We start from the raw sequence: 123798 nt of genomic DNA on the forward strand, positions 1-123798 counted from the left end.
TTTATCCACAAAATTACACTTGAAATTTAAATATAAGAAAATAATTGAAGATTGAAAAAAAAAATTAAAGAAAAAAAACAATTTTAAAATATCACAATTCCAGAAATAAAAAAATGGAATAAGTCCAAAAGATAAAAATATATCCAGAATATTATTTGAAAAATAAATTTTATATTCACAAAAATATTAAACATCAATAATACAAAAATGAAAATAGAAAAGACAGAAATTACTTACATTTGTAAATGATGCACTTCACAATTCACAAAAATGTTCAAAAGGATTTTGAATAATAAGTTACAACGTAAGTTTGAGCGCCGCGAAAATCTAAGATGGAATGGACTACAATGGATGAAAACGACGTTTATATAACAGATGCTCTTCTTCCTTCACCCAACTTTGTTCTCGGCCAATCGAAACAAGGGTTCGAAAGATTTAGCCAATCCCAACAAAGCGATCAGAACATGTTGGGAGGGGCATTTTTCATTCTTCTTAGTATTTTTGTGATGAAAGGTTCAAAATTCTGAGCACCAAGACCGTTTGTCCCAAAAATTAATAGAGAATATTAAAATTCTAGCTTTCAAAAATACAATTTTATAATATTCTACATTGAAAAAAAAACAGTGTATAATAATTTTATCATTCAATTAAATGTTTCGGAGTTTACGTTCATATCATATCATTTTATATCTTCAAATTTCAAGTTTTCAAGTCGATAATGGAAAAGAAGGATGAAAATTTATACAAATGAAGTAGCTGTCGATATGAAGATTGGGAAACTTAATTTTTCACACAAGTTAGCTTCCTATTTGATGGACTTTGGAAAATTTCTATTTCGCGAAAGGTATTTATGATTATTACATACATACTTTCTTCTGTTAACTTCACCAGAGAATATTAAAAATGAATAGATTCAGTGTTTTTTTAATGATATTAATTAGAAATAATTTACGTTTGAAAATTTTTTCCAAGTGGCTCAATTAATAAAATAGTCCAGAAAATGATTTTTTTTCAAATGATTATTAAAAATAAAGAATTTTAGTTTCGAAAAATTCAATTTTATAAAAAAACGATGTATAACAACTTTGAAAAATTTTTCCAAGTCGCTTATTTGATAAAATAGTCCAGAAAATGATTTTTTTTTCAAATGATTATTAAAATTATGGAATTTTAGTTTCGAAAAATTCAATTTTATAAAAATTTGTTTTAGAAAAAAACGATGTATAATAAATTTGAAAAATTTTTCCAAGTCGCTTATATGATAAAATAGTCCAGAAAATGATTTGTTTTTTTCTCAAATGATTATTAAAAATATGGGATTTTAGTTTCGAAAAATTCAATGTTATAAAAATTTGTTTTAGAAAAAAACGATGTATAATAACTTTGAAAAATTTTTCCAAGTCGTTTATATGATAAAATAGTCCAGCAAATGATTTTTTTTTCTCAAATGATTATTAAAAATATGGGATTTTACTTTCGAAAAATTCAATTTTATCAATTTCTGCATAAGAACAAAACAGTGTATAATAATTTTATCAATCAATTATCAAAGTAATCCACAGATCCGAATTTTACAACATTTTATATTTTTAAATTTCAGGTCCAGTTTAGGAAAGAAAGACGAAAATTTATAACAAATGAAATAGCTGTCGATATTAATATTGGAAAACTTGATTTTTCACACAAGTTTGCTTCCTATTTGATGGACTTTGGAAAATTTCCATTCCGTAAAAGGTATTTATCATTATTACATACATACTTTCTTCTATTAACTTGATCAAAGAATATTAAAAATAAACAGATTCAGTGTTTTTTTTTAAATGATTGATATATATTAGAAATAATTTACGTTTGAAAAAATTGTCCAAGTCAATTCTATAATAAAATAGTCCAGAAGATGTTTTTTTCTCAAATGATTATTGGTAAAATGGAATTTCAGTTTCGAAAAATTTAATTATGTAAAGTTCTGCATTAGAAAAAACGATATATGATGATTTTATTATTCAAATGTCTATAAGTAAGATTCGAAGTTTACCTTAGATAATTATTACATTTTATCTTTTCAAATTTCAAGTCGAAAATGGGTAGGAATGATGAAAATTTATAACAAATGAAGTAGCTATCGATATTCGATAAACTCTTGAGAAAATCTTTTATTTTGCAAAATATATTATTACACGTATACATTCAACTAACTTGAGCAGAAAACGTTCAAAATTAAAAAAGAAACAGTTTCAGTTTTCTTTTTTTAAGGGTTGATATAGATTAGAAACAATAAACGTTTGAATAAATTCTTCACAGTCGATTATAAAATAAAATGTCCAGAAAATATGTTTTTTTTCCGAATTATTATTAGAAAAATGTAATTTTCATTTCGAAAAATTCAATGTTATTAAGTTCTGTATAAGAACAAAATAGTGTATAATAATTTTATCATTCAATTATTATCAAAGTAATTCACATATTCCAAGTTTACAACATTTTATATTTCTAAATTTCAGGTCCAGTTTGGGAAAGAAAAACGAAAATTTATAACAAATGAAGTAGCCATCGATATGAAGATTGCAAAACGGAATTTTTTACACACGCATACAAGATACAATAATTATCACACACATACTTTCAATTTACTCAACTGAAAATACCAAACATAAAAAGACAAATTCATATGAATATTATTCTCCAGATATCTATAAATTTTTTCCATACGATTTTTTTGGTTGTAAAACTTTTCTATCAAATAAAGAACTCAAAAGTAACTTGATTTTCATATCTTTGTAAGCATCAGACAAAAATTTATCATTGCGTTATAACTTTACTATCATTAGAAAACGAAATCACCCAACCTAATTTAATGAATATAAAAATTTGTACTCACATATGGTCTTCCACGAAGTAGACTTTCCATATCCATTTTCCATATCCATTTCCATATACCAATTTCCATATTGTCCAACACTTTTAAAATCGATTCGCGGCACACCGATACCGAAAATTTCGAATCACTTTTCCATATCGCGGCGGTTGCCTGCCTCATTTATGATCAAATTCCAAAGACATACATCACACAATCATCCCCATAGCACAGACTTGTTAGTCCACTACGTTAGAGCAACCTCAAGCCTGTACTTGTCGTTTCTAGGGAACTAATTTTCCGAAAAAAATTAGCTTAACCCAACAGCCTCGTCCTCATAGTTGAAGAAAATCTCAACAGATTACTTAGAAAGTCATTTGAATGGAAATCACATCTACAAGTTAAACTTAATTAGTTATATAATCAAGAGTATTGAAAAAATCAACAAAAAGTTCGTTAATTAATTAGTTTAAGGAGATTTTCTAAAAACTACAAGTCCTTATTGTACCCGGGGATAACCATGCGATCACACTATATCACATATCACACAAAACATCAAAACAAGAAAGAATAAATTCAAAAATTTGGAAATATAACACATCAAAGAACTGCAAACTCCTCATTGTACCTAGATACCTATAAAAAAATAAATAATTCGTTTGGATGGATTTTTCATATATTGAGCCGCTCTCAATTTTTTTTCGAATCTTTTAACAAATTTATCGAAATTAATAACTTTCAAAATTCCTTAATTGTTATTTCAAACAATCATCTTCTTTACTCGTTTCCAAACGAGTGGACATTTAACTTTCAAATTTTAATTTATTCCATCAATTTTTACACAAAATTTCAACAGAATCTAATCAATTTTATCAAAGTTATTTGGATAATATTCTCAAAATAATCTCTGTATTTTAAATGGTTTCTAAAGACATTTTGGAAAAAAATGTATTGTATTATAATTTCTTGATATTTAATCTAAATTTTGATAAAATTTTTCGAATTAAGTCAAAAATAAAGTGGCTCTGTTTAATAATAGATAGGTAATTATGTAAACGAATTTGAAACGATATCTCCGTACGTAAACAATCAAAATGTTCTTGGAATCCTGTATGTCTCCTGTCTCCTGTATGTCTCATGTATGTAACCATCAACAAATTATCATGGAAATAATTTTCATAACACACCCAATAAATAACAAAAAAAAACATTTCATCTGAAATTAATCTTGAAACTGTTATAAAAATGTTATTTAGACGTGTATGACAAATTTTAGTATTTTCTTTACAATAGGAAAATTGTTTTACATTTAATTTGTAAAAAATTTATTACATAAAAAATTTAAATTTTTTTTCAGACAGGTTAAGTTTTGGAAAGAAACGTGACACAGAAAAACGATAATAGAAAATAGAATTTTACATCTATTTATATATTCCTGATGCAGCAGCATTTCCATTTTAGAAACACATATATTTGTAGTTTGAAATACATATTTGTTATAAAAATTGAAGAAATATGTTTTTTTGTTATTTATTCAACAATCACCTACCTTTTGGCATACCGCTTTATCGATTCGCACACTATATATTTTTCGTTTCGTTAACGGGTTAAAATTTTGCGTCGAATCGCGCACAAACACCTGAAAAAAAAAATAAATTCAAACCTTCCATTTTTTAAAATTGTTTGAAAAATAATTTGAACGTTAATACGAAATCAAATAATTATAATACATAGATATTATATGTTTTTTTTTCAAAATTTCCTTTAAGCAATTTATTTAATCTATTTCGATGGACATTACTTTTTGTCATTAAAGTTTTTGTTGTAATGTCTAGTTGAATTAAGTACAGAGCGTTCTTTTATTTACCGACGATTATCATATAAATTTACCCACACCACTCAAAAAACTAAAAAAAAACCTCATCCTCATTTTTTTAAAATTATGTTTCGCTTGTTCGAAATAATTTCAAATTATGGACCTCGAAGATATCTAATAAAAAATATTTTTGATACGTTTTAAAATGAACCCCTAATATTCAACTTTTTAGCAGCATTGGCACACCCTGTATATCAATATAATTCTATAACGGATACAAAGAGAAGTAGTCACTTAAAAAAAATGTTTTCTACTGAAATTATTACTGAAACGTAATGAAATACAACTTATCAATAAGAGGTGGCACTATTGGGTATTCGACCATCATCAACAGTTCGATGAGTGTGTTTTTCAATTTTTAGACTTTTCTATTTATATTTTCTTCATAATTAACTCATTAACTCAATAAAAAATATGTTTCTACACTTCGATACAACTTTAGTTTAAATGAAAAAATAAATTAGTGTGAAAATAGCGCACGCCATCTTCCTTTCAGTTTTGTAAATAGGTGACAAAAAGCCGAGAGCCGAGACATACGAAATAGTAGAAATTAATATAAAAATAAACTCAGTATGAGCTTCTCTGTAAAGATGGCGTTGCTAGTGCTAAAAATCTAAACCAAAAATTATTTCATTATTTCTTTAAACTTCTCATAATAGGTACCTAATTGGTTTGTGGTTATTAAATTAAGAAAATCCAAAATTTTGAAAAATAAACCGTCAAAACTTAAAGCTGTGGAAGCTGGAAAGCATACTTTGTATTCCAAAAGTATAATACGAATAACCTTCCTAGCCCTCAGATCTGGCATCTTTTGAATCTTATGAAATTATAATATAATTTCATTTATCATCGTGTAGTTTAAAATAAGTGAAAAATGCGTCCCGCTCTTGCTCGCTCGCCGAAAGGAAATTTCTGTGATAAATAAAACAAGAAAAATTTCAATAATTTCATTTATTTCATTATTTATTGACAAATCTCATAATAATTGGTTCTTGGTTAATGCAATAAGAAAATCCTGAATACAATATAAACATCATAAACATTAGAAAACTAATAAGCATTCTCAATATACACCTAATAAGTAACACAAATGAAATCAGTTCAATGAAAACTAAGAAACTAACTGAACTTCCATTTCCCAAAATTTAACTTTTGTCAAACTGTTGATGAGATGGGTATCTCAAATTTTTATATTGCCTTTATAATATAATTATAACAATTTAATTTGGTGGAGATTATAAATATTTAAATCCTTTCTTGGTATTCTATTGCAAATGAAATTTTGTTTTACTGTATTTTTCAAATGATAACGCTTTGCAGTAACATTGAAAATATGAAAGATACTGCAGAAAGTTCGTATGAATGTTTTACATAAAAGAATGTTGTTGCAATCCAAATAGAGTTATAGAATTAATTGATATTTAAAATTGTCCGAAAGAATCTTGAATATTTGAAATAATTTAACTTCGCTATAAAAATTTCTTATAGAATAACCATTGTTTTTCTGAACATATACCTATTGGCTGAAATTACTAATCAGTGAATAGGATTTCATATTATAATACATCTTGAGTGATTTTTTGAAAAAATTGAGAGTATGGAGCACGAAGAGTAATATTGGTGTTGCCGTATATACAGGATGATTAGCAATTATATTTCAAAACATAATAGTAAAAGAATGACAGTATAATGTTTATGCTGTGATTTGAAAATTTTTCGAAAATATCATATGGCCCTCGTTCATATCTTTTTCGCATCATTTTTCTTTCAAAAACTTACGAAAATATGGTAAAATTGATCGAAAGACATTTATTGGGTCGACACGTATATTGGAAACTATCGGTAACAATTTTCGGAAAATTCATAAACGAGAGTTTTCCGTGAAGCTCGTTTTAGTTGATTACCACTAAGATTACACCAAATTTGTTTTTCGCGCTACCCCGTATTTGAAACATCATAATGTGTTTCGGTTTTTATAAGTAAATGTACATTCAAATTATAAAGAAGAAAAATATATAATTTTACATTACGGCAACAATAAAAGTATAACAAAGCTGCGATCCCTCAAATAAGAAAAAGGAAGTCCATCATAAAATAATAAATTCTTTTAACTAATTACCGACATCGATAGAACAAACCTATTGGTATACTAAAAATAATTTTGGGTATTTTTGCAAACTCTGAAACGTGTATTTTTGAATATGAAATTTTGTAAAATAATAAACATGAAAGGATCAAAAAAGGTTCCATTGAACGTGATGTTCCTCTAAAATAAATAAATTTATATTTCGGCACCAATAAAAATATAATAAAGCTGCAATCCCTCAAAATAAGAAAAAGGAAGTCCATCATAAAATATTAAATTCTTTTAACTAAATACCGACATCGATAGAACGAACCTATACTATATACTAAAAATAATTTTGGGTATTTTTGCCAACTCTGAAATGTGTATTTTTGAAAAAAATGTACAAGACTTTTATTAAGGACTATTGAGAAATAGCATTACTTGATCGTAATAAGAATACTTTTATTATTGATTTATTGACAATTAATTTGATTTGACATGGATATTTTGGACAGCAGGTCATGTGTATAGGGTGAGTTACATGTTATAATTCAGTTGTTTCTAGTGCACAAAGTGTGCACAAATCCAGAGTTTATTCATAATACGGTGTATACCAAAATTAGTTGCACAAATGAAACATATGAATCACATTTTTGAATTTTACACGGAAACTAAAGTCAACTCTGAGAAAAGTTTCATTTACCATCAAATTTAAAAACAAAGAATTGAGAAATTTTTACCAATAGAACAAAAAAATCACGAGAGGACACAGTTAATTACAGAGTATCTTATATCATGGACAACGAGAGAAGAGTCCTTAATTGATTCACAAGAAAAATTGAAAGATGGGCTAAATACTTTGAAGGAATTTTGAATGGAACAGGAAGAACATTGTGGATCTCGTGAAGGAAACAACAATAAAGACATACCAGTGTGTGCAGTAGTACAGAAAAGAATAACATTCTATCAGAAAAATAGCTAAGAGGTGGTGGAATATGTCCAATATTAAAGAAGAAAGAAACGAGGTGTGATGAAACCAAATTTTCATTAATAGAAATATTCGAATAGTTGTTTAGCTGATATGCTCAACTCTTTGAATACAGAGTGTCCTTGTATGGACAATAATTAGAAGTTCAATGCTGCAGTATACAAGAATTTTTGTTACGAGATTACTTCTAGTACAAATAACATTCATTATTTTCAACCATTCTAAAGTTTTTCGTCTCCCTGTAAATCTAAATAACCTATATATTATTCTCTAATTTATTCTATATCGTATAACCAAGTTATCCTAGTTGTAAATAAGTCATATCTATCAATCGATACTCCCTGTATATCTATATTATCATTGTATGGAAAAAATCATTAATAAAACAATATAAAGCAAGATATTTCTTAAATAATATTTCAAACGACGTTTTAAATAATTAGTGATAATGAATACTTATATTATTAAATGGCTATATAAGGAAATGTTGCGAGCAGCAAAGAATAGTAATTTCTTTTTAAAACACTATGTATATACTTTTAATTTTCCTACGACATATCTTCGTTTTTGGAATTAGTAATTTCATGAGTGATTACAGGTACATGAAAATGTTTCGTGTAGAATTTAGAACAATGTTACTGACTAAAACAATTTCAAGTTTCAAAAGAATGGCTGCATATGAATCAGAACATTTTTGTTAACTTGGTATTATTTTTGATTGTTTATCGAATATACTGTGAATTGAAAATTTCCCATGGAGAGGGGGTGGTCGCCATCACCAAATTAGATAAACAATATCAGAAAATATTCTATTTAACGTTATGTTTCTCAGGAATATCAAAAATCAATTCGAAATGCAAAGTAAATAAGAAATTCTTCCAACAAAAACAAAGGCATCTAAGAAGGGGCTGCACGGTCAATTTTCGTTATCAGTTAGAAACCCTCAACATGTATAGTTATTTTGGTATTACCATCGATTATTCATCTAGAATTCAGTGATTTCAAAATTTCTCATAGTGTAGGTCCTTATCTCCAAGTTAAATAAACATCCTGAAAGGATTCGGTTGAACGTTATCTCATATATATAAAAAAAATTATTCGAAATATTAAGTGAACAAGAAATTCTTGGAACAAAGACAAAGGCATCTAAGAAGGGTCTGAACGGTCATTTTTCGTTATCGGTATTAAACCCTCGATATAATGTAAACAAACAATTATACAAACAGATAAAAAAGGTTCCTAAACTGCACCGCACGTGTTATTTTTCAAATATATTATACCTCTTGTAAATTCTCGATAACCAATGTAGAAAAATAAATGAAGGATACTTTCAACAACAAAAAAGGGTCTAATAATGGTTCATAAAAGATATCTAAAATAAACATACCAGACTCCATAGTAGTAAACCATTAAAAACATTGAATTCTAAACAATCTACCTACACCTTAAGAATTTCTTATAGAATAACCATTGTTTTTCTAAACATATGATGGCTAAAATTACTAATCAGTAAGAAAGAATTCATTCAGATTATAAAAATCCTTGAGTAAATTTTTGAAAAAATTGAGAAAATTTTCCAAAATGAGGTTTAATTTTACGATCTTTGAGTATAAATCTTGCTTGGATACTAATTATACAGAGCGTTCATTACTTTTCAATAATAATGTTTGAAGATGGTAAAATTATAAAAAAAATTAGTAATTTGACTTACTATGCAAATATTATTGAAGTTTATGATTTAGAGTTAGGAATTTAATTTGATTCGTAAAATCATTTGTACTCACATAACTTTGTCCACATAGGAATGCCCCCATATCCATTTTCCATTTCCATGATGTCCATCACTTAAAACCGATTCGCGACACACCGATAAATTACGAAACACTTTTCCATATCGCGGCGGTTGCCTGCCTCCTTTTTGATCATATTCCAAAGACATTCATCACACAATCATCTCATTAACCCAACAGATTTATTCTCAAAGATCAGGAAAATCTCAACAGATTACTTAGAAAGTCATTTGAAAGGAAATCACATTTTCTAGTTACTTAATTATTTAATTGTCATTTATATTGATCAGAAGGATCCATGTACTACTATTTCGAATCAAAGTGAATTTGAGGTGTATTGAAGCAATTCTATTATATGATTATCATCATAATTATTCATCATTTATTTACTGGACTTAAATATGTTACAGTAAACGCTGAAAAGAATTGATCAATCCAAAATAACAAAGTCAAGATTTTATTTGATCAGTATCATATAATGAGAAAAATTAGCTTTGGTCATAAATATTAACAATCTAAGGGAGTAACAATGTAAGGGAGTAGTCCAAATTTGCGACATATTCTGAGTAATCTGAGTAATAATTTAGAGAATAAAGTTGCTTTAAACACGAGTGAATTATGAATTTTATGCTCAAATGAAATATTTAAATTTAACTTCAAATTTCAAAAGATACCTAAAGATTTCGAAAACATTGTTTTGTAAGTATAATTGGATGTTTGTTAAAAACTTTCTGAATGTTAAAAAAGTTATTCAAAAATAAATTCAATCTATTTTTCTTCAATAATTAAAATCTCAACAAAATATTCCTAGAATTCCCAAAAACACAAAAACCAACAACATCTGATCAAAGGTCTGCTCACTCAATAAATAACAAAAAAAAAATCATTTCAATCAAAATTTCATGTAGTAATTCGGACCGAAAATTACAGAAAAATTTGAATAAAATGTTTTAATAACTGATTTTAGTATTTCCTTCATACGAGGTACATCCACAATGTAAGTTCCTTTTCTAACCTATATTTCGAATAGACCTCGCTCCTACCGACTTTCATCTCTTCTTAGACCTGAAATCTCTCGTTCAAAGTTGAAACAAGCCGGAAGAACATGGAGGAGGCATACAAAAACAAGTGTTTAAAAAATTTTCGAAACTACATAGAAAATAAGGTTAACAGCATGAAAAATATGTTTTTTAACCTGCACGTATGTTCTTTCATAACCAAATGAAACTTTCTTTGTGGATATACCTTGTATATCATATTGAAATTGTATTACATTCAATTTTTGGGAAAAATATCAATTTCTCGGCATAAATTTTAGAATGATGAATGAAGAAAAATTTATTCGATTTACAATATTGGAAAATTTCAACGTACGTTCAAATGAATTGAATTATCTAGCAGTACCAAGTAGAAACGTAAAATATGTATTTTGAAATATTTCTTATGAAAAATGGAAAATCATTTTTTTTGTTATTTATCCAACAATCACTTACTTTTTGGCAAACCGCATTATGGAACGTGCACTACATTTACCTTTCGTTTCGTTAACGGGTTAAAATTTCGCGTAGAATCGCGCACCAACACCTGAAACAAAAACATGAATTGTAATATTTTTTCTAAATACACTTGCAATTAAAAAAGTACAAAAAAATTATGCCAATAGATTGTGTCCCCTTTATTTATTCACGCCAAACAATTCAATTAAACACTATATTTATAAACAGATTGCCCCTCTGTATGTATAATAAATGAAAATTATGTAACAATATATTCAGGAAAAAACTTTTATTACTTCTTAAATCTGTCAGCCCCTAAAATTTTCCCCCTCGTAAATATCAAGTCCACAATTTTTAGATGGTACCCCGTATTATAAATTCAAAGTTATATTACCCAAGATGTTATAATTTATTCGACTTGAGTGAGTTAGTTATAAAGGAAAATTATATCAATAAAATCAAATTTTCAAAATCTCGAACTATACAGATTGTTGCAACCCATTTACAAACCAAAGATATTAAATTGATAGATGGGAGCCCTTTATAGTATACCGGATTGATCACATTTTTTGAAGAAATGATAAAAATTACGGTTTACAATAAATTTTAGCAATTTTCTTATAAATTTAAAGTATAGGGTATAGTAAAAAAATTTCCACGAAGATAAATTACAGTGTGATACATTCGAAAGGAGAAATAATATGAGAATTTCAATTTTGGGCTTACTTTGTATATAAAATAACAAATAATTACAATTTAATCGACTACGATGATATTGCATCTTATTAAGAAAGTCACTTAGGTAAATTCTTTTTCTTAACTTACAATAAGTTACAGATGGTTCTTTTATTTACCTATCTCTCATATAAATTTGTATACAACTCTCAAAGTATTCAAAAAAATTTTAATCTCATTTTCAAAAAATTATGTTTAAAGCGTTCAAGATAATTTCAAAACATGGACCTCAAATACAACTAATAAAACAATGTTTTTGATACGTATTAAAACGACCCCCTAATACTCAACTTTTTAACTAAATTGGCGCACCCTGTATATCAATATAATTTTATAGTGGAAACAAAGAGAACTAAACACTTAACAAACAATGTTTTCTAATGAAATTAATACTCAAAATTTATGGAGCCGAGCTATTCAATAAGAGATGTCACTATTGGGCATTCGACCATCAACCAATGTTCGAAGAGTATGGGATTCAATTTTTTAGAAGTTTCCATTTATATTTCCGTGATGGCGGACACATTATTCAATAAAAATATATTTTTTCACTCTGACACAACTTTGGTCTTAATAAAAAAATAAATTGGTGTGAAAATAACGGACGCCATCTTCCTTTCAGTTTTGTAAATAGGTGACAAAAAGTCAAGAGCTGAGACATACGAAATAGTAGAAACTAATATTGAAACGAGTTCAGTATGAGCTTCTGTACATAGATAGCGCTGCTAGTAATAAAAATCTAAACCAAATTCACGTTTTAGAGTTTTTGTAAATAAAATAAGTGACGCAATTTGCTAATTTGTGTCCCGAGTAAATACTATTGATTTCAAGATAAATTTGCCCCTTTCCATTTTGCAAATCCATTCGAGAGTATTCGTTACTCGGTTAAATAGTTACGTAGAAGGAAGTCACCACAGAAATTTCCATATCTCAATTTTTTGAACTTTTTTTTTATTTGAAGAACTTCAAATGCAAAATTTTTAAAAATAAACCGTCAAAAGTTAAGGGTATGAAAGCTGCAAAGCAAACTTTGGTATTCCAAAAGCATAATACGAATAACCGTCCTAGTCTTCAGATCTGGCATCTTTTGAATTTATAAAATAATTTCATTTATCATCCTACTGTTTAAATAAGTGAAAAATTCGTCCCACTCTTGCTCGCTCGCCGAAAGGAAATTTCCAAGAAAAATAAAACAAGAGAAATTTCAATAATCTCATTTATTTCCTAATTTCGTTCCCATTATTTTTTGACAATAAGTATAATATAAACATAAATTTGCCATGTATCAACTAACTTCTATGGATATATCACCCTAAAGTATAATAAAATAAAAAATACTTAGAATGCCGTTTTATTTGAAACAATTCTTAATCTTTTCTTTTCGAAACTATAGAAAGTTACTATTTTCCGGGTGCATAACTTTACGATTGCACGAAATTTCTCTGCCTACTGAAATTCGAAATAAAAAAAACTCAATTTAAGGTCTCAACATTGTAGTTGTGATATCTCCAAAAAAAAAAGGTGGAGTGGAGTCTTACTTTTACACAAACAATCATCTCCTATATATTATTATTATTAATATATGTAGATTAGAAGTACTTGAAACAATAAAATAAAACATTTTAGCAAAGCCTAGACACTTTAGCAATTTATACAAAACTGACTCACACTTTTCATGTCGAGTTGAAAATTTGAACAAATAGAACATTTCGTCTAAAAAAATCATCATATATTTGTTATGTTTAATTACTTTCGGAACATCCTATTTGCCAAATAAAAATATACAGTATTGTTTTGCGAAATTTGAGAAAATACCCTTTTGTACTAAACTGTTCATTTCCTTGGATTTTATATCTTAGTTTTTCCTACCGCCCAGTTTTCATTGTATTTTTCTAATGATACCGCTCTGCAGTAATACGGAAAATACAAAATAAGCAGCTACAGAAAGTTTATATGAAACTTTTACATATAGGAAATGTTGTTTCAATCCAAATAATTAAAGTGATATAATTAATTGGAAATTGAAATTGTCCAAGAAAAACTTGAATATTTGAAAACCCTATTGTAAAATAAGAAAACGCCAAGTATCACCAATCAATAGTCTAAAGTATCCTTAATCTCCCAAACAAAACAAATGTTCATTAAATTTATTGATAATCTAAGTATGAGTATCAAAAAATTTGAATTTTTTTATAGGACACTAGATAGGTACATATATACTTTAAATTTTTCTACGTCTTCGTTTTTCGAATTAGTAATATCATTAGTGATTACAGGTAGGTACAGGAAAATGTTTATTAAGTAAAGAAAGAACATAGAATTTATACAGTGTTAAATTTATTTCAAGATTCAAAATTTCTATTTCATTTTCTACGCAGTAATAAATAAAGCCTTTATCAAATGCTAAATTTTGGATACATTTAGAATACGAAAGGAAACATCTAGAAGAGGTATATCAGTTTGCTTAAATAAACAAAAAAGGGTGGTTGGTTTTCGAAGATAAAATTCTTGGAAGGATAAAGGAAGGGTCTGAGAAGGTTCAACAATTTATCAAAATATCAATCATAATTATTACATTTGGACCATAAAATAAACATAAAATTTTAAAAATAGAAAAACAATCCCTCGAAAGATATTGAAATATCAACCCTAAAGACTATCTTCTACCTACCTACGAATTATTGTACCCTGAGAAGCTCACACAAGAAATTAAATAATTGAAAAGTGAATATTGAAAGTTTTGACTGAACAGTTTTCAAAATGCAAATCAGTCACCTGAAAAACATTCTTGACAACTTCATTAGCCCAAATTTTTTTCTATTCGAAAAAAAAAATATTTGAAACATTCACTTGGAAAGTTTTCTATGAAACAGAAAACTCAATTATTAGTTTAGTAACAACCCTTTAGCTAATTATGTATTCAGTATCTATCAATCAAAAAAAAAATATGTGAAAAACGATTAGATTAAGTTTGTTTTATTAAAAGATCCCCAGTTTAATGCACTTGAAAATTCAAAGTTCCAAAAGAATGGCGGCATATTACCGATATATAGAAGAAAATAGTTTTCACTCCATAATCTGAGACCAAATGACAAGAAATATTTTAGGTAGTAAATTTAAAATCAAATGATTAAGACAAAAAATCACTCACAGTTCACAAATGAGGAATCACCATCTTGGTAGTTAAGAATTTTCCGTTTATCCATAATTTTCACAACACAATATTGCATTAAAACACGGAAAATTCTTTATCGGATTATTGTTAACACACACTTCCACGAACATCAAAGAAAAACAAATCATTTTTAATGTTTATTTTCAATCCGTCTCACGAAAATTTTAAAATAAAAACTATTTTCTATCGATATACTAAAAATTTCCAAAGTTTCCAATAAAAATTTTCAACATTAGTCACATCAAAAGATTTTTTTGTCGCTATTGAACAAATCCGGTATCTCAGTATTTTATTTATCTAATAATAACTATTTTGTACTACAATCGAAATAAGGTATTTTAATATTAATATCTATATATATTTTTATACGAAAAAAAAACATTACGGTTGAAAAGATTTGACGTGACCAATAATTGCGTCGATCTACAAAGATGGCCGACATGCTGTCTAGACAGACAAGGGTCAACGAACTATTTGATGCTATATTTTAGATTATCGTTTGTTTAATGTTTAATTAATGATTCAAACAATTTCAAATTATCTGAAGAATATGCTTAATTTTAATTACTTTGAAAATATTAATAAAATAATAATAAAACCTTAGCATTCCATAAAATGTAATACACTGAAATCGTTCATTTTCCTGGAAACTTTAATTGGACATATTTCGTTAATTTTTACATAAAGAGAATTATATCTTACCTATATCAATAAGAAAATAGTTTTCACTACACAATCAAAAACAAAATTACACGAAATTTTACGAATAGAAAATTTAGCATCAAATATGTCTGCCCGAATTTGTAATACTGTCAAAGTTTCATTATCTAAATAATTAAAGGCATTGTTTAAAGCTTGTGACTTCAACATTCACAGTGCGCAAGTCAAAAACAAGTCTAGACATTCACAAAGAATTCTAAAGGGGTCAATGAACTGAGAAGATGTAAAGTTTTGATTTATTAAATAATAAGTAATTAAATATTACATATTTTGTTGTATAATTTCCATATTGAAAATAGTGTTTTCAAAGAGCAATATAAATTTTTAATAATATTTCTAAGAAAGTTTTGAATAATTAGTGATAATAGATAATATAATACATTCAATAAAACATGGCATAGATTTAATTATTACAATTCACAATAACTTAATATTATTAAATGGCTATATAAGTAGAGGTTATGGGCAACAAATAATAGTAATTTCCTTTTGGGAATCTATATACTTTTAATGTTTTACGACATACCTTCGTTTTTCGAATTAGTACTTTCATTGGTGATTACAGGTACATGAAAATTTTTATATAAATTAAGGATCGTAGAATTTGAAACAATTTTATTTTTCTCATGAATATCAAAAATAAATTCGAAATGTGAAGTAAATAAGAAATTCTTCCAACAAAGATGAGGGCGTCTAAAAAGGGGCTGCACGGTCAATTTTCGTTATCGGTATTAAATCCTCAACATGTATAGATATTTTGGTATTACTATCTATTATTTATGTAGAATAATGCGATTTTAAAATTTCTCATAGTGAAGGGTGGTCCTTATCTCTCTAACAATTCTGTTGAATGTAATCTCATAAATATCAAAAAAAATATATTCGAAACAAACTATTCTTGGAACAAAGACAAAGGCATCCAAGAAGGGGCTGCACGATCATTTTTCGTTATCGGTATTAAACCCTCGATATAATGTAAACAAATTATTCTACAAACAGATAAAAAGGGTTCCTAAACTGCGCGGCACGTGTTGTTTTTCAAATATATTATACCTCTTGTAAATTCTCGATAACCAATGTAGAAAAATAAATGAAGGATACTTTCAACAACAAAAAAGGGTCTAATAATGGTTCATAAAAGATATCTAACATAAACATACCAGAATTAAAATATTTGGAACCCTGAAGTTTTTTTTGGTACAGTTTCTTCAAAAGTAATGTTTTGTAATTATCTAACTTGGTTGGCTTTTATATTCTTTTTCCAATTACTATCGATCTGCATTCGAAATTCTTTATATACTTGTTAGAATTTGCACTTTGGAGAATAAATATTGCGATGTTGATTAAATAACACTCAATTTTGTTGAAAATTCGTAAGAAAATTAAATTATTATTTTAGAATCAATCAATTTTTATACAAATATGAAGAAAAATGCTTTAGTTATTCGATTAATAAGAAGAGAAAAGAATTTTTTGTGAATAAAATGTGAAAAGCGATTCTTAACAAATGATGGGGTGATGACAAAAAAGTTTATTGAAGGAAGAGATAATTTTTAAAAGTAACTGTTTCATTGAAAAGTCATTGTTTTCTTCGTGTATTTATCTTACAGAATGATTTGAGATTATTTCCATATTGTTTTCTGTATATCAAAAGTGGTGTGTACAAATAATTGATTCCGCACTAATACAAAATGATGATGGTTATTAAAAAAATGATCTCTATTTCCTCCAAAATAAACACCCCCACTTTGTAACATAGCTGCAATAATATAATCAACGATTTTCTCTAAATTGGATTTGAATGGATGAAGAAGATGCTTTATTAAACCACTCAAAAGATCTCCAGTTTGTGAATCCTCGAAACTTGATTAATTATCATATTGTTTTTCCAAGTTTGTGTTTTCCAAGAAAACAATTATAAATTGAGAAGAATTTTTGAGACTCATATTATTTTGGAGAGACGGTAAAAATATCAGCATCAAAATTTGATAATCAATCCTGCTAAATATGATAGTGAACTATATTCTTTTGGCCAACTCTTCATAAATTGTAAAACGGTCCGAACCCATAATGTTTATTACTTTATTATCTGTACATTTTGAAAAGGTCTTATTGGAAAAATCCTTATCTTTACCTACCACGGCCATAAAAACGAAATTAAGCAATAAAGCATCTGGTTCACAGATGTGAGAATATTTTTTTCGAAACGGCGTAATGGACTATAATTATAGAAGCCTACGACATTTTTTACAAAGTATTAATATGAAATATAAACTAATTTATTTACAACTTTTAACAAAAATGAATTTTGATATTGCCATGTCTTGATACTTGGACAACTTGTTTTATAATTTTGAATATACTCAAAAGAAAAAGATATTTCGATTAAATATAGATGAAACCGAAATTCACCACTCTTTGAATACAGAGTGTTCTTGTATGAACAATAATTAGAAGTTAAATGCTGCAATATACAAGAATTTTTGTTTCGAGATTACTTCTAGTACAAATAACATTCATTATTTTCAACCATTCCAAAATTTCTCGTCACTCTGTAAATCTAAATAACCGACATATTTTCTAATTTATTCTAATCTCGTATAACCATGTTACACAAACCTTCTCTCTTTCTAAACTGTTACTCCATGTATAAATTATTATTATTATTATATGTAAAAAATCAATCAATAAAATCGTAGCTTTCGATAAAATGTAATTAACTGAATTCACACAAACTTTAGATGGATAATTCTTGTTGATTTTACATAGAGAGAATTAAATCTTACCTATATCAATAAGAAAATAGTTTTTACTTAACAATCTAAAATGAAATTACACGAAATTTGACGAATAGAAAATTTACATGTCTGCCCGAATTAGTAACAATGTCAAAATTTCATTATTTAAATAATTAAATGCATTGTTTAAAGTTATTGATGTCAACATTGGCAGTCAAAAAGAAGTCTAGACATTAACAAGAAATGACAAGAAATATTTTAGGTAGTAAATTTAAAATCAAATAAATAAGACAAAAAATCACTCACCAGTTCATAAATGAGGAAATCACCATCTTGGTAGTTAAGAATTTTCCGGGTATCCATGATTTTCACAACACAATATTGCATTAAAACACGGAAAATTCTTTATCGGATTATTGTTAACACGCGCGTCCACGAACATTAAAGAAAAACAAATCATTTTTAATGTTTATTTTCAATCCGTCTCACGAAAATTTTAAAATAAAAACTATTTTCTATCGATATACTAAAAATTTCCAAAGTTTCCAATAAAAATTTTCAACATTAGTCACATTTTTAGAACTAGAATTCGAAAGATTTTTTTGTCGTTATTGAACAGATCCGGTATCTCTGTATTTTATTTATCTAATAATAACTATTTTGTACTACAATCGAAATAAGGTATTTTAATATTAATATCTATATATATATATATATATTTTTATACGAAAAAAAAAACATTACAGTTGAAAAGATTTGACGTGAACAATAATTGAGTCGACCTACAAAGATGGCCGACATGCTGTCCAGACAGACAAGGATAAACGAACTTTTTGATGCTATATTTTTGATTATCGTTTGTTTAATGTTTATAAGTAAATTAATGATTCAAACAATTTCAAATTATCTGAAGAATATGCTTAATTTTAATTACTTTGAAAATATTAAAAAAATAATAATAAAACCTTAGCATTCCATAAAATGTAATATACTGAATTCGTTCATTTTCCTGGAAATTTTAATTGGACATATTTCGTTAATTTTTACATAAAGAGAATTATATCTTACCTATATCAATAAGAAAATAGTTTTCACTTCACAATCGAAAACAAAATTACACGAAATTTTACGAATAGAAAATTTAGCATCAAATATGTCTGCCCGAATTTGTAATACTGTCAAAGTTTCATTATCTAGATAATTAAATGCATTGTTTAAAGCTTGTGACTTCAACATTCACAGTGCGCAAGTCAAAAACAAGTCTAGACATTCACAAAGAATTCTAAAGGGGTCAATGAACTGAGAAGATGTAAAGTTTTGATTTATTAAATAATAAGTAATTAAATATTACATATTTTGTTATATAATTTCCATATTGAATAAAATAGTGTTTTCAAAGAGCAATATAAATTTTTAATAATATTTCTAAGAAAGTTTTGAATAATTAGTGATAATAGATAATATAATACATACAATAAAACATGGCATAGATTTATTACAATTCACAATAACTTTTTATTAAATGGCTATATAAGTAGAGGTTATGGGCAACAAATAATAGTAATTTCCTTTTGGGAATCTATATACTTTTAATGTTTTACGACATACCTTCGTTTTTCGAATTAGTACTTTCATTGGTGATTACAGGTACATGAAAATTTTTATATAAATTAAGGATCGTAGAATTTGAAACAATTTTATTTTTCTCATGAATATCAAAAATAAATTCGAAATGTAAAGTAAATAAGTAATTCTTCCAACAAAGATGAAGGCATCTAAAAATGGGCTGCACGGTCAATTTTCGTTATCGGTATTAAATCCTCAACATGTATAGATATTTTGGTATTACTATCTATTATTTATGTAGAATAATGCGATTTTAAAATTTCTCATAGTGTAGGGTGGTCCTTATCTCTCTAACAATTCTGTTGAATGTAATCTCATAAATATCAAAAAAAATATATTCGAAACAAACTATTCTTGGAACAAAGACATAGGCATCCAAGAAGGGGCTGCACGATCATTTTTCGTTATCGGTATTAAACCCTCGATATAATGTAAACAAACTATTCTACAAACAGATAAAAAAGATTCCAAAACCCAAGGATACTTTCAACAAAAAAAGGGTCTAATAATAGTCAATAACAGAATATAATATAAACGAAATATTTCTAAAATAAACACACCAGAATCCATTGTAAACCATTAAAAATATTGAATTATAAACACTCTACAAACACCATAAGAATTTCTTATAGAATAACCATTGTTTTTCTGAACATATGATGGCTAAAATTACTAATCAGTGAGAAGGAATTCATTCAGATTATAAAAATTGAGACCAATTGAGAAGACATTAAGGTAGAATTTTATTCTGAAATAAAGAGTATGTATCTATCTTTTGTTTTATAAGGTAATATTTAATTTCCAAATCAGATATATTATTTCAAATGCTATTTATCAATTAACAGATTCAACATAGGTAACTAATGGAAATTCATATTAAACTTTATTATTGATTGCTTTAATATTTTCTCATTAGTATTGACATTTTTTACCTTCATTTTATACAGATTTGTCAAACAAGAAGATGCTCAAAATGCGGTTCAACAAAATGGTAATGTTTTCAAAGAAAAGCTTTTGTGTGCTCGTTGGTGGGGATCTATCACAAAAAATGATGAGTGCAAGGCAATATTTGCTGGAAATTTGAATTTCTGTAAGTTTTATAAAAGTCATACATATTTTTGAATATTCATTAAGTATTAATTATATTTATTATTCCTTTGAGATCTAAGGAGCTGAAGAAGAGCAGTTATGGAAATTATTTGAACCTTGTGGTTTGATAGAATCAGCTCAATATTTTTTTTTATCTATGAGACGTATAACGGGTGGCGGATACGACAAGCGCTACAAAACACGTGCATCCTCTGTGCCATAATGTCCGAACAACACTTTCCTCACAGTACTCACTGTATAGCAGAGAGGTAAGTTTGTGTTGTATCGGGCAGATGGCGGTGGGTGAATCAAGAGGAGAAAATTGGGTTTTCACGAAAACCATTCCTCAAATTCGAAAACTACTGTGATTTTCGGAATCTCCATGGGACAATACATGATACCAAGTGACAAAATTATTCAGAACTAATACAAAATAAAGATAGTCATTAAGAAAATTGTCTTTTTTTTCACCAAGACAAACCTTTCCACTTTGAAGCAAAGCTGCAATATTTGGATTTGAATGAAAGAAGATGCTTTATTAAACGACTCAAAAGATCCCCAGTTTGTGAATTCTCGAAACTTATGAAACGTTCAATCCATGAACTTAAATGTAATTGAAAATGTTTCACGTTTCATACTTAGTAATTTTCATTACATGACTTAATTATCATATAGTTTAAACAAACAAATTATAAAACCATTGGAACCCATAATATTTATTAATTTATTATTGTGTTATTTGCACATGTTGAAAGGGTCTTATTCAAAAAATCAACATCTTTACCTACTACAGCCATAAAAACGAGAACAAGCAATAAAACATCTGGTCAACAGATATGAGAATATTTTTTCCAAACAGCTTATTAGACTGGAAGCCTACAAAGAAAAAAACTACAACAATTACCACTAACAACAACAAAAAATTGTTTTTGCCATTAAAGCAATAAATTGAAACACAAAATGATCGAATTTAATACGACTAAATAAGGAAAATTTAAAAAAAACTATTTATTTTCAAAAAATTTTATTCATTGCATATCAAAAAACATTAAAAATATGTCAATTAATAAAAAAATAAAACTATCTAAACAAAATTAAAATCGAAAACTACACAACCATATTAAAATTCTGCCTGCAGTATCACAATGTTATTATTTTGAAAAAAATAATTCCTTAACCAATGTTCTCTTTTTCGGACTTCTTCGGTTTTCCCTAAACATTAAAAATAACTAAATTTTAAAATATTGCACGAAATTAAAACATAAGTAAGGATAGTAAGGATAATTAAAATGGAAAATTTAAAAGGCTCAACATGAAAAAAGCCGAATATTTAATTTGCAAATTCGTATTTTTCACTTGAGCACCTGAAGCATTGGTTCTTATCATCCTACAATTCAGTCTGGATAGGTCTTCTTCATATTCTGTCGTATTTTCGTATATGAGACAAACATCATACTTTGTTGGGTGTGAAAAAAAAAAAGATTTTATGAGTTTAGAATAACTATAGCCTGTAGCTGATTCCTGCGAGATTTGACCCATCTGCTTTATTTTATACAATATCTGTGAAATTCGATGATAGATTTTCCACCATCAATTTTTTTCTATGTAATTCTTTGCAAATCGTCACAAAATAGCTATTTCCATGTCGAACGCAAATAGACGGGAAACAAATTTTTTACAAAATTAATTGAAAAGCTGAATTTTTTATTATGTAATATTTAATTAATACTCACCGACGAGTTGAGGGATTTTCTAATGGTGACTATTTTCTCAACTTTTGATTCTATTTTAGTATTGTTATCAACTAGTATTCCAGTCTTCGAATTATAATAAGGGGATTTTAATAAATTCTCTCTAACATTACGGAGTGACGACATCAATCTCGATTCTTTTCCAGCAGAATTACTACAATTTGAACGAATTTGAATGTTAGTAATCCCTTCGGTAACACTATTTCTTCTCATTATTTTACGTTGTTCTTGAACTCTTATTGGGGTGGGACTACTCCCAATTTTTTCTTTGCAACTCGAAGATGCACTGAAACTAATATATATAATTGAAATCATTTCTAGTCATATGGTGTTTTTTTATAATTGGGTATTCAAATTATAAATCGATTCAAATATACCAAAAAAAAAAATAACTGAAATTTAATAAAAATAGATTCGAACCAACAAAAGACATTCTCTACCTTGGTCTTCTCAGTTTTGAAGTTGTCGGAGTGCCATTTGAATCTCTACTTATTTTTTCTCTGTTACTTCTCTCAGTCAAAGAGTTTGATCTGGAATATATATATATATATATATATATATATATATATATATATATATATATATATATATATATATATAAGGATTAAAATTGTTTAGATTAATTATTACAAATATCAAGTTAATATGACAATAGAAAAACATACCTGTTTAGGAAGGATTTGTGTGAATTATATTTAGGGGAGCTATTGTTACTGATAGCACTTTGATTATCCAGGGTAGGTGTAGAAGCTGCTACTGGTTTTAATTTGGGTTCCTAATCAAAACAAGAAACGTTTTTACAATATCAAATCTCAACATATTATCAAGTCTTGATTTGTGCATATAATGTTTGAACACTTACATTTATAGGTGTACTAGTTTTTTTTGATTGGAGTTGCAGGGTTTTTTGTTCATTTCGTTCTGGTGTACAAGAACCTATAAATATAAAAAAACAATAGACCATTAAATATATGAGAAATATTAAGAATAAGTAATAAAAATACCTTTCTTCATCTCCTTGATTGGTATAACCGCTCTTAATGGTCCTTTTTTCACTCCCGCTCCTCCAAATTTAGATTTTATTTTAACTCCGATCGAAGATGATCCATTACTATCATTACTTTTAACAGAAGAATTGCTATTGTTTCGATTTTTGCTCGAATTAATATCTATCGATACATTTCTCATTTCTAGTTTTCCTGAATTTTTTTTCCTATTTTCTTCCGAATTACTAGACGATTTGAGCTTATGTAAGGAATCTAAATAAATAAAAATAATCAAAAATAACAAGATATAAAACTCTCAAAAGAAGACCACTATAAAGTCGAATAATGATGAAATATGATAAAGTTTCAGACTAATTCGAACATTGAATATTGTTCCTCTAATCTCCATATTAAAAATATACTTTAGAATAAAAAAATAACGAGCAAAATATAGATACTTTGATCAATAACATTAAGAAACAATTACTGTAAAATATAAATAAAAATATTTGGAAAAAAAATTAGGATTTCGCTGATTTGTGTTGAAACCACCACTTTCAACTCCACAGATCATAACATGAAAAATTTCAAATTCCCTCTCATACAAAAATTCCAAACCCCTCTATTGTGTTAGTATCTATAAATTACAATAATTATTTAGTCTAAATTGAATTGATACCTGAATTTTTTTTGTAGTTTGTTTCTACATTGGAATCTGGTTTATCAGATTCATTATGTAGTATTGATGAATGACCTGAATCTTCTAAAGCATCATATTTGCTTGTATGAGTATTATTAAGCATTTCAGCGAGATTATTTAATAATAATAGACCTTCAGATTTTTGTTTTTCACTTTTATGTGTAGTATTAAATATGTCCGAAAGATTCTGTAAAATAAATATATAATACAATCAAAGTTGTAATAAAATCTTGATAAAGAAAAATACTTTTAAAAGTAATTATAAAATAGAAAAAGATCAAAACTTCTTAGAAATATGGACAATTTTTACTCACTTACTTACCTGTAAAATGTCTTTGGCTTCTCGAGATTTACTTGAAGCGCTAGATGATTTAGAACTTGAACTCTTTCTATTAAATTCTCCATAAACAGGTACATTATTTGGTAACAATTTATCGACAGTTTTGAAAACTGATTCAGTAGTATTAACTGATTCCTTACTTTTTATACTTTCATCTAAATCATTAGGCCATTCCGGTTGTGGAGTTGAATCTAATGGACCATTTTCGAAACCTTAATACAAATAAAAGAAATATGTTTCTATAGAAAATATTATATTATATTTATACAATTACTTACAATCATTTAAAAAAGAACCGTCGGCGATTTTTTGTGCAATATAATTACCTTCAATGAATACAGAATCCAGCTGCAAAATAAACTGAATCAGTAGCAAATATTTGAATTATAATTTATGTAATATAAACAATATCATAAACTGATTCAACTCAACTCAAAGATCTAAGAATAACATCATAGAAGGTGTAATTAAAAATATAAAAATTAGTTATGGAAAAATCCAAGAATTACCCAACAACCCCTAACTTGAACCAATCAGCACATAGAATTTGCAATCAATTCGATATAAAACTTACAAACATATCATCTTTATTATCATCAAATTCTAGTTTCTCATGATGAATGTCCTGGCACAACATTTTATTACTTTTAGTTGGTTTTCCAGTGCTCCAAAAAAACTCTCCTGCTTCCATAAGGTTATTTGAAACTTGTTGAGGTTGTGAATATGCTCTGCTTCTAACCTCTAGGTCTTTGGTAGTCATAAAGTTTGCATTGTTAAAAATTGAATGACTATGTGAGACAACGCTATTTGTTTGATCACTTTTAGTTAGTGTAAATATTTTTGAAGGATACTCCAAACTAGTACTGTTGAATGATAAGCCAGAATTTTGAGATGTAGCAGATACAAGTTGTCGAGAAGGGCTAGAAATTAAAAAACCAGTATCTAATACTTTGGTTGAATTGTTAACACTTTCAACAAAAGACAACATAATATCTGGTACTTTTTCATCTTCATCTCCAAAATTAATATTCAAATTATTTATTTGTAAAATGCCCAATGACTCTCTACCAATATCAGAATCTTCTAGGTACAATATATTCTTACTCAAACTCAATTGTTCTTTGTCTGAGATATTAAAAAAATTAGACTCCTTTTCAAATTCTGGATGTAAAATTCCCAATGATTCCCTGCCATCTTGCAAAGGTGAATTGTTAGAAGGTAAAATTAAATTAGGTGACATGTCGGTAAATGCTGGAGATGTTACTAGACATTGGGGATTCAATTTACATGGCATCGCCGACTTAACTGGGCTTGAATTTTCCATTACTTATCTAAAAAAAAGTTTAGCATGGTAATTTTTCACTAAAAAAAATTAAAATACTTACAAGTATAAAATATATATATGTTAAAAACAGGTCTCATGCAAAAACGTTAATTTTTTTAGCATATAGATGGTTTATAATAATACTATTGAATTCATGAATATCAGAAAAATATTCTGTGACTAAAAATGTAACCGAATATTTAAATAAAAAACACAGTGCACGCGGTATCATAGAACGTTAAAGCGTTAGGTACGTTCGAAAGTGTGAGTCTAATATCTACTCCCAATTATGTGAAAATACTTATTAGTTGTTTGTCTAAATTCAGAATTTACAAAAATATGAAAACAAGTGGAATTAATTATATCTAACATATTAGTACACTAAAAATTGTCAAATTGAAATATAGAACCTTAAATGTGTTTTCGATATAGCTATTGAAATGGCCAACATATGTATATATGTTTGATTTGCATTTAAAGTAACAAATTTAAAATCAAAGATACAAAAAATCCAGACATAAAAAATACTTCATCCAATTTATACTTGTGTTTGCATTGTCAAAATGGAATGCTAATTATCTTTCAAGTTACTGCTTCGGTTTCTGGCGCATCAAGATGCCATTTAGATTGCAAGCAAAAAATCATTGACAGTTATGTGTTTTGTGTGTTTTTGGTATTATAACTAACTTTGCAAAATGATTAATAAAGAGTCCGGACTTATTATAGACAAAATATGTCGGTGTTGCATGTGTGAAAATGAAAACATGCTCAATATGTTTGAGCAAAAAAGTGAAGATGAAGCCGAAGACTCTACAACACTTCTATCGGATATGCTGGTGGCTTGTGCTTCTATTGAGGTAAGTTTATATACTTTGTTTTAATAAAAATATATTAAAATACGTTTTAAGGTTTCTTCTGGAGATGGTTTGCCAAATAAATTGTGTAAAGGATGCGAAGAAAAGTTAAAAAGTGCCTATGAATTCAGGAAGTTATGTCAAAAATCTGACTCCACTTTAAAGGATCTAACTCAGGATACAAAAAAAGGGATTCGACAAGAGGAAGATATAGTTGTTCAACCAGATTTACACGATGACGTTTTTGTCGAAGATGAAGATAACGTTCCACTTTTAGAAAGAGGTGTGAAAAGAAAACGGGGTAGGCCTAGAAAGAAAGATGTAGAAAATTTGACATGTCAGTTTTGTAATATAGTATTGCAGACCAAGAAAGGATTAAGGATACATCTTCGTTCGCACGCTGGTGAAAAGATACAACAATGTTTGTTTTGTGATGCTAAATACAGTAGAACTAATCACTTGCTTAGGCATATTAATACACATAATAAGCCTGGATTGATACATTCTTGTGAAAGTTGTGATAAAACTTTTGCCGAAGCAGCTGTGCTATATCATCATAGCAAAGAACATGAAGAAACAGAACACAGTTTAAGGGTAAAGGAAATTAAAATTGAAAAAGATATTAAAACTGAAGGACCAGAACTTTTTGATATCAATAAGGAAGATAAAAAATATGAAAATGAAATAGCAACTGAAAAAGACCAAGAAGTTACTCAATACAGTGATCAAGATGATAATTGTTTCAATGAATTCGTACCAAGTGATGGAGATGATAGTAAAGGTAGTGATGAAGATTTTACAATAGCTCTTGAAGAGAAAAAGACCAAAGGAAGGAAGAAGAAAAAAGTGAAAACAGAAGATACACAAGATGATAAAGACAAAGCTTTGTATGAATGTAAGGAATGTTCTAAAGTAATGACAACATATTTGGGACTCAAAATTCACATGAGGAAACATACCGGATCTGATTTGTCCACGTGTAATGTAAGTTTGAGATACATTTTCTTTTCCTTCATACAAACTCAAATTATAAGGTATAAATAAAAAATAAAAGAAACGTGTAATTATTTTATTGTGCTATAAATTACATAAACATTTATTGTTAATTAACTTGGTAAACTGTTTGCACATTCCTAGAAAACAAAAAAAAACTTCCAATTGAGTTTGCTATGCCACATTTGATTTATATACAAAGATGGCAGAAAATTTGTTAGAACACAAAACTTCCAAAAGATTGCCAATCATTGTTTTTCTACCAATTTTGAATACACAATTGAATTTGTAAAGATACATTTTTGAGAGGCCACTGTAGTCAATAATAAGAAAAGAATACTAATCATTAAATGTAAATAAATGAAATGCGAAGCCATGTTATGTACCTATATTTATTTTGTAGCTGTGCAACAAGTCATTCACTAAACACAGTCATCTTGTAAGGCATTTACACACTCATGGCATAGTTGATGAAGAGAATATGAAAACTCTCAAGAAATATACAGATTCAAAAGGGAAAAAGGTACATTTGCATCGCAATAATTGTTACTTTAGTACGAATTATAAGCTGAGTGGCCAATGAAGTTTAGTAGTCAGTCTCTTGAATTACACTATATTATTGCAATTTCTTTATCTGCTTGCATAATCACAAACGATATTTAGAAGATTATATTGATTAGTTGTTGAACAAGAGCCAATCTATAATATATAAAATATATATTTCCCTGATCATACCTATCATAATTAGCAAAGCTGTTGGGTGCAAAACAAAAACAAGAAAATAATATTATGTAATAACATTTCATTAAAAAAGGATGATTAGCAGAGAATTCTGGTTATACATATAAAGAAGTAATTATTCAAACTAAAATTGAATTGAAATTTAAATATGATTAGAAAGTCCCCTATATCATTTAAAAGTGTTTTGTTATTCCGGTAAAGATCAAACAATATTTTTCAAATATTGTAATATACGATGAAGTAAAAAATGCTTCTATTTATTATATTTAGATATGAAATTATATATTATTATTTATTATAACTATTCACTCATTATATGATTATTACAAATTATTTGTAATGAGAATTCAATGTATATATATATATATATATATATATATATATATATATATATATATATATATATATATATATATGCATTTCCTTATCGTAACTGTACATGTAATTGCTTGTTTTTTAATGTTTGTGATCTACTGGTTAATAGGGTGGCTTAACTATATATTAGAATTATAATGAACTGAAATTCGAACTATTCTGTCTTCAAGACTTTTCTGTTTTATTATTGGTTTTTAGATACAGCCATCAAAATCGAAATTGTTTACCTCTTTTGGATGTTATTTTTTGTTGTATAGTTCTCATTTGAATTCTGTTGTATCTGTCCTATCACAAATTTAATCCAAGTTAATAATCAAATTTTTTTTTGAATAATTTTTTAACTGTATGTATAATGGCTTTTATTAATATTACTATATATTGAATTGAAACTAGACCACAAGCAAATAAGATGTAAAAGGTAGCAAAAGTGATGAGAATATTGACAATCATGAGGCAATAATACATAAATTGCTGTTAATGCAAATAAGTTTAATTATAGATTATAGAAGGAAATAATGATTGAAGAAAAAATTCCGCATTAAATAGATTGTTTGTTTCAAAGTTTTTCTATCAAAAGATAATATAAACATTTTTTATGTTTATGTATAAAAATTTTGTAATTTAGATCATGGAATGTGACTATTGTGATCGAAAATTCAAATACAAGAAGAGTTTCTTACACCACATGCATCAGGAACATGGCATGGATGATTTTGACAGCGATTTTGATAAAGTAGATGGCGACAAATTGAAAAAAATAAAATCCGAATCGAAGGATGGTAAGGTCTATTTTATTTTCAATTGTACATTTACAAAAACTGTCTTTCAATAGGCCAAGAACACACCAACATGGGAGTTGGTTTGTCTCATGATGAACTTCAAATTAACAGCACAAAACAAGAAGATGACGATGGCGATGTTGGTATCCCTGATGCCGAAAATGTATTCGTGAAAAAAGCAAGAAGTAAAAATCAAGTTTGTCATGTATGTGGTGCATCATTTTCGAGAGCAAATCATCTTACAAGACACATGACTTTGCATCGAGCTGTTCTTATTCATCAGTGTGACAGGTATGAATAATTTTTATATCTAATCCACATAGTTACTTAATTAAATAATAGGTATATATATTTTTACTCAGTCATAAGATATTTATCTTATGATATTAAATGCTCGGAGACAAAATGTGTGTAATGATCAGCTAGTTAACTAATATTCTTTATACATTTATTGAAGTAGATTATAAATGTTGAAATGAAGTAATTACCTATTCTAATTGGTATAACTATATGGAAAATACGCCAATTACTCAGAATAATTTTTTTATACATATCACGTTGGTGTTTCTGTGGTTTAATATTATGTTTCATTATTCAGATGCGAAAAGGCATTTGCTACAGAAGAACATCTCAAAGTTCACGTTGAAGAGGAACATATCAACAAACCTTATGTTTGTACAGTTTGTAACAAACCGTTCAGCAGGGGCGAGCATTTAATAAGACATTTGAAAGTACATCAAAATTCTTCTGATAAAGATACTAATTTGAAGTGCTCAATATGTGAAACTACATTCACAAGGTAATTGTATTTTTATTATGACCTATTTTTTTATTCGTTACATTTTTAATTAAACTGGTTCTCTTTATTTACAATATAAATAGTGTTATATTCTATTAATAAGAATAACTGGAATGAGGAACTATAATTAGGTTTATAAAAGTACACAAACTAAGTTGGCAGAACACATTATGCTAAGTATATCTACAGAAATGGTGAGGAGGATAACACAATGGTTACCCAATATGAACAAAAGACATCCTAGAAATAATAAACTGGAAAGCAAAATGGAGAAACAGAAAAGAATAGAGAAAGCTGACAAATAAAGCCAGGACCAACAAAAAACTATAACTAAAAGAAAAACGGGATAATCCATCCCAATAGAGGAATTTTTGTAGGCGCACAAGAAATTGAACGGTATAATGATGAATAAGGAAAACCCCCACAAATTATATGAACACTATTTTTTTAACTCACATATGAAAAACAAAATAAATATTTTGTTGATGTTTATAGTTTATTTAATCACCAACTTATTTATTTAATTCAATTATAATTTTTGAAATTTTTAACATATTATGTATATAAAAATTTATTTTTAGATCGGATCATTTGGCAAGGCACACAAAGATTCATCTACTTCAAGATAAACGTCACGTTTGCGGCGAATGCGGCAAGGCTTTTAATCGTTTGGACAATCTAAAGACCCACCAAAGAATCCATACTGGCGAAAAGGATACTTCAAAGTTGCATTTGTGCATCTATTGTGGAAAGGAATTCAATAATTCCAGTAACATGGTAAGTGGTTGATATAAATTTCGATTTATGTTAACTACTTAACTGTGTTGCTCTTATTATTGTCTAACTTTAATTGATAAGAAGAATACAGGTTTCTATTTGTGAGGATTTGTTCAGTTTGGTAGCAATGTCATTGTCGGTCGATTATCAACTTATTTTATTCCGAATCCATCGTTTCAAATGTTCATTTTTCCAGTGTTTTTGGTTAAACACATTTAATATTGGCAATAGTGAAATGAAATGAATCACTGAAATTCCTAATTCATGAATTTCAAATCATTTGATGTTTTGGAATGATTTAAGACATGATGTAATTTCCCGTGTTAAAAATTATTTTCATTATAAAATATTTTTTTTTATTTTACCAACAGAATATCGAATCAAAATTTTGTTATTATCCATCTGTTATTTATCAATTGATATATTTTTTCGTTATTGCTTTCAAACGTGGACAAGTTCTGTTTATTCGTTGAAATTCAATGGCTCGAGTTTTATTTTCAGATTGTTCATATGCGGCGTCATACAGGTGAGAGGCCATACAAGTGCAGCGAATGCGGTAAAGGTTTTCCGAGATCGCACGATTTAAAATGCCACGAACGTACACATTCTGGAGAAAAACCCTACCTGTGTACTTTATGTGGTAAATCGTTTAATAAGAGTAATAAATTGGTGAGTTGTTTCTTCATATATTTTTTAGTAACCTGTTTGAATATTTACCGTTTGGCCTCGATGTTTATTGGAAAAAATAATTATCTTTGTTAAAGAAAATATTTATCAAATATTTTTATTTATTGTTTTAGTTGCGTCATAGTAGAGTTCATACAGGAGAACGTCCGTATGTATGTAATATTTGTAGTCGAGCATTTACTCAATCCAACGATTTAGCGTTACATATGCGCAGACACACCGGAGCCCGACCTTACGCTTGCGGTGTATGTCCGGCACGATTCATTCAATCGGGGCAATTAAAAACACACAGAAGAACCACCGGTCATTGGATGGACGTTCAGCCAGACCTGAAAGGAGGACATCGAGTCGAACCCGTTACTCCCGCTCATGAACCGATGCCTATAAGATTTAAAGTACATAGGTAAATTCGATAAAAGCACTTTTTCACCATTTTCCCTAAAAAACTAAAATCTCTTTCAGGACTATGAAGAAGGAACAAAATATTCTCGAACAAGCTGGCCTAATGACAACTCAGGCATCAACATCCGACGGCGTAACAATGAATAATCAAGTTCAATCGATACAAAGCGAACCACATAGAATTGTAATGGGTATTATGGGTAATTTGAAAATTCCCGGTCCAGATGCCACCATCCAACCTCTATTAATCGACGGCGCCAAGTTAGCAGAACTGCACAATGCAGGCTTAGTAAACTTACCATCTGTTATCCAAACAACGAACGGTGATGAAATCAAATTGAAATCGGAAGTAGCAAATTTTGGTATGCCACAAGAAATTGAAAAACGGGAAAGTAACACAAACAACTCGTATCAGGACGATGTAGTGATATATTCGAGCGTTGGACATACTTCGACTACTTACACAAGCAGTGAAAATTTCAATTTCCAAAACTTCCATTAAGTTTTATATGGAGTGTGTTTTATATTTGTGTTTAGTACAATTTTAGTTTTATAGTGATAGGAATTGGTCTATCGCCATATCATTTCTTCATGCAAGCATATTAGAAAATTTAGGCAAAAAAGTCTGTAGTAGTATGTTTACCACGTTTTTGTGTTGAAACAAAAACATTTGAAAACTTTTGAGGTGGTCAATTCAGTCGGGATATAGCTTTTGAATTCCTTTTCCCCTAACTTTTTTTTGTCAAAAAATTATCAAATTAAATAAAATGTACAATGTACTTATTTTACTTGGGGAGTAAAAATAGCAAAATTGAGAATCAGAAAAAATATTTCGAAATGGTCAAATTTTACTCAACAAGATAATATTAATCTACTAATAGAATCAATGCTATTTTTTATCCATGACATATAAATAATTGTACAATAATATTTTTATGTTTCTCATGTGTATACTTGGTAGAATGATTGTTATTATCTTCAAAGTAAGTGATACAACAAAATTTCATGTACTCTCTGGAAACAAATTAAGTTTTCTAAAAGTTAAATGATAAAATATACAATTTGTTTAGAGAAGATAATAATATCAATATAAAAAATGAAAAAAAAAACAGGTCAAAATACTTGAAAGCTGTTATTTATAAAACAAAATATGTTTGGTGAAAATTAAAAAAATGTCAAGTGTAGTACACAATTATATCTAGTTGGGTTTTTTGGAACCGTTGATAATATTCATACTGAACATACTATTTTTTCTACTACAAGTTATCGTCTTCAGAGACTCAGTTTATTTTCAGTCTCTGAAAACGATAACTTGGTTATCGAAACGCGTGTCTAACAGTGTAATCGTAAGTGTTGGAGCAGTGGTAATAAAAACAGATAATGAAAATTCATCTAACTTACGAAACGTTTTGAATGGGGTGTAAAGCACCAATACTCAATATTCCCCAGAGAATTGAAACTTCATCTTCTATTTTCGTATTTTACCAATACGAACGTTTTTAAATTATCATCTAATAATATTTGGAGATAATTAGTTATATTAACGTTAATATTTTCTGAATTTGATAATTTTTCGCCATGAAATTATTAACGCTAATAAAAGTATTAGGCAGATCTAGGTGAAGAACAAAAGAAAAAGATCTCAGGGGCAAAGGAATGTAAAGACGTTACACAAATCAGAAGCAACGTGGACATTCATTTCCACATAATTTAAAACGTAAAATGTAAAAATTATTAGATTTCAGTTTTTATATTTTCTAAAATATTTTTAATATATATATATATATATATATATATAAGAGGAACTTTTAACCTAACAAATGTAATTTTTTTTCTTTTTGTGAATTTGTTTTATTACCGATCTTCTAGTTTTAAAATGTATTTACTAAAGGACAAGTTGTACCGAACTCACATTTATTATAAAAAGATTGAAAAGCATGTTAAAATTTAAGCAGAAGTATTTACATTATTTCATGCTGCCATCAAAGTGAAAAGAGACCTATTTAATTCGACGTTTTCTGTAAATATATAGGGGTTTGTAGACTCTTGTAAGTCACTACTATGGGGTGTTTCTAAATTCTTTTTGTATTAACTTGATAGAAAAAAAGTGCTCGTAAGATCATACAAATTAGCGCCCTTCGAAATTAGTTACTAGTTGGTTAGTATTTCTAGTTATACATAGAATTTCCACGGTTCTTATAATTGTTTTTTAACCAACCTTGGAGACTGTTTTTGATTTTATATTTTGCTCTATTGTATCACGTAGACACAATAATTTTTAGTGGAGCTTCAAGTTTATGTATTATCAACACAATTTATACTCTTAATTCTGTTACCAAGTGTCGAGAACAGCTCGACATATTTCTAACAGATTAATTCCAGACAACTATCCTCAGTTATTGTAGCTACTTCCATTTTTAGTGTATAAATTATAAAATAAATTGAAAATTGTTATTTGCAAGTACAAATACTAGTGTCATATTTGGTACACCCCGTGAGTGTTTACAACTATTGTTTTTTTTTTTTAATTTAATTTATTATATTTAAAAAAAAATATTAAAGTCGAATCGGTAAAATAAGTTAGATATAAAATATTGTGCATATTGCACTAAATAATTAGTTTGCATAAACTATGGAATACTTTATATACTTATAAAAAAAATAATAGTATCTGTAAGTTGAGAGGAAAACGATTTACTTAATTGTAGGCTTTAGGTGAAATATTTCGAAATATATTTAGCGATTGCATATGTATATAGTTGTTTCTTTTTTCTTTTCTATGTATAAAAGACTTTGAAATAATAATAAACATTTCATTGTGTACATTATATTTTTAATAAAATTTGTTTCACTAAAGTAATATCATTTCTTTTTGAATCACGGGATAAAATACTGCTGAATAACTTGACGATGACAGAAAATTTTAATATTCCCTTTAAGTAATATGAAAATATTAAATCACTCATTTTAAACTATTTATTAACCTTATGTACAAAATTAATATAATTCTAATTCTGCATATGACTCATCGAAATCCATTCTTGCCTGTTAGTACCTTGAGCCGATCCGGGTCTTTCATTGCTGCTATTATTTATATTAGTAGTACCTTCATACTCATCTTTTGCCGAATTAGTTACATCTGATTGATAAACAATTGGAGTTGCCCTATCTAAGCCGATTTGTGTATATGTCAATTCTGAATTGACTACAGATACATATTCCGGGTTCTGGTAAGTAACATCGCCGTAATATCCCGGATATGAAAGGTTGGTGATGCTAGTTATAGGAGAGTGCTGGTATATCTGGTGACTAGGAGATTGATTGGGAGTTGTTGGACCTGGCACGTGATGTGATGGCGGTGGACTAGATGTTAACGACCAACAATTTACCGAGTTTGGAGTTTGCGTTTGTATTGTAGTCATGGTGGGCCAGCTGGTATATGTCGGACCGGTGGAATTGTATATTGTTTGTTGTTGGATGTGATCGGGTGGTGTATATACTACGAAAAAAAAAAAAAATGGAATAACTTTACCTATCACCGTCAAATATTAAAAAAGTAAACGTTAATTGAATCGAATTCCACCGATTGATTATCTATTGGAAGATTACTCATTAGATTGATTTCCGGAATTTTTGTTATAATTTATGTTTCGTGTTATTTGGATCTTACCATGTGATGGTGGTGAAACTGATGCTGATTTTTGTCTCTGAATAGTATAAGGCGCTGATTTTTGTCGTTTTAAAGTTGGACTTGATCTGAACTGACAAGGTGACATTTGAGTTCCGGAAGCGTATATTGGTTGGTGCGGTAGAAACCACGAACCGTCTACAAACATGCAGAATGAATATTTCAATTTAAAAAAATATGAAAAATTTGAAAAACTGTTAACAAAATCGATCGTTTAATGATTTTTAAAAGGTAAAATAAATCATTTCAGTATCGTAATATTTTTCCTACGACCACATACGAAAATAATAGATTGCACAATCATTTTTACCTAAGAAAGTAGCTTATTTCATACATGTACTAAAAAATAACATACGTGTATTGAAATGCTTCTTTTTCTTATTTTATATATGGTTTCGAACTATAGAGGGAATACGAGAATACAATATGAATCTGACTGGGTGCCGAAAGGCAAAAGGCCAAATTTAAGAAGACTGAACAAGTAGACAATATGACTTTTTGAGGTTATATATTAGTGTTTACATAAAAATTGAAAGTTTGTTTTGATTTGTGTTCAAATAGATACTAGTATCTGCAAGATAATATAAAATTAATTGTTATTAGTGTGATTTTTCAACTTTTCAGTGCGATATGGTTTAATCGACTTTTTTTAAATATTACACATACGCCAAACCGTCTTAAATCATTCAGAATCAAAAAAATAAATTTCTCCATTGCGAAAAAAAAAATGGTTGAAGTAATATTGTTACTTACACTGTGAATACTGGGTGGGCTGTTGTCCGTAATTATTTGAAAATTCCCTTTGACTATATAAATTGTCGGGCCTTTCCTTTGCGTCTAAAAACGCTTTAGCAAAAGGATTGTACTTTATCTTCAATGAAGTAACTTCTTCATTTTGATACGCAGTGACTGCAATGAATTGCGTTTCGGGAAAAGGAAACGTTATTACTCTTCTAGGTTCGGTTCCAACTCTAACCAGATGCACTCTCGGTTCGTATTTATGGAGAGAGTTAAGCATTATTTGACCGCTTCCGTTTGATTTGTTTGTGAGTTTTACCTACAAAATATATAAATATTTATTTAATTTTGAAACATACCAATTGGATTTTATTTTCTCGAGCATATTATCGAATGATCATTTTTCTTTTATGCGGTTATTATTTTGATCTTACTTTTGCGAACGAAATCGGTTCCTTCATCCAATGAGCTCCGAAATTAGGCGATTCAGGATGAATGTAAATAGGATTGGCGGGAGGTAATTCCGCTTTTCCGCCCGGCACCCATTCTCCATTTACATATTTCCATCTATGTGGATCAATTTGAACAAATTCCAATAGTACGGTATACATTGCTTTAGGATCCAAACCGCCCGATGTCACTTTAATAACGGGAAACATTCTCCTGTAACAAAATAAATCATACATGTATTTCCGATTTCCATCTAAAACTATTTTAATATCTATGGTTTTCCCTTGAATGTATATTTGTTTATTTCCATAATATTTCAATATTAAAAAAAAGTTGAACTTAAAATATTTGATTCGCTGTTTTGCGGTCTTTCTAAAAATATTCTTCATTTAGTATAGTTTACGCTGGACTATAAAAATTTCTTTGTTTGCGCAGGTCAAAAATATTTTACGTGATTATCAAGGTGACATTTGAAAGTATTTTTATTTTATATTTCAATTTTTGAACGCTAAATAAATATTTTTTCTCGATACCTATAAAGTTGATGTAACATTGCAAATATTGACAAAAATTTCCTTTAGTGAACGATCTGTATGTACAGACATTTATGGAACTGAAAACTAATGATAAAAATGAAGATTTTGTCATTACAAAATTCTGAACCTACGTTTTTCAATTTCATTTTCATAACAAATTAAATGAAGGAAAATAATTTTGCTAACCTCGGTGGCAACTGTTTGTTATTTAATTTTTATTAATCTGAAACTTGTGAATTAGTTATATCCACAAATAATCATTATTTATCTGCTAACTACGCTACGTGACACTTAAATGCTTCAAAATAATTGAATATTATAATCAAATGATGAGTTACAGAACTGCTAATTGTTAAAATTGTCTAGAGTACTACTACTACTATACCCAGTGTTTAATTTTTTTGTGTTAATTGAAAGACAGACAGCGTGTTTATATTGAGAGAAAAACCATCATTGGTGAATGTGTCGTAACAACCTCAAGAAATGCAATAAATGCTTTTAAATGCTCTTGATTTTAAGTATCTTCTGTTTTAAAATTAGATTGATCAAAAATTGACGTTCAGGTTTATGAAATAGATGAATCAGTTTTGTGGTCACCTAATTAATAATTCATTTTTCATTACTTTACAAAAAAGTTTAATACTCACCTAATAATTAAAAAGTTATAACTTTTGCAGTATTTTCTATCATTTTTTTTTTCATATAAAGAAACTACTTACATACCTTCCACTTTTAGTAACAATCATTTCATTTGTAAAACACTGAAATCGAACCCACAGATCTCTATCGTCCAATGTTACTGTTAAATCTTTCTCTGTGGGATCTCCTTTGTCTTTTCCTGAACTTATTTCTGACTCTACAGCTGAAAGGATGTGCTGTTGTGCCATTTGATCTGGAAACATAATATATTTAATAAATAAAAAGGAATGTTTATATTATATTTGAAAATTATTTTGAACCTAAATTTCTTACCGAGCAAAGAAAATTGAAAATTCATTAACCGAACTTAACTACATTCGTTCAGATTAAGAAAGTTGAATGTTTTAAGAGAAAAACCTCCAAAGATATCGTAGTCGATTTTCGTACGATTAGCATAAAGAGAAAACGTTGAAAAGAATATTAAAATTTGTATATGTTGAATCGGTTTACAATACGGTTCTGATATATTTATTTTTCTCTTCAATACGAGCAATAAAAACAATTACTCAATATAAATGCAATAAACAGTTAAGAGATACGAAAATTTTCACGATATTTGAAAACATACAACTTTGTAATTTTAGAGGTTTGTGTACGTGCTATCATCTATGTGAGAGTAGCAGAACCTAACCTAACCAAGTAATTTTGAAGCGACGAGTTGATGATGAACAGAGAAACGGCATTTTTAAAAACAATATTAACTAATTTATGAGAAAACTCGACGTCAAAACATATTTTGTTTCGTTCGTATAAAAAATTTTATTACTCAAATACATTTTTATTTTTATGTTTCTACGCCACTTAAAAAATAACGTTTATATATGTCAAATTGTTTTGATTTTTTCATTTAAATAAAAGTAACTTCTCTTGTTTTCAAGAATATTTTATTTTTATTGTTTTGATATCATAGCTTTTGGTTAATATCTCAATGTTGGTTGTAGATAATAAGATAAGAGAGTTACTATTCATCTCGTTTTTATGATAAGTAAGCTCGCTATTACATGGAACATTAAAAATAAACGATCGCCAAGAAAGGTCACCTCTTCGTTCGTTCGTGATATTTTAGAAAAAAAAAAATAAAAAAATAAATAACCAAATGCTGTTATTTTGTATTTTAATTAAGTAGTCGTGAAAGCTGTTTTCTACAAATATTAGCAACAAGTCTTGTGGTTATTTCATCTATGACTAATCAATTGTAATAGGTACACAAAATTAGTATTTAGACATCGTATATTTTAAGAAATTTTGTTTTAAATATATGTAACTAAAAGTGCGTCCAAACAAACCTAGCAAAACGTGTAGGGTTTGCCAATACGAGTCCCGTCCCGTGTCAGTTGGCCCAATTCAAAAAAATTACTAATTTCGGCTATTTTAAAAACCGGCAAATTGTTTTATAAACATTTTAGATACTTTTACAGGAGTTACAAGTCTCAACATATGTTATAATTACAAACCAAAAAAAAAAAAATGTAATCAGAAAAGCTTAAACAGCCGTAATTCTTTAAAGCATGGTGTTTATTAAATTCTGTCGCAGTATAATCGTCCCAAATTTCTCGTAGTCTTTCTTTCAATTCCATGACAGTTCTAGCTGGATTTGCACGCAACTCCTTTTTCATTTCATTGTGCCAAAGTGTTTGTATTGGTGATAAAACTGGACTGCTTGAAACCCACTCTAAAAGTGGAACCATTTTAAGTTCTTTTTTGACTTATGGCATGATGGTCCATCTTGCCGAAAAATAAAGGCTTTCCCAGTGGATAAACTTCTCTTGTTGGCAACAATGATTCTTCTAAAATATCCAGGTATTTTTCGGTATTGACAATTCCGTTTATGAAATGCAGTTTTCCCACTCCTCTCGCAGATATCGAGCCGCACACCATCACAGATGCCGCCGGAAATTTTACTTTCCGCTTCAAACAATCTGGATGAAAAGCTACTTCAAAACGAGACTCATCACTCCAATGTATACAAGCTCCAATGTTCAAAATTCCAATTTTTATGCTCTTTGGCCCATTTAAGTCAATTTTTCTTTTGGATTTTAAAATATAGTTTAAAAATTTCGAATTTTTCTAAGTGAATGAGAGTGGAATGGGACGGGGCTCGTAGTATATATAATTAACTATTCGTTGTTTGTAATATAATAATTAATTTCATCGATTAAGGCGTATGTATGCTTCAACTACTTCATTTAATGTTAAACCGGACACTCGGATTCATTTCTGTATAAAAATGAATTCAGCATTTAAGCAAAAACTACTATGATGACAACTTGACAATGGTAAACACAAATTATTTGATATTAAAATCAAACAAAACGATGTATAATTCTAGGGATATTCGTAAAATTTGGTTAAACATTGTTATTTATTCATTTATTTTAAAATATGCTTGTTTCAAAAGTTTGGCGTCTCTTTTTAAATGTATCCAATACGGTACCAGGTACGTGATTAATTGTATTTTATTCTTTAAATACATAGAAACTGTTTGATATCTATATCGGTTCGTAGTTACGTTTACAACAATCGGAAGAGTAAATATATCTTAGGAAAATTTTCATAGCGACAATAGTTTGTTGAAATGACTAATAAAATCAGCAATAGGTAACTGATATTACGAAAGGTACTAATTGATTTGAATTACTTCTCAAATTATATAAATGTTGAAATGAAATCATGAAATGAACTATTTTCTGAAAGTATTAAAAATGAAAATGCGCTTTATGTTTATTCGCCAACCAATTCATTAACCAATGTCCAGTGGACGCAATAACTTTTGTATTTTTCTTTTCTTACCGATATTAGCAATTCTCGCATTCGTTAAACATAATAAAACGAAATTTACAAATATATGAATCGGCGATAGATATCCTACAATAAATTTAAATATATAAAACCTGTGCTAGGACAATAAGGAAATGTAAGTTTTGAACGGTAAACAAAATTCTTGGTTTCTGAACATGATATCGAAAACCATTATGATGACAATTAGCATCGGATACTTATACAGCATTTTTTGTTGTATAAACTGATTTAATTTTTGAGTCGTTTGGGTATTACTTTCAACATTTAAATGTCGAGTAATTTTACTACACTTGCAAGGAATAAGTAGATTCACACATTAGGTTTTGTAAAGTGTCTGGGCGTAGAATTTAGACCGACGGTTGTGATTATCTGCGTTTAATTCTTGTACCAATCATATTTCATAAAAGATTCAATCTTTGAACCTTTAATATCCTTCAAACACTATACCAGAAGCCTTATCTACTTTTTTTTTTTTCGACGACTGTCATTGTCATCTCGACTGGTTCATTCTCGATCAATGGAGGTTCTGATCGTCGAATTTCTAGAAAACCCATTTTCATATAATTTTCATCAACTTTAAGAGATACCGATGACGAAGTTCTTTTACAAAACGTTCCGTTCGAACTAATTTCCAATTAGAATTTTTCAAGTGATTTATTGAAATTTAGGGTAGGTTATTTTTGTTAGTATACCCCGTATAACATAATGAAATAGAAGGAAATGTCTTCTTCTCAAGAATTTAAAAACCAAAAGATATTTGAAGGGATACAGAGCGATTTTCCGAATTATTATTATTTATTGGTTAATTGTATCATTATGAAGAAGCTTAATCGCCGAATCGTAAGCTTTATACTGGGCATTTTTTTAGACGAAATAAAATTCAACCACCACAAACGATTCTTGTAATTAATGAGTAACTACTAATTCGAAAAATATTTACCATTATTTATATTATACGAGTACCTGTATTGTGACTCCTTCCACATAAATACTCCAAGCAAATAATATTCACAACACTAATTTGTACAACTTTTCTCACAAATTCACTCAATAAGATTAAAAATGAAACAAATGAACTTGATAATTAATTTAGATTGTCAATCATATACCGTATGATTATTTGATAAACCAACAGCATAACACATTTTGTAAATTGAACATTTATTATTTATTATTTGTTATTGTTTCACACCAAACTGATAAGTACTTCTTATATGTTATGTTGAATCCTCGTATATTATCAAAGATTGACTAAAAAATCATCGTCCATACGGTACGCTAACAAAATGACCACTCCTACTTTGAATTACCGTTGAGACATTGGTCGGTGACGTTCAGGTAAAACCACAGGTGGTACCTGTTTGCGGAACGACCATTGACGGTATTCAATAATATCCATTTTCATAATGAACGATTGAGAAATTATTAAATGTTGTAACGCCAAGTATATTTGCCCAAATTTCGACCCGATTTTAACTTGTATCAAAAATATATTGATAGTTCATCGTAATTACAATCTCTCGTACTTTTTGTTAATTTCTTCGACAAAAAATTATTCAAGTAACACATATTACGATAATCTATAAATTGTTTAATCGATAAATTACGGTTATTCGTAATTTCATTCATCGATGCCTTATAAAACCCCAAAAAGTCTTTCGCATAATGAAGTTTGTATATTTTAAACAATTTTGATACAACCCTGCATAAGAGCGAAACTGATATAATGATGGTTTTGAGATAAATACAATCATTAGTATCAATAGAAAATATCTCTTAATTTTTGTAGATAGGCCGAAATCTTTATTTGAATATTTCCTACATTTTTTTTTATATTCCAATGAAATTCACAGGCAATTTATACCTGCAACTAACTATTCGACCATTTCCTGCACGAACCAAAAATTTTACAAGCCCGATATACCAATAAAACAATATTATTTTACCCTCCTCCTATCTTATGGTTGTTTTCGGCTTATCATTGCGTAATAAATTCAAAGGGTTTCCGTAGACCTCCCATCTAGATGTACCTTTGAAGTTTTGCCTACGAATTTATTGGGGGTGGATTTATGTGTTTGAAATGGTACTCGACAAATATGTATGTTTATTTTGGATATTCGCCGAAATCGGTCATTGTAATTTTAAGCATAAACATCGTACGGGGTAATATATTAAACAGGAAGAACTAAAAATAGACAATACTTTACTAGGTATCGAAAATAATCTACTAATGAATGACAATAAGGCCGGGAATAACTAGAAAAAAACGACGATTAGTACAAATTTAGAATAAATAAGAGAAGAGTAATACAGATTCAAATATCACTCAAGCAAATAAACAGATCAAAACGAGAAAAAATAATTGTGTAATATTCGCGACATTAAAATGTTTACTGTAACTTAAAATATTGCTCGAAATACATACATCGATAATTTTATTAAGATGTAAAATTAACAACGATTTAGACCGATCATGATTCAATTAACAGTAAGTTCTTATTCGATTTATTATTAGAAGGATTCCTAGTCATTTCTGGGTCCACTAAATTTCCAAGTAATGTGAAAAGTACACAACGACGTTGAAAAAATAGAGACAGAGTTGCATACCTAGCTAGACTACGTCGAAGTGTTAATTGAAAGAAACGACAAAATCTACGTAATAACCGTAACTACTGCTGCTTTGCCTCCTATTTTATGATGGAACACTAACATCTCTTGCTTGTTTTAGTTTTATTTGAAATAGCCATTCATTGTGCGGTTGGTCATCCACTAATGGCTACGTCGTCGAGAGAGAACAAACAATACTTTTCTTAATAATTTCAAAGCCGTTCATTTCCCAGTTGCGCGCTTTTACATACTTGAAAATTAAGTAGAATCGCAAACAATTCTTATATTGGAAACCAATTTTATCTAAATGTATTCACATATATAATATAAACATCCCACAAATATTATCGCATCGCTCATTATTTTTTATATATATTTTAAACGTGTCGTCTGTTTTTCGAATTTTATTATTATTTTATATCAGTTTAATCTACAGATGACAAAAAGTTTGATTTACCAAAACATAGAAACTATTATACAAAAAAAAAAAATGAACGGTGCTTAAACTAAAACCAGACTTGAATTGAATCGCAACATAATTTTACCAAATTTCACAAAATTCGTATTAAAGTTGTAAATTTACTTCGTGCCTAATTTTCAAAAGTGTAATCTGATTCCAATTATACTTTGAACTATTATTTTGAGAGTTATAAGCCAAGTGAGATACTAATCGAGTAAATAGACGAGTTTATACTACAATTATATATCATCTTAAAAAACGAATTTATTAGTAATTGATGTTACGTAATATAGTTCAAAACAAACCGTATGATTGCGTTATAAAATTCCAACATTAAAATATTTTTATTTCTTCAATTCTCTCATAAAATCATTCGGATCCCGCGCGAACAATTTTAATAGTAAAATTTGATCATCCGATGAAATAACTAAATAAAAAGCCGATGAATAAAAGGTGCCGCTTCTACTTATTATGACCACCAATAAAGGCATTAAAACGAAGTGCTTCTGATGTATACCTGGGCGCACATTTTACGATATATCTATAAAACCATGGGGCGATGGGTTCATTTTTTTCCTTAATTCTGCAATATCCATGAAAGTAAAATATGAACCACGCAATGTATTGAATTGAACATTTTATCATGTGATCGCTAGTAATGTGTTGCTACAACAGAAGAAGAAAATGTCATATTTAATGTCAATCACAAAAAAATCTGGGTAAATAATGTGTAACAATGTTTACTATAATCTACTAGTCTAAAGATGAAAAAAAAAATGGTAATGCTTTGATTATATTTGTTTATTTGAAAATAGAATACATTACAATAATTACAAATTTAATTAATTTATATTTTCATTATAAATATATTCCTTATTAAAACACCAAAAATTATTTTTCATAAGTGTGCGAACAACCCTACGAATAGATCACAATATAAAATTGGATCAAAATAAAAAAATTCTAATATTTTGACGTATCTTGCTGAAAAAATATTGCTTGCAAAAGATTGACACTATGGAAAATGGAAAATTTGCAAACTTAGAATCAAGTTCGAAAATTTCTGACAAAACTTTTCGATTTGTAATACTTATTTTTTTTGACACATCGATACATTTTAGAACAATAAATTTAGGTTCTAAATAAAAGTTGTATTTGGCACAACTTTCATGTTTAATGGTCCTGATAAACGAATTTATTTCGAACAAAAACGTCAAAAGTAACTATTACACGTGTGTTCCGTCTAAAGAATGAACTTTATTCAACTTTTCTCTATTAATTGCGTTTTCGATTTGTATTTTGGTCTCTCTTCTGGAAAGCGGCGATTTTAAAGAGAATTTTGACTCTCTTTTCGGTAAATGCTTGGGTGAATGAACGGGAACTATCGTTGTCGTTTTTACCTGAAAAGAAACAAATGTATATTACGCTTCTATTTATAGAAATAATTTCGAATGTAAAAATATCCCACCTTAATATTATCATTTATATTATCATCTATAACGTCTTCTCTTCTATCTGCCGATACACTTATCTGTCGTTCTAGTCGACTAGTTTTAGTAGAAGGTGAACAACTTTTAGATCTATTTACTATTGGTTCGGAAAGTAGCCTTGGCACCGATTTGAAAATTGGCCCTTCATGATTAGCTGCTGTAACTGGAGTATGAGGGGCGGACTGAGAAACCGCCATGCGATTTATTGTATTTGAAGTAAGGTCTCTTTCCATTGATTTCATCGATCTCATATTTTCCAGGTAGGCCCCTGATCCAGAAAACTGCCTCATATTAGGTTGGGATCTGAAATAAGAATATATATATATATATATATATATATATATATATATATATATATATATATATATCTTATTAAAAATATCTTCTATACTGCCTATAGAAAATTTCGAAATAAAAACGCGATTTTAGTTATATTATATTGGCTTACCTAGCATGCATATGTTTTTGATTGGCCCCTCTAGTGGTATTTCTTCGTACAGGATATCCACCCGATTTATGTGTTATTCTCATTGAACTGTAATTTATTATTTTTCTTTCCCCTTTTTGTTGAGTTCTTGCTCTACCTAGTACAGCACTTCCAGCTGTAAAAATCAAGAAATTGTCGAATTAACGGTCATTTTTACATCAATTGAATACATATGGCGAGTTAAAGTTTCTATTGAATTATTACTTTTTGAATTGTATTAAACTTTATAAAAAGAACTTCCTTCCTTCAAAATCTATGGTATTTTATCTAAAGGTTAGGTTATTTGAATTTAATAACGCACTTACGAGTATTTCCTGTATGTTTCTTTCTAGTTTGCGCCATAGCATACACAACTGCAGCTAAGCTACTATAGTGGCTAGGTTGTCTTTGGAATGTTGGTGGTTTGTTCAATTGTTTGCCAATTACAAAGTAGGTTTCCATAAGGCCTTTCCCTTTAACATCGATTATTCCACGTTTTTTCACTTCGTATCCTTTCGAACCTAAGATCTACCACAAAAGTAAAAAAAAAATGTCTCCATCCGATAATTCGAAATTATTAAATAGAATATACGATTTTACGAACCTGGGCGGTTTCTTTGGGTACTTGTATGGAACCGATTAAACCTGTCGAATCCATCCTTGAAGCAAGATTTACAGTATCACCCCAGATATCGAAAACAGGTTTTCTAGCTCCGATTACTCCACATACTAAAGGACCACAGCATATACCAACTCTTAAACCGAAGTTATTGAACGATTCTTTGTTGATTTCATCTAGTTTATGTCTCATTAAAATAGCGAAATCTACGAGGGAACACAGATGTTCAGGAACATTTGTATTTTTACAACACTGAAACGAAAATTTTCCAGCTTACTTTCTATTTTTGTTTTCAATGATCGAATGTGATGTATTGATATCTAGTTAGCCTAGACCGGTTCCATGCATAAACAAAATACCATAGCAACGAATAATAAATTATTAGAAGTGTAAGTGTAAAGTTTGACGTCAAAAAAGTAAACCAGAGTTACGCGATAAGTTAAAAGAAAAAATATGTCCACCGAAATTGTGAAAATATGCTTAATATCCTTGGTGATCAATGTCCTTCGTGAAAAATTGGACTGCAAGCTTCAAAAGAGGTAAATTTTCCATCGAAGATGAAGAGCGATCGAGAAGATCCGAAAATATCGATGCAGTTTGTGATATAATTTTATCAGATCGTCGAATTGAGTTAAAACGGATCTGATCTGAAGTACTGAATATTTCAAACGAACGCGTTCATCATACAGTTCATGTCAATTTGGATATGAGAATAATTGCTGCAAAATGGATCCCCAAATGTTTAAATGTTGACCAAAAGAGTGCAAGAAGCATCGCGTTCGATCTGTACTCGATTTGAAAACGCGGTAGACTTCTTTAACCAAATTGTTACTATGGATGAGACTTGGACACATTTCTACGATCCAGAAACAAAGCAACGATCGATGGAATGGCGACACTCTGGTTCTCCAAGACCTAAGAAGTTTCGTGTCGAAAAAGTTCTTGCTTTAGTTTTTTGGATAAGGGTAGAACAATAACTGGAGATTACTATTCGATATTACTGACCACTCTACGGGAAAAAATTAAAGAGAATAGACGCGGAAAGCTATCCAAATGTGTTTTGTTTTTGCAGGACAACGCCCCTGCACACAAATCTCATGCTGCCGTGCAAAAAATTCGTGATTTAGGGTTTCAATTACTAGAACACCCCCCTTATTCACCAGATTTGGTTCCGTCCGACTATCATCTCTTTCCTCAACCGAAAAAAAGTTTAAAAGGTCGTAAATATGTCTCCCAACGAGGAAGTTATAAAAGCTATGGAGGTCTGGTTCGCAGAGCAAGAAAAAACATTTTTTTTGAAAGATCTACAGACGTTGTAGGTTCGCTGTAATGAATGTATCCCATTAAAAGGAGAATATGTTGTGAGTAATAAAATATTTTGACATTGAAATTTTGTTTGGTTCTATAGTAGGCTAAGAATTTTTCGATATATCCTCGTACACCTCTAGTATAATTTGAAAAATGGAATTCGTTAATGCTTCGGTTAATCTGAAGTTTAAGTAGTTATGTGAATTATTGATAATTTTATCTTAAACTTACTTCTTGAGTTGGGTTCAAGCCCGAAGCTGCCATGTAAGTCGCCGTAGCACTAACCGTCTTTATTTTTTCAATTGCACAGAACCGTTGTTCGTCTAGAAGTTCGTCGAAATCAGCTAGAGCAATAAAAATAATTATTATCAGCAGTAAAATAAGTTAACAAACATAAGTTTTGGTCATTTTATTTGACCAAACGTGTAATAAAATGTTAACGGTTATTTTATATTATATACTAAACGTATTTCATTGAAGATTTAGAGACACATATTTATTGTAAGAACGTTTTGAATATATACATACTAAGAATTATAATGTCTTTGAAAAATTTTTCGGTGTACTATACTTAGGTATTGGTTAGTTATACAAGAAGAAAACCTACTCGTTGATATCAAAATATTTGTTCGCTCGAGCCCAATAATAGACCTATAACTCTACGTAAGGAGGCTACGCTAATTTATTTATTGTTATTTCAATTCATTAGGATGATTTGAGTATTTAAGTGCGAATTGAACTACTTTATAAATAGAGGAATCAAACTTAAATTATATCATTCACCTATTATTTCATTTAGCAGCCTTATACACTCTACTCCTTTGTTGATGTCTTCCGAATAAAAATCGGTAAAATTTGGAATTGTTCCAAAAAGAACTCCCACTTCTTCCCTGTATTGGGAGTATAATTCCTGTAAATTAAAAACATGGGATCACATTCTCATACTTATTTTGTATCAATATTTTGTGCCGTCTTTTTCTATCTAAAGTTTAGCGGATATTAACGGAACTCTTTAAACAAAAGTAATAAGTAAACGTTCACCTCACTATTTCTATCTGTCGAAAGAAAATGTAAGGCGACATGATCTGGAAGAATGTTCTTCAATAATTGTGCGTTGTTGTGTCTTGTTTCTTGCATATCGTTCAATTCATTTTCGGCTTGTTGTTTCCATAGAAAATCCAGCCTCGAAGTTACTTCAACCAATCTAGCATGATAAGCTACCATGAGAAAAAATACGATGAGGAGGATCATCATTTGAGCAGATAAAGGTATGTGAATGCTACAAATACAAATAAAATGTTAAAATTAGCGAATAACGATGGTAAATCAACTCGAGTCAATTGAATAAAAATAAGGCGAATATACTCACACTTGAAAATTGGAAAGTTCGTGAGTGTCCGTAAATAGACTAGATGGCATAAGAATTAAAGTAGAGTACACAACCAACATTAGTATCAACAATAATATTTTGATCAAATAATATAACTTTAGAGCTGTCGCCAGTGCTATTAAACATAATACCCATGTAAACACCACGTATTCGGGATGAAAACAGTGGGGATTGAATGTTAGATCTTCTGTAGCTATAATGGAAGAATATATGGTATGATTACCGTCAACATCGGAAGATTTATAATTGGCACTTAAATCTCTTTTCCTTCGAACTGAATCTATATTAGAATTCGTAAACATAATGTTGCCGACTTCTCGTTTCAAAGTTTTGAATAAGAACGAAGTCTTATTATTCACATTAGATTCGAATTCTTTTACGCAGGTATCGTTACATTTCGTTTTATCGATATTTAAAGTAAAATTATTATTGACGTTAGCTTGTACAAGAAAATTCACTACTATAGTTGGATTGTTTACGGAAAAGTTGTTACTTATAGTCCGTTTCAAAGAAAAACTCGAAAAATTCGAATTGGAATTGGTGTCGGTTTCGATGTTACCAAAATTGATTAGATTCAGAGAACTCGTCATGGCCATTAATATAATAACTCCGCAAATAAAAGCTGTTCTTCTTTTTCTTTTATGAACTAGTGTCGAAGAAATTGTTCTTAATGATTCGGGAAGCTGTTGAAATTCTTCTGCCATCACCAGGATTGACGTGGCTATCAAAATGAGTGTTGTTATCACGATGCTCACCACAACTACGTTAATCCTAGAATTAAAAAAGATTATTCGATAATTTTATCCCCCGATAACAATTTTATATATTTCTTAGACCTATTGATATATAAAAGGATATCTAGATTTTAGGTCTCTCTTATGTTTTAAAATTAGTTTTACTTTTATTATTAGAATTTACAAAATAGAGCTATAAATTTTACTCAAATTATTTAGGTCTTTTTCGTTCTTACGAATTTCATTTTATATTTAATTTTTCAAACAGAAGATACCTAGAATCAAGAACATTTAGTTGCATATATTTGTTTTTAAATCAGTGTCTATGATAACGGTGATAAACAACAATGATTTCCCCGAAGTTATCTCCGGCGCATACACCAAAAATGAGTGTATCTCGGTTGGCGCGTCCACCAAAATATTAGTCGGGGGAGTGGGGGGCTAGTTCTGTTGTCAAGCTGGAGGCAGAAATGTAGTAATAAAAATCTGAACCTTTAAAAATATCTGCGTTTGGATGCAGTAATGTTTATAACTGTTTCAGTTTCTTTGCTTGCAGGATTTGGCTGATCCGTAACATAAGATGGAGCAAAATCTGAATCTTTAAAAATATCTGCATTTGGAGGCTTTAAAACCATTCATAATATAAGAAGGATTCATCGCAAAGAATTCTTAACGATCCCAGGAATGTCGTATGTATATGGTGATCGTTTTCCCTGGGTTGTTATGCATTCACGCTGTCCACGTTCGGCTTAAGTAATTTTTGAATGGACCATAAACTCCGACATCCAATATGTGAACAGAGGGAGGGAAAAGATAGCATGATAACGCGTGACTTTCTTTTGCTTTTTTCACCACTGAGACGTTTACGTGTGAACGATGATTGTCGAGTAATTGTAGGACAGGTTGTTGCTCCGACGAATTGACAAACTTGATGAAATGATCCAGATATAAAATAAATTATTATCATAGAATTTATAAGTAGCAAGTTACAACTTGTCCCGTTAAAGTGTTGCAACATACCTCACAGCGAGGTACATTGAAATAACCACTCGTTAAAAGAAAGTCGCCTACTCGAAATCTACGATAATAAATTTTGTATAAACAAAAAAAAGTTCGTTACCCGGCTTAATTTGAGCGCCTGCACAAGGTTAGGTTGAAAATCGAACGAATGTTTCTTCTTCTTTTATTATTTAGGTAAAAAATGCTCGTTACTACTTGCCCCTGTTACAACTGACCCCCCGCTCCCCTACGATCTTACAAAGAACAAAATCCATTTGGGAAAAATGTTGCGTTAAAACAAAACTGTTTATAAACAAATAGCGATTTATAATTTTAATAAAATCAACTCACATATCAGTGGTAATCGCTTGACATATTACAATAAACAACCAAATGATGAAACAGCACATCATATTTGACTTGAACATATCTTCTCGTAGCTGACTGAACTAAAACATACGCGATTATTTAATTTGTTCGTATAAATCGAGTTACAATTTTTCGCGCGAATTTACCTGGTGTTCCATTTCTTTATCTATAAATCGTAACGTCCAGGTATTCACATTGGCACTCCTCATTCTTTTGTTGCTTTCGATTTCTATACTGTGGTCGATAATATCGTCTATTTGTTCAACGGCAGAAACAAAAGTCGAACCGCGTTTGTTATGTTTAGATTCGTTCGTTTCGAATTTTTGTTTGTAAGAAATAGTATCGAGCTCTTCCTCCATTTCGTTCGATATCGACCGATGCAACTAAAAGTGACAATAAGTTGTGACTGTGTACATTTAAAAAAAAAAAAAAAAAGACGATCTTACATTTTCAAAAGGTATTTCCGGTGTCCAATCTGTCGTATTTTCTTCTTCGGTGCCGCTGTGCTGTATGCCACTGTCACTTCTCTCACTAGGCGGCCGCAATGGTGAAGACACCGGCGTTGGAGGAGTCGTCGGTGAATTGTCGTTACTTTTAACTTCCTCTTCGGGCCATAATTTATTCGAAAAAATACTAGAAATATACAGAAATACGTTATGAAAATGGAGATGCGTTTTCCAATTTTTCAATATACCTAGGTCTCGATGCAAATCTTTTCCTCGATCTCATCGGTTCACACTGTTTGATCAAATATGTAGTTATGTTATGTTCCCTCAAATACGCGTCCCGTTCTTGACCGTTTCCCGGCTCAACTTCGTACGCCCCGCCGAGGCACTGATAAGTAGCCTCAGAAATGTGAACTTGTCTGCAAATGAAAACATTTCATCAAAACAATGAATATTTATGACCCGTTACAAGGCCCCGTAGTTAGTGAATATCGATTAATACGTGAATAATAACCGCAAAAATATCGAAAATGTTTGAATTGCAATTAACGACGTATATTCCTTTTTTTTTTTGTAGGGGTCTTCTAAATTTTAATATTTTCAATAGATTTTAAAAGTGTTATTACCCTGGTTTACCACCGGACTCCATATGATTTGCTAGTCGTACATCTGTCGACCAAATATCAAATTGCCATTTTCTGAGACCCAATACTCCGCAAAGTACGGAACCAGAATGAATACCAATCCGCATATCCAAATCTTCTACCTGTAAATAATCAATAGTTTCCTCAAATAGAAAATATTCTATTATTAATATATCTATAAATTCATTTTTTTTCTATCTCTAAATTTCTTGGGTTCGTAAGTTAATATAGTAATAATCAAACTTCGATGAAAAAATTATTAAAAACATAGTATTAGAATCAACGTATTTACCTCGAAATTTCAATATTGATCAAATTTGGCTGAGGTTTTGTATATCTTATCGTTTATCTTGTTTTACGTATATCATTTCTTTGATTAATAATTTTTGGTAGTACGTGTCTTGAGCTAAGATTTTTGTTTTTTTTTTAAATCAAATACATGACGTTTATTTTTTTTTTTTTCATGTTTATGTAGAGCAGTCGATGCATTTTTGGTGTATTTTTAACCATTTATTCTATTATATATCTATTCGGTAATCAAATTATACAAATTCTATTATGTGGTTACCAACAACTATCATCATACGGCAATTTCTTTATAGCGAGTTTGGTTTCTAGATAGAAAACGAAAGCGACTAATTAATTTAATTTTCGTCACGGCTCCGGTGGTACTCCGAATAACGCAACTGATAAAATTCAATCCGTATTTTTAATGAGATCTGAAAGTAACTACACCTCGTAGGTAAAACGTGTTAGTCGTCGTTTTAGTTTAAACAATTTGTCAACAGCACGATAATCAATGTAAGTAGGTTTTATCATTTTTATTGTGTTTTCGGTTTCAAGTTAATACAATATATAAACTCAAATTGGTTAACTTGAAAAAGATGTATTGTTTATTAATTTTATTTATTCCGTTCTTAATTATTTTCATTTTGTAAATATTGATTTTAATTGTTTGTACCGGGTGTCCAAATAAGAATGGCTCTCGGCCGTATCTCGGGAACCGTTTATAGTAAAGTTTCCCGGTGACAGCATAATAATTGGAACTATTATTAATAGAACGAGGAAAGACAATTTTGAGGAGTCAAAAAATGTTGAAATCCGTTCAGTCAAACCGGAGTAATTTATGTTAAAAGGAAAATACTTAAAATTTACACATTTCTTAAGATATCTCGTAATACGAAAAAGATATCGGCAAGCGGTTTTCGCTATTCTGTTGATAATTTGATCTACTTTTATATTCCTTAATTAAAACTGCATGTTTCCATTCAACATTTTTCAAGGATAGCTAGATTTAAAAAATAAATAAATAGCGCCCTCTAGCGTATACGTTACTTATTAGGTTGTTTCGAAATTATAACTCTTACATCGATAGATAGGAGCTCTCTTCAAAAAGACTAAGTTGGCATAGATAGGTTAAGTAGAACTGGACTTAGAGGCGTTTTTTCATAATAAAGTTCCCGCTTCCCCCCATCTCTTATTTGAAGAGATAAACTAAAACTTGTAAAATCAAATATACGCTGAATTTCTTAAGGAACACGATAATCATAGTTTAAATACATCTTAATTAGGCAAAATTTGTAAATTATTCATTTGATAATTTTCGGTATTTAATTACGCCCTCTGGCGGTGTACCCACAACTCTGTAAATAATTTCCAGATTTTTCTCGAGGTCACTTTCGTTATAAAGTTTTTTCCCCCGAAGCTGTACTATAAACGGTTCCCGAGATACGGCCGAGAGTCATTCTTATTGGGACACCCGGTACAATAAAGAAGAAGCTAAAAAGAAATGATCGATAATACCTTCGATATAGGCCTCAATCTTTTTACAAACTTTTCTTATATTATTTGTAATTGTAACTATAGCAAAAGTTGAAATATTTTTCAATTACAAACTATTTTCATTTAAGCGTATCTTATTTTCGATTTGTATGGACTAAAAGCAAGGTTATTATTAAGAAACAGTGAATCAGTCGTTCGGCGTCATGTTTTGAGATGCGCTATAAGCAACACTAGATTTACGAGTATTTGATGGGTGTGAACCTTCAACAGTTCCGACAAACACCTATATACGAATCAGTGCGAATCGTGTTTTTGTGTGAGTTAATATTTTGCTGAAATACAAAATAATATGAATTAACAATGACGCACTCGCTAGTTTTTATGACGTTCCAGTATGTTTGCGCATTTTTATATTTCAAATTAGTCGTAATCTAAACAATGAGAGTTTAATCTGTATTATATAACGTTGTCCTTGAACATTTACATCAATCATTAGTTGTACCTACTACGTTCAATGTTTTTCGATTCAAACCATTATTTAAAATCGTTTTTATATAGTTACATATTTATTTCAATTTATGGAATTAGTCGTTCCCTTTGTAATTCCTATCAAATTCAATCTTGTCGTTGGTTAATTAGATGGGTTTGTTTATAGTGTAGCATGCTCGGAATTTGATACATGGTACGACGCGTCCGTAACTCGGCATTGTGTTTTAAAATCTGGAAACAACTTGAAGGAATTTTTTTTAGATAGGAATTAATTCGAGCGATACCTGGTATTCTCTATTAAACGTAGATATTAGTACGTATTAGATAGTGCCCCTATATGTTCAAAAAAATAATATGGAATTGACGTCTTTGAGTTGTCAGAAAACAGCCGGCGTTTTATTTAAGTTTATTGCAGTTTTTCCACTGCAATGACTGACATAACCAATATTCTCAACTTATCAATTTTTTACAGATGCTGTTAAATTATAAATGAACTTTTTAAATACTATTAATAATAATTATTCAATTAATAACTATATCCTGTGAAATACTATTGTATAGTAACTTGGAAATTTCAATACAATAACTCTTTTGTAATATTTGTAAAAATTACGACCGGTAATTAATGCGATCTTCAATATTATATCTTCGGGGCTTTATTCTAAAACACAATATTTACTTAGTTTAGAAACTAAATATTAGTTCTTGATAACGTCCTTGATAACCTCTGTTCTATTTTGTATGAGGAGGAAGATAAGCCCCGTTATAGTTAATTCTGTATTATTCGACCATTTTTTAAGTTAAAATTGCTATTAAGTAAATTCGTAACATCTGTTAATGAAAGGTACGTTTTCGATTTTTAATTGTTCTAATAATTAATTTATCAATGTTCAAATGTTCAGTGTATTTAATTAGGCGTGTTAGTTTTATTAATATTGATTATTTACGATGTATGGAATTTACGATGATATAAAAGTAAAGTAAAAGCCTTGAAGATATATTATGGAAATTTAAAATGAATTCGAACGGTATTCGTCGTTGATCGTACAAATTATAGAAACTTAAATCTTTTAGTCCGAATAAGGTTAAATTTATCTATTTTGTAAACAGCTTGAGGCAAATAAATTAATAAACATTAAAATTGTTGTTGTCCATATATTATTAAATAAAATATTTTTCGTTATTATCTACATTCTGTGTAATTAACATTAGATAAATAATATTTCATGTACTATCAAAATCACATATTATTCCGAATAATTTCGTTCCCATATACCTAGCTAACCATTCGTTTTTTATAACCGACAATTTGAGACAATCCACTGTAAATTTCGTATTTATATTGGTGTGAATTGCTCGACCCATACCTTCGATAATTATCAAATCAACAGACTTCATTAATTCGCACAATTCGGCTGATAAAACTGATAAATCCAAACAAGGTCCTTTCTGGCCATTTTCTGCTGTTATCAATTTCCCGTTATCTAATCCACCTTTCAATATTTCACAATATTTCGCAGCTCGGTCGCAATAAATATTCAGTTCGCTATATGTAATATCGTTCAAAGTTGGATAAGTATTCGCCGCTAATATTACTTCGGTTCCTTGCGATAAAAGTTCTCTGACTAACGGAAGAATTCCAAGGATAAAATCAATACCGGAATTGTCTAAGAATATAACGCATTTTTCGTAACGTCTCGTTTCCAATCTGTTATAAAATTCGTCGAATTTATCTACAAACCACGGTCTCTTCTGTACGGTTGTTGCGGCTTCTTCAAATCCAAAATCGTGACGGTTTTCTAAAATATCTTTGACGGCTTTCGCGGCCCAATCAAAAAAATTACCTGCTAAAACTCCTCGTATTATATCTAACCATTTATCTTTTAAATCCGTTTTACTATCGAGGACATCGATTCTTGATTTGAATTTAGATAGGGCAATTGAATTTTCCATTTTTTTCTGACGTTCCCAAGGATCTTTGAATCTCCTTCTAATACAATCGTCGTTATAATTAAGTAGAGTTCTAATACTAAGCGGTTTCAGAAATTCAGAATCATCGGTTACTTTTTCTATGAGAGTGTGAAATTCCCGATAACATTCTTCAGCTTTCTCGGTTGCACTTGGATCATCTGGTTGTAAATCCTTAACTTTACCAACGAATTTCTTCGCCATTTGATCTAAGCAATCCAACCAATATTCTCTTGCTTCCGGATTATTTTCAAGATCCAAGCTATCGGGATTGTAGTTTTCGGGATATTTTAGAAGAGGACACTTCAATTTCTCGTTCAAATTCATCTTATTCATCATCACTCGCTGCAAAACTGTAACTACTAATTAGTTTTATCCGTTTATCGCTCATATCATAATTTGGCAAATATTTATTTAATTTTATCGTAAATCACTTATATGAGAGGAACAATGAATGAATAATTCTTTAGAAAATTAAATCAAATAATTTATATTTATCTATTTTGGATGTTACAAAGTAGACGAAGTTTTTTTTTTTTCTAATTCGTACATACCACTCCACAAAAATTATCGAGGCAATCACTTTTTTTTAATATTTTAAACGTGTTGCCAGTTTTTCGAAATTTATTATTATATTATATCAGTTTAATCTATAGAGGACAAAAAGTTTGATTTACCAAAACATAGAAACTATTATACAAAAAAAAAAATGAACGGTACTTAAACCAAAACCAGCCAACGAATTTCTAATAGCGTGTATTGCAGCCCCTCGGTCTAATTACAGCTTCCGTTCGTCTTGGAAGGCTTCTAAACAGGTTCTGGACGTATCCTTGCGGCATGTTTTCCCAGTTAAAGTTTAAAAGAACATTTCGAAGATCATCTAGCGTTCTTATCGGTGCCGGATGATGCCGAATTTGCCACCAAAGCTTTCAATTTGACAAAAATTAACCTGATCGTGCCCCGTTCACCAAGTCATCGCCTATATACTGATGTATACAAACAAAATCTTGATTCGTCCGTAAAAAAAAATATTGGATCAATCTTGAATATTCCAATCGAGTAAATTCCGATCTTACTACTCGATGTTCTCTGATAAGACGTGGACCTCTAGATGGCGCTCTGTTTGTAGGCTTATTCGGACACTACGAACAGCCTTCGATCGGTGATATACCTAATTCTTAACCTCAAACAACGATCATCTAGTTACCCTTCCGCGGCCTTGTCCGGGTCTTCTGGTTATCAGCCTCGTTTCTTGGTAGCGAATAACAACTCTGGATACGGTGCTTTGTTGAACTCCAATTACCCCGGCGGCCATCTTGTTGAGCGCGATGATTCATTCATTCGTCACATGTCTTGTTAAACGTTAAACAATTTTCTTAGAAAGTTGAATATGAATATATACATATAATACAATTTTGAGGTATTCTTTTGGACCGATTATAATACCATTTTCACTTTTATGTAATGGTTCTTTAGATTCAATAGAAATTTGATGAATAACTAATGGTAGAGAAAATACTCGGTTAGAATAAAAAAATTTCTCGTAGTTTTGTACTCGTTATTTTTCATTCTTACCTCGTAACAGAATTACAATCATGAATAATGAATTGCAACTCTCACTTATTGTGAAGTTATGATCGAATTTCTTTTTTTTTTTTTTCGTAGTTGTAACTCGAACCGCGATGATTTATTTTTACCGCCTTATAAATTATTATCCACTTTTTGTTAACTTCGCTTTATCAATTTAAATATTATAACGGATATTTCATTGTTTTCAGAAATTATGAATAATTCCGACGAGCAAAGCGAAACAACTAGAAGAAACCAGGATTTCTTTGGCGAAACAAGTATAGGATCAGGAAATTCAGAAGAAACTGAATATGTGGATATTCACGAGATTCACGTAGTAAAAGCAATAGAGAAAAAACTAAACACCAACCATTTCATAGTGCTTAATTATAATCTCATAGCTCTACCGGATAAATTCGGTCTATTAGGAGAATATCGTTCGCTCAATGTTTCTTTTTTGAACGATCAAGGATCGAAAGAAAATTTGCATTTCTACGTAAAATATTTTCCCCAACAAGAGTCAACCGCTACTTTTGCTGAAAAGATTGGCGCTTTAAAAAAAGAAATATTCGTATATAATTTATTGGAGGAATTTTCCGAAAAAGGCGTAAGCGTTTCCGTGGTTCCAAACTGTTATGTAGTAGCGCCCAGAAAATATTTAATACTAGACGATTTATCAAACGAAGGTTATAAAGTGGTTGATAAACACACATTTTTGGAATACGATTCAGTATTAGTAGTTTTAGGAACGTTAGCGAAACTACACGCGAGCACTTTTATTTTCGAAGATAAAATCGGAAAACAATTATTAGATTTATATTACAATGATTTGGAAGAATCTTTTTTCAACAATAAAAAAGATTTTGCGAATTCGAAAGGAATCGAATCTTGCGTAAAATGTATTATAGAGGAAATTGATCTGTTCGGGTTTCCGAAAAAACTCTTTTCGGGAAAATATTTTTCCGAAGTTGCGGAAAAGATGTGCTATAAAATTTACGATATGGTAAAGCCATCGAAAAGATTCAAAAATGTCGTTAATCACGGAGATATGTGGGCAACTAACATACTATTCAAATACGACAAAAAAACGGAAAAGCCGATATGTTGTAAATTGGTAAATTTCGAATGTGCGAGGTACTCACCACCGGCTTTAGACGTTTTGGCTTTTCTCTATCTAACTACCTCGAGAGATTTTAGAAAAAAGTATATGTACGAAGTCGTCGGTATGTACTACAGTTACCTAGAAAAGAATCTCAAACAAGCCGGTTTGAAAATTGAAGACGTTTTACCTTTTACGGATTTCATGGAGAGTTGCGAAGAACTAAAATTATTTGCCATCATACAAGCAGCCTTTTATTTTCCTTTAATTTTAATCGATAGTAATGAAATTGATATGTATTTTTCCGATTTGGAAATGAACAAAAATGTACTCTTCGATAACAGAATACATTTGGTATTAGGACGTAAAGATAAAGATGATTTTTATAAAAGGCGACTAATCGAATCTATAGCAGATTTAAAAGACGTTTGCGAATTGGCGATGTAAAAATATTTTTTATTGTATTCATATGAAATATCTCGGTAAATATTTGTTTTGTACATGATGTCTTTATACAAACTGACGTGCTAATCGAACAATAATATAAGGTGTCCAGAAAGGGTAATCGAGTATTTGTAAGTTCAAATAAACAAAAAATATTTATAAGCGATAAAAACTTTTATTGTTTTTTGATACAATACGAATTGGAAAATTACTTGGAAAAGATGATGATGTTATCCAAATGATGACCGTTACGCGTTGCTGGCACTCTTCTATAAACGGGAACGAAGATTGGCGTCAACACGTAGACACAAAGCTCTTGACATTGCTGCAATTTCTGACCTGATGTTTTCCTTCAATCTGATCATTTTGATAAACCTTACTTTTAAGGTATCCCCATACAAAATAGTCAAGCTAATGGCTAAGGTCGGGGCTTCTGGGAGGCTAGTTAATGTTACCCCTTCGCGAAATGACTTTATTAGGGAATAATTCATTCAAAACTTTCATCGAGGTATGGCAAGTGGCCCCATCTCGCTGGAACCGCGTTCTTGAGTTGAAACCTGCAACTCTGGGACCGAAAAATTTCGCAACATATCGCAGTAGCGGTCACTATTCGCATTGATTCCTCGGCCTCGTTGATCTTCATGAAAATAATTCCTTTAGCGGACATAGCGGCCCAAACAACGACCTTTGGGCCGTGCAGGGGTCGTTCATGCTTTCGTCTCAGATTCTCGACTGCCCACTACCGACAATTCTGTCTGCGGACGCCACGAACCCCTTTCGTCGCTCCCTTTCGAATGTGGCGCGAAAACAAATACCCGATACTCTTTTTGGACACCTTGTATTAGCATCATTCGTTAAATTTTGAAATAAATATTTCGTAATATTCACCTGTGTTTTATGTCTAGTATCTTTGATTGCTTTGATCATATGCAAACCCATTTCTACGCAACAATGAGCGTGGTCAGATCTAGGAACAGGTAGCCCCGAAACGCAGTAATAACAATCACCTAATAGTTTTATTCTCAAACAATGGTTTTCCTAAAAACAAAATATCGATGTATAAAGTATAGAAAAATTAATATTTGCATAGTATGGGTCTTCCGGAGGTAATGAGAAATAATTCTTTTCATTTCGTTTCTAAATAGAAAATAGCATGTAGAAACTCTTTTCGTTTTGAGATTAATAGAGACGAAAAATTTATGAGAATTACGAGAACAAATTTTTCCCCAATTAATTCTTTTTCTTTTACTTACCGTAGCAAGTTTGTCGAATCTAGCGAATAATTCGTTTAATATCTTGACCAGTTCTTGAGCAGTACATTTTGTCGATAATACTGAAAAATATTTCAGCTGTGACAAATTGTAAAAATTTCAAAAGATAATCATTTCTCGATTCAATATGTATGTAATTTTGTTTCGTTAAACATGTACATCGATATAAATATGATTCGAAATTTTATTTACGTGTGAATCCTTTGATATCCGCAAAGAGAATGCTGACATTTTCATATCTATGGATGTATATTTTATGAAATTGATTTGGATGAAAAGCGCCTCCTCTTTCTTCTCTTTCAATATCCCTAATCATTTCTTTAGCGACGAAATCGGGCAAAACTAAAAAAAAATTTTAATCGAATAAATAATCGAGACGACGAGTCAATTTTGATATTCCTAATTCAAACTAAAAATCTTTCTAGCTTGATCATATTTCGCGAAATTACCTGACAAAAGTAATTTTTCTTGTTTATCGTTTTCGCTCTGTGTCCTATATCGAGTTTCCATGGATCGGTGAGTTTCCAAAAAAGCTTTCCTTTGACTTCTGTCCGTCAAATATTTTGTGTACATTCCGGCGAAGTTTACGCAAATATAGAGGAGAATATTCGCTAGGAGTCGACGTATTTTACATTCTTCTAAAGTATTTTGACACTGAAAACAATTACAAAGATCTTGAGAAACGATTTTAAATTGTTAATGGTGAAAATTAATTCATTATTTGAAAGTTATTGTACTGATATTGTTATTGCGACGATATACAAATAATATAAATCCATAAAAGTAGAATAATCGCCTACCTCGTTTGTATTACCAAAAAATGCTACCGAAATTACAATAATATGACCAATCGAAGCTAGAGCACCCGCTATCATGCACCATCTTAAAGGAAGTGGCAGCATAGCATACGGTACAAAAATACTAAAAAGGACGTACCATACTAAATCTTCTTTAATACCAAAACCTACTCCGCGGGCTATAAAACCTAAATAATAATAAATATAAAGATTATAAAACAATAATGAAAAAAATTAAATGAAACGAAAACGCGATATAATCTTACTTTGTACTGTTAGAAGAAGCCACGTACATACGGCTGCCCAATGTAAATAGTTGTTAGCGAAACACCTCCACCAACCCAATACACAAACGGCAATGTTAATCGATATACAACAAACGGACCAAATTATTGTATCGGCATTTGATCGCAAATCGATTGTTTGATTTCTATTGTACAGGCTCCAAACAAGTATCAAACAAATCTACAAAATGATTATAAATATCCGCCGAACGTTGCCTCAAAAGAATAATTTTTAATTACCTTCAAGAGTAGATCTACAATATTAACAATGATCAACGCCTTTTGTCTCTGTCTGTGAGAGTATCTTAAATACGCCAATTCTAAATGTTTGCAATGGAAACTGTTGGTGAGGCTTGGCCAATATATTCCTTTGTACATTAAACCCCTTTTAAAAACTGTCGCGAAATCAACTGAAATCAAACAAATAACAAATTAGAAAAAGAGGTGCAGCTAAAATTTCATCGATGCTTTTTAATTCTTCTTTATTTGAAAAAATTGATATGATCACTATTGAAAGTTGAGAGGAAACTTAAGAAACATGGGTAGAGGTGCCGTCCTTCTATTATATAACTTTTGAACTTTTGATTATTTCTCAGTTATTTCAGAAACTCTTGGTTGAATGTCTCTATACTCCATACTACATATTTAAAATGTATCCTTTATATTTTTTTCCTAAATATTGATCTAATTTATTTTAGATTTAAATAATCAATTTAGTTTAATGCGATCACGAAATCCTTTAATTAATTATTTTTCGAAGATCGATTTGGGTTTGTTGTTGTTGTTGGATAATAACTTTAATACAACTTTGTCAATCAGTGTCGGTGTTGTTAACTCTTTATACGGACTTACGCCATCTAAAACTTCTACTTATTCGATTTAACGAACAATGCGGAACTTCTTGTCGTAATTCAATGAATGTCAAAGGAAGGATTCGCGCTTTAGTCACCCATTCATAAAAAGCTTTCTACCATAAAGATAACGATCATTAAAAAAAAAAACGTCGCCAAAAATTGTATTAAATTTAATAAAGATAATTTGTTTTAGAAATATATTCTAATATTTTTTCAATTCGAAACAGTTAATTAATTACTCTTCAACACTCAGAAACGTATATAATATAATAATACACTAATAATATCAATCATACCAATGATATATATTATCGAGGTACATGTCAATTGTTATAATTTATTTTTATCGTATTCTCACCTTTATATGAGTATGTATCTTCTTCCAATAAACGAATAGGTTTTTCGAAATTATTCATATATTCGTCTACTTTTCCATTTTTAACTAGAGAAGAGTCACTTATGGGTATTGAAGTATGATTAGTTAAACTGTTGTCTGTGCTATCCTGAAATCGAAAGAAAAATATCCGATTTTTATAGATTCATAATACGAAGCTTTCTCATATTGTCTACAAACAACCGTTTCAAAGTAGATTACAAGATAGATACAAATAGATTTGTAACTATTATCTTATATTTCTGTTATTGGTTCTTAATAAAAGCGATTTTCAATTTAGAGTAGTTTCTATTATTTATAAACGTGTCTTCACCTTATTAGTTAAGTAATACTTTGAAATGAATGTTTATTAATGATTCTTTTTCATCGAATTGTATTTTAAAAATATGTTTAATATAATTTTGTAGACAATATGAGAATTTTATTTACGTTTTTCTTAAATAATTGGTGTGTAAAGTGTAAAGGGTTTATATCGAAAATTATATTTTCCCGTGTGTCTTGTATCAATAATTTGGTTTATGGTATTTTGAAATTAATGGCAATCGGTATTATATACAATATACTACTAATTATAAATGTTTTTCATAAATTTGACCTCGAAAGCGTCAAAAATAATGTAAAATTATTCGGTTTCAAATTGTATTTTATATTTACCAGACTGGAAGAAAATGTATGCACACATAGATCAATTTGATGCCGAATTAGGAAGCACAAATTGTTATAATCTCATATGTAAAATTGCATTTAAAACACAAATCCACTTTTTTTAAAATTCCATCCAAAATCTCCTTAATATCCATTATTTTCCAAAGATTTTTTAACCAAGCCAGGATAAAATCGATTAGGTATAACTCGGGAGATTTTTAAATCGTTAAGAATTTAATTATAAACCGTTTTTACGTACCAATTAATATACGTCATTGATATGGAACGCGTTTTATCTGTTGACCAATTTTTGATAAATAAACTAACTCTGATTACACACAACGTAACGGATTTATTTCACATCAACTTTCTTCGAACGATAGCAACATACTTAATCTTAAATACTTTCCTATTTACCATTTCGAATATTGTTAAAATCCTGCTAAATTATATTATAAAGTATAAAGTATATAATAGATAGATTTTCACGTATTTCTATATGAGAAAAAAAAAAGTCTACTGACATTAATTGAAGAAAGAACTCAAATAAATTTGAAGTAAAATTTAAGGTCTGATACTATTAAAAAAACTTACACGTTTTGTAATGCCTCCATGCCGAGGAGAATCCGGTGGTGTGAAAGATACATCCTTTTTTATTTGTTTATTAGATTCGATGATAGAAAATGCGATTGATGAAAAATGCGGTTTTCTTTTTCTTTCGTTCGAAACTTTTTGCACTGCATTAGTCCATAACTCTCTGGTATTTATGATCCTATAAGCAGAATTAAATTTTAACAGAGAAGATTACGAAGTATTAGAATTTATTTTTAGGGATCTGTTAACATTTAATACAAATTTAAATTCATTCTATCGATAATTTGATAAGTTTAAATTCTAATTTTGATAAACTGCATATCTTTATAAAAATTAAACCAAAAATTTACCTGGTTATAAAATTTTTTTACAATAATAGTAAAATAAATCGAGCATATGGTGTTGTCCTGTATATTAATGAGAATTTAAATGAAACTACAATAACCAGGAAGTATTTCTTTATGCAATGATATAAATATTGAAGCTTTTTTGTATGAATGTCAAAATATTAAAAATCACTTAATCAATATTTGTGCCAAGAATCTTCCTTGTTTTCGGGATATAACAAGGCCTTCAGATAATGGAAAAGCCAATTAAGATAAGTGTTGTATTTCCTGATCATTACCCTATTGAATAATTACCTTATAAACAATCTGATAAAACTAGAAATAAGAATAAACTACTACCAAAACTGTTAGTGATATTGTGTCAATAAAATTATTTAATAAATTACCAAACGAACTTGAGTAAATACATAAAGGGAAATTACAACAATAAGTAATTAAAAAGTAAATTGAAACTTTTCCTTATTTAGCTTCACATACTCCCCTTCCATGTGTGCAATTCTATATGGTCTATCAACTTCTTTACTTATCGTTTTCGTAGCCTATATATTTTTATTTCCTTTAATAATGTTAGTAATTTTGTAAAATTTGATATTTCATGACTGACAGTTCACCCCAAAACAACCAAGTTTTATATATTGAAATTCTCGTATAGAGTTCGATAACTTTTAAGTATGACTACAAATATAAAATTTCGTATAAAGTTTTATGTTATTTAGATATAGATGTTGATATTATTTTCGTATTGCTTTGTAAAAAAAATCAACGCGAGTGAGTTACTCATCGGACCTTCACTAAATTTAACATGTGTATTTTATTGTAGATAACACGTTATCTATCACTTTACCATATGTTTCCATTTACATTTAACAAACACCTTAATTCTGTGTTTCTCTTTTATAGATGGGTATTTTACCCTCCAAAACAGAATATCCTCGTGACTATTTTAGCATAAAATAGAACGTAAATTTCGATGCAAAAAATGCCCACAAGAAAAATTATTATATGATCGTACGCTTGAAACGTTTGAATAGATATTTATATATCGGGGCATCGGGATTTATATACCTCATAAAAACCTTCACAATATAGTAAAACAAAATAATCAAAAGAAGTTTGCAAAATTTTAAGCTCTAATTAAAAATCACATCAATATTCTTTTTAGATTCTATTGATTAAATAGTACATAGAAATCTGTGGAAAAAATATTAATTATCTATAGGAGACAAAGGAAAAGACTATTTTCGTTTGTTTACTTTTGCTTCGACCTTCAAATGCCACCGTGACCGTCAACCTAACTTTTTAAGGTCTTTACACCTGATATCTTTGTATCCATGGGATTACAGACACCACAATAATCGATAAGATGTTCTATTCTTGTTACAATTTACTAATTTTTAGTTCGGTTGGATTTTTCATTACGGTGAACTTAAATTGTTATTTTGAAGCTTTATATTAATTCTATCCAATTTGTCGAAGACAAATTGTTTCGCAATCAATTTTTCCCATTTATATAAATTTACTGTTGTAGTTCTCAAAAGATTGAATCAGCAATTACAGCTACAATCAACCGTACATAATTTGATGTCATATCGTCACATCCGATTTTACTGAAGTTAGGTATAACATCATTTTATCACACATTCACTTTCGATAAACTTTTATTCGGATATTTTATTGTAGGCAACCAACATTACATACAATAAACAAATAGGGTTTAACAAAGATCAAAATTTGATTGTTAGAAATTACGATTTATTGAATTGATAGTTTACGTAACATGATGATTGACCTTCAACGTCAACCATCCAATTTATAGGGCTGTCGAAATAAGTATCGGCACAAAAATATCGATCTCTCGTTTGGTTAATAAGGCGTAAATGTCTACCTCGATCCGGTTTATATTCGCAACATCGAGAGCGTTTACAATCATCGTCATCGAGATGGATATAAATGTGGTCGATTTGTTCCTTTCAAGTGGAATAATTACAATCGTTGCCGCAGGTTTTGATGAAAATTAAGGTGATCCAGGAAAATTATACCTAGGTAGATATCGCATTATGTTTAACACGACTTATTTTAAAAATAGCAAATACCATTTTGTATATTGAAACGTCAAATTAATCAAATAAGTTTTGATTCGCCCTACATAATAATATAATAAGCGGCGTTTCCGATATTTTGCATTTCCGATTGTTGTTTTGTGTACAAACACATTTTTATTACTTTTTTATGTCCGGAAAATCTATTATTTGTTAACAAAGTAAAAATAGGTAGTTGAGAAATAGGGAATAACAGAAACCACAAAAAGGACGAAAACATGTTTGTATTTCGTAAACTGGGGTGACTTAAAAATATGAGGAGACAAGTTGAATGAATCATAACATAGAGTAAACATACTAATTTACTTTTTATTCAAACATTCATAATGATTATCTTCCGGATATTCAGATTCGAATACTGAATATTCATGATGATGAAAATATATGAGAATTATATCAATAACAGTTTTTTTTTTATTTCTGGAGATATATGGAAATTAAACTATGAAACATAGAGAAATAGTTTCTAGGATTTTAAAAGATAATCGGATCTCAATGATATATAAATAGATATCTAATCTGGAAGGACTGATAAAGTTATCTCATGAATGTATACCGACAACCCACGTGTTCTAGAGGTAAAAGGAAACTTTTAATTACTACATAATGAGCGAGTTTATTAATATTATTTATTGCCGATCAATTTTTAATCTTTTCTTATTTCAATATATATGATATTTAGAATATTGAAAAGTTGCCTAAAGTGGTTTGAGAATGCCTGGTATCGAGCAACAAAAACGAAGAAATTTCAACTTGTATGTAATGTTTTTCCGAACGTCATTAATACCTACGCAATGAAATGAACTTTGTTATTACAAATTTTATTATTAAGTTTGATTAATACAGAAATTTAATTGGTTTTGATTTTCACTTCAGCAACTATGTGCAGTCTCGATAATATCTGTGTAGTAGTAGATAGATACATGAAAGGGATAAACTATCATAACCCTGAAGAAGATACCAATTAAACTCTAATCGTATAACGTCTCTGTTGTAACCTGGGGATGCGAAGCAAGGACTGCGCAATAATAGTTATAACCAACCGTAGTGGTATGTAAGGGAGAACTTGTTATTAACTCGGTTGCATTAATGATTTCGGAAACTATCGAATTCAAACTAAAGCGGTTTAATAATAAAGTTAGTGGATATTTCCCGAAAAATACAGGATGTTCACGACTTTAACAAATATGTTTTTGACGTACCTGCATCCGTTTCAAAAGCTTCCAAACTATTATAAATAAAAGTATCAGAATTAATTTATTTACATTTTTATTCGATTTTAATTGAATTATCCGCGCAGATTTCAATAATTTATTCAGATTTATACAAAAAATTCAATAACTCGATTAAATTTAAATAGGAATATCCAATATGGAGATAATCAATTTTCCCTTACTTCAAACATTTTTTAATTCAATCAATCTATACATCCGTCTACTAAATTATTATTATTCCGTTATTCATTTCATTGAAATATACATACCTTTCTGTATATCGCTTATTTTATAAGTTTTAGTTTGAATTTTTAATAATTAGTAAATGAAAAAACAAATTTTCTACAAAAATAATAAAAGATTCATCACGTGACATTGAACAGCAATTAGAAAAACGTGACGTCACATCTCGCGAAACGTTATGATGTAACTGTCATTTTCGTATAAGTTGACCAGGTTATTTCGAGTTTTCAGCAATTATTGTTAAATTAATAAAGTTCGTTTCTAGTTTCATCTCGATAAGAGACAGTTATAATTTGCCATGGAATCAAAATTTAACAAAACAAACTGTAGTAGTTTGCCCAAAATTGACACCGTTATGCTTGACAATTTTTTTTCAATAAACACCTACTTTTGTTTATCGGAAGTCCGCAGTGTTAAAACTTATATATGTAAATATTATGTGAAGAACAAACAAAGTCTTATTTAATTAGCAGTTACCAGTCAGAGAGTTGTATTTACCCACTGTGGAATGAAAATAATTTACTGATTTTGAGGTTAGCGAATACAAAATTTCAATAACTTTAACTTAATCAAGTCATAACATTTTATACGTTATGTGTGGTATATTATGGTAGATTTTGCAAAATTCATTCCTTTTACTATACATTTATAAATATATACATCGAGTTTTGTTTAATACTTACATCAAAATGATCTTCACAGAAATATTTAGTGGAATTAGTTGATAAAGTAAGAACATATTGCCTATTTGCCATTTTTAACCACTTTCTTCGTATTTTTTGATTGTTTGGAACGTATATGAATAATTTGTCTGGCGTTTTTATCACATTGGGGCACTACACAGTATTTATGATACGAGGAATTCATTATTTATTGAAAAATTGAACAATTGACTGTCGTAAACAAACACAACTGTTGTGACATAATTAAAGACGCCATGACAGTCTTGGCCTTTTTCGCGGTTAATTCTAATTTCATTTCTAAAAACTTAAAATAATATATTTTTGGGGCGAAATAGATGCTAAGCTATAGTTGTAAACTAATTCCCAAATTTTGTCAACTAGTTTATTTAAGGAATTACAACCTTTAAGGTTAAGACAAGGTTGCTAGTAGATAGTAAGGAACTAATTATTATTTGTTTTTTTTTTATCACGAATATTTTATATAGACGCACGCATTTGCTACGTTTACAAACAAAATAGTAGAGTCTATAAAAAACTCACTTATTTTTGTTTGCATTCCCATGTACATTGGCGTCTATTTCCGGCTCCTGCTGGTCTGTATTCGCGAGTGCATTGTTCGATGCAATCGGGGACGGTATTAAATTGCCGCCCTCTTTTCCAACAAACGGATTATCCCCGATCTCACTACCCGCTCCTCCACCCTCGTCGTGGACGTCCATCGACCCCTAGCGTTTTACACACCCATCATTTTCCGAGACGATCGCATCATACATGTCTTTGTTTCTCAAAGGACCAGGGAATCGTCTTCTGGGAATCCACCCCGCATCGTAATCGAACGATTCGATTATCAAACCCTGTAAAATAATTCATGATGAATAATCTATTTTAGTAAATAGATAATCGGTAATTTATTATGTAGAAAAATCATTCTATAATACGTATGCTAATGAAACTTGACTTAGTAATGTAATTTCAATATTTTAACTTTTTTTTTTTCAATTTAAAACCGCTTCTAGCTACTCAAAGATCAATTCGGATATTTCTAACATAAAATCGAAAGATCTTAAGAGCGATACTTTTGTACGTGGTAAATAATTTTAGATTATGGCAAAGAAATGTTAGTTTACACTATTCATGGCAAAGACGTAAACGCTGGTGTATACGGTTTGTTCCGACCGCGAAAAAGATGTTACGAAACAATAATAATAATATTTTCGCCTATCAATAAAGTTTGTTTGTTTAAAAAACGTATTTCTATCTCCCTAATAATCGTTCTAATCTTTCCGATATACTTTATAAGATGTTTTCGTTATATTAAATGGATTTTTCGAACTGCCGATAAACATCCTCGAATACAGTAATATTGCTCACTTCTAAGATAACTTTATACAAAATAATAATTATTATTCCTTTCGGTATTTCTGTAAACTTTGTGCGAGACAAACTAATGACGTCTTTTATGGAATTGTGGCCTTAAGCGTAACTTTCATTATCCACGTAAATGCAGACGTACAGTATTGTTTGGTATGTGGATTCATTTGTGTGTTTGTTACCTTTACAAATTTAAAATTATTTGGGTTATTATTTGAGAAACGGGCTGAAAATTATGTTATTTTTCGCACGGTAACATATTTTATTAAAATCGCCGGTAAATTTGAACAAAGCTCAAATAATAACGTTATTTCTTTAATTTCCTATCCTATTAATCGAATCGAAAGTAAAAAAAATCAACTCTTGGTTGGTATACGAAACCAACTTGGTCCTCGAGATATTGAATCTTCAATTCGTGTCACAAAAAAGATCTATCCAACTATCAGATCGTGAATTTAGATGCTTGGCTATTCAAAAAGCAAAAAAAAACTACATTGAAAGAAAATAATTATCCGGAAAAAATGATAAATAACGTATTCAAGAAAAAGATTAACAGATACTATAATCAATTTGAAAACAAAACTCAAACGAAACATCAAAACATGAAACATTTTTCCTTGCCATATGTACAAGGACTTTCCCAACAATTATCTAATTATTTCAATTAATATGATATCAAATTATAATATATTAATCAAATATTTCACTAAATTAAAAACTAAAACACCAAAAAAACAAAAAAACTACTATTATATATCAAGTGCCTTATATTAATTGTGATATTGTCTACATAGGACAAACATCTCAGTATTTAGAAAATAGACTAAAAGGTCATCAATACGATAAAAAAATACATTAACGAACCATGAAATATCAAAAAAAAAACCATAAATTCGATTATAAAGATTCAAAAATTCTTGAAACGGAATCTAATAGATGAAAAAGGAAATTTTTAGAAACGGTTCACATTCATTACGACGAAAAAACTATAAATGATCAAAAAGATCTAAATAATTTAAGCTCTATTTTGTAAATTCTAATAAATTTAATATATTTGGGATGTGGAAACCAAGGAAAAATTAATTTTTCTTATTGGAACAAAGATTTTAACCTTATTTATACCATATTTCGATAAAGAAAAATCGAAACGTCAAAATTTACCTTTCTTTTAATATAAAAAACTAATTTTAATTGCATCAATAATAACTTTATCGATATTCAACTACCCCAAAGTGTTTGTTTTTTTAATTTTATCTCCGAAAGTACCTACACATAGTGATTTTAATGATTAAGGGTTATTATCAAGCGATGACACGTAGTGTGTTATTATGTTTTTCCACAACGTTTACTTTGCCTGATTACGTAATGGGTTGTCAGAGTATGATAACATTGAAAGGAATAAATTAACTAGATAAGATAAAATAATCGATCCTGTACATTCGTGCTAAATACTGTTAATGTGAAATACCGTACATTCGTAGCATATTATAATTACTAGCAATCCTTAATAGATCATTTTTCAGCAATTTCATAATACATTTTCGCGTTATTTGTCGTTATTTATTGTTATAGCATTAGATTAAAAATTTTCCCGAAAAAACTACGTACTAATAAATACAATCAAAGGGTTGTTTCCATATTGTTTGAGATCTATTACTTTTAGTAGAGTATCTCGTAAGATTTTTTTTTTTTTTTTCGATAATATAAAGGACGACATCCTTTCTAACGCAACTCACAACATTTCCCTATATTTTCTTTGTCATCTATCTACAACATGGGTAAAATAGCTTTTACATCACTTCTGCGTCAAAGCTATCTTCGAAGGCAACATTAATTCAATTAATAACGTTTAATAAAGTCCCGGCGGAATTGGCCAGAAATTTCGATGCAGAGGATTTTCCAAAAAGTATTTTTAATCGTACGAAAAAAACAAATCGAATAGAAAAGTAGATTTTGCTGTTCAATTCAACGATTTAGAAATCATATTACTAGCGATTTTTCCGCGTTTTTCATGAATTTTTCCAACGCGGTGCTCAAGAGATTGCCTTGATAAACGGTACGTGTTTGAAAAATTGTGCACGAGCAGAAAATTGAAAAGATATATTTTCCCAGTTAAGGTTGATCGATTGCATAATTTTCGTAAAAAGAGAAATCACGTACGTTCGATAACAAAAAAATTGTTATTAATTAGAATGTAACCAATTTACGAAATATTGTCGTAGATATACATAAAAATACACCTCGTACCAAGCCAAACAATAATGTAGCGACTGTCTAATATATAAATGAGTGTTGGTGAATTGAATTACGAGTTTAGTACTGCAAAATACGTAATACATTCACCATATTACAAAGAACAATTACCAAATTAATTGATCACCCGAAATAATTACAAATATAATTTTTTTAATAAAAGCCTACCGGTGACTTGCAGGTTTATGGTTTCTGTCGCTCAAACGATCTTTTATATGAAAATGAAGAAAATTAAAAAATAAACAGTTTCAAATTGACTTTAATTAGGTGATACAATATTTTAAGACTTCCGAGAAAACTTCAAGGAAAAATTCAATATTATTTATTCAATTTTACATTATCGCAATGCATTTCAGTGACCTTCGATCATTTCCTTCACAATAATAGATATATCGTCGTCACTTTTATGTCAAGATAATCCAAAAATGTACGATTTTGAAAAGTATCAAAATAGAATTTACTGGAAAATATTACTTGTTTTTCTAACCTCCTAGCCATTTCTGTAAGTTTAAATTGTTATTTTTAGGATGCCTATCAAAATGATCTGTCTTTCAACCCCTTTTCCAGTCCATCCAAGAAGGTAACAAAAAATGGATATTAATAAAAGTGCGTAGTTTTCAAACTGACCCACGTACACGTTATTTATTTTCGATTATATTTAGTATATGTTATAGTACAGGAGCTGATTGCTTACAAGAAAATTTGTTTATCTCAGCTCTCGGTTGGGTGCAAATGAGATGCTTTGAATTTGGAAACAAGCTTATATTATTTGTAAGCCCCAATTTTTATATTATATATATATATATTGGAATCACGTAAATCCTTTGATATACAAAATTAAATGAATTGAGAAGGAATGTTTGGGTTTCTTTTTTGTATTGGGTAAAGCAAACATTGTCTTTATATTTTTCATGGAATTCGTTCTCTGGAAACATCGTTTTCTCAATAATAGGAGAAAATGGTTGATAAAATTCCATCTCACGCTATAATATTATTCGGAAATATATCAATTTCGCCGGTTACACAAGTTTTCAACGTTTTCTTTTTTCGTCAATTTACGTCCTTAGTTTTTTATAAAAGTTTTTTGTTTCGATGCGACTAAATTGCTATTTAACATTTCTTCAAAGAGTTTGGAAAAATTGTAATTAATATAAACAGCGAATTAAGATTAATTAAGATTGTACCGATCTTTATATCTAAAATGCTTCTTCAATCAAAACTCGAGTGTAATTTTTTTATTTTTTCTCGTAGAGAATTCCACTTGTTTTATATATTGATTATGTAAATTATTTATCATTGTTAATTACAAGTTATTTGTTCACACATTTTTAAGCCTCCTCGAAAATATTTCAGGATTCAACAACGTATCTATTCAATTCAACAGCTGCTTCATTTGATAGAATTGACGATAAACGAAATTGATTGGTAGATATATTTTTGATTAATCAATAGCCGCGTCTTAAATGTCGTTTTATTTTGTATTAAATAAAATAATGAAGTACTTAATTATAGAAAAGTGTCCTTTGACCTATTTAATCGATTGATTTGGCACACGATATTTTCTATCTTTCCAAATATCAAATAGCATAATTTTTATAATTCACGAAGCAATGAAACCAATTAATATCAATTTAATATACCACGTCTATTAAGTCTTGCTAAGTGGAATCGTACTATTTGAAATTGGAAAAGTACGACACAATGTTTAGTATTATTAGTATGAATAACATATAACAATAGATTAAATTGTTTATATTTCTACATAGTAAGGACGTTTCATTTTTTAATATAAATAATTGCGTTGCGAATCTTTCCAAGTACTCTTACCAAATATTTTTTACTTGTTACTTTATTAAATAAATTAAAATTCTAATTCTTCTTGCTGGGCACTTTTAAATCCATCTTCTCTGTTAAAATCTTTTTAGATTGTCATACTTTGAGTTCTTTCTTGATTTTTATTACAAGATGCAAATACCAAAATGCAAGTGTTGAATCCCTCGGTTTAGTTTCATAGCTCCGGAATGCATTTGGCTATGAAGTGGCTTTAAAATCCACTTGAAACTATAGATGATTCGTTGAAATCGACACCCGAAAACTAATATACGATGTGATTCAATATTTATATAATATAAGAGATGACGTTAGCTTGGCAAATTACCTGTGCGAAACACTATTTTCTCGATGAGGCCTGTTTCAAAGTACGTGGAAATAACGATAACTCACCTGATTTTCGATAAAAACCGAGCAGTTCACTAAGAAAAAAAAAAGGCGCGCGCGTTCAAATAATTTTCGCGAGCTACAGGAAAGCTGGACTCTAACCGAATGTCGACGAATTCTGGTTGAAAAGCTATAGGCCACATGTTGCGAGTGGCTTATTCGCGATAAGAGATGCGCATTTCAAGTTACAAGGGTTAATTAAGCGACCACACTGTGAACCGTATAGGTGGTCGCACATATGTACACTCATATTTTGAAAGCGATTCGTGTAAGAAAAGCTTTTTATTAAAGCCAAAATTATTCCGAACGGAGTCGTCTAAAATCAATCGATACTAAAAACAATGTTATTTTTTTGATTGGCTGACCGGATTCGGGAAAATTAAGCTTTCGTTTGTTTGTTTTTATTTAATATTATCTTTTGATTTACGAAAATAAACAACAAATTGACACGCAGTTATAATAATTTGAAATCGATCAAAAATCCAACCACTTTCTTCTTTCGCATTCTTCAATCATCCAGATAATTCTTCGTTTTATATGTTTTTCGAATTGAATTTTTGATAAATTAATCTCGAAATCCGCACCTTCGGGCATGGCGTGTTGTCCACCATTAATGATGAATAAATACATAAATACGGTGTGAGCCAATTCCCATTCGGTACTAAACGTAATTTCTTGCAATAGTTTCTCGTAAGAAAATTGAAGATCGCATTTAAGAAGTTTCAAAGTTTCCACAAAATGTCGATGGTAATATTCGAGCAATTCATCGAGATTATTCCTGAGTACTTTTTCCTGTACGCTGCTGAATAAAAAGAAAAATAAATCGGCCGCCGGCGAATCGTAACTGTACATTTGAAAATCAACAAATTTGCAATCTACTACATCTTCCCCGTTTAACTTGACCATAATATTATTAACCCACAAGTCTCGGTGACCTATTGTCGCGAACGGTTCTCTAATATCGTCGCACAATTTCGAAAATTTTTTCACTGACATTTCCATTTTGGGTATTAGACGACTACAATTTTCGGATTCGCTCATTAGCGCGTAAATATTTTCCATCGATCCTTTCAAAGGCGAAAACGGTTTTAAAGGATAATTGAATGCCATATGGGCTTTTATTTTGGTATCGAACGTTTCGGGATCGACGAATTTCAACGCTATCGGTACCGCGTGAAATTCGGCCAATTTTTTTAGAATCAACTTAGATGCGGATAGATCGAAACCAACACGACGATCGACGTTACCATAACCTACAAAATTATTACGAAAATTAGCTCAAAGAAGAAAACGTTTCGACGACACACCATACCTTTCGCTTTCAAATTTTCCAATACCAATACAGCATCGTCGTCAATAATATTAGAATCTATTCGTAAATTGTTTCTAGCGCAATAAAATTTCGGAAACGAATCAATGACGTTTTCGTATCCTTGTTTACTTTGAAATTTTTGCAGAGTCGGTATGATGATTTCATAAAATTTCGTTTCTAGCATAAATGATACTTGCACGTTGAATACTATTTTCGCAAAATGATTTCTTGGAATAAGTTTAGCGACGAGATGTATTTGTTCGTGCGTTCCATCTTCGGCTTCAATAGAAACATCCACTTTTAACATTTCACTTCCATAATTTTCCCCCGGAAATGTTAGTGGGGACACTTTCGAATTCACTATTTTTTTACCTTCGCCTATTTGCGCGTTTAAAAGTTGTTCTAGTTGTACTATTTCAACCGTCATTTTGTTATTATATGTGTAGATGCGTTACTTTTCGACTGGGAATTTTTAATAATAAATCAGAGGTGGATTATCACAATTATGATCTATATATGTGTAGGTACGGGTCACGTCTCGAAATTAAGAGTCCATAAACATAAAATTAATAAATTCTAATGTATCGGCTTATTTACTAACATATAAAACAGAAAAAAAATCACGTATTTTCTATTTTATATTCATACATATGGTTGAATTATCTCGCAGTAAGTAAAATTTGGAATTTAGACTTTTTTTTTGTCCTTTGTATGTTTTTCTAGTTTCTCTCTCGTTTGTCTTTATAAAGCGGCTAAAAAATAAATAACTTTTCTACATTTGATACGCTTTAATCTTTTTTAGAAGTGCGTTATTCACTTTGATCTCATAACGAGATACAAAAAATATTTTTTTTTCATACGAGGCATATTTTTTAAGTAAATTAAAAAAAGAAGTGCAAAGATATCGCGATAATTTTATTTTTACATGAAAGCCTGTACCTTAATCTACCTTTCTACATAATTTCCGTTAATATTGGGGCCTCCTCATTAAATTCTGCCGCCTGGCTTGTTAACCACTGTATCACAACTGTTTTGACTTTGTTATCGTCTTGAAGACGCTGACCGCCCAGGACCCCGAGTGCAGGAACAAATGGTAGTCGTCGGGCGCCAGATCATGCCAGATCTAGAGTTTCCCATTGAAAAGATTTGATGAGATCTTTGGTCCGATTAGCCACGTGCAGCAGAACGATACCCTCACTCAACTTGCCACGTCTTTTGTTCTGGATTTCTTCACTTTTTCGGGTGATGATCACTCATAATGTTTTGTCCGTAAACTTGACAGATCTCACGATGAATGTCGATCGGTTTTACGCCTTTAGCACTAAGAAATCGTATAACAATCGGCGGGACTCGCTATTGTCGGAGGCATCTTAAACACTCGGTAAACAACGTACACACAACGAAGAATCAAACTGTAATGGCGTCGGTGCGTAGACAAGAGATGTAGGTGCGGAACGCCGACCTTGGGATTGCGGCGGCGGAATCGCAAAACGGTACTTACTTAAAAAATATGCCTCGTAGAAAATACAATACATCGTCTTTACATTAAACGAGAAAACGTTGTTATTTCGTCATTTATTTTACATATTGATTTAAATACCATATCCAATTATTAAATTTAAATTTTAAAAATGAAGCCAGCCCCTTTTTTCGCATTCCTCGCATATCCACCATATCCTTTCTTTGGTGGTGTCTGGAATCGGTATTTCCGTCAATTTTAAATCTTTGTTTTTATCGTTAGGTAAAGGATAACCGCCTTTTGGGCTATTTATTATCATGGCGTACATAAAAATAGTATGAGCTAGTTCCCATTCGGTGATCGACGATATTTCTTCCAATAAATTCTCGTAAGTAAATTTCAAATCGCAATTAAGACTTTCTAAAGTTTTTTGAAATTGAAGTAAATAGTATTTTATCAAATTATTCAAATTATTTTTCAAAACGTCCATTCGAACGCTCGTAAATAGAAAGAAGAATAAATCCGCGGCTGGAGAATCGTAATTACAAATTTGAAAATCGAGAAACTTGCAAGCGACTGGACGATTGTCGCAATCGAACTTGACCATGATATTATTAATCCAAAAATCTTGATGACTTAATGTGGTAAACGGTTCCCTTAAATTTGTTCGCGGAGTACGATATTTCGAAGCCGATTTCCGCATTTTAGGTACGAGATATTTACATTTATCCGATTCTCTCATTATCATGTAGATAAGTTGCATAAATTGGTCGATTGGAGGACGTGGCGGTGGTGGAAACGAGACTAGCGTATACGCCTTAATATTATTTTCGAACGTTTTTGGATCTTTTCGTTTTAACGCTATCGGTACTGCGTGGAATTGGGCCAAATATTTCAAAATTAATTTTGCGGTCGGAAGATCGAATCCCACGTTCCTACAAACGTTTTTGTAACCTGAATTAAAAAACAAACTAATGAATAAAATGAAAAAAATTAAATATGTATTTAAATTTGTACCTTTTACTTTTAAATTTTCCAATACCAGTACAGCGTCGGCATCGACAATATCGCATTCATTTCGCAAGTTATTTCTAGCGCAGTAAAATTGTGGAAAACAATCGATAACCGTTTCGAGTCCTTCATTTCTTTGGAAAGCTTGCAGTGTCGGTATAACGCTATCATAAAATCCTTTTTCGACTTTAAAGGAAACGGCCGCATTCATAATAACCGTTCTCGCGAATTCACTTTCGGGAATAAGTTTAACGACGACATTTATTTTTTCTACCTCCTTAACTTCCTCTTTTATAATAACTTCCACTTCCAGAATTTCGCTACCGAAATTTTCTCCCGGTGCTGTGAGTCGGGTGATTTTAGTGTCCAGTATCGCTTTGCCATTTCCCAAATACGAAATTAACAATTCGTTCAGTTTTTCTATTTTAGGTACCGTCATTTTGTATTTGTTAATATACACGATTTCCGACACAAACTAATACGTTATTAGGCGCTTCAATATGGATATCGTTAGGTCAAGGTCGCGCTTTGAATTTGAATTTTATACAAAACGAATGTTACACAATATTCTAATTAAATATCCAAATGAAGCAACATTTGCGACGACGTTGCAATACAATATACCGGGTTGCCAATCTTTTGTTTGTTTGTCGCCTCCAAAGATTATATACTCGATAGATCTGCCGCTCTGTATAAAAAATTTGACATCTCTCGGACTGGCTACGTACCAAAAAAAAAGATGTTTCGATCTAAGGTTCATATCCATGCTAATTTCGCGCGCGGGAAATTTAAAAATAACTCGAGCAATTTTAAGTTGTCGCATCAAATTGTAAATAAAACAAAATTATTATGCAAAATGTGTACTTTTATAGAAACGATTGTAATGATTTATAAAATATTATACCAAAACAAAATCTCTTTATTAGTTTCGTATAATTTGTATAATTAATCGAATTAATAGACATAATGTTGTGCTAAGACAAACGGAGCGTTATGCTAGTTATAATGAGTTTTGGTGCAATTGATTCTTATCTAAAAAAAAAAAAACAAAATATTACAATTTAAAAATTGAGCCAACCTCTTCGTTCGCATTCCTCGCATATCCATCTTATTCTATCTTTGGTAGTTTGTTCAATGACGATTGGTAAATCAGAGGCACTTTCCTTATCTTTGGGCATTGGAAAACCGCCTTTTGGACCATTTATTATTACCATATACATAAAAGCGGTATGGGAAAGTTCCCATTTCGAACTAAAAGACATTTCTTCTAATAATTTTCCGTAAGAAAAATTAAGATCGCAATTTAGAGATTTCAGAGTATCTTGAAAATGTTGGTGATAGTATTTCAATAAGTTTTCCAAGTTTTCTTTCAAAACGTCCATTTGAATGCTCGAGAATAAGAAGAAAAATAAATCTGCCGCGGGGGAATCGTAAGTATAAACTTGAAAATCGAGAAATTTGCAAGCTACAGGTTGCGATCTATTATTGAATTTAATCATAATATTATTAACCCACAAATCCTTATGACTTAATGTAGCGAAAGGTTCTTTAAATTCATCGCACGGTTTGCCGAATTTCTCCGCGGACTTTTCCATTTTTTGTACGAGATGTCTACATGAATCGGATTCTCGTAAAATATTAAAGATAATTTGCAATATGTGTTCGACTGGTGGACGTTGTGCGGGGGGATGCATACATGCCATAAAAGCCTTCACTTTATTTTCGAATATTTCAGGACTTTTTTGTTTCAACGCTATCGGAACAGCATGAAATTGCGCTAAATGTTTTAAAATTAATTTCGCCGTCGGGAGATCGAATCCGGTGTTTCGTTGCACATTTTCGTAACCTTGAACAAAATGAACAAAAATATATTTTTATAATAAAAAAAATGAACTAAAAGAACCAAATATATAATATAATTTACTCACTATCGTTTATTATATATTACGATTGTTATTCATATCTGAATAAATTAAAATTTAATTGCAAATAGACTGAGTTACTTAATTGTTGTTATTTTTGAATAATTACATATAATAATAAGATTCTACGGTAAAATTTATATTCATTTTATTAAATATATCCTTGATATATTTAAGGCGTAGATAAATATATTAAATGTCACATGAAAATAAGATTTTTTGCATTAAGAATCCTGAAAGACTATAAAACCAATAAAATACCTCGATATTTTAGCTAAATAAATAAAATATCGATTTTTCATTGACCTATTTTAGTGTATCAGTTTATATTATATCAAAAATAATTTAAAAATCTAATCTAAAAACCTCATGTGTTCACTTCAAAACAATTAGTATTAATTTTATTAGAAGAAATTACCTTTTACTTTTAAATTTTCCAAAATGATAACGGCGTTTTCATCGACAACATCCGATCCCTCTTTAAGATTATTTCTAGCGCCGTAAAAATTAGGGAAGAAATCAACAACATCGAAAATTCCTTGGTTACGTTGAAACTGTTGTAGTGTCGGAACAACAGTATTATAAAATTCTTTTTCCATGTTAAAGGAGACTTGTACATTAAAAATTACTCGCGCAAATTCATTTTCAGGTATAAGTTTTGCTACAACACTCAAATCGTCTTCTATACCTTCTTTGTTTTTAAGTCGAAGGTCAACTTTTAACATTTCACTTCCAAAGTTTTCGCCAGGTGCCGTTAATCTACTAATTTTCGTATCTATTATCTTCTTGTTTACGTCCAAGTGTTTGAGAATAAGCTCTTCCAACTTTTCAATTTTAGGTGCCTCCATATTTTTTTCTTCTTCTTATAAGCTACAATTCAACAAATACATGTCACTAATTCATCAATCTTCGAACGTTTAACTATGCATCTCACTTTACGAATGGTTATATCTACTAATTGTATCTGTTCAAGGTTGATCAGAAATTGTTGATATTAAGTTGATTCGTATTAAATTACGTAACAAAAACGAGTGGAGTTATAAAATAAGATTGAATAATAACAACTAAAAAAAATATTAAAGCCCTAATTCATCACAAATCATGTTATCACTTAAGATTAAAAACATTTGTAACTTCCATGTACCTGAATAAGCTTAATTTAATAATACCCTAATCTTTCAGATGAGTACTAGATATTAACGAGTTAATTTCAAGTTTTTTTTTATTATTAGAAAACTACCAAAACCGCTCACTAATATTTTCATTCATTTTCAATATAATACCAATATAATACATATACAATATAATACCAAACCTGTTTCGAGATCAAATAACGAGCCTCGTCGTTAGTTTAATAACTTATAAAATTTATTAAAACCAAAAACGATATCCTACTATATAAAAAAAAAAGTTTTTTCCGAAATCTACAACAGTTTATGTATCAACTTTCTATTAATTATAGAACCTATTTGTCGTACTCTAATTGTGTGTTGCCTAATCAGTAGGAACTGTAACATAGTAAAAGCTGAATCTATAAGTCAAGATGAATTAAAATGAAAAAAAGATTCCTCGTTCTATAATATGCTATCATTTTTTATTTATTGGTCATGAATAAATGTACGGAAATGGTGCGATAACGACAGATCAAGTCGGGGCGTCACCTACATTGCATTCTGATAATAACGAAATCAACACAACAGTCACCTGTAAACGTATTGAAAAAAATGTGACTACGAAGTGAAATCGTTTAATTTCAATTACAAATTCTTACCTCTATTTACGTTTTAACGCTATTTTTCGATATTCAATTTCTGTCTGATTTCGTATCATGTGTGAGTAAATATAAAAGTTATTTCACTACTATTTTCTAACTTTAATGTATTTATATATATTTAATGTATTTCACGTCTGAGTGGATATTATTCAGATTTCTATTATCTATTTGCTTGTATTTGTAATTTTTTTTCATTTGGCAAGAAATTAACTTGACAAAATTTGAAAAAACCAATATAATTGATAAAAATTAACAATTTTATTCAAATTATATTGAATCTGGAGAATGATAAGATATTTGATGTTGTTATCTCCCAAAAAATCTTGCATATCAGCATAATCCAATGATATTATGAATTGTAACAAATTTAGCAATGACTTGAATATTTAGGAAAATCGATTGTTTGAAAAGTTTCAAAATTCCCGATTTTTAAACAAAACTTCTCGAACGTGATTTACCAGTTTCTATATTAAAAAAAAACTCGATCTTCATTAGATACAGATACAATCAAAATGACCAACTTATCGTCTCAAAAACAAATACTATCAAGTTTCTTGGACGTTGTAGGTACTTTAAACAGTTTATGCTTTTATTTAAGTTTGTATGTAAATAGTGGATTCCAAGGACGTTTTGTAAAATTCGTTGCTATGTATTTTCTAGGTTATCTATAATGAATCAGAGATGAAAGGTCAAACATAAACATAAACTTGAATACTAGCAATAATCTACATACTATCGTTAATTTATCTATAATTAACTGTCTACTATTTTTATTATAAACCTTATCTTTGTGGAATAAAAAGTTTAAGTAGTCAATCAACACTCGGTATTTCAACAACAATGTCAGAGAAATGTGAAATGGAATTTGATGCGGAAATACAGAAATTCGCCGAAGAAAATATCAACGAAACTAAAGAAAACAGAGAAAATGGTATGAAAGAAATTACCAGATGGTTAATAGAAGAAAAACCTAATTTGAATGCACGTTTAGAACCTCGGTAAGTGTTTCCAAAAATATATTTTATTGTGTTTTATAATACTGAAAAGTAAGGTCATTTATCATTTATCTTTATTCTATGTTTAAGCTAAATTTATACATGTTTGTTCAGAATTATAAACGGTTTTTTCATTCCAAATGTTTTGATTTTGGTAGAATATTTTATCGATTCTCGACATCGAGATTTTTTTCTTTTTCGTCTTAATAGAGTATAAGAAAAGTAGAAATAAAGCTTAATTTAATTAAAAAAAACTACAATAAGTATTTTCAACTTTTATATTGAATTATAAAATTTATTTCACCATTGTATATAACAATATAATATGTAATACTCCTTTTGTCAATTATTCGTTCGTAGCCAGATTCTCGTAATGAAAAATCTCCTTGCCTACTACTTTACCATGATGTAAAGACTACATGTAATTAATAATAATAATGAATTTTTCATAGTTAAGTATCACATTCTCAAACTCAACGCTCAAGATTCAAATTCCCGCATTGAATTGATTGGCCAGAAGAACAATATGGCCGATAATGGGAAAGGCCTCTTATTGGCTGTGGCTATCCGGCTGCGCAACAACACACCTTGTAGTATTTACATCATGTACCTCACTATGTCAATATCCAAAACAATATAATTAGTTATGTGTTTAATACGAAATATCACATATTTTCATCTCGTAAATAACAATTTTCTATATTTTCCAGTTACATCATACCGTTTCTAAGGTTATCTAAATTCAACATAGAAGATGCAAAAGTTAGGTTGATAAACTATTATAATTTACGAAGAGATAATGCTATTTGGTTTACGAATCGAGATCCAAAACTACCCGAACTAGAAGAAATAATTAAATTGGGAGTATTCGTTCCGTTAAAGCAGTTGTATAAGAATCAAATGGTTGTTATTATAAGAACGGCCGCTCACAATCCCAAAATCCACTCCCAAGAGACCATATTTAAAGTTGATCACATGATTTTGGACGTAGCCGCTTTATTCGAATTTGAAATTGCGCAGATTTTTGGATTAATATCTGTATTTGATATGAACGGAGTGACTTTTTGGCACGCGAAAGCTCTTACTCCGAACATCGTTAAAAGAGCCGTAGCCGCGTGGCAGCATTATCATATCGCTTCAAAAAGTTACGAATTTATAAATTCGCCCGGATATTTGAATGTCATTCTGAATATTTTCAAATCTTTTATGACCGATAGTATGAAGAAAAGTACTAAAGTGCATACCAACGGTTTGAAAAGTTTACATACGTTCGTCGATAAAGAAATTTTGCCAGAAGAATATGGCGGCAGCGCGGGAAAATTGGAGGATTTGATAAATTTTTGGCACGATAAAGTATTAAGTAAAAGGGATTGGTTTTTAGAGGATAATAAATATAGAAGTGATTGAGTTTTTTTTGTTTTTCTTTTTCCGCAATTTTAGCTCCATCATTTTCCTCCTCCCATGCGAAATAATTGGGCTGCAAACTGTCATATTTATATAGCAATAGTTGAAATCTAAGTACTTTAGCTTTTTACCGATAGATAGCGTTGTTTTATTTTTTAAATAACTTTTGCTAATGTTGTACTTTGACGTTTGTCACGTGATACTGTTTACATTGACGTAACTTTAGAAGCAAGAAACAACAATGTGAAAAATATTTATGGTGCACGTGTCAGAATTGTTATAAAAAATTCTGGAGATTTTTTCTTCTGAAAAACCGCCAGAATTGTCAAATCGGAAAGGTTTAGTGTTCCACTATGATGATGCAAGGAAACTATTGGAGCTTGGCTAGGCCGAGCCCTTATCAGGTACATTTATTTCCAAGTTTACAGAATTCTTTGAATGGTCAAACGTTAACAAATGACGATGACCTGCTGATAGGGACCAGAAATTTTATGAGCGAGGAATCATGAAATTGAAAAAAAGATGGCAAAAGGTTGGATTATAATAAAACAAATTTTTTTGGGTAAAATTTTATTATACCTACTATATAACAAAACATACATCACAATACCACTTAAATATGTAAATTAAACTTGAGCACATGTATTATCTATGCAAACCGTACATCTTACATCGATATTAAAAAAAATAGTCAACAGTTTAAAAACAACCTGAATCTCGGACAGAAAATATTAGATTCTTAACATTTATATTCAAGTACCGATTTTTCGCTGCTTACCATATTTCTTGTTTGCAATGGCCATTTCGGTTAATTTAGAAATAATTATTTTCCTATTTTTATATTATATGAGCAGTATTTTTATCGTTATACCAGTATAAATTTATTTATTGTAAGACGGTACGTGCATTAAGTAAAAAATAATACAAAAAATTAAAAACTAAATGGTACCCTAAAAACATTTAAACAAGAGGCAAGTTGCTAATATAAATAAAGCGTTCGAAACCGATCAAATTTGAGTTTTACTGGTTATAAATGGACAATTTGAAATCATTTTGTGATTTTGTTTCATTACCGAATTATCTGATGAATAAAATTTGTCACTTCTACTTAATTTAATCAGTTTTCAACCCCTCTTCGCTCTCAATACAACTAAACTAATCGTTAAAAATAAGATTATCCAAACTATAGTAGCGATAAATCCGTAGTATACGTCGGGTTCTACTATGGACCATCCTCTTGTCATCATAGACCTCAACGACGTCGTAGCTAAGGTCAGAGGTAGAAAAGTGGATATGTATCTGAGAATTGTAGGCATACCTTCTATCGGCCATATGACGCCGCTAAGTAATAAAGTTGGATAAAAACTACCCAAAGCTAATTGAATTGCGTTTCGTTCGAGTTCACATATCGCGGATATTACGAAACCGAAACACATTCCGCATAGTCCTTGAAGAATAGTAATGAAAACTACAGTTATAATATCACCCCTACATTCTACTTGGAACACGAGAATCATAAAGATTAAAACTAGAGCCGTTTGTCCGCACATCACAACGAATTGTGTTATAACGTGAGAGAAGAGTATCTCGCCTGGAGTTACACCTAAAATACAATAAATCGATAAAAAAATTGAATAAAAACTCATTTTTTATTTATATATATGTTACCTGCCACCCACGATCTATCCAATAATCCTTCCATTCTTTCAATAATCAAAGCGGACGACGTTAACGCCACAGCCAAAAAGAAAACGATTCTGCGAATTAAAAAAAAATAATTATTATTTACGAGACTATAATATGTAGTGATTTGTGTGACTCAAGTTGTAAATAAGAAAATAAATTGCAGATTACTTACGTTAAAATAACACCGGGTGCTACGAAATCTGTAAAAGATGGTTGATTCGATCCGTAGATCGGTTCCTTAAACGAAATCGGTATTTCTGCCAATTGTTCATTATAATCACAATCTCTAAATATGTCTTTCGTGAAATTTTGGAATGATAATTGAAGATCCCTTTGAAGAATTATGCCGATTTGTTGATCTGCGAATATTTTCAATGTTAAAATTTACCGAAATCCCTTTTATATATAATTTAAATTCTTACTAGACATGTCCAACCAGACTCTGACTTCGCTTTGGTCCAACGTTTCCTCATCGGCGTCTTTTCCTAAAGCCATTCTAGCTACCAAAGCGTCGGTAAAGTTCTCGGTGAAGTATAAAGCTCCCCACGCATCCCCCATCCTAACGGCATCTTTAGCTTCTTCCGGCGTTCGATAATATTGTTTGATTATTGTCGATGAGTTTATTGCGTCTATATATCGACAACTTAAATTAGAAAATGAACATTTCCGTTCCCAATTACATTCCTATAAAAGTAAAAATGTTGTGATACCAACAAATTCATTCCACCACAAACTATTCTTTTTACCTGATAGGTCAAATTAGTATAATTCTTTTCGTGATTAACGATAGCTAACTTGAGTCCTTTGGGATCTCCTCCGATAGCCAAACAGAAGAGAATAACTTGCATCACAGGTAAGGCAAAAATGAACAGCATCACCCCTACGTTCCTCCACATTCTTAAAAAGTTTTTCTGAAGGAGAGCTCGAATTTTTCCGGTTGTCGTAAATTCGGAACAATTTCCACAATCGTCGCACGCTTCTTTAATACCTTGAGTTGCAGAGGGAGTTCTCGCTCCCTAAAAAAATAAATTCCATTAAATAATCGAACAAAAGATTTTGAACTAATCTCACATCTACGTGCCCGTTCGAGTCGGTAACTAAAACTTCTTTACTTTGATGGAAGTTCAATCCTACTACACCGCTTTCTTCCGTCACTGATATGGCTTCTTTTTTCGACCAATTTAATGTAGCCAAACTAATGTTATTCGCCATATTCTGTTCTTCGTTATCAGTTGCTCCTACTTGAACTTGTTTTCTGGACAATTTCAAAAATACATCTTCTAATGAAGTACATTGATACATAGTTAATAAAACTTGCGGAGATTCTTCTGCCAAAAGTCGACCGCTTCTCATTAGGCCAATCTACAACAAAAAAAAAATATTTTTAACAATATTCTAATTAGAAGTTTTCTCATCGTGTTATTTACCGTATGTGCTTGTCGGGCCTCTTCTATATAATGTGTAGTAATTATAACAGTTTTATTACCATCTTTCGTAATATGTACAAGGTGATTCCATATACTTTGTCTAAGCAAAGGATCCACACCTACCGTTGGTTCGTCAAGGATTAAAAGTTCAGGATCGTGCATTAAAGCTACTGCGAATGATACTCTTCGTTGTTGACCACCACTGACAAATAAAAGTTAATATTATATAAATATAAACAGCGATTTAGTGTATAGTTGAATATAAGGAACAATAATTATTTAGTTTGTAAAATCTGGATATCTATAATGATAAAATACAATTTACAAACTATTCAAAATTAAAAACACGCAACCAGTAATAATAAAATACTACTTCAATCGCCGGGATAGTAGGCAACACAAAATACATCGATAGAACGTAACTTAATCAGTTATAGGTATTGAGTAATATATTTTTATAAATCTACTCACCTAAGATTTTTAACCATCCGATTTTGACTAGGTAAATCCAAAAAGTTAAGTAGAAACTGCAGTCTTTCATAAATTTCCTTGGATTCCATACCGAAGATCCATCCGAAATACATCATAGTTTCTTTGATCGTGAATTCTCCGTAGAGCGCGATTTCTTGAGGCATGTATCCGACTCGTTTACCAGGTACACCCGAACCTCTTGTACCTTAAAATTAACATCTATATACAAGGTGTTTAAAAGAATATAAATTTCTGAATTGACATATCTCAAAAAAAAACGTTACAGATTATTCGTATCACGAACCTGTATGGGAATTTGATGTCTGTATTACTTACACAGTTTCTTTATTAATTGTATGTAACTACTTTGCCGAATTAATACAATTATTAGCAGGGGCTGGTTGTATAAGAAAACTGTAAAAAATATTACCTGGTTTTCCTCCCAAAACCCAAATTTCCCCAGTATTCAATCGTCTCCTTCCGACAATACAGGAAAGAAGCGTCGTTTTACCACAACCTGATGCTCCTAATAAACCATATCTGAAATATGGAAATGTGCAAATTATATATATATATATATATATATATATATATATATATAAATCGGCAATAATTTATTTTTTTATTCATTGTTAATATCGTTATATCGATTTTTCAATTCATAATCATCTTCTCCTATACTGCGTTCCTTTGTCATTCATTCTTTCAAGATGTCTAAACCACTATGTTAATTTAATTACCTACGAAAAATATTTTTTCTACGCCCATGTCTGTAAACGTCAAAAATCGCATTGTCAATGACATTTGACAATAACATGCACGTAATGAGATCTCATAACATAATGCGTTTTGAGAATAAAACTTAAGCTTCTTAGTTTAATTAAATTACAATCATATTATTTACGTAAAACTTTATTTGGTCTATTTACACAAATTTAGTCAATTAAAAAACTTTTAGCATTAGCGAGATATATTTAGGATGGAAAGAGTGATGCCCCTAAATGTAGGCAGCACGTTATGCATGCTATGAATGGGCGGCGGTAGGATTTCTCTATTTCTGCTCGAGATGGAATTTCTTTGTCATAAGTCTGGTTTGAGTACCAATTAGAAGAGTCGATACTAGTATAGCTCTCGCTAGATTTTATATAGTACTTCCACATGTATATGTTACTTTTGGTAAGTCTTTGGCTGATTTTTATCTCTTTTTGATATTTGTTATTATGTTATTAATATGCTCAATTTGAGTAATTTCAGTAATTTTTGTTGAAATCCTTTGGGCGATAAATAACCGACGGAAATGTAAACACATTAAATAATTATTTTGAAACATTACTTATTTTAATATCTTCGCAGAAGAAATATTAAATTTAAGTCAAATATTTGCAACAGGAGAAGTATTTGAATAAACAACTATAAAATTTTTAATTACAAAAATGAGATTTTCTGTGAATTAGTTTAGAAACCGTGTCAAATCATATACTTATGATGCGTGAATACATAATTCAAATTTAGTTCCGCCGCGCCGTTTAAAACACCGAATTAATAAATCCCATTTTGATATCAGACGAAAAATTTCATAAATACCCAATACTCACATAGTTCCCTTGCCAACGGTCATGTTCAAGTCACTAAGTACATTATTTGGTTTCTTTTTGGAGCCGTAGTGTTTGTAGGCGTGTCGAACACTGACTGCGTTCTGTCTCCTATTCCATATTGTTGAGTGTTGATGCACTAATGGGGGTCTTTCGACATTAACACCAACTAAATCAGGCCCTGGAGCTTGTGGTTCTACCCGATCACCCATTGTCGCACTTTCACTGTAACAAATAATAAAAAATAATATTTCAACTTTTCGAATAAATTTGCTGCTGCGGAATATTTCACATAACCTAATAATCGAAAGCCTCTATTTCTTCTCTAACAATAATTCGCACACCTTTTTGTTATTATTATCTGAAAGGACTTTTTAGATAAGATATAACAAAATAACAAACAATGATTGCGTTAATTTAATTGACTTCTGATTGTCATATTCATTGTAGTATCATATCTATACACTATATTATATATTACAGGAAACGTTTCGATTCCTTTAATTATCGAAATCAATAGGAACAGGATGCTATGACATTAATTTTTTGTAACAAAACGTATTTTACCTTCTTAACTGATCTTATAAGTTTTCATACCCCCCATTATGGAGACTCTAATATCTAATTGTGGATTATTCTTGACCAACAACAATAGAAGCATGTTCGAGTTGCTATAAATATACTAAAGTTCAACACAATGGTTTTAAAAATGATTTAATGTACAAAAACCATAAATGTAATACTCCTAAATGGACAGTTGCTATGGGAACAACTTCTCTCTCGTTCGGGACAATTTATCTATACTGCGCATGCTTGAGAATGCGCAGAACCGAGCTGAAATTTCTGAGGATAGAGAAATAGTTGTAATTCTGTTTTACTTCTACTTATAGAAACTGTTCATAATAATAGGAGTATTGCATATATTACAAAAACTTTATCAGTTCAGATTCCGCTTGATGTGAAAATTAGAAGATATTAAAAAAAAAACTGACTTGCAATTTAATGATGGCGAATTAAACAGTCATATAGAAATATCGATTTTATTATTGGCATTTAAGTATATTTTAATGATCGGCTATTATTTGTAAATTCTACTATAGCATAATAATTTTTTATATAATTATATAATACCATACGATCACTTATTATATCAATAGTGTCAATAGTAAAAAAATAAACATATTCTGCAAATTAACTGAAATAAAATTGTGATGTCACGTTAAAATAAAAAAATGTTTACCATTAATTTGGTAATTGCGAAATAGTTTTTAAAAAATATATAGTTAGAAACGGAATTGTTCTCGTAAATACTAAATAAAATAACAAGACCTCTTGACATGATGCAATACAACGTGCAACAAATTGCATGCAAGTCTCTGTAAACAAAATCCTAACCTCAAATTTTATCTAATATTTTGTACCTAGCTTAACGATGAAAATAACAAAGTTTTACAAAAGTTAGCTGATCTGCTAAGCCAAAAGTAACTAGATTGCAACTTGCACGCAATAAAAATTGCACGAAACCGATGTCATTTGCCTCTTAGACATTTTCGTCTTGAATCCCTTGTCCAATTTAGTTCTATTATTCTATAACCATTTTTTAGGTAGTATGCACAATTAATTTTGATTCTATTTGTATCCATTTCATCAACTTTTAATATTCTAGAATGCGAAGTTCGACTTTACTCTTCGAACGAATCACAAAGTAACATTTTCTAGAAATTTCTAGACGCGACGTCGTTGGCCCAGTCCTGTTGAAAAGTTCAAACCAAAGTGTCTCATTGGCTTTTTCAAGGACAAGAATTAGTTGCATACTTCTTAATTGCTTATTTGGCAACAAATTTTTCAACAAAATTAGTTCGATTCGGATAACTTTACGCTGCTACAATTCAGTTCAGTAATTTCAAGATAAATGTAATTAAACATAGAATAAATAACGTTGTTGTTTCTATTCGTAAATAGATGGAGTTCCAATTCTATACAGTTATATACAGAAGAATTTTGTCTAAAAATCGGCGTGAAAAAAAAATGTAGAGAGATGAAATTAACAGTTTAAAAAATCATACACAATAAAAAAAATATCGTATAGATTGACATTGTATTAGTTAACGATGTTGCCTTTTAAGTAGGTCACCTGTCCTAGATTTAATCTAGACACGAATTGAATTGCGTGTACGATGTTTATTAAACAATTTGCCCGACGATTATATTATTGTTAGTATTTTTATTTCTATATTTCGTTGTAGCGAACAGGAAATGACTACTAATCGTCTTCTCGGAACTATTTTTGAATATTATTTATTGGTGTAATATTCAAATAATATACTACAGATATTTCAAAGAAAATGTGAAAGAAATAACCAATATAACCCGTAGCAAAATTCTCGAAACTATTTACAATGAAAGTATACGTTAATTAATTTTTGATTTCGTAGTAGAAAAACAAAACAAAGTGTCTTCTGAAACCACTTTAATCTAATAGCGTTTCATGTAAATAATTGTTTGTAATGATGCTTTATATTCGATTTATAATTCTTGATTTATTTAATGGATAATGAAGTAAATGAGGAATCAATACCAATGTATAAACTAACAATGTACTTTTATATCCTGGAAAATATAATACACAATAATTAAGCTAATTAGTATCGAGTACCTGTCATATTAGTTTCCACGTTAATTTTATACTAAAAATAACTAAAGTGTGTTAACGAAACATTTGTACTTTGGAGCTGTCGTGATGATTACAATTTAGTAGAATTTGTTCACGTAGAAACATGTTACAGGGTGTTTATAAAGTAATCTGATTCGGTATTCGATTGTAAGACGAAAAATTCTTATAAACGGTTCTATAAGTCCTTTCAATATTGAGGTGTTGGATTATTTTTTATAAACAAACATTCTTATAGACGTTTTCATAAGGAATAAAATGAAAGTACGTGGCTTTTGGGATATTAATACTAATTACCGTATAATTTCTGAAAAATAACACAAACAAAAACTTTTTTATGACACTGATTTCGGTATAGAGCCAACATTAATCACGAAACAAAAAAGGATATTTGCCATTACAAAAATCGTATTCACGTTCATTTCATCAGATTTTGTAGTTTAATTTGTATGTTGAGAGAACGTTTATGAAACTTTCATTCATTATTTGCAGTTTTACGAAAAATCCGTTCACAAACTTCATGAAAATGTTCAAGTTTCATCATTATTCTATCCTATAAAACCACGAGATTGCCGATACTTCAAACCGCAAAACATTATTATATTGGTACAAAATTCTATATTTTCCGTTCATTGACTCTTGGACTTTTAAGTTGTGAATAAATTCGCAATCGGGTTATCGATTGATAAACAATACACATATTGGAAAAATATATGATAATAAAAAAATTTTATCATTTAATTTTAGAAAACGAAAGTATGTCTCTTGTAAATCCGGATCAAATCCAATGTCTCCTGCACATAAATAATCTTTGCATGATAATAATTTCAACTCGCTTAACAGCAGCTATAGAATATAATTTATAGATCTTCGTGTATATATTCTCGATTGCAAAATATGCAAATTTAATTATCAAACGTGAAATTATACTCCGTTGAGAGCTTCGAAACAAATCTGTCAATGTCAAATATTAAAGACTGTCACTCATTGACAGACATGCGAGTGGGTGCGTTCTCAAAATATAACCTTTTTTCGCGTCATCGAACTATTAGATTACATTTGATCATTTTGAGAAAACTATAGATATAATCTAAATTTGTATAGACTCGATATTGGTATGATTGATTTATATTCAGAAATAACAAATTTATGAAAAAATATTAAAAGCCAAAACTTTCTTGAAACGGGTACTGGCCAAAAGTGGAATCATTTATTATTAAATTGTCTCGTATTTACTTTTTGCGATGAAGTTTTTAAAAAATATCGACCCGAATATTTCTTGTAAAAGAAGTTGGCAACCCTAAGTACACGCCCTTAAAAAATAGACCATCAAAATGACAGTGTTGTCAGTGTATATAATAAAAATCGATAAGAAATAATAACCGATGGCTCGAGGAAATTAATATTTGAAATAATGGATTTATACCAAATTATAGCTTCGTAATGTATCGTTGTTTATCGTGAATTCAACTTCTTAAATTCGACATTTAAATAAGTTTGAATATAACGACGAAGAAGTCTTTTCTACATTTTAAATTAACAGTGAAAATAATAGAATCATCATCCTTGGATATTATTTATGTTATTGACGTGACGTTCATAGTGTCGATTTATTATTATGCAGGCTATTCGTACATAACACTCCTTATATTGTTATGACACTTATTAAAATTTTAAACACACTTGATAACAAATTTTATTATAATCAAGAGTTTCTACATCTTATAATCCAAATATATTATTACTTTCCTTCGGAATATTGAATATAGAGATGGGAATGTAAGTTAAGCAAAAGTTTACTTTTTGAATAATAAATGTTAATCAGTTTTGTTATATTGCAATCGATACTTGTAGGCTATCAGCTATTATTGAAATTGAATCTAATCTATTATTTATAACATCGTTTGTTTTATTACAAATATACATTTCATTTTCATCTGGTGTTTATTGTTTTATTCATTTTTTAGTTAGTGTTATACAAACAACTCATTCTGCACTTCCAGGATCCATTGGTTGTTGTAACTTATTCTTTCCATGATGCCATTTTCATGTTTTGTAATGCCAAACAACTGGAGGAACACTGAGGGGATCAGAACTTTTTATTCTCAAAATAAGATTCAGATTAAAAAGTTATTGTAATCGTAATCCAATTTTCGTACTTACATGCTTATTGCCGTACTATAAATACCCAACAATCTGAACACAACATTCATAAAGTTTTTCCAAGATAACATGGAAGTTGACGAATAAAAATAAAACACTATTAACTAAAATCCACTTGACCACCCGTCCCCAGTTACATGACAATGGCAACTGTGACTGCCCAATAATACAAATTAATTATCTACTTTACAACAAAATGTAATTGATGTCACTTGTAGTGCTAGGAAGTAATCGAATATATTAATGATAGTCTAGATGATTATAATTGTTTTTTAAACGTCACCGTTGTTTTTTATTTTTTTTCTCATACTAAACTTTGGAGTTGTAGCCGAATAAAAATAGAAGCGGCGCGTTCCGACGCAAACTCAATTAAATTTTTTGTATTAATGATAATTTTAGACTTGCGGTGACGTTAACTGAATAATAAAAAAAATCGACGACACGCGTAAAATATTCAGGAAATAAAATAACTTGTTTAGTTATGTAATATCGATTCCTAGTATACCGGGCGACCTAAACATATTCGAGTATCCCTTACAAGAAGAAGTTCGATCGTTTAAACTTATAATCGATTTTTATTAATGAATTATATTGAATATCAGTTTGAATGCTTATTTATACCGAAAACAAAATATTTGAGGTTATAATTCAAAGTAAAGTTTGTGAGTAGTTAACATCGAATCGGACGTTTTTCAACGTATCTTCTGGTGTAGATTTCTAGTTGAAATATTGAAGAATGAGCGAAAAATAAAACCAAAAATTAATGATTATATATAAAATTCAATATCAATAAACTTTTTTTGTATTTGTATTAAAGATTTTTAGTGGGTTCGGTTTTTAAAGTTAGTTAAAGAAGAAGACTTATCCTTGACATCGATCCCAAGTTTCACTTCGTAATTTTATTATTATGCAATGCGACTGATTTAATTCATATTTAACGATTCCCGATACAAAATTTATTAAAACAAAATTCGTTCGTACTTATTGAGATGAAATCAAAAATGTTTATATTTATTGGACGTTTTTTGATTGATTATTTGGAATTTTGTCCGTCGACTTCGGTATCTACAAACTTATCTTTGTAAAACGCCAAAATTTAATGATAAAAGTACAAAGTTTCGAAAAAAACTTTATCTATAGACACTCGATGTAACAATCAATCAAATATGTAACAAATTTTGAAAAAACTACTCCAAATTTGTATAAATTTTATCAATAATTAGAGATTCACTCGATATATCGAATATTTTATTTTATTTTCCGTTATAATCTTTTTTATTTTTTACTGTTAACAACGAATTTAAAATCAAGATACATCAAGATGGTAACGAATTATTTGATGACGTCAAAACTAAAAAACTTGATAAATTTCAATATTAGTCACAATTATATTGAACTTTGAATATATTTTTCTAATTAGGAGTGACGCGCGGGGAAAACCTGACGATTTGAGTAAAAACACGTTTTCGTTAACGAAAAATTTGTGAATAGAAACAAATTTAATATAACGACTATCGAATTAATGATTCTATTTAAACGTATGTTTAAAATGTACAAATTATATTAAAAACTAGAAAAATATTAATTCGTAATAAATTACCAAAAATCCTGAACGAATATAATCAATAATAAAAATTGAAATTTTGTTTTTTTAGGTCAAGTGCGTTTACTTATATTTCAAAGTATTTTTATGAATTATTCAACATTTTATTGACCAAAAATATGTATCGACGAGGTCGACTTGTTAAATTAATTAGTTCAATTATCGCCCTTTTTGAAAATTACTTTGAAATTGGTCGTAGGACAGTTTCTCGTTTGTTTTTTGAATTTGTGGCTACAATTTTAAATTTTTTATTCATACTCACCGATTCGTAAAAGATGAAATAGTCAACAGAACAATACACGGTCAAATAACTTTTAAATCCAAAGTAGTACGTAGGTAATTTTTGAAATAACCAAAAAAACGCTTCATTTCTACATAAATATGTCTCTTTGATATTGCATTTTTTAAAAATACCTACATAATAATTAATAAATCAGAATAACATTGATTAGAGATTAAAAAAATGTTTGTTATTAATTTGTTATTGTAAATAACGTGTTAAGTAAACAAACCGTTACGTCATTATTTTTCTTTGGCGGACAAAAATTGATTTAATTGGTGGATATTTTATAAAAAAAAAAAATGGTGTACTTGAAATTTAATGAATTTTTAACGTATCAGATTTTAATGGAACAAAAAAATTCGTGGTGATACGTGGTAGGTACTGCAATTTTATCAAAATTTAATTAACAATTATCAGAAAATATAATTTCCATTAAATATATAAATAAGAATCGTTATGACTTCTGTATTAATGGTAATTATTTATTGAATGATGAATGGGAAAAGTGTAAATAACCTTGTGCATTTTTTTTAATGAATACTATTACAATTACTGGTAGTAATAATTTGCATTACAAATCATTCGTTCGATATATTTTTTTTATTTGTTCGAAGCAACCAAAAGTGCGAAAGAAGAAAAAATTATGTCGTCAATTATTAGAATTTTTCAAATTCTAATTTAGCAACGGGTGTCTATCCACAGAACAGCTGTTGTATTATATACAGTGTGTCCACGTAATTTTTCTGCATATGGGACATAACTTTTTTATTATTAATTTTACGGAAAAAAAATATTCTTTATAAAAAGTTCTAAATGGTCCAAAACCTAATAATCAATCATCAGATGTTAAAGTTTTCAAGTCGTATACGAGGTTTGTCGAAAAATGTGAGTATTGCTCAATATCGAAAATTTAGAATTAAAAATAGCTTTCAAATTGTTTATTTACATTAAAAAAATACAATTTCTCTTCGATTAAGTTGGAAATTTAAGTTTGCACAATAATGCATTTATTAATTATAAATTTGATTAAACAATTCTAAATAAACTTTTTAAAAACAATTATCATAAATTAATTATGCATTAATGTGCAAACTTAAATTTCAAATGTAAACACCGAGAAAATTGTCAAAAAAAAAACCACTTTAGAGCAAAAATCAAATTTTTCGACAAACCTCGTATACGACTGAAAAACTTTAACATCTTATGATTGAATATTAGGTTTCGGACCACGCACAACGATTTATAAAGAATAACTTTTTTTCGTAAAATTAATAATAAAAAAGTTAAGTCCCATATGCCGCCAACTTACGTGGACACACTGTATACTCATACATATATTGCAAGATATAAGATCATACTTACGTAATCAACATTGTTCTTATGACGTATTATTCTATAGTCGCTATTATTTTTAGTAAAATTCTCGTAAACTTTCACCGATCACTTATTATTACACATCGTAGCTACTTGAAATGATTAACTTTATACTGAAAAAGAAAAAAAAACATACGTGGTAATGCTTTACACAACTTTTAACTACTCTAGAACAATGCAGAGTTTTCTCAAAATTTTAGTTATGACTATTATTTTTGTTATACAAGGTGTCTAGGAATTCAATGCTAATTGTATATATATTAAACCTAACCTAACAAATTATACAGTGGATTTAAGTTAATCACACAAGAAAATTCTGCATTTATCTTTCGAATTCGAGGTATTACTATAAACAGAATTTATCTACTCTAACTCGTTCACGTTTCACGCTATTTAAGCAATTATTTAATAAAATTATTAATACCATAATATGTTTTAAACGATTCTAAGATATAAATTGACAGACAGAATACCAGACGTACTTTAACAAACTATTTAAATTTGCGTCAAGTGTCGTTGATCAATTACTAGTAAAAAAATATTCATATTTAATTCATGTATTTTATAAAGGTAAATACCTCGTATATATACTTCGTTTTTCATCTAACGCCTTTAATTTTACAGTCAATCTAACGATTGTTGAGCGCCGCGTCATCACTGTAACGATACGGTTCAATTTCGCCGAGTTTTTCTACCAGTGGCGGCGGTGGAAAAGTTTAAACACTAAATATTATTAATTAAGATATTTATTGAGGGAGAGCGAATACGTGTATCGGGGGATAATCTCCATTGGCTAGCTGTGAACGGAAATATGTCTCTGAATATTTTACAAACAGTAAACCATTTCATCTACACAAAGCTTACGCTTTGATTTTTGACTAAAATCCAGAAGACACGAAGCGATTTCTACATGTATTTTTTTTACGAAAATATTGCAGCGTGTCTGATATGAAATTTGACACGAAAACATAGCAGGCATTTTTGCATGGAAATTATTTAGAAAATTTCGTGAACAAGAGAACAAGTCTCCAATTTGTTGTGTAAATTAACAAAGCATAGTTGTTTATATGCTGTTAAAATTACAAAAATATCATGCTAGGGCAAAACTTTATTCATAATAATACATTTACTTACTTTAATAATAATATTCACACTTTCTAATATTAATACACTATGAAATTCCGCAAAAAAAAAACGAAAAATTTTTTTTCTCAATTAAAAATACATTCTCCGTAACACAAAGGAACGTCTATGGCGAGAACAGTACCGTCTGTCAAAAGCTCAGACAAACTCACATCCACTTTCTTTGTCTAACGCATAGCATGCGAGAGAGGAGGCGATTTCCGAAGACGTTCGTTCCTATTTCGGTTTGATAAACTCAGTGCGCGTGAAATAAAGACAGTAGATTATAACACGTCTGTGATAAATTCAATTAGTGATGACGCAGCGCTCAACAATCGTTAGATTGACTCTATAAGATTTTGAGCCGATAAATTTTATTTTTAACAGACGATATAAAAAGAAATCGTTTAGGGGTATGTCTTAAATCAATTATTAAGGATACAAATCGAGAAAAAAATTAAGTTGGAATTTATTAGATTCATGGGCCGAAAGTATTTCAATTTCTTAAAAATCGAATTACCAGCCACTATTAACGTATTTTTATTTTCGTCAGAAATGATTAATTAGTTGTAAAGACAAACAATTATTTACACGATAATTATGCAAAATATTAATATCGCTCGAGGTAATTATTTTAATTGAATAAATACATTGTTTTTCAGGTCGTATAAAACATCGCGTATAATGTTTGACTGTACCCCTATGACGAATATGCTTTTTCAGTAAAGTAGTCGACCTCGTCGGTGGTCAAGAGTCTGTGCGATCGTGACAGAAGTAGTATCCAACATTGTACGTTGTAGTTAGGTCAAGGGAAATAGCAGCAACAGCAAAAAAGTAGATTCATATGTATAAATTGAGAAGTCCTCGAAGCGTTTGACGAAATATTCATAAGTTACGATTCAATTAATGTAGATATGTTAATTAGATACGGAGAGAGAAAGTAACAGAGCCGATTTAGGGAATGAAAACCTGTTTTGACAACACTAAATTTTATTCGATAATATTTTACTATATTAGTATTCATTCGACGTACTTTACCAAAAATTACAAAACATTCGACCGCCACAGACGAACGGACGGACGAAGTGTTTTATCGATTATTAATTAATTTTAAAATACGTGAAAGATATATACGTCAACTTTTTCCATCCGAATTACATAAAAAAATAAAAATTATCTAACCGAAACCGGTTATTTATAAAACTGGACAAGGAATTATGTCATTGGAAAGCTCTCACTTTCTATGAATGTGTAACACTTCGTAAAATGAACTTGTAACACTTTACCACTGCACCAGCTTGGTAATAGATTTGAAATTACCGAGCTCGGACCAAGTCTGACCGATTTTATACAGGTGGATAACTATCTACGAGGAACGGACGATAAGATAAATCGAATAACTATCTACGAGGGGAGCGGACGATAAGATAAATCGAATAACTATCTACGAGGGGAGCGGACGATAAGATAAATCGAATAACTATCTACGAGGGGAACGGACGATAAGATAAATCGAATAGAAACGTACATTTCTATTTTAATCTATCGAAATTAATGACAAAACGTATTATTCCACACATAACGACAATATCGAATACAACGGACGTTTTCTACGAAAGGTTTTTCCATTGCAAAAGATAATTTTTTATTTTACATAGCGAACAACCCCCATAATCATCGAATCATCAAATATTGGATTATATACAGGGGATTTTTGTTATACTGAAGTGAATTAACATTCAAATTTAAAAATCGTCGTTAACCGATCGGTGGTACTATAGAACACGAACTACCTTAAATAAAAGTTAAGCGGAAGTTCTGTTTTTGTAGTTTTTTTTATGTAGCAACCGCGTATTAATTAATTAGAAACCAAGAGTTGGTCAATGCGAAAATATTGCTGAAGAAACAGCCGCGATTAATTAGACGTACATAATATTTTTTAATAAAAAAACGTATATTTTATGTGCAATAATTAAAAAATTTCTGCTTATCAATATTGTGACAATTTAAATGAATATATGAATAACGAAACTAGTTCATATTTTAGATAATTTACAGATTTTTGTAATAAAAACAAATTTAAGCTCGCGAACATAATTTTGAGAATGCAAAATTAAGATAAACAACGTTCCAGGTTGTCTAATTATATCTAAGCACGTTTTAGTACATTTTTACGAATGTATTCAGTTTACAATTAATAATTATATTCACAGATTTTAACTTTAGTATTTTTTCACATACTCGATTATTCCGGTACAAATTTTTGTATTATTTTTTGTATATATTAGACAATTGTTGTAGAAATATTCATATATGTCGTGAATCCAAATTTGCAGTTCGATTCGAAATGAATCTTAAATCAAATTCTTAATTATCTTTCGCCAATTATTTTTTTAACGATGCAAAACTTACAAAATCCATCGGTCGACTCTTTGTCGATAACTTTTTCTCGTATTCTGGTACCTTGATTTCTTTCCATGTAATATACTCGGGGAACAAACAACAAAAAAATCGTTTTGGTTTGCTAATGTTTGAGGAAACGAATGTTTTTGCATAATTGTATATGAGAAATAATTATACGTTATAATGAAATAAAAAATTCTAATTGTAAATCTAATCGTGTAATATTATTATAATTTAAATTTTAATTCGTACGTGTTTTTAATAAATTATTTTATCACTAATATAATATATTAATGCAACCATACATACTATATGGAGGACACAACTATACGATTTAGATATTACACATTATATATAATATCATCAAATTATTCTTCTACTTTTTATTTATCCACTTCCAAAATACAATTTCAAATATTAATCAACCTCTCCAATTCGATTCCTTTATCATGGTTCTGTAAAGATCGTAACTAAGTACTTTAGCTATTTACCGATAGATAGCGTTGCTCTATTTTGTACTGTACTTTGACGTTTGTCACGTGATACTGTTTATACATTGACGTAACTTTAGAAACAAGCAACAACAATGCGAAATATGTTTATGGTGCACGTGTCAGAATTGTTGTAAAAAAATCCGTACTGGAGATTTTTTCTCCAGTACGGAATCATAATTGAAAAGTTGCGAAGGTTGAGGCTACATATATAGTAAAAAACAATTCAAAAACACTCGAAATGATGTCTTGGGCGAGTTGGGAGGCTTGATATTTGGGTACCTCCCGAATTAAAAGAAGTACATTCAAGATATTTACGATACGCACCTTAAACGAAACGAAATTGAACCTTTCTTGAAATGAATCATCGCTGATGATGAAAAATGGATCTTGTACAGTAACATAGTTCGAAAACGATCGTGGAACAAACACTAGGAACCAGCACAAACCACATCGAAAGATAAAAAACGACAAAAAAAACTCTGGACGTCGATTTGGTTGGATTACGAAGGAGTTGTGTTTTTTAAGCTGCTTCCAAGGTACTGAATGATCAAATCTGATGAAACTGGATGAAGCTATCAAAGAAAAACGGCCAGAATTATTAAATCGGAAAGGTTTAGTCTTCCTCACACATCTTTAATAACTCGTGGGACACTAATGGAGCTTTTGTGGGCCGAGCCCTTATCAAACGTTCACAAATGACGATGACCTGCTAATAGAGATCAGAAATTTTATGAGCGAGGAATCATGAAGCTGGTACAAGATCAATGAGTAAAATGGGGTCAACCAATACATTAAAGTGATTCATCTTTGAGTTTTCTACCCTAAGTACGATGTGTCCCAGATAAATTGTAACGTATCGTCATTTAAACGTTTCGATGTTTATCTTCAGATACTTTGATATAGCTCGATCGCTGTTTCAGCCATTTTGTTTGTGTCATTTCATTATAGTCGCAATAATTTTCAAAACTGGTATATTATAATGGTCGTAATGGTGTTTCAAGGACCCGGAGATACAGATTGATACAGAAATTAACGAAATAAGAAAGTTTATGACAATTTTCGAAAAAATTAAGTAATTCTGAACGTAGATAACCCGCAAGAGTATATTTGATATTGTGTCCATCCCGTATATATTTCAATACGTTGATAAATGCATGTGCGGACATTGCAATTTTAAAAAGGGATGAAAAATTGTTATATAAATACGAAATATATTTGGTTAGGTTAGGTTTCAATATTTCACATCACTGACAGTACAAGATTTAATTTTACTGGAAAATTCCATGACGACATAGACAGACAACGAATGTTTCTTGGAAATACCCATTTTCTTCTTTAAATGGAAAAGTATATTCATAAATTACAGAATAAACAAAGAAATGACTAAATTCTAATTAATGAACGACTGAGATGATTTGAATAGAAATTATTACAAAATTTCAATTGAGACTAGAGAAGTTTAAATGTAATTTTTTGTAAATACGATCTATATAGTGTGAGATATGGTCTAAGTAATAGAAATATGTACATAATAATCGATATATCGATCTTCCACGGATTAAAATAATATGACGGAAAACTAAAAATATCGAGACCGCGCGCGTGCAATTAAAAAATCACTTTTGATTTCATTACCGGTCGAACGTTAAGTAATCCTCTGGTATTCTGCCTCGAACCGAGAAATTCCTTACAGTTGCATCAATCACTTGCACTTTTAAATTAAGTACATATATTAAATACGTACGTAGATTTGCATAATATTATATTATGTACCTTGATTTCATACGACACAAAACAATAGAAGGAAACTTTCGTGAGACGCGCGCACCTCGACACACTCACTCGACTACTCAAAACTCAAACTGGTCAGTTTATTAACTTGGAATCGGACCGACTGACGATGAGTTCGTAATATTTGTTGCTGCAACTTGACTTGACGTTTTATCCCCGCTATAACAGTGGTGTACCTTTGAAAAACAACCTCATTATTATCTTTTTTTTATTCAACCTAAAATTTTTCAACTTTTTAATCGGAAAGATTTTCTCACAATATAAGAATATAAATGTATAAAGTACGGAACAATCTTGGTCGTATTGAATTGATACGTAAGACTAAAAAGCCTGGTTTATAAATAATTGACCAGATTAAAGGAGGAAATTGAATGATTCGTCAAAAATTGAATAGAATACTTGCATGATCAATCAAAAAAAAATTATTTGGAAAATCAAAAATTTTGTAGGTAGTTTAAACATTTCAGTAAAACCGCCGTATCGCGTGACGTCGTAAGGTATAAAATAAACACTGAAAATACGATACATGGTAAATACGATTCTCTCGTAAAAATACCATGAATAAAATACCTGTTATAGTTTTTTTTTTGTGATGATTAGATTCGATTATACTACAAGAAAATGTTGTAGATGTATGGAGATGTAATTATTCACTTTATGCTTAGATATATATTGAAAAATGTCTTATTTATACATAATTAATAAATGGAAACTGTATTATAACAGCACACGCTACGTTAACGATAACGATAACCTCGTGTTCATCAAGCTCAATGTTTTTATTAAACCTATAACTTCATAACGTTAATTTATTGCATTTTCTGATTAAAATTTGTTTAATTTTTTCACAAAATACGCTCTACACTGATGAAAACCTCATATTATTGAATAAAAATCAGAAAAATTCGATATCTTTGGATTGATTTTGATCAAATTGGTAAAAAACATAACGTTTGTTGTATGGCTTTGAATAAAACCAATTTTCACCGATTTATTCAACCTAAAACTTTTCAAATTTTTAATTGGAAAGATTTTCTCACAATATAAAAATAAACTATTCCGAAACAGGATCAAATAGTCAATAATTGACCCAGATTAAAGGAGGAAATTGAATGATTCGTCAAAAATTGAATAGAATACTTGCATGGTTTGAAAAAAAAAAATAGTTTATATACAAATTTAATGTGATCAATATTTATAGACTAAAAAAATTATATGGAAAATCAAAAATTTTATAGGTAGTTTAAACATTTCAGTAAGACCGCCGTATCGCGTGACGTCGTAAGTATAAAATAAACACTGAAAATACGATACAAAGTAAATACGATCCTCTCGTTTATTTTAAAATAAGCTCAAACTGTCATTAATCTGATAAACGGTATATAGATCGTCTTTCGTGAATATATTAAAAAAATGTCTTATTTATACATAATTAATAAATGGAAACTGTATTATAACAGCACACGCTACGTTAACGACAACGATAACCTTGTGATCATCAAGCTCAATGTTTTTATTACACCTATAACTTTATAACGTAAATTTATTGCATTTTCTGACTGAAATTTGTTTGATTTTTTTAAAAAACTTGCTCTACACGGATGAAAACCTCATATTATTGAATAAAAATCAGAAAAATTCGATATCTTTGGATTGATTTTGATCAAATTGGTAAAAAACAAAACGTTTTGTTGTATGGCTTTGAATAAAACCAATTTTTTTAATATCGTTGATTCTTAAGACGTAGAAATTTTTTTTCGAATCCATTGTGGTAACCTTCAACAATTATTTCTCGATTAACGATTACTTGTGTCATCTGCAGAAGGTTCAACTGCTCGTAAAATATAAAGATGCACGACACGTAAAAGTATCGAACAAAATCCAAATGCAATAATTTAAACATTTAAATACCTTCGTTGAGAAAATTTATCGTTACTGTATATAATACATGAAACGAATGTCATTCTGATGTAAATTATTAAAAATCATACTTCGGCATTGATTTATAATCAATTATTAAAACGAAATAATAGAAAAGTTTCAAAAAATGTGTAAAATAAAATAAAATACGGGGTGTTAATTTGAAAACGCACCCTATGGGGTAATTTTTTGTTAAATAATCATTTTTGTAACAAAATAGTAAAGGTGTATCAATTATTCGATATAAAAACTAAAAGAAATTCGTACAAAAAATAATTTTTCTACGTTTACATTGAACCTTAAGATTCTTAAGGCCCGGGGCTAAAATAATGACGGAGCCCCCTTACGGAATTCGGAAACCCGAAAAAAGTTAGATTTGTGGTTTCAACGCATCAAAAAATACAGAATTATTTCCAAATGATGGGGCCCTCTTGGATCTGGGGCTTTAGCCCCCGCAAGTCTCCAGCTTAATCCGGCCCTGACCGAGGATCTGGTAAATATCTCAACGAAAAAGTTGGAGAGACGACAAAAATGTGATAGGAAAGACAAATTTCAATAAAACGTTTTTGTCACGGAAGACGTTTGAAGATTTTCGAAAACATATAACATTTCCGTAAAGGTGCGTCTCCATTGAACGAATAATGTTTGTCAAACACGTTGATTAAAGTGCAGTTTTAACGAACATTCACACACACACACACACACACACTTTTCCACTGAATATTTTCAATAAAAAAATACAAATAATAATGTTTATATCCAAAAATGACGCCGGAAAATGACACTAAAACAAGCCGAACACGTTGTAGGGAAAGTCACTGACAAACAATATTCGATCTGGGACGGGAACATTCTAGATAAACGAAAATGGCGGCTTCTTCACCTTCCATACGTGAAATGTTTGTTGGGATAGCTTCCACACCAAAAACACCGGCGAACGTTGTTTGTCAAACAAAAAAGTTTGTCGAAATCTTCGACAAATGTTTGGCGTCCGGTGGAGACGCGGCTTAATGGTGGGTCCACACGATACAGATTTTTGGTCGTACAGATGAAGTCGGAGTAAAAAATTTAACCCAAACATTTCGAAGATACAATTTAAATGTTTTAACTACGATAAAAACGCAGACTTCCATATGCATACTTCGACTTTTGGATCGCACCGACATTTTTCAGTACTGCCTAGTTCGCAAAGACAAAATTTTATGGAATTTTATGGAGGTCTGTATCGTGTTGGCCCACCATAAAGAAATTAAACAAAAAAAAATAAAAAATAAAGGAGGAAAAATACGTAAAGTTTCGAACGAATTGAAAAAAACTCGACGAAAAACTTTCAAAATTGAAAGATCTATGGTATTACGATCTTTTCATAAACGATTTTTGTCAAATAATGTGTTAAAACAACGAATTTATGTCTTAATAATAACTATGTATTAAGTGAATACCAAGTTAAGGAAATACTCCAAAATGATTCAAGTTGTTATTACATTTGATGACGGCGGCAAATTATCTTGAATTTTTTCAAAATTCTGTTAACGTAAACTTTTTATTGAAACGCGTATAATTTTCACCAATCTTTATAGTTCCTACCGAATCTAATATTCGGTTACGTGTACAGCAGGAAATTTGACAAAATAATGATTATTAATATTTGTACGTACACGCAATCCAATTAATCGGAATACTAGTAGCTGGAATATGATTAGTTTGAAAGAAAATAAGATTGGGAGGAATAGTTTTGGTCGATATTCATTATAAATTTAACAAATTTTTTGATTTATAACTAACTCGATATTGCTAACTAACTGAACGTTAATATTCACAGTTTGTATGAATTTTTTTCAATAAATTCACTTTGATTTTGTATTAAATAGTTTTATTTATGTTTAAAAAAATATAGTATAACAATATTGCGTATTTTTGAATGATTTATGTTAAAAATCAGTCTGTAGCAAGGACGAGAATATAATTATCAAACAATTTGTTAAAATATTGAACTCAAAAGCTTCTTATTTAAATAAGGACTGTTTTGACGGTCGATTGAACCGCTCATCGATTAATTCCACAAAACGAAAATTTTAGAAACGCGATTGCCAACAAACAATCATCAGTTTTGAATAAAAATAGATTTTATTAGAGAAAAAGTTGGTTATTATACATTTTTATCACAGTTTTTCCATAAAAATGAATGTTGGTAATTCGGTTATAATATAATTTTTGTGGTTTATTCAGCAATATTATAAATAATGTCTTCTTCATCAGCTTTATCCGAGGATTCGTCATTTGTCGACAAATTCTTATTGTAATCGTGTTTAACGGAAGGAATTTGTCATCTTTAGGATATAATAAAGGCCGATCTATATTTTTCAAACTTTGCGGTCTACCAACTAGATTTTCTTATATTAGTGGCTTGAAATTCTGTATCTACATTTAAATTGTACGCGATAAGGTTTGAACCTTTCTAACTTTATCCAATTAAGACGATTTACTGGAAGCCCAGTGACGGTTTCTTTTCTTTTAATGATAGACTGTTCTAAAGGTTCTGCCGACAAAAAATCTTGGTGAGGCATTCGGATTAAAAGGAAATAGCTGTGTCCACTTACCAAAAATTTCGTGTCGATCGATTCAGCTTTGATTTCCGTGCTTTGAACAATTTTCAATGTTTCAATATTTCTGTTTAGCCCAAGTTTCTATGTAGTTTATTAGACAAGATGAAATTTCTAGAGACCCACGAGATCCTTCAGTTTCTGGCCAAAAAAACGCGTGGCTTATATTTTTATCGAATTCATGACATCCAAAAAGCTGCGAGCCCGTTCGGCCTCTTCCAAGTGAGTTTCCTTTTCGATTTTTGCCTTTTTAATTACCTCATCGTCTGAGGGTTGGATTTTTATTTGAAAGCGTCACAAGTTTGACACGTTTCTTGTTTAAAATGTCTATATGTAGTAATATTTTTCTTTCGCGTTCTGGTTTTGGATTGTGACTACTGGAAACGACTTTTAACAACATTTGTATCATCTATTTTATTGTTTGCGACGCGGCCTTTGTTTTTCAAAACATCAAAAGATGACTTTAGTTCTTACATAACCACAAATAATTTGTAGTTTTCACTTTCACTTTTAGTTTAATATAAGAAGATGTTGAACGTTCGATTAGGATTCATGAGAATTTTCAATAAATAACAAACAACTTTTACAACAAAACAAATATTAATAAAAATTTATTCGATATAATCTTTTGGTATCGCTGAGACACGTCACTCGAAAATATCATTATAAAAAAAGATTTTTAAACATTTTTTATGATTTAAATTCCTTGTTTGAGGCTAGTTTTCGTCGTGGTTATAAATCAATTTGTTCTATAATAGTCGATACAATTCAATTAAATCTACTATGAGTCAAGTATAATCCGCATTATTTTTCAATTCGTTAATAATTGTAATTGCGTTATTAATGAGAATATTTCCTAATGGAACTTAATATCAACCTTGTACTATAAATATATACACATTGTAATTTATACTAATTTAATGTTTAAGTTTGTATATAATATTTTGAGTGTATATTAATAGATTTTCCGTAATTATTCGTCAATTAATACTCGATGTAAAAAACAAAATTCAGGTACATTAACGACGACGAACGATTTATTACAATATTAAAAAACAAAATTTTATATATTCGTAATCGTTTCATATATTTTACGACTCATATATAAAAACTGAAATCGATTTTTTTTTTAACGATTTACGAAAATTTTCGTTTGTTGATAAATTAATAACGTATTCCCGAAATCTAATTTAGCTTACCTTGTAATATTCTCCAAACTTAATTTAAATTAAAGCGACATATGGCACTGATCGGTGACATTAAAAAAATAAAAATGACTAGGATATTGCATAACTCAAATAATGTATGCGGATTCAACTAATCCGCATATAATCCTAGTAAATGTATTCATAAATATTATCATTCGTCATATTAATCGCAAATGAAAATTGTCAAGCCCTTAATATATATATATATATATATATATATATATATATATATATATATATATATATATATATCGATAAAAATGACATAATTATATATTTTGTAACTTCAGGAAAGTCTCGATATCTATTTGCTTGTCCCCTGTCCCCCTGGTAACAAAAAACGAGATGGAATTCTTGTCAGTAACTCATACTAGTAAATCCAATTTATTTCCGAAGTTAATAAACGTTTAATTTTCACAATTCAAGAGATTTTCGATAGTACTAAAGAAGCGAATTTCAACCCGTTATGTCCTGAGTACTAAACGTGGGTGTGAGTCCAAAAACCACTGCTTAAATTTCAATTTAGAGCTCGAAGTTTAAACAAGTCGAATGTTTAATAAATGTTGCACGTGGCCAAAAACAATCTCAGTGCAAATCGTAGTCTGTACGCGGGATCATTAATATTTTACAGTTTCTGAAAATTACCGCGAGGTTTAGACAACTAAATAAGGAGCGTTCCACAAATTATAGGATGCCAAAAAATTAAAACGAAGCAATATATTAATTCGAAAAATTCGTTATCAAATCTCGCCAAGTTGGAACCTTCCATAGGGGATGTTAATTGTTATTTGTAACGTCATAAAATTGTTGAAGACTCCTTGGATATCTTCTATTAGCGATTAGATACATTGCAGCTACCGTTCAACGTTTACTTCCATTATTGTTCAATATAACGTCTCGTATCTCCAAAAAATAACATTATTCGAAGTAGAATCGGTTACAATTTAATTTAGTCACACAGTATATATTTATACGTATATCCAATAGTTAGTCACCTCATGTTTTTATTTGTTTGGACCAAGTGTAGTATCGACATTAAAAATAAATGTCACGTAATTTTTTTTTTCCATTTGGCAATATGGTTTGGTAAGTTCAACCTCGTCATATTATGTCGTCGATGTCGGCATTGATGTGGATGATATACAAAAGTGTCCTCGCGTATTCATACAAATCACAAATATTAAAATTAATAGATGTCAATTGTGATAATAATGCGATTACACGTATTGTGTATGTGTGTATTTACGATCTTTTTCACATTCAAATTATGAATTTTGAATACAGAAATTTCAAATTGTCCTTTGTATTTTGTTAGTTTTCGAAAATTTCTCGATTACCGCGTCTGGCGAATTGATTTTTTTACCGAGTCGCGGGGGGTTTGAAGCAATTGCGAAAATTTTAATTGAAAATACTTCAATGAAACACAAACAGATTAATATCGCAATATCGTTTTTTCTATTACTACAAAGGTTATTAAGTAAGTAATATTATATTAGTTTAGTTACAAAGCACAATTTATTATAATTATTCCGGATTGTTGCAATAATTATTTATCGAAAAAATTATTTCTTCTACAATAGGACGTCAACTAATGCGTTGTATAATATTGCAATAAATTAGTAATAATACATTCAATTTTAACTGAAAAAAATTAACCGAAACGTATTGTCTTTAATATAATCATAGTTAGAGCAAATTATATAATTATATATAATTTAGATTCGATATTTCAACCATAATTTCGAAAATTTGCTAATAATGTTCGTCCAGTTTCGAAAATACCAAATTTAATATAGAAAAATCAATGTTCGTATTAAATTCATTTATAAATTTTGAAAAATGATTCTCAGGAACCAATTTTATTTTAGAAAAACTAATATTTGATGAATTTAGTTGAGGAAAACATTTTTTTTACAAATAACAATAAAAAAAATTCATTTTTTGATCAACTAATACTCAGGAATGTCATTTTTTCACTGAATTAAACTTACGAAAAGTCGTTTTTTATCAAAAAATCCTTATTTGTAGAAATGTCCCAGGAAAAATCCATTTTTTCACCGAATTAAAATCAGAATAACCGTTTTTAACCGAATTGAGCGTGGAAAAAAAAAATTTTGACGAATCCATATAAGAACGTTACTTTTTGACTAATTTGAACTCAAAAAAAACATCTTTTTAACCAAATTTAACATAAAAAGACCGAAGTTTTAGAAAAATTTACTTCTAAAAACGAATTCTTTATAAAATTAAACTTGGAAATGAAAAAACGATAAATTTAATAATCGAGGAAATAATTTTTTCACCAAAATTAATATAGAAAAACCAGTTTGTCGAAAATTAACTTGCAAAAGCGATTTTTCGATCAAATTCAACTTGGAAAATCCAATTTTTGACAAACTTAATTTATTAAAACCAATTTTCGATCAAATTAAATGCACGCAACTTATTTTTTACCAAATTAAACTTACGAAAAGCAGTTTTTTATCAAAAAATCCTTATTTGTAGAAATGTCCCAGGAAAAATCCATTTTTTCACCGAATTAAAATCAGAATAACCGTTTTTAACCGAACTGAGCGTGGAAAAGTAAATTTTTTGACGAATCTATATAGAAACGTCACTTTTTGACTAATTTAAACTCAAAAAAAACATCTTTTTAACCAAATTTAACATAAAAAGACCGAAGTTTTAGAAAAATTTACTTCTAAAAACGAATTCTTTATAAAATTAAACTTGGAAAAGAAAAAACGATAAATTTAATAATCGAGGAAATAATTTTTTCACCAAAATTAATATATAAAAATCAATGTTTGTAGAAAATTCATTTATAAATGCCATTATTTTGAAAAATGATTCTCAGGAAAACCGTTTTTGACCAATTTTCTTTTTAGAAAAACTAATATTTGATGAATTTAATTGAGGAAATCATTTTTTTTACAAATAACAATCATAAAAATTCATTTTTTTATCAACTAATACTCAGAAATGTCATTTTTTCACTGAATTAAACTTACGAAAAACCGTTTTCTATAAAAAAATTCCTTATTTGTAGAAATATCCCAGGAAAAATCCATTTTTTCACCGAATTAAAATCAGAATAACCGTTTTTAACCGAATTGAGCGTGGAAAAAAAAAATTTTGACGAATCCATATAAGAACGTTACTTTTTGACTAATTTGAACTCAAAAAAAACATCTTTTTAACCAAATTTAACATAAAAAGACCGAAGTTTTAGAAAAATTTACTTCTAAAAACGAATTCTTTATAAAATTAAACTTGGAAATGAAAAAACGATAAATTTAATAATCGAGGAAATAATTTTTTCACCAAAATTAATATAGAAAAACCAGTTTGTCGAAAATTAACTTGCAAAAGCGATTTTTCGATCAAATTCAACTTGGAAAATCCAATTTTTGACAAACTTAATTTATTAAAACCAATTTTCGATCAAATTAAATGCACGCAACTTATTTTTCACCAAATTAAACTTACGAAAAGCAGTTTTTTATCAAAAAATCCTTATTTGTAGAAATGTCCCAGGAAAAATCCATTTTTTCACCGAATTAAAATCAGAATAACCGTTTTTAACCGAATTGAGCGTGGAAAAGTAAATTTTTTGACGAATCTATATAGAAACGTCACTTTTTGACTAATTTAAACTCAAAAAAAAACATCTTTTTAACCAAATTTAACATAAAAAGACCGAAGTTTTAGAAAAATTTACTTGTAAAAACGAATTCTTTATAAAATTAAACTTGGAAAAGAAAAAACGATAAATTTAATAATCGAGGAAATAATTTTTTCACCAAAATTAATATAGAAAAACCAGTTTGTCGAAAATTAACTTGCAAAAGCGATTTTTCGATCAAATTCAACTTGGAAAATCCAATTTTTGACAAACTTAATTTATTAAAACCAATTTTCGATCAAATTAAATGCACGCAACTTATTTTTCACCAAATTAAACTTACGAAAAGCAGTTTTTTATCAAAAAATCCTTATTTGTAGAAATGTCCCAGGAAAAATCCATTTTTTCACCGAATTAAAATCAGAATAACCGTTTTTAACCGAACTGAGCGTGGAAAAGTAAATTTTTTGACGAATCTATATAGAAACGTCACTTTTTGACTAATTTAAACTCAAAAAAAACATCTTTTTAACCAAATTTAACATAAAAAGACCGAAGTTTTAGAAAAATTTACTTCTAAAAACGAATTCTTTATAAAATTAAACTTGGAAAAGAAAAAACGATAAATTTAATAATCGAGGAAATAATTTTTTCACCAAAATTAATATAGAAAAACCAGTTTGTCGAAAATTAACTTGCAAAAGCGATTTTTCGATCAAATTCAACTTGGAAAATCCAATTTTTGACAAACTTAATTTATTAAAACCAATTTTCGATCAAATTAAATGCACGCAACTTATTTTTCACCAAATTAAACTTACGAAAAGCAGTTTTTTATCAAAAAATCCTTATTTGTAGAAATGTCCCAGGAAAAATCCATTTTTTCACCGAATTAAAATCAGAATAACCGTTTTTAACCGAACTGAGCGTGGAAAAGTAAATTTTTTGACGAATCTATATAGAAACGTCACTTTTTGACTAATTTAAACTCAAAAAAAACATCTTTTTAACCAAATTTAACATAAAAAGACCGAAGTTTTAGAAAAATTTACTTCTAAAAACGAATTCTTTATAAAATTAAACTTGGAAAAGAAAAAACGATAAATTTAATAATCGAGGAAATAATTTTTTCACCAAAATTAATATATAAAAATCAATGTTTGTAGAAAATTCATTTATAAATGCCATTATTTTGAAAAATGATTCTCAGGAAAACCGTTTTTGACCAATTTTCTTTTTAGAAAAACTAATATTTGATGAATTTAATTGAGGAAATCATTTTTTTTACAAATAACAATCATAAAAATTCATTTTTTTATCAACTAATACTCAGAAATGTCATTTTTTCACTGAATTAAACTTACGAAAAACCGTTTTCTATAAAAAAAATCCTTATTTGTAGAAATATCCCAGGAAAAATCCATTTTTTCACCGAATTAAAATCAGAATAACCGTTTTTAACCGAATTGAGCGTGGTAAATTAAATTTTTTGACGAATCTATATATGAACGTTACTTTTGACTAATTTGAACTCAAAAAATACTGCAGTTCGTGAAAAATTTACTTGTAAAAACGAATTCTTTATAAAATTAAACTTGGAAAAGAAAAAACGATAAATTTAATAATCGGGGAAGTCATTTTTTCTCCAAAATTAATATAGAAAAACCAGTTTGTAGAAAATTCACTTGTAAAAGCGATTTTTCGATCAAATTCAACTTGGAAAAGCCAATTTTTGACAAACTTAATTTATTAAAACCAATTTTCGATCAAATTAACTGCACGCAACTTATTTTTGACTAAATTAAATTTAATCAAATCCCCAGCAAACATCGGGATAAATACGTCAGTTTTCGTATATGCAAATTCTTAATAAAAAAAAAAAAACAGTGTACCTGTTACTGATATATATTATCACGAACCAGTTTATCGTACATAATACGAAAACTGGTTCTACCCAAGGATGATTTCAATTATGTTATTGAAGCAAATCAATAGGTCCGGTCGCAATAATCAAAGTTTCAAATTGAAATATTCAATAATCGAAATACAAAACGAAATAAAACTTTCTCTATTACCTCTGAAGGTAATTAATATCCACATTTTTTAGTGGACTTAACCTACAAACAGGATTATATGTATTTGATAACGAAAGTTTTTTTTTCGAAAAAGAGATCCTTGTAACAATTTGAACAATTCTCCGCAGAATCTTACCGAAGATGTAAATTTATTAAAACGATTGCTTCATTTAAGTTTTCATTGACCTTTAGTAGTTTTTATTTTCCAAGTAATGAATTGTCGTATCGGTGCAAAAGTATAGAATGCAAAGTGGGTTAAATTATGTAAGATACGGATTATATCAGGAAGCCATTTTACTTTCTCGGCACCTTCAGGCTGATTATTTACTACGAAAACGATTATCGACACCGATTTTCGACAATAACCTTTTTTTTTACATTATCAAGTTTCATAATGGTATTTCCAACAATATTTAAAATCTTTTAACGCCGAATAATGCTGCAATTAGACACGTTTGCTAATTCAATTAAGATATTCGTGTATTTAAATTAGCTAAAACGACTAATGATTCTGTTACGTAGAATTTATCAAATTCAAAGCTATTGACGTCATCGTTGGTACGCGTGTTTTCAACGTTTTATTTAAATTTGTCTGGTTTTATGGTTGTTAAAATGTCATTTATCGTAAATCTTTTATGGTACAAATAATATACCAAAAAAATAATTCTCAAATTCCCTAACTGAAGATTTAATATCAGTACAGAAGGAAATATTAATATCCCCAATCAAATTTCGACTTTTGTGTCTCAATATGTGATCGTGGTTGTCATGAAGATTAGACAACTCGTGGCCTAATTGTAACCTAACCTAACTTTTGATTTGTTTAAACTTTACACAAAGTGGATGAGGTACTAAATTCCAGGTAATGATCTTAATGAATCCGTCACGAGTTGTGTTACATACTTGGACTACCTTTTCGTTTACCTAAAATACCCACGAACTGTCAAAAAAGGGTGTTCGATAGTTAGAGGTGACACGTCTTACAATTGTTGAAATTTCGAACCTTTTTAGAAAAATTTAGTGCCACAATTATAAACTATGAACAAACAATTTTAACTCAAACTCAAAAAATAGGAAAAAATTCAAATGGAAATGTTGTTTAAAACATATTATTGTTTATTTTGGTAGGTATTATATTACGTATTTAATTATTGTTTTTAATATGTTTTTACTAGTTATTTGGTACTTGAATATCTATTAAATACCTGTTTTTCAACAGTTTAATAATAGTTTCTAGGTAAACAAGTTGCCTAAATCATTAATTATTGACAAGTAATGGAATGTTGAAGGATTAAAAAAATAGTACAAAGTTTGTGATGACACGGTGTTTAATTTGACAAATATTTCCTACAAAATCATATATTTAAATATACCAGTGATTTGCAAATTTCAATTTTTTTTTAATCAACCTTACGATTCAATATTATAGATTAATTGCGATTAGACTGACTTGTCAAACCTGTTTTACCGATCATTAAATTACCATCAGACTTAATAATAAACAAAACATTTCGAAAAATATTCCTTCATAATAATTTATATTTGGAAAATAACCATAACCTGTAGCTTTCAAATTAAATATTGTTTATAATCAACGAGATAGAAAAAAACTAAATTTTCATACGATTATTGTATTCTAAGGACTTTTAACAAGAAGTGGCTACGTTTTAATGAAGTTTTCCTCTAAACATTTTGTTTTCGCATACTTTTGCTTCCCATAATCTTTTCATTTTTTACAAACGATCCAATGAATTAATAATAAAAGTTAATACTTTTTTTGTTCACTTGGTATATATAACATAACGAAATAAAAGTAAATTCTCGAAAACATTTTACTAACCGGTTTACTGAAAATATAAACGCGGTTCCCGATAATATGGGCGTGTCAAGAAAATTTATTTGTTTTCGCATAACTTATAAAATAGTGTTGCTTAATATTTTGGGTACAAAATATTTTAGTAGAAGAAATAATTATTATGTCAAGTTTACTCGACGAAATACCAACGCCTGTCTGCCCTTGACAAATTACCTCTATAGCATCTAATTACTTAGAATACGAAGAGAAATTTTTTATCGTACATTATATACAGCTACGCCAACTACGAATACTAGATTTGATGTTATGTACCTACGTCAAATTTAATTAATCTCTCGTACTAATAAACGGAGAAACTTCAAACTCTGTAAGTACATATTCTATAATAAACCTACAACGATAAATTGTTTACTGAAATTTTTGTTTATTTATGTCTCAGATTTTCGATAAAGATAAATTTGGTTGACAACTTGGTGCTTTCCTCATTTTGAAGTATTACCATTGTCGAATTGTCATTTACGATGCAAATACTTATGTTCAAGGTCGCAGGAATCGTTGATCACACTTAATCCAAACCAAACGTACAACGGAATAAAGATATCATAGAAAAATACGATTTAACAAAAAATTATAGGTGTATGTATACCTATACAAAACAAAATATGTATCAGTTTATAGGTTATGTATAAGTATCAGCAATATTTATCAATTCATCACTCAATCAAAAATCAGATAACGAAAATCTTTGTCATTTTAATCACGAAGTAAAGTTCGACACATGAATATTTCAATTCTTACATAATCGAATAGGTTTACCTGAACGATACATTTTGCCAGGAAAACATCCTTTTGACGTTTTTGGGTTCCATATCAGTACTTGTATCCATATGAAAACTTCCAAATCACAATATTACCGCACTCTCAACTCGAAGATTATAACATGTTGCAAACAGAAACATAAATGTCATAACATCGTTAAATTTTCATAAAAACTAGTGGAATATCACTGAATTATTAATTAGTAGTCGTAATGAGGTTACACAAAAGATTCTAACTATTTTATAATTTTCTTTCCAAAAGAATTATCCCGGGAACAAAACATTCCGATTTTCGCTAAATACATTTACTAAACTCGCAATTACTCGTCGAAAAAGAAAGTGAAACTCCTTTCTAAATCTCTATCGGCTATTAACGACTACCGATTCACGCGGTATATTGTATTGGAAAAAGAAAGCTAAACGACATGGCGGGTACTTACTACAGATATGGAAATACTTTTGATTTCTCGTAACGTATGTATACAATTTCTTATAAACATTTTATTTAATGTAAATTAACATTATCAGACTTATAAGTGATCAATTTTTTTAGACAAGATTATTAAATCCGAAAAAAAATTATAGAGGTATAGTTCATTTTGATAAGAAATTATCTATTATAATTTTTCGCTACCAAATACACAAACAGAATTAGAATTAACCGCGAAAAAGGCCAAGACTGTCATGGCGTCTTTAATTATGTCACAACAGTTGTGATTGTTTATGACAGTCAATTGTGTTTTTTAATAAATAATGAATTATTCGTTTTATAAATACTGTATAGTGCCCCAATGTGATAAAAATGCTAGACAAATTATTCATATACGTTCCAAACAATCAAAAAATACGAAGAAAGTGGTTAAAAATGGCAAGGAGACAAGATGCTTTAACTTTATCAACTAATTATTTCTGTGAAGATCATTTTGATGTAAGTATGAAACAAAAATTGATGTATCTGATCATAAATGTATAGTAAAAGTAATCAATTTTGCAAAATCTACTATAATATACCACATATAAAATGTTACGACTTAATTAAATTAAAGTTATTGAAACTTTGTATTCGCTAACCTCAAAATAAGTATTTTCATTCTACAGTGGAAAAATTCGCCTGGTAACTGCTAATTAAATATGACTTTGTTTGTTCTTCATATAATACTTATAAGTTTTAACTCTGCGTACTTGCGATGAACAAAAATAGTTTTTAATTATAAAAAATTTGTCGAGCTAACGGCGTTAATTTTGGGCAAACTACTACAGTTTGCTTTGTTAAATTTTGATTCCATGGCAAATTATAACTGTCTCTTATCGAGATGAAACTAGAAACGAACTTTATTAATTTAACAATAATTGTTGTTGAAAACTGGTCAATTTATACGAAAATGACAGTTACATCATAGCGTTTCGGTCACGTCACGTTTTCTGATTGGTGTTTAATGTCACGTGATGAATCTTTTATTATTTTTTTATAAAAGTTGTTTTTTATTATATTGCCCTTAAAAAAATCACACTGCCTTTTCGATTCTAAACTTTAGTTTTTCAATATCTACATGACATGATTCATTGGAATATAAAATTCGAATGGTCCCTTTGGAGTACAGCAAAATCTCGATGCGGTCAGATCCGATATTCAATATAAAAATGTTAGGTTATGATTTCATTTTTTTTTTGGCATTTGTAACTGCAACAGACGGTATCACACGATGCGTCCAAAGCTTCCGACGTTTGTCGCTGGTATAATTTGGAATGTTTTGCTTCAAACGTTGGTATTGGTACGTCGGCCAAGTTAAAACACTGGTTTACAACCAAACACACTTCTCGTCCTCTCGCGTTTAATGCTACGTGTTTTGTATGAAAAACCAAAGTTTGCCGTATCGTGTAGTACCGGCTTAACATAAATTCCCAATTTTATCGTAATTTTTTTAAATCGGCCTTCAATAACTTTTTGTAGTTGAAATTTTAAAATTGTTGTCTTAATTATTATTAAAATTATACGTAATATTATTAAATATCGATTTAATGATCGTATGGAATTTGAAATTTTAATATGACGTTGTTCGCCTTGAAGAGGTAAACTTTTTAGTTTCGTGAATCGTATTTATTTCGTTCGTTCAAAATTTAATAATTCGATTGTTGAATACAAAATGGCGTGTACCAATCTTCCTTTGTACTCCACAATCTATATTTTTTTTTAAAAATAAATAATTTATTTAATCGCCTTATTGTTCTTCGAAATAATAACGTTTTCTAGTAACAAAACCGGAAAATTAGTAAGTACTTAAGTTGATAATCAATTATAGTTAATTCAATGTAATGAAAAAAATTCAACATCGAAAATGTCATCAATAAATGTAAAAAGCTGAACACTTTTTTTCAATTAGTCTTACATATATTAATATCAGTACCAAAGTTCAATGTTTTTTAAGTAGCCTCGGAACCATCGATAAGCAACTTTGTAAATACATAAATTTATTGTTCAAAAACAAATAACCTTGAATTTTACACGTGTTTTAACGTTTAGTAAAAAATATAAATAACTACAACCCTTGTATTGAAGACGAAATTCCTAATCACGTTTTTTTTTCGTTAATTTGCGTTCTTAAAAAAATGTAGTTTCCGAATCGGTTACAAAGCGTGAAAAAAGGTACCGTAAAATCACGTACGAATGAAACGATTTTTCTTTTCTTTCGTAATATTCTTTAATATCATCAAATAGACAAAATGTTTATTAAAATAAAGAAACTTTGAATAGAAATTGCGGAAAATTTTCACAATTTTCCTTTCAAAATCATTTGTATCTCTTCCAAAGTTGTAAATACATAAATTTATTGTTCAAAAACAAATAACCTTAAATTTTACACGTGTTTTAACGTTTAGTAAAAAATATAAATAACTGCAACCCTTGTATTGAAGACGAAATTCCTAATCACGTTTTTTTTTTTCATTAATTTGCGTTCTTAAAAAATGTAGTTTCCGAATCGGTTAGAAAGCGTGAAAAAAGGTACCGCAAGATCACATACGAATGAAACGATTTTTCTTTTCTTTCGTAATATTCTTTAATATCATCAAATAGACAAAATGTTTATGAAAACGAAGAAACTTTGAATAGAAATTGCGGAAAATTTTCACAATTTTCCTTTCAAAATCATTTGTATCTCTTCCAAAGTTGTAAATGCATAAATTTATTGTTCAAAAACAAATAACCTTGAATTTTACACGTGTTTTAACGTTTACTAAAAAATATAAATAACTACAACCCTTGTATTGAAGACGAAATTTCTAATCACGTTTTTTTTTCGTTAATTTGCGTTCTTAAAAAAATGTAGTTTCCGAATCGGTTACAAAGCGTGAAAAAAGGTACCGTAAAATCACATACGAATGAAACGATTTTTCTTTTCTTTCGTAATATTCTTTAATATCATCAAATAGACAAAATGTTTATAAAAACGAAGAAACTTTGAATAGAAATTGCGGAAATTTTTCACAATTTTCCTTTCAAAATCATTTGTATCTCTTCCAAAGTTGTAAATGCATAAATTTATTGTTCAAAAACAAATAACTTTGAATTTTACACGTGTTTTAACGTTTACTAAAAAATATAATTAACTACAACCCTTGTATTGAAGACGAAATTCCTAATCACGTTTTTTTTTTCATTTATTTGCGTTCTTAAAAAATGTAGTTTCCGAATCGGTTACCAAGCGTAAAAAAAGGTACCGTAAAATCACGTACGAATGAAACGATTTTTCTTTTCTTTCGTAATATTCTTTAATATCATTAAATAGACAAAATGTTTATTAAAATAAAGAAACTTTGAATAGAAATTGCGGAAATTTTTCACAATTTTCCTTTCAAAATCATTTGTATCTCTTCCAAAGTTGTAAATGCATAAATTTATTGTTCAAAAACAAATAACTTTGAATTTTACACGTGTTTTAACGTTTACTAAAAAATATAATTAACTACAACCCTTGTATTGAAGACGAAATTCCTAATCACGTTTTTTTTTTTCATTTATTTGCGTTCTTAAAAAATGTAGTTTCCGAATCGGTTACCAAGCGTAAAAAAAGGTACCGTAAAATCACGTACGAATGAAACGATTTTTCTTTTCTTTCGTAATATTCTTTAATATCATTAAATAGACAAAATGTTTATTAAAACGAAGAAACTTTGAATAGAAATTGCGGAAATTTTTCACAATTTTCCTTTCAAAATCATTTGTATCTCTTCCAAAGTTGTAAATGCATAAATTTATTGTTCAAAAACAAATAACTTTGAATTTTACACGTGTTTTAACGTTTACTAAAAAATATAATTAACTACAACCCTTGTATTGAAGACGAAATTCCTAATCACGTTTTTTTTTTCATTTATTTGCGTTCTTAAAAAATGTAGTTTCCGAATCGGTTACCAAGCGTAAAAAAAGGTACCGTAAAATCACGTACGAATGAAACGATTTTTCTTTTCTTTCGTAATATTCTTTAATATCATTAAATAGACAAAATGTTTATTAAAATAAAGAAACTTTGAATAGAAATTGCGGAAAATTTTCACAATTTTCCTTTCAAAATCATTTGTATCTCTTCCAAAGTTGTAAATACATAAATTTATTGTTCAAAAACAAATAACCTTGAATTTTACACGTGTTTTAACGTTTAGTAAAAAATATAAATAACTACAACCCTTGTATTGAAGACGAAATTCCTAATCACGTTTTTTATTTCGTTAATTTGCGTTCTTAAAAAATGTAGTTTCCGAATCGGTTACCAAGCGTAAAAAAAGGTACCGTAAAATCACGTACGAATGAAACGATTTTTCTTTTCTTTCGTAATATTCTTTAATATCATCAAATAGACAAAATGTTTATGAAAACGAAGAAACTTTGAATAGAAATTGCGGAAATTTTTCACAATTTTCCTTTCAAAATCATTTGTATCTCTTCCAAAGTTGTAAATACATAAATTTATTGTTCAAAAACAAATAACTTTGAATTTTACACGTGTTTTAACGTTTAGTAAAAAATATAAATAACTACAACCCTTGTATTGAAGACG

At 29.5% G+C, this 123798-nt stretch overlaps 10 protein-coding genes and 1 long non-coding RNA gene across 30 annotated transcripts; 4 read left to right on the forward strand and 7 right to left on the reverse strand.

Annotated features, from left to right (window-relative positions):
• Positions 1-22162: 22162 nt before the first annotated feature.
• Positions 22163-26631, reverse strand: LOC130899823 (asparagine-rich protein-like). Its single transcript, XM_057809963.1, has 11 exons — positions 26318-26631; positions 25507-26263; positions 25211-25280; positions 24915-25144; positions 24572-24779; positions 23911-24165; positions 23769-23842; positions 23572-23681; positions 23347-23436; positions 22889-23198; positions 22163-22367 (listed from the first exon to the last, which is right to left on the reverse strand). Exons 2-11 carry the CDS (start codon positions 26254-26256, stop codon positions 22329-22331), a joined length of 2136 nt encoding a protein of 711 aa, XP_057665946.1. The 5' UTR covers positions 26257-26263; positions 26318-26631; the 3' UTR covers positions 22163-22328.
• Positions 26632-26788: 157 nt separating this feature from the next.
• Positions 26789-33431, forward strand: LOC130899822 (zinc finger protein 271-like). 2 transcript variants are annotated; one of them, XM_057809961.1, is made up of 10 exons: positions 26789-27113; positions 27165-28094; positions 28507-28626; positions 29845-29998; positions 30052-30289; positions 30597-30797; positions 31379-31574; positions 32076-32243; positions 32375-32664; positions 32724-33431. In XM_057809961.1, the coding sequence occupies exons 1-10, from the start codon at positions 26952-26954 to the stop codon at positions 33163-33165; spliced, it is 2901 nt and encodes a 966-aa protein (XP_057665944.1). In that variant the 5' UTR covers positions 26789-26951; the 3' UTR covers positions 33166-33431. The 2 variants fall into 2 exon arrangements, with proteins under 2 accessions (XP_057665944.1, XP_057665945.1); XM_057809962.1 differs by lacking the exon at positions 28507-28626 and having other exon boundaries at positions 26795-27113.
• A 1938-nt stretch (positions 33432-35369) lies between these two features.
• LOC130899824 (T-box transcription factor T) lies at positions 35370-42719 on the reverse strand. Its single transcript, XM_057809964.1, has 6 exons — positions 42537-42719; positions 38799-38967; positions 37524-37752; positions 37105-37408; positions 36334-36489; positions 35370-36162 (listed from the first exon to the last, which is right to left on the reverse strand). The coding sequence occupies exons 2-6, from the start codon at positions 38960-38962 to the stop codon at positions 35672-35674; spliced, it is 1344 nt and encodes a 447-aa protein (XP_057665947.1). The 5' UTR covers positions 38963-38967; positions 42537-42719; the 3' UTR covers positions 35370-35671.
• Positions 42720-45423: 2704 nt separating this feature from the next.
• LOC130900002 (adenylyl cyclase 78C) lies at positions 45424-75919 on the reverse strand. 3 transcript variants are annotated; one of them, XM_057810286.1, is made up of 25 exons: positions 75729-75919; positions 70422-70735; positions 65296-65473; positions 64021-64165; positions 63049-63218; positions 62791-62989; positions 62528-62712; positions 62177-62381; positions 61920-62069; positions 61710-61789; positions 61345-61494; positions 53088-53227; positions 52710-52880; positions 52462-52648; positions 52162-52398; positions 51998-52095; positions 49893-50684; positions 49565-49802; positions 49307-49433; positions 48755-48867; positions 47201-47467; positions 46923-47124; positions 46579-46732; positions 46109-46433; positions 45424-46040 (listed from the first exon to the last, which is right to left on the reverse strand). In XM_057810286.1, exons 2-25 carry the CDS (start codon positions 70598-70600, stop codon positions 45867-45869), a joined length of 4866 nt encoding a protein of 1621 aa, XP_057666269.1. In that variant the 5' UTR covers positions 70601-70735; positions 75729-75919; the 3' UTR covers positions 45424-45866. The 3 variants fall into 3 exon arrangements, with proteins under 3 accessions (XP_057666269.1, XP_057666270.1, XP_057666271.1); XM_057810287.1 differs by lacking the exon at positions 75729-75919 and adding an exon at positions 75664-75683 and having other exon boundaries at positions 45430-46040; XM_057810288.1 differs by lacking the exons at positions 65296-65473; positions 70422-70735; positions 75729-75919 and adding an exon at positions 64711-64913 and having other exon boundaries at positions 45430-46040.
• Positions 53825-61341, forward strand: LOC130900003 (uncharacterized). Of its 5 annotated transcripts, XM_057810294.1 has the most exons (3): positions 55165-55203; positions 55543-55689; positions 59123-61341. In XM_057810294.1, the coding sequence occupies exon 3, from the start codon at positions 59128-59130 to the stop codon at positions 60457-60459; it is 1332 nt and encodes a 443-aa protein (XP_057666277.1). In that variant the 5' UTR covers positions 55165-55203; positions 55543-55689; positions 59123-59127; the 3' UTR covers positions 60460-61341. The 5 variants fall into 5 exon arrangements, with proteins under 5 accessions (XP_057666276.1, XP_057666275.1, XP_057666273.1 ...); XM_057810293.1 differs by lacking the exons at positions 55165-55203; positions 55543-55689 and adding an exon at positions 53825-53906; XM_057810292.1 differs by lacking the exon at positions 55543-55689 and having other exon boundaries at positions 55088-55203.
• LOC130900004 (4'-phosphopantetheine phosphatase-like) lies at positions 56550-57720 on the reverse strand. The gene has a single exon (XM_057810295.1). The coding sequence runs from the start codon at positions 57681-57683 to the stop codon at positions 56601-56603; it is 1083 nt and encodes a 360-aa protein (XP_057666278.1). The 5' UTR covers positions 57684-57720; the 3' UTR covers positions 56550-56600.
• A 188-nt stretch (positions 75920-76107) lies between the features above and the next one.
• LOC130900005 (uncharacterized) lies at positions 76108-77530 on the reverse strand. The gene is made up of 2 exons (XM_057810296.1): positions 77035-77530; positions 76108-76975 (listed from the first exon to the last, which is right to left on the reverse strand). The coding sequence occupies exons 1-2, from the start codon at positions 77459-77461 to the stop codon at positions 76197-76199; spliced, it is 1206 nt and encodes a 401-aa protein (XP_057666279.1). The 5' UTR covers positions 77462-77530; the 3' UTR covers positions 76108-76196.
• A 98-nt stretch (positions 77531-77628) lies between these two features.
• LOC130900006 (retinol-binding protein pinta-like) lies at positions 77629-85603 on the forward strand. 4 transcript variants are annotated; one of them, XM_057810297.1, is made up of 4 exons: positions 77629-77703; positions 78776-78881; positions 83861-84198; positions 84906-85603. In XM_057810297.1, the coding sequence occupies exons 3-4, from the start codon at positions 84041-84043 to the stop codon at positions 85600-85602; spliced, it is 855 nt and encodes a 284-aa protein (XP_057666280.1). In that variant the 5' UTR covers positions 77629-77703; positions 78776-78881; positions 83861-84040; the 3' UTR covers position 85603. The 4 variants fall into 4 exon arrangements, with proteins under 4 accessions (XP_057666280.1, XP_057666282.1, XP_057666281.1 ...); XM_057810299.1 differs by having other exon boundaries at positions 77664-77703; positions 84004-84198; XM_057810298.1 differs by lacking the exons at positions 77629-77703; positions 78776-78881 and adding an exon at positions 83079-83258.
• LOC130900252 (uncharacterized) lies at positions 78595-82532 on the reverse strand. Its single transcript, XM_057810756.1, has 4 exons — positions 81845-82532; positions 80569-81350; positions 79511-79979; positions 78595-79447 (listed from the first exon to the last, which is right to left on the reverse strand). The coding sequence occupies exons 1-4, from the start codon at positions 82272-82274 to the stop codon at positions 78660-78662; spliced, it is 2469 nt and encodes an 822-aa protein (XP_057666739.1). The 5' UTR covers positions 82275-82532; the 3' UTR covers positions 78595-78659.
• A 549-nt stretch (positions 85604-86152) lies between the features above and the next one.
• LOC130900009 (ABC transporter G family member 23) lies at positions 86153-119246 on the reverse strand. 10 transcript variants are annotated; one of them, XM_057810310.1, is made up of 12 exons: positions 104662-104807; positions 98858-98982; positions 90779-91000; positions 89614-89723; positions 89184-89388; positions 88713-88914; positions 88357-88647; positions 88032-88301; positions 87708-87969; positions 87458-87644; positions 87268-87356; positions 86153-87202 (listed from the first exon to the last, which is right to left on the reverse strand). In XM_057810310.1, the coding sequence occupies exons 2-12, from the start codon at positions 98866-98868 to the stop codon at positions 86724-86726; spliced, it is 2328 nt and encodes a 775-aa protein (XP_057666293.1). In that variant the 5' UTR covers positions 98869-98982; positions 104662-104807; the 3' UTR covers positions 86153-86723. The 10 variants fall into 10 exon arrangements, with proteins under 10 accessions (XP_057666293.1, XP_057666288.1, XP_057666290.1 ...); XM_057810305.1 differs by having other exon boundaries at positions 104633-104806; XM_057810307.1 differs by having other exon boundaries at positions 104524-104782.
• On the forward strand, positions 94646-97046 carry LOC130900029 (uncharacterized). Its single transcript, XR_009060125.1, has 2 exons — positions 94646-95225; positions 95414-97046. It is a non-coding gene; the product is annotated as an uncharacterized LOC130900029 (long non-coding RNA).
• Positions 119247-123798: the final 4552 nt, after the last annotated feature.

The sequence above is a fragment of the Diorhabda carinulata genome, chromosome 12 (assembly GCF_026250575.1).
Source record: "Diorhabda carinulata isolate Delta chromosome 12, icDioCari1.1, whole genome shotgun sequence".
Taxonomy (NCBI): Eukaryota; Metazoa; Arthropoda; class Insecta; order Coleoptera; family Chrysomelidae; genus Diorhabda; species Diorhabda carinulata.

What these genes read in the sequence shown, in the direction of transcription:
- LOC130899823 (XM_057809963.1), bottom strand. Translation starts at nt 26,256, where the DNA reads ATGGAAAATTCAAGCCCAGTTAAGTCGGCGATGCCATGTAAATTGAAT. An exon ending in CGGTTCTTTTTTAAATGATT is followed by an intron (nt 25,145 to 25,210) that starts GTAAGTAATTGT and finishes ATTTGTATTAAG; the next exon opens with GTTTCGAAAATGGTCCATTA. An exon ending in AAACTAGTACACCTATAAAT is followed by an intron (nt 23,682 to 23,768) that starts GTAAGTGTTCAA and finishes TGTTTTGATTAG; the next exon opens with GAACCCAAATTAAAACCAGT.
- LOC130899822 (XM_057809961.1), top strand. Translation starts at nt 26,952, where the DNA reads ATGATTAATAAAGAGTCCGGACTTATTATAGACAAAATATGTCGGTGT. An exon ending in AAAATCCGAATCGAAGGATG is followed by an intron (nt 29,999 to 30,051) that starts GTAAGGTCTATT and finishes GTCTTTCAATAG; the next exon opens with GCCAAGAACACACCAACATG. An exon ending in TGTGAAACTACATTCACAAG is followed by an intron (nt 30,798 to 31,378) that starts GTAATTGTATTT and finishes ATTTATTTTTAG; the next exon opens with ATCGGATCATTTGGCAAGGC.
- LOC130899824 (XM_057809964.1), bottom strand. Translation starts at nt 38,962, where the DNA reads ATGGCACAACAGCACATCCTTTCAGCTGTAGAGTCAGAAATAAGTTCA. An exon ending in ATTGTTACTAAAAGTGGAAG is followed by an intron (nt 37,753 to 38,798) that starts GTATGTAAGTAG and finishes ATTTTGTTACAG; the next exon opens with GAGAATGTTTCCCGTTATTA. An exon ending in GCCCACCCAGTATTCACAGT is followed by an intron (nt 36,490 to 37,104) that starts GTAAGTAACAAT and finishes GCATGTTTGTAG; the next exon opens with ACGGTTCGTGGTTTCTACCG.
- LOC130900004 (XM_057810295.1), bottom strand. Translation starts at nt 57,683, where the DNA reads ATGATGAATAAGATGAATTTGAACGAGAAATTGAAGTGTCCTCTTCTA.
- LOC130900002 (XM_057810286.1), bottom strand. Translation starts at nt 70,600, where the DNA reads ATGGACGTCCACGACGAGGGTGGAGGAGCGGGTAGTGAGATCGGGGAT. An exon ending in ATACTAGACATAAAACACAG is followed by an intron (nt 53,228 to 61,344) that starts GTGAATATTACG and finishes GATTATTTACAG; the next exon opens with GTAGAAGATTTGGATATGCG. An exon ending in GAAACATACAGGAAATACTC is followed by an intron (nt 46,733 to 46,922) that starts GTAAGTGCGTTA and finishes TGATTTTTACAG; the next exon opens with CTGGAAGTGCTGTACTAGGT.
- LOC130900005 (XM_057810296.1), bottom strand. Translation starts at nt 77,461, where the DNA reads ATGACGGTTGAAATAGTACAACTAGAACAACTTTTAAACGCGCAAATA. An exon ending in GGAAAATTTGAAAGCGAAAG is followed by an intron (nt 76,976 to 77,034) that starts GTATGGTGTGTC and finishes ATAATTTTGTAG; the next exon opens with GTTATGGTAACGTCGATCGT.
- LOC130900252 (XM_057810756.1), bottom strand. Translation starts at nt 82,274, where the DNA reads ATGGAGGCACCTAAAATTGAAAAGTTGGAAGAGCTTATTCTCAAACAC. An exon ending in GGAAAATTTAAAAGTAAAAG is followed by an intron (nt 81,351 to 81,844) that starts GTAATTTCTTCT and finishes ATTTTGTTCAAG; the next exon opens with GTTACGAAAATGTGCAACGA. An exon ending in GGAAAATTTAAAAGTAAAAG is followed by an intron (nt 79,448 to 79,510) that starts GTACAAATTTAA and finishes TTTTTAATTCAG; the next exon opens with GTTACAAAAACGTTTGTAGG.
- LOC130900006 (XM_057810297.1), top strand. Translation starts at nt 84,041, where the DNA reads ATGTCAGAGAAATGTGAAATGGAATTTGATGCGGAAATACAGAAATTC. An exon ending in AATGCACGTTTAGAACCTCG is followed by an intron (nt 84,199 to 84,905) that starts GTAAGTGTTTCC and finishes TATATTTTCCAG; the next exon opens with TTACATCATACCGTTTCTAA.
- LOC130900009 (XM_057810303.1), bottom strand. Translation starts at nt 118,813, where the DNA reads ATGGATACAAGTACTGATATGGAACCCAAAAACGTCAAAAGGATGTTT. An exon ending in GGTTTTGGGAGGAAAACCAG is followed by an intron (nt 89,389 to 89,613) that starts GTAATATTTTTT and finishes GTTAATTTTAAG; the next exon opens with GTACAAGAGGTTCGGGTGTA. An exon ending in ATACTAATTTGACCTATCAG is followed by an intron (nt 87,970 to 88,031) that starts GTAAAAAGAATA and finishes TTACTTTTATAG; the next exon opens with GAATGTAATTGGGAACGGAA.